This window comes from Triticum aestivum, chromosome 3B (assembly GCF_018294505.1).
Source record: "Triticum aestivum cultivar Chinese Spring chromosome 3B, IWGSC CS RefSeq v2.1, whole genome shotgun sequence".
NCBI lineage: Eukaryota > Viridiplantae > Streptophyta > Magnoliopsida > Poales > Poaceae > Triticum > Triticum aestivum.
Window position 1 is genome coordinate 156,020,759 of NC_057801.1, and position 144,179 is coordinate 156,164,937.

General features: G+C 43.8%; 1 pseudogene; it reads left to right on the plus strand.

Moving 5' to 3' along the window:
- The first annotated feature begins 6,064 nt into the window (after positions 1 to 6,064).
- On the plus strand, positions 6,065 to 95,815 carry LOC123067414 (uncharacterized; annotated as a pseudogene).
- Positions 95,816 to 144,179: the final 48,364 nt, after the last annotated feature.

Genomic DNA, 144,179 nt, shown 5'->3' on the forward strand with positions numbered 1-144,179 from the left:
ATGGCCGAAGTGAAACGGCGGCGGCGGCTGCGATCCCATCGAGGAGACTGGCTGAGGTGAGACCACCGTGGAGACAGTCAGAGGGGCAGCCGGCGCGGTGACAGAGGGCGCGATGGCCGCGGTTGACGCCGCGAAGCCTGCCAGCGCGACGTCCTCCGCCACCAGCGGCGCAGTGGCCGAGGGCGCGACAGCCGCGGTTGACGGGGCGGCGGCGGTGTGGGCCACAAGCGCCTGCCCGGGCGAAGTAGCAGCCGGCGGGAGCGCGAAGAGGGAGCCGACGCTCCGTGTCCCGATCGGCGCCTGAAGGGAGGCGGCATCCAGCGGCCTCGAGAGAAGTGCCGCGAGGGAGGCCGGCAGAAAACCGGTGGCGGTGGAGCCGGACGCAGCGGCGGACGTCATAGCAGTCGGGCGACGGCGACGGCGGGCGCGGCGGCGGCGGCGGTGGCGGCGGCGGCGGTTTAGGGTTTTTAGGCGGAAGCGGACGTAACCTAGCGTGATACCATGTAAGACAATAGGCTTTGGGGGGAACCGGCACTACCCTCTAGGGGTGGCCTATCACATATATATATAATGAGGTGGTATACAATGTTACAATATACATATGTAAATACAGTCTAACAAGCGAACACAGGGGAGCCGACCCACCGGTCCTTCATGGGGTTTGAGACGGGATCTTGGGTGGGACGGTGTGCCCGAATATAGAGAGAGGAAAGTGGGGGCGATGGGTTGGGCTGGATGACAGAAAGATACGTCCATGGGTAGCTTCTCTCGTGGGTCTTACCGGCAGTAACTGAAAGCGAACGTGGTTGTTCTGTATAGTGCCGGGTCCCGCACGTAAGGCTCTAATAAAGCGCCGATGTGGTAGTGATACCGATGTGGATAAGATGTCTGTCAAGAGAAATAAGATAGTGGGATGATTTTTTAAAAAATATAGAGGATTCTCACGTGAAAGTTCTGCTGCATTCGGCAAGCACGTGTTCTATTTGTTTGAAAGTGAAGATATCCATACTTTACATAACATTTTTAGCACCGGTCTCATATGTAGAGCTACCGAAACCATAATGCACATGGCAACATCATCTTCAATTGCCTTCAAACATATCTTGGGTACACATTGAGAAATATCCATCTGAATCTGGGAATACATGAGGAAACCTCTGCATTGTCTCTATCATCATCAAGACAAAGGGATCTATATAGGGAACATCTTGTTTTGCATCAACATATGTTTTTAGAAGCTGGTGCCGGCACATGGGGCAACTTCCCTTCGTCTCGAGTCACCTCTGCACGCACTGCCCATGAAAGATATGTCTGCACACCGTCTCCATCCAAGCGGTCACCGTGGCCTCCTCCTGACCCAAGCATATGGGACATCCTTCACCACTAGATGGCGCCTCCACTGGTTTGAGCACGTCGGCCGCAGTGGCAGTGGAGAGCTCCTCGAGCTCGTGCTGACGTGGTTCCAAGCCAGAAGTACTCTCTCCATGCTACGAGAACACGACACGGCACTATGGCGAGTTCCTGGCCGGCTGATCGCTGACTTGGGTTTAGGATGACCGGCGCGCAAACTTAGCTCCCACGGTGAAAAGTAAAGTTGGCTTGTGTGGTTATGTGGTTCTTGGAGAGGGCATATATGGATTGGAAAGTTGCGCAACGGGAGCACGAGACGGTCAGTGATCGATGGACGAGCAGGATTTAATTTCAGGGACGACCAACATGTACGAGCGTGACTCGGTCCCAGCCCACACTTGGCCACGCGAGACGAGACGCGGGGTTTCCACGGGACGTACCCGTCGAGCCGCTGGCTCGCAGCCCGTAATGCTGCCAAAAATGCCCTCTCAGCTTTGCCTGTAAACGTCCCGTTGAGCTTCCGTATGTCTAGCATTGCTGCCAAAAATGCTAGACATACGGGTTTCTTTTACTAGAATTTACAGACCAACTCTTCTCCCCTCACTAATCTCTCCCCCCCTGATTTTCAGGGTGGGGCCCGCCTCATCTAATTACCAATTGAAACAGCCCACCTCAGCTTTGCCTGTAAACGTCCCGTTGAGCTTCCGTATGTCTAGCATTGCCGGCTGCCAAAAATGCTAGACATACGGGTTTCTTTTACTAGAATTTACAGACCAACTCTTCTCCCCTCACTAATCTCTCCCCCCCTGATTTTCAGGGTGGGGCCCGCCTCATCTAATTACCAATTGAAACAGCCCACCTCAGCTTTGCCTGTAAACGTCCCGTTGAGCTTCCGTATGTCTAGCATTGCCGCAATGCTGCACCATCCTGAACAAACCTTGAGGCCGCCGGGTCCAGCTTCCTGTTTCCTATATGCACGATATATCTTCAAGAATCATGGCGACGTACGTGATTGTCTCAATGGAGGATGGTTCGGCCCTACGCATGTTTGTCAGGCAGTCCCATGACCTCAGATGATGCGAGGTAACATTCGTGCTGCGAGTTGGCCTCCGTGGGATCATGGGAATTAAGAGCATCTCCAATAGTAAGAGAGTTTTTTAGGACAAGTATTATGCTAGAAGGTGTGAATGAAATCTCCATTGTACTTATTCCAAAAATTGCAAACCCCTGCAAGGTTTCTGATTTCCGCCCTATTAGCTTGTGCAAGGTCATCTACAAGGTGGTCTCTAAGTGTCTTGTGAGTCTACAAGGTGGTCTCTAAGTGTCTTGTGAGTAGGCTTAGGCCTCTTCTAGACGACATTATTTCTCCTGAACAGAGTGCTTTTATTCAAGGAAAGATGATCACGGATAATGCCTTGATTGCTTTCGAGTGTATCCACTACATTAAGCAGGAAAAAGATCCCACAAGAAGTTGTTGTGCTCACAAAATGGACATGTCTAAAGCATATAATAGGGTGGATTGGAGCTTCTTGAGGAAATGATGCAAAAGTTGGGGTTTGCACATCGATGGATTGACTAGATAATGACCTGTGTCACATCGGTGCGATATTCTGTTAAATTAAATGGGACCCTCTTAGATTCATTTGCACCATCGCATGGCCTATTGCAAGGTGATCCTCTCTCCCCATTTTATTTTTTGTTCGTTGCTGACGGTCTCTCTGCACTACTGAGGAACAAGGTGGATATGAGTAATATTACACGGTAGGTTACAGTTGGATTTGGTTTTGGACTGTGTGTAGACAGAGTAGGAGTTGTGTCCCAATAGGACACATGTATCCTATACCTCTTATATATATCGGGGATAGACACACGATGTAAACTATGCCAACATAATAGCACAGGCACGCGGGGGAGCCGACGGCGTGTGCCCGTGCCCGGGCGGCCAGGATGCGGTATTGTAGCGGTGTCATGGGGAGGAGCGCCCTTAGTCATGACCCGGGGATGTAGCTATATCGGTGAACCTCGTTAACAAATTTCAGTGTCGTGCTCGTGTGATTGCTTGGTCCTCGAATGATCGAGGTATGCCTCGGATTTATTCTAACAAATGGTATCATGAACAAGGTTCGAAGAGGGCGTGGAAGTTGATTTAGAGAAAAGCGATGGAGACCAGCGGCTGTGGAGGCACGACGACCGTGCGGCAGCGATCGGAGATCATCACGTTTTAAGCAATCGAAAGCATCAGCGGTGTTCTATGCGTGTGCGATGGGAGGAGAAAGTCTCGGCGAGATCGATCGATCGGATCGTCAAGCAGCAGGAGTTTGGTTCGATCCCAAGTGCGCATGGTGGCTGGTGACCTAGCATAAGACTGCGGCGCGATCGCTTGGGCGAGCGATGAAGCGCGTGAGCTCGGGCACGTGGCCGGGCAGCAGCATCGGCCGAGGCCTAGTGGAGCGCTCGCACGTGCTCTGGCCAAGCCGAACAGTGCAGGTAGTACCAAGTGGCCGCTGGGTCAAGGCGTGGCTGCCCAAGAGGTGTACGTGAACGGAGCAGCAAGGGCGTGAGGCCGATGCAGCACTAGTGTAAGGCCAACTCCACCGCACGATCCCAAACGGACGTCCGGATTGGCCGGATTTTGTCCGTTTGGGGGCGCCGATGGATACGCCCGTGTCCGGTTGTGTTCATTGGGTCGTGCGTGCGCCTACCACGCGGCCGCACCCCAAATCACGTCCGTGTCAGGAAAACATAAAAAAATGACTAAAAAGTAAAAAAACGCAGTTTAATAAAAGATAAAACTTAGTTAGGGGGGTCCATGGCCGCAAAACGGCCCAATTTCGTCACATTAATAATTAAACATAAAAAAGAAAAAAAAACGGTCTCCGTCGGCGTGCTCCTGCCCGTGCCCGTCGCTGACGAGGTCGACGTAGGCCGGCGTCGTCCACAGGTGGGCCAGCGGTGCATGCGGTGCCTGGTAGACGGGGGCGGGCTGGATGGCGGGAGGTGCCTGCAACACCTCCTCCCGTGGCGACCCCCTCCCGCTCCGATGACTGCGGCGGAGTGGCGCGCCAGTCCACGCCCAGGCAGGCGGCCATCTTCGGAGCAGTGCAGGACCAGGCCCACCCCGTGCCCACCAGCTGCTGGAAGGCGGCCGCCGGCTCCTCCTCCATGGCGTCCTCCCTCCTCTCCTCCGTCAAGGCCGCCATCTGCAGCTCCGGGAAGGCCACGTCGCCGGCGGCAGACAGTGCCATGGCCTCCTCCAAGCCGTCCCATTGCCGCTCGTCGTGCGTGCGCATGGAGTCCTCCATGACACGCTGCACGAGACAGGCTTCCTCCTCCGCCGTCATGCGAGGAGGTGGTGGTGGCGATGGAGACGGCGACGGCGTGGGCGTGAGGCCGCGCACCACCCTACGCCCACGCTCCTGGGGAGAACCGCTGGGCGCTCTGGGCGTGGCCGCCGTGGCCCCATCGACGTGCCGGCGAAATAGGACGCCCGCCGCGCGTCGTGCTCATCGCGGAATCAGGTGTCCCACAATGGCGAGTCGGGGGCGTACCTGGGGTCGTAGTAGAGGTCGTCCGGGAGGAGGCGGCGGCGGCGCTCGATCTCCTGGCGGCGCGCACGACCGGTCATCGGGATCGGCGGGATCGGCACGCGGTCGGCCGACAAATGCCAGTTGTTGGGGAGGTGGGCGTCGCTCCAGGGGATCGGCGTCCTCGTCTCCCAATAACGACGGCACACCTCAGCGCGGATGTAGTGCCGGTCGCGCTCGCCGGCGGACGCGGGGGCGATGGAGAACGCGGGCGGCGAGGGGGCCCGGCGTGGTGGCGATGGCGAGGCCGGCTCCTCCTTCTTCACCGAGCCGCGGCGACGCCCCGACGAGGAGCCAGCCTCGCGGTCGTGCTTGCCTTTGCGGCCGTAGTTCCAGAGCCCCATGGCTGCGGGGCGGCCGGCCGACGAGTTCTTGGCTAGGGTTTGGGGCCTGGGGCTGTCGGGTTTCGAGGAGGCCGCGGGGTGGCGTGGGGCAGTGTGGACGACGACCGGTCCACGCTTCCCACTTAAAGAAGGACGGCGACCCTTTCATGTGTGGATGACAGGTGGGGTCGCCCGCCCGTGCGCATTGATGTGGACGGGAGGAAGGTAGGTGGCCGCCTGCCACACGGCCCCGACGCGGACGAGGGCGCGTCCGTTTGGTGTCCGCCGCGACCCAAACCCGGCGCAAGTTTGCGCTCGGAATGGGTCGGCCCGAACATAAAACGGTCAGGATGGGTCCGGGCCATCGCGCGCTGGGCCGCCTCCTTTGTTCTTTTTACCCCAAACGGACCGGGACGAACAGGATAGGGTCGCGCGGTGGAGTTGACGTAAAATGCACGGGGATCCCACGTGTAGCACGTGGCTGAAGGGACGTGGTCCATCAGGAACTTGTGGCCGGATCGGAAAGGCTTTGACAGGAGCTGTACGAGTTGGCTAGACAAAGCCCGCAGGAAAGCCAGATGTGAGGCGTGAGATTTGTTTGTGAAAAAAGGCACGTGCATGGAGGCTAGAAGAAAATTAATCAGCGAAGGGAAGTATACATGGGTAGCTTTGCATCTGGTGGCAGTTACGTTGGCTGAAAAAGGCAACATCAAGCATCGGGGATTGTGCCAAGAGAAGCACCACCACGTGAGGACCAAAGATTAACTATATATTATACTCTGGTCAGAAGATTAGCTATGACCGGTGATGGAGGGCGATGGAGAGGCGACTCTGTCGCCCCTGCCGGAACCACCACCCCCGCCACTTCCGTCCTTGGAAGAGCTGCGGTCGGCAGCACGGGTGACGCCCGCGGCGGCGCAGGAGCCGACGCCCTGCCCGGTTCTTCGAGGAATTTCCTCGACGACGGATCGGGTCGGGGGTTCTTGCATCCAACCAAGTGGCGAGTTCATTACGAAGACGTTCGGATGGCCGGGCATTGGAATGGTGGATCGATCTACTCGCACCCTTCCAGATGGATGACGATTAGAGATCATGAAGGGGAGATCTTGGCCGATCGACATCTGGAGGCCGATGAGAAGATCGCCATAGGTATGCGTATTTTGATTGATATTTATCAGATTTAGGTTCTTGAATGTGTGCAGGAGCCTGTGGACGGGGAAGATCGAATTGAGGTCGTGGATCTTACGATGGAGCTGGAAGGATCGAAGCCCCGGCCGCGGTTTGGGGGACGCTTCTGGATTCTTGCCGACGAGGAGGAGGATGATGATGATCTGCCGGTCTCGTCGGATCTGCCGTTTTCTCGGCTAGGCTTGGTGATACGTCTCCAATGTATCTATAATTTTTGATTGTTTCATGCTATTATATTACCCCCTTTGGATGTTTATGGACTTTATTTTACACATTTACATCATTTTTGGGACTAACCTACTAACCGAAGGTCCAGCCCGTATTGCTGTTTTTTTGCCTATTTCAGTATTTCAAAGAAAAGGAATATCAAACGAAGTCCAAACAGAATGAAACCTTCGGGAGTCTAATTTTTGGAACGAACGTGATCCAGAGGACTTGGAATGCAAGTCAAGAAGCAGCCGAGGCGGCCACGAGAGGGTAGGGCGCGCCCCCTATAGGGCGCGCCCTACTGTCTCGTGGGCCCCTCGGGCGGCCGCCGACGTACTTCTTCCTCCTATATAAGCCTACGTACCCCGAAAACATCCAAGGAGCCAACGAAACACAATTTCCACCGCAGTAACCTTTTGTATCCGCGAGATCCCATCTTGGAGCCTTCGTCGGCGTTCTGCCGGAGGGGGAATCGACCACGGAGTGCTTCTACATCAACACCATAGCCCTCCGATGAGTTGTGAGTAGTTTATCACAGACCTTTGGGTCCATATTTATTAGCTAGATGGCTTCTTCTCTCTTTTTGAATCTCAATACAATGTTCTCCCCCTCTTTTGTGGAGATCTATTTGATGTAAACTCTTTTTACGGTGTGTTTGTCGAGATCCGATGAATTGTGGGTTTATGATCAAGTTTATCTATGAGAAATATTTGAATCTCCTCTGAATTCTTTTATGTATGATTGAATTATCTTTGCAAGTATCTTCGACTTATCAGTTTGGTTTGGCCTACTAGATTGATCTTTCTTGCCATGGGAGAAGTGCTTAGCTTTGGGTTCAATCTTGCGGTGTCCTTACCCAGTGACAGAAAGGGTTGTAAGGCACGTATTGTATTGTTGCCATCGAGGATAAAAAGATGTGGTTTATATCATATTGCATGAGTTTATCCCTCTACATCATGTCATCTTGCTTAATGCGTTACTCTGTTCTTTATGAACTTAATACTCTAGATGCAGGCAGAAGTCGATCGATGTGTGGAGTAATAGTAGTAGATGCAGGCAAGAGTCGGTCTACTTGTTGCAGACGTGATGCCTATATACATGATCATGCCTAGATAATCTCATAATTATTCGCTTTTCTATCAATTGCTCGACAGTAATTTGTTCACCCACCGTAATACTTATGCTATCTTGGGAGAAGCCTCTAGTGAAACCTATGGCCCTCCGGGTCTATCTCTTATCATATTTGCTTCCAATCTACTTTTATTTGCATCTTTACTTTTTGCATCTATATTATAAAATACCAAAAATATATTTATCTTATCATACTATCTCTATTATATCTCACTTTCGCAAGTGGCCATGAAGGGATTGACAACCCCTTTATTGCATTGGTTGCAAGTTCTTTATTTGTTTGTGTAGGTGGGTGGGACTTTTGAGGAGCCTCCTACTGGATTGATACCTTGGTTCTCAAAAACTGAAGGAAATACTTACGCTACTATTGCTGCATCACCCTTTCCTCTTCAAGGAAAACCAACGCAAGCTCAAGATGTAGCAAGAAGGATTTCTGGCGCCGTTGCCGGGGAGGTCTTTGCTCAAGTCAAGACATACCAAGTACCCATCACAAACTCATCTCCCTCGCATTTACATTAATTGCCATTTGCCTCTCATTTTCCTCTCCCCCACTTCACCCTTGCCGTTTTATTCGCCCTCTCTTTCCTAATCTCTCCCTCTCTTTTCCGTTTGCCTTCCCGTTGCCATGTGCCTTCTATATGCTTGCATCTTTGCTTTCTGAAAATCTATTGATATGGATCCACTTAAAGTGTTCTACTTGGATCATCTTTGATCCTTATGTGCTCGTGCTGAAACCCCAACTAGCTTAGTTGATGGGAAATCTTTAGATGAGCATGCTCATTTTGTGCGTCATCATTTGTCTAAAAAAGGGAAGGTCTTATGGTATCATATAAATAGTTTGCTATGCTATGCTTCGAATCTTTGTGAAATTTGTGATTTTACTTGTTGCTCTAAGAACCCTAAAAAACACCTTCCCTACCTATGTGAGTTCAATGATAATGAAATCTTATCTTCTTATGCAAAGGGTGTTTATAGTTACTATGATATCGAACAAATAGAAGAATTTGTCGTTTTTAAGGGTGCTCATGAAGTTGGTTCTTTGATTGAAAAGTATGATTTTACTCTCAACAAGTCTGAAAATTCCGTCATACTTAAATATTGCAATGAAAACTTTGCTCATAATGTCTATGTCCAAGAATTTATTGAAAGAATGACCGTTGGTTTGGAAGAAAATAATGATATGCATGAATCTATAGATAATGATGATTCCGATGATTTGGTTAAAATATCCCTTGACGAACATGATGCTTGCTATTCTTGTGGCCATGATGCCAATATTTGTGAATATGAATTTGCTATAGTTCCTTACGTTAAACGTGGGATCGTTGCTATTGCACCCATACTTGGTAGTTCCTTCGATGAAAAGCAATCGATTGCAATGATTTTACTATAAATTCTCTTGATGTCAATTGTGCTAATAATATGCAAAACCCTAAGCTTGGGGATGCTAGTTTTGCTATGTTTACTACTTGTTGCAATGATCATGATTGGGGTGATTCTTCTTATGTTCTTGAAAACTGTTTTAGCCCCATGATGAATATGAGATTGATAATAGTGTTTTCAATAATAATGAAAGTGGGTTTGGAAGAGTGTCAACTTTAGATCTCACATATTTGTAGTATGTTGAATCTTATGATATTTTTGATAAAAGTGGGTTTGGAGAGGTCATGACTTTAGTTAATGTTAATCCCACTATCTTGGAAGAGTGTCAACTTTGCATGCATGTGGATCGTGTTGAGAATATGTTTTGTGATAGCTATATTGTTGAATTTTCTTATGATCCTATATGTAATTATTATGAGAGAGGAAAATATGGTTGTAGAAATTTTCATGTTACTAAATTACCTCTCGTCATGTTGAGATTGCTATCGTCTCTTTGTTCTTCCTTGCATATGCTAGTTTTTGCTTGCCTTGATAATTTGTTTGCTTACAAGATGCCTATGCATAGGAAGTATGTTAGACTTAAGTGTGTTTGTCACATGTTTTATGATGCTCTCTTTGTGCTTCAATTCTTGTCTTTCATGTGAGCATTATTGAAATCTCAATGCCTAGCTAAAAAGGCTTTAAAGAAAAGCGCTTGTTGGGAGACAACCCAATATTTTTCCTTGCTGTTATTTAATAAATTTTGCGCCTACCTTCTGTTTAGATGTTTTTTATGTTTTAATTAGTGTTTGTGCCAAGTAGAACCTATAGGATAACCTATGATGATAGTTGATTTAATTCTGCTGAAAAACAAAAACTTTTCACGCACGAATTTAGTTTTGTTAAATCACAGAAACGTGCTTTTGCGTTGATTCTTTTTGCTGCTCATCAATAGACAAATGTTCCAGGACTTCCTATTTTGATAGGAGTTTTAGAGTCCTAGAAGTTTGCGTTAGTTACAGATTGCTACAGACTGTTCTGTTTTTGACAGATTCTGTTTTTTCGTGTGTTGTTTGCTTATTTTGATGCATCTATGGCTAGTAAAATAGTTTATAAACCATAGAGAAGTTGGAATATAGTAGGTTTAACACCAAAATAAATAAAGAATTAGTTCATTATAGTACCTTATGTGGTGGTTTTGTTTTCTTTCACTAACGGAGCTTATAAGATTTCCTGTTGAGTTTTGTGTTGTGAAGTTTTCAAGTTTTGGGTAAAGCTTTTATGGACCATGGAATAAGGAGTGACAAGAGCCTAAGCTTGGGGATGCCCATGGCACCCCAAGATATTCAAGGATAGCCAAAAGCCTAAGCTTGGGGATGCCCCGGGAAGGCATCCCCTCTTTCGTCTTCGTTCATTGGTAACTTTACTTGGAGCTATATTTTTATTCGCCACATGATATGTGTTTTGCTTGGAGCGTCGTGTATTATATTAGTCTTTGCTTTTTAGTTTACCACAATCATCCTTGTTGTATACACCTTTTGGGAGAAGCCCACTTGATTAGAATTTGCTAGAATACTCTATGTGCTTCACTTATATCTTTTAGAGCACGGCGGTGGATTAATTTTGAAGAAATTGCTAGTCTCTCATGCTTCACTTATATTATTTTGAGAGTCTTTTAGAACAGCATAGTATTTGCTATGGTTACAAATTTGGTCCTAGAATTATGAGCATCCAAGTTGGGTATAATAAAAACTATCATAGAAAGTGAATTGGATGCTATGATCAATTTGATACTTGATAATTGTTTTGAGATATGGAGGTAGTGATATTAAAGTCATGCTAGTTGAGGTGATTATGAAAAATACTTGTGTTGAGGTTTGTGATTCCCGTAGCATGCACGTATGGTGAACCGCTTTGTGATGAAGTTGGAGCACAGTTTTATTTATTGATTGTCTTCCTTATGAGTGGCGGTCGGGGACGAGCGATGGTCTTTTCCTACCAATCTATCCCCCTAGGAGCATGCGTGTAGTACTTTGTTTTTGATGACTTCTAGATTTTTGCAACAAGTATATGAGTTCTTTTGACTAATGTTGAGTCCATGGATTATACGCACCCTCACCCTTCCACCATTGCTAGCCTCTCTTGTGCCGCGCAACTCTCACCGGTACCATACACCCACCATATACCTTCCTCAAAACAGCCACCATACCTACCTATTATGGCATTTCCAAAGCCATTCCGAGATATATTGCCGCGCAACTTTCCACCGTCCCATTCATATGACACACATTACTTTTGTCATATTGCTCTTTGCATGATCATGTAGTTGACATTGTATTTGTGGCAAGGCCACCTTCATAATTTTCATACATGTCGCTCTTGATTCATTGCATATCCCGGTACACCGCTGGAGGCACTCATATAGAGTCATATCTTGTTCTAGATTTGAGTTGTAATTCTTGAGTTGTAAATCAATAAAAGTGTGATGATCTTCATTATTAGAGCATTGTCCTAGTGAGGAAAGGATGATGAAGACTATGATTCCCCCACAAGTCGGGATGAGACTTCGGACTTTACAAAAAGAAAAAAAAGGGAAAAAAAGAAAGGCCAAGAAAAAAAAGGCCAAATAAAAAAAGAAAAAAGGGAGAAAAAGAAAAAGAAAAAAAATAAAATGAGAGAAAAAGAGAGAAAGGACAATGCTACTATCTCTTTTTCCACAATTGTGCTTCAAAGTAGCACCATGATCTTCATGATAGAGAGTCTCATATGTTGTCACTTTCATATACTAGTGGGAATTTTTCATTATAGAACTTGGCTTGTATATTCCAATGATGGGCTTCCTCAAAATGCCCTAGGTCTTCGTGAGCAAGCGAGTTGGATGCACACCCACTTAGTTTCTTTTATTGAGCTTTCACATATTTATAGCTCTAGTGCATTCGTTGCATGGCAATCCCTACTCACTCACATTGATATCTGCTAATGGGCATCTCCATAGCCCGTTGATACGCCTAGTTGACGTGAGACTATCTTCTCCTTTTTTGTCTTCTCCACAACCACCATTCTATTCCACATATAGTGCTATGTCCATGGCTCACGCTCATGTATTGCATGAAAGTTGAAAAAGTTTGAGATTATTAAAGTATGAAACAATTGCTTGACTTGTCATCAGGGTTGTGCATGATTAAATACTTTGTGTGATGAAGATAGAGAAACAGCCAGACTATATGATTTTGTACGGATAACTTTCTTTGGCCATGTTATTTTGAGAAGACATGATTACTTTGATTAGTATGCTTGAAGTATCACTATTTTTATGTCAATATGAACTTTTATTTTGTATCATTTGGATCTGACCATTCATGCCTCAATAAAGAAAATTACATTGAGAATTATGCTAGGTAGCATTCCACATCAAAAATTCTTCTTTTATCATTTACCTACTCGAGGATGAGCATGAATTAAGCTTGGGGTTGCTTGATACGTCTCCAACGTATCTATAATTTTTGATTGTTTCATGCTATTATATTACCCCTTTTGGATGTTTATGGGCTTTATTTTACACATTTATATCATTTTTCGGACTAACCTACTAACGTAGGCCCAGCCCGTATTGCTGTTTTTTTTGCCCATTTCAGTATTTCGAAGAAAAGGAATATCAAACGGAGTCCAAACGGAATGAAACCTTCGGGAGCGTGATTTTTGGAACGAACGTGATCCAGAGGAGTTGGAGTGCAAGTCAAGAAGTAGCCGAGGCGGCCACGAGAGGGTAGGGCGCGCCCCCCTATAGGGCGCGCCCCCCTGTCTCGTGGGCCCCTCGGACGGCCACCAACGTACTTATTCCTCCTATATAAGCCTACGTACCCCGAAAACATCCAGGGAGCCAACGAAACACAATTTCCACCGCCGTAACCTTCTGTATCCGCGAGATCCCATCTTGGAGCCTTCGTCGGCATTCTGCCGGAGAGGGAATCGACCACGGAGGGCTTCTACATCAACACCATAGTCCCTCCGACGAGTTGTGACTAGTTTAATGATACGTCTCCGTTGTATCTATAATTTTTGATTGTTCCATGCCAATATTCTTCAACTTTCATATACTTTTGGCAACGTTTTATACTATTTTTTGGAACTAACATATTGATCCAGTGCCCAGTGCTAGTTCCTGTCTGTTGCATGTTTTATGTTTCGCAGAAACCCAATATCAAACGGAATCCAAATGGGATAAAAATGGACGGAGAATTATTTTGGAATATTTGGGATTTTCCGGAGGAAGAATCAATGCGAAACGGTGTCCGGGGTGGCCACGAGACAGGGGGGCGCGCCCTCCCCCCCTGGGTGCACCCTGGACTCTCGTGGGCCACCCGTAAGGCAGTTGGCGCTCTTCTTTTGCCGCAAGAAAGCTAATTTTATGTCAAAAATCTGGGCGAAAGATTCACCCCAATCGGAGTTACGGATCTCCAGATATAAAAGAAACGGTGAAGGGGTAGAATCAGAGAACGCAGAAACAGAAAGATAGATCCAATCTCGGAGGGGCTCTCGCCCCTCCCAAGTCATGGGAGCCAAGGACCAGAGGGGAAACCCTACTCAGATCTAGGGAGAAGGTCAAGGAAGAAGAAGAAGAAGAAGGGGGGCTCTCTCCCCCTTGCTTCCGGTGGCGCCGGAACGCCGCCGGGGGCCATCATCATCACCGCGATCTTCACCAACACCACTGTCATCTTCACCAACCTCTCCATCACCTTCCCCCCTCTATCTATAGCGGTCCACTGTCCCGCAACCCGCTGTACCCTCTACTTGAACATGGTGCTTTATGCTTCATATTATTTTCCAATGATGTGTTGCCATCCTATGATGTCTGAGTAGATTTTTGTTGTCCTATTGGTGGTTGATGAATTGCTATGATTGATTTAATTTGCTTGTGGTTATGTTGCTGTCCTTTGGTGCCCATCATATGAGCGCGCGCGTGGATCACACCATAGGGTTAGTTGTATGTTGATAGGACTATGTATTGGAGGGCAAGAGTGACAGAAGCTTCAGCCTGGCATAGAAATTGATACATACGGGATTGAAGGGGGACCAATATATCTTAATGCTATGGTTGGGTTTTACCTTAATGAACGTTAGTAGTTGCGGACTGCTTGCTAATAGTTCCAATCATAAGTGCATAGAATTCCAAGTCAGGGATGACATGCTAGTAGTGGCCTCTCCCACATAAAACTTGCTATCGGTCTAGTAACGTAGTCAATTGCTTAGGGACACTTCCACAACTCCTACCACCACTTTTCCACACTCGCTCTATTTACTTTATTGCATCTTTATCTAAACAGCCCCTAGTTTTTGTTTACGCATTCTTTATTATCTTGCAAACCTATCCAACAACACCTACAAAGTACTTCTAGTTTCATACTTGTTCTAGGTAAAGCGAACGTCAAGCGTGCGTAGAGTCGTATCAGTGGCCGATAGGACTTGAGAGAGTATTTGTTATACCTTTAGCTCCTCGTTGGGTTCGACACTCTTACTTATCGAAAGAGGCTACAACTGTCCCGTATACTTGCGGGTTATCAAGACCTTTTTCTGGCGCCGTTGCCGGGGAGTCATAGCGTGGGGTGAATATTCTCGTGTGTGCTTGTTTGCTTTATCACTAAGTAATTTTTATTTGCTGTTCTTAGTTGTTTTCTATCTTTAGCTATGGGTAGGAAACGTAAAATACCAAAAAAATTAGTTGTACCTACTAACCAGTGGTTGAAGAACCACTCAAAATCTATCACACTCCTGAAGCTTTTTACTTGGATCATCTTCGATCCCTTTGTGCTCGTGCTGAAACCCCCACTAGTTTAGTTGAGGGCAAATCTTTAGATGAGCATGCTTGTTTTGTGCGACACCGTATATCTGAAAAAGGGAAACTATTATGGGATCAAATTCAACGTTTGCAATGCTATGCTTGGAATTTATGTGAAATATATGAGTTTACTTGTTGTTCTGAAGACCCTAAGAAACACCTACCCTATCAATGCTTGTTTAGTGATAATGGAATCGTATCTTCGTATGCTAAGGGTGTTTACAATTACTATGATGTTCAACAAATTGAAGAATTTGTTGCTTTTAAAGGTGCTTATGAGATTGCCTCTTTGATTGAAAAGTATGATGCTACTCTTTACAAATCTGAAAATTTTGCCATATTTCAATATTGTTATGATAATTATGCTTCTAATGCCTATGTTAAACCATATATTGAGGACTTCTCCGCTGTCCAAGAAGAGACTAATATTTTGCAGGAAGCTATGGAAGAAGAAATTGATGAAACAGTGAGCTCATTGGATGAAAAAGATGATGAGGAGAGCGAAGAACAAAAGGAGGAAGAGCGGATTAGCTACCCGTGCCCACCTTCTAATGAGAGTAACCCTCCAACTCATACATTATTTAATTCCCCTTCGTGCTTACCGAAGGATGATTGCTATGATGATTGCTATGATCCCGTTGATTCTCTTGAAATATCCCTTTTTGATGATACTTGATATGCTTGTGGTCAAGATGCCAATATGAATTGTGCTTATGGAGATGAACTTGCTATAGTTCCTTATGTTAAACATGAAATTGTTGCTATTGCACCCACGCATGATAGTCCTATTATCTTTTTGAATTCTCCAAACTACACTATATCGGAGAAGTTTGTGCTTATTAAGGATTATATTGATGGGTTGCCTTTTACCATTGCACATGATGATTTTGATGAATATAATATGCATGTGCTTGCTGCTCCTACTTGCAATTATTATGAGAGAGGAACTCTATCTCCGCCTCTTTATGTTTCCAATATGATAGAATTGCAGGAAACTGTTTATACTATGCATTGGCCTTTACTATGTGTGCATGAATTGTTATTTTATGACATGCTGATGCATAGGAAGAGAGTTATACTTCGTTGTTGCATGATATATGTTACTTTGTGCTCACTACTAAATTACAAATCATTGTTAATTAAAATTGGCTTTGATATACCTTGGGATCCGGGTGGATCATTACTTGAGCACTAATGCCTAGCTTAATGGCTTTAAAGAAGCGCTGCCAGGGAGACAACCCGAAAGTTTTAGAGAGTCATTTATTTCTGTTGAATGCTTTTATATAGTTTAAAAACAAAAAAATAAAGAGGGAAACCTAAAAACTTTTCAAAAAGGAAAGTGAAAGTAAGAGAGACAAGCATTGTTGAAGTGGGAGAGCTCCTTGAACTTTGTTCATGCTCACGAAAACTTTGTGAATCTTAACTACAGAAACTTTTCATCAAAAATAATTATCCCCTTGTACAATTCCATTGTATTATAAAAGTAATGTGCCAAGGTTTGCCTTTAGGATGTTTACAATGCTTGTTGGTTTGTACGGACAGAAACTTTGGCTGTAGTGCGCGATTTTACATTTTTAACTGGAACGTCATTTGGTTCTGATTTCTTTTGCACCGTATTTATATAAAACTTTTTTATTTTTAATAATTTTGGTAGAATTGTTGGGGTACCAGAAGTATGGTGGATGTTCAGATTGCTACAGACTGTTCTGTTTTTGACAGATTCTGTTTTCGATGCATAGTTTGCTTGTTTTGATGAATCTATCAATTTATATTAGTGGATTAAGCCATGGAAAATTTATATTACAGTAGACACAATGCAAAAACAAAATATGAATTGGTTTGCAAGAGTACTTAAAGTGGTGATTTGCTTTTTTATACTAACGGATCTTACCGAGTTTTCTGTTGAAGTTTTGTGTGGATGAAGTGTCTAATCGAGGATGTCTCGATATGAGGAAAAGGAAGAGAGGCAAGAGCTCAAGCTTGGGGATGCCCGAGGCACCCCAAGTAAATATTCAAGGAGACTCAAGCGTCTAAGCTTGAGGATGCCCCGGAAGGCATCCCCTCTTTCTTCAACAAGTATCGGTATGTTTTCGAATTCGTTTCATTCATGCATTATGTGCAAGTCTTGGAGCGTCTTTTGCATTTAGTTTTCATTTTCTTTTATGCACCATGCTGGTATGAGATAGTCCTTGGTTGATTTATAGAATTCTCATTGCACTTCACTTAAATCTTTTGAGTATGGCTTTATAGAATGCTTCATGTGCTTCACTTATATCATTTGAAGTTTGGATTGCCTGTTTCTCTTCACATAGAAAACCGCCATTTGTAGAATGCTCTTTTGCTTCACTTATATTTGTTAGAGCGTGGGCATATCTTTTGTAGAAAGAATTAAACTCTCTTGCTTCACTTATATCTTTTAGAGAGATGACAGGAATTGGTCATTCACATGGTTAGTCATAAAATCCTACATAAACTTGTAGATCGCTGAATATGATATGTTTGATTCCTTGCAATAGTTTTGCGATATAAAGGTGGTGATATTAGAGTCGTGCTAGTTGAGTAATTGTGAAATTGAGAAATACTTGTGTTGAGGTTTGCAAGTCCCGTAGCATGCACGTATGGTGAACCGTTATGTAACGAAGTTGGAGCATGAGGTGCTCTTTGATTGCTTTCCTTATGAGTGGCAGTCGGGGACGAGCGATGGTCTTTTCCTACCAATCTATCCCTCTAGGGGCATGCGTAGTAGTACTTTGCTTCGAGGGCTAAGTAGACTTTTGCAATAAGTATATGAGTTCTTTATGACTAATGTGAGTCCACGGATATACGCACACTCACCCTTCCACTTTGCTAGCCTCTATTGTGCCGCGCAACTTTTGCTGGTATCATGGACCCATTATTTACCTTCCTCAAACCAGCCACCATACCTACCTATTATGGCATTTCCATAGCCATTCCGAGATATATTGCCATGCAACTTCCATCATCATCATATACATGACTTGAGCATTCATTGTCATATTGCTTTGCATGTCGTAAGATAGCTAGCATGATGTTTTCATGGCTTGTCCGTTTTTTTGATGTCATTGCTATGCTAGATCATTGCAAATCCCGGTACACCGCCGGAAGCATTCATATAGAGTCATATCTTTGAGATATTGAGTTGTAAGTAAATAAAAGTGTGATGATCTTCATTATTAGAGCATTGCCCCAGTGAGGAAAGGGATGAAGGAGACTATGATTCCCCCACAAGTCGGGATGAGACTCCGGACTTTATGAAAAATAAAAGAGGCCAAAGAATCCCAAATAAAAAAAGAGGCCAAAGAAGCCCACCAAAAAGAAAGAAAAAAATGAAAAAGAAAAAAAATGAAAAAAGAAAAAGGAAAAAATGAGAGAAAAAGAGAGAAGGGGCAATGTTACTATCCTTTTACCACACTTGTGCTTCAGACTAGCACCATGTTCTTCATAGAGAGAGTCTCCTATGCTTTCACTTTCATATACTAGTGGAAATTTTTCATTATAGAACTTGGCTTGTATATTCCGATGATGGGCTTCCTCAAACGCCCGAGGTCTTCATGAGAAAGCAAGTTGGATGCACACCCACTTAGTTTTCAGTTTGAGCTTTCATACACTTATAGCTCTTAGTGCATTCGTTGCATGGCAATCCCTACTCACTCACATTGATATCTATTGATGGGCATCCCCATAGCCCGTTGATACGCCTAGTTGATGTGAGACTATTTTCTCCCTTTTTGTCCTCACAACCACCACCATATACCACCATAGTGCTATGTCCATGGCTTGCGCTCATGTATTGCGTAAGAGTTGAAAAAGCTGAAGCGCGTTAAAAAGTATGAACCAATTGCTCGGCTCGTCATCGGGGTTGTGCATGATGGGAGCATTTTGTGTGATGAAGATGGAGCATAGCCAGACTATATGATTTTGTAGGGATGAGCTTTCTTTGGCTATGTTATTTCGATAAGACATAATTGCTTGGTTGGTATGCTTGAAGTATTATTGTTTTTATGTCAAATGATAGACTATTGCTTTGAATCACTCGTGTCTTAATATTCATGCCATGATTAGACATATGATCAAGATTATGCTAGATAGCATTCCACATCAAAAAATATTTTTTTATCATTTACCTACTCGAGGACGAGCAGGAATTAAGCTTGGGGATGCTGATATGTCTCCATCGTATCTATAATTTTTGATTGTTCCATGCCAATATTCTTCAACTTTCATATACTTTTGGAAACTTTTTATACTATTTTTGGGACTAACATATTGATCCAGTGCCCAGTGCCAGTTCCTGTCTGTTGCATGTTTTATGTTTCGCAGAAACCCAATATCAAATGGAATCCAAACGGGATAAAAACGGACAAAGAATTATTTTGGAATATTTGGGATTTTCCGGAGGAAGAATGAACGCGAAATGGTGTCCAGGGTGGCCACGAGACAGAGGGGCGCGCCCTCCCCCCTGGGCGCGCCCTGGACTCTTGTGGGCCACCCGTAAGGCGGTTGGCGCTCTTCTTTTGCCGCAAGAAAGATAATTTTACGAGAAAAATCTTGGCGAAAGATTCATCCCAATCGGAGTTACAGATCTCCAGATATAAAAGAAACGGTGAATGTGAAGGATTCCAGAATGCAAAAACAGAGAGATAGATCCAATCTCGGAGGGGCTCTCGCCCCTCCCAAGCCATGGGAGTCAAGGTCCAGAGGGGAAACCCTTCTCCCATCTAGGGAGGAGTACAAGGAAGAAGAAGAAGAAGGGGGCTTCTCCCCCCTTGCTTCCGGTGGAGCCGGAGCGCTGCCGGGGGCCATCATCATCACCGCGATCTTCACCAACACCTCCGCCATCTTCACCAACATCTCCATCACCTTCCCCCTTCTATATACAGCGGTCCACTCTCCCGCAACCCGTTGTACCCTCTACTTGAACATGGTGCTTTATGCTTCATATTATTATCCAATGATGTGTTGCCATCCTATGATGTCTGAGTAGATTTCGTTGTCCTTTTGGTGGTTGATGAATTGCTATGATTGATTTAATTTGCTTGTGGTTATGTTGCTATCCTTTGGTCCCCATCATATGAGCGCGCGCGTGGATCACACCATAGGGTTAGTTGTATGTTGATAGGACTATGTATTCGAGGGCAAGAGTGACAGAAGCTTCAGCCTGGCATAGAAACTGATACATACGGGATTGAAGGGGGACCAATATATCTTAATGCCATGGTTGGGTTTTACCTTAATGAACGTTAGTAGTTGCGGACTGCTTGCTAATAGTTCCAATCATAAGTGCATAGAATTCCAAGTCAGGGATGACATGCTAGCAGTGGCCTCTCCCACATAAAACTTGCTATCGGTCTAGTAACGTAGTCAATTGCTTAGGGACACTTCCACAATTCCTACCACCACTTTTCCACACTCGCTCTATTTACTTTATTGCATCTTTATATAAACAACCCCTAGTTTTGTTTACGCGTTCTTTATTATCTTGCAAACCTATCCAACAACACCTACAAAGTACTTCTAGTTTCATACTTGTTCTAGGTAAAGCAAACGTCAAGCGTGCGTAGAGTCGTATCAGTGGCCGATAGGACTTGAGAGAGTATTCGTTCTACCTTTAGCTCCTCGTTGGGTTCGACACTCTTACTTATCGAAAGAGGCTACAACTATCCCGTATACTTGTGGGTTATCATTTACCACAGACCTTCGGGTCCATAATTATTAGCTAGATGGCTTCTTCTCTCTTTTTGGATATCAATACAATGTTCTCCCCCTCTCTTGTGGAGATCTATTTGATGTAAACTATTTTTGTGGTGTGTTTGTCGAGATCCGATGAATTGCGGGTTTATGATCAAGTTTATCTATGAGAAATATTTGAATCTCCTCTGAATTCTTTTATGTATGATTGAGTTATCTTTGCAAGTCTCTTCGAATTATTAGTTTGGTTTGGCCTACTAGATTGATCTTTCTTGCCATGGGGGAAGTGCTTAGCTTTGGTTTCAATCTTGCGGTGTCCTTACCCAGCGACAGAAAGGGTTGCAAGGCACGTATTGTATTGTTGCCATCGAGGATAAAAAGATGTGGTTTATATCATATTGCATGAGTTTATCCCTCTACATCATGTCATCTTGCTTAATGCGTTACTCTGTTCTTTATGAACTTAATACTCTAGATGCAGGCAGGAGTCGGTCGATGTGTGGAGTAATAGTAGTAGATGCAGGCAGGAGTCGGTCTACTTGTTGCGGACGTGATTCCTATATACATGATCATGCCTAGATAATCTCATAATTATTCACTTTTCTATCAATTGCTCGACAGTAATTTGTTCACCCACTATAATACTTATGCTATCTTGGGAGAAGCCTCTAGTGAAACCTATGGCCCCTGGGTCTATCTCTTATCATATTTGCTTCCAATCTACTTTTATTTGCATCTTTACTTTTTGCATCTATATTATAAAATACCAAAAATATATTTATCTTATCATACTATCTCTATTAGATCTCACTTTCGCAAGTGGTCGTGAAGGGATTGACAACCCCTTTATTGCGTTGGTTGCGAGTTCTTTGTTTGTTTGTGTAGGTGCGTGGGACTTTTGAGGAGCCTCCTACTGGATTGATACCTTGGTTCTCAAAAACCGAGGGAAATACTTACGCTACTATTGCTGCATCACCCTTTCCTCTTTAAGGGAAACCAACGCAAGCTCAAGACGTACCACTTGGTAACACCCGATTCTTTACTCATCAATCATGGCGGCGGCCGCAAGAAATTTGTTTTTTCGGTCCCATGGTTCTTTCACAGTCGCCTAAAATCAAGCCATGGATCGGACCTTTGCCAAAGGTTAGTCCGCCGGTTGTTACGTGCTACGTCTTGAGCTTGCGTTGGTTTTCCTTGAAGAGGAAAGGGTGATGCAGCAAAGTAGCGTAAGTATTTACCTCAGTTTTTAAGAACCAAGGTATCAATCCAGTAGGGGGCTCCTCAAAAGTCCCACACACCTACACAAACAAACAAAGAACTCGCAACCAACGCAATAAAGGGGTTGTCAATCCCTTCACGATCACTTGCGAAAGTGAGATCTGATAGAGATAATATGATAAGATAAATATATTTTTGGTATTTTATAATATAGATGCAAAAAGGTAAAGATGCAAATAAAAGTAGATTGAAAGCTTATATGATAAAAGATAGACCCGGGGGCCATAGGTTTCACTAGTGGCTTCTCTCAATATAGCATAAGTATTACGGCGGGTGAACAAATTACTGTCGAGCAATTGATAGAAAAGTGAATAATTATGAGATTATCTAGGCATGATCATGTATATAGGCATCACGTCCGCGACAAGTAGACCGACTCCTGCCTGCTGATACGTCCATTTTGCATCATGCTTTTATGTCAATATTTATTGCATTATGGGCTGTTATTTCACGTTATGTCACAAGACTTATGGCTATTCTCTCTTATTTTACAAGGTTTACATGAAGAGGGAGAATGCAGGCAGCTGGAATTCTGGGCTGGAAAAGGAGCAAATATTGAAGGACTATTCTGTGCAACTCCAAAAGTCCTGAAACTCCACGGAATACCTTAAAATAAATAAAGAGAAATCGTCGCCAAAGATGAAGGCCAGGGGGCCCACACCCTGCTCACGAGGGTGGGGGGCGCACGCCCCCTTCCTCGTGGGCCCCCTGGTGGCTCTCCGACGTCCATATTCTCCCATATGAAGTCTTTCGATGAGAAAAAAATAAGGGAGAACCTTTCGGGATGAGACTCCGCCGCCACGAGGCGGAATCTTGGCGGAACCAATCTAGGGCTCCGACAGAGATGTTCTGCCGGGGACACTTCCCTCCCGGAGGGGGAAATCATCACCATCGTCATCACCAATGCTCCTCTCATCGGGAGAGGGCAATCTCCATCAACATCTTCACCAGCACCATCTCATCTCCAAACCCTAGTTCATCTCTTGTATCCAATTCTTGTCTCCAAGTCCGGGATTGGTGCTAGTAGGTTGCTAGTAGTGTTGATTACTCCTTGTAGTTGATGCTAGTTGGTTTATTTGGTGGAAGATCATATGTTAAGATCCTTTATGCACATTATTACCCCTCTGATTATGAACATGAATATGCTTTGTGAGTAGTTACGTTTGTTCCCGAGGACAAGGGAGAAGTCTTGCTATTAGTAGTCATGTGAATTTGGTATTCGTTCGATATTTTGATAAGATGTATGTTGTCTAACCTCTAGTGGTGTTATGTGAACGTCGACTACATAACACTTCAACATTATTTGGGCCTAGAGGAAGGCATTGGGAAGTAATAAGTAGATGATGGGTTGCTAGAGTGACGGAAGCTTAAACCCTAGTTTATGCGTTGCTTCATAAGGGGCTGATTTGGATCCATATGTTTCATGATATGGTTAGGTTTACCTTAATACTTTTGTTGTAGTTGCGGATGCTTGCAATAGAGGTTAATCATAAGTGGGATACTTGTCCAAGTAAGGACAGTACCCAAGCACTGGTCCACCCACATATCAAATTATCAAAGTACCGAACGCGAATCATATGAGCGTGATGAAAACTAGCTTGACGATATTCCCATGTGTCCTCGGGAGCGCTTTTCCTATTATAAGAGTTTGTCCAGGCTTGTCCTTTGCTACAAAAAGGATTGAGCCACCTTGATGCACTTTATTTACTTTTGTTACTTGTTGCTCGTTACCATTTATCTTATCACAAAACTATCTGTCACCATTTATTTCAGTACTTTTAGAGAATACCTTGCTGAAAACCGCTTATCATTTCCTTCTGCTCCTCGTTGGGTTCGACACTCTTACTTATCGAAAGGACTATGATAAATCCCCTATACTTGTGGGTCATCAAGACTCTTTTCTGGCGCCGTTGCCGGGGTGTGAAGCGCCTTTGGTAGGTGGAATTTGGTAAGGAAAAATTTATTTAGTGTGCTGAAATTTTCTGTCACTTGTTACTATGGAAAGTAATTGTTTGAGGGGCTTGTTCGGGGTATCTTCACCCCGTCCAGTAGAGCAAAGAGTTGCTCCTCAACCTACTGAACCTACTGAACCTATTGAAAATGAAACTTCTTTTGAGATTCCTTCGGGTATGATGGAAAAACTGCTAGCTAACACTTTTGCAGGAGATGGAGCAAAGCATCCTGACGAACATCTACGCTTTGTGGATGATATTTGTGGACTATTTAATCTTGTAGGTATACCCGATGATGTTGTTAAGAGGAAGGCTTTCCCTTTATCTTTGGAGGGAGACGCATTGACATGGTATAGGCTATGTGATGATACGAGAGCATGGAACTATAAAAGATTGAAATTGGAATTTCATCAAAAGTATTACCCTATGCATCTTGTTCATCGTGATCGCAATTATATATATAATTTTTGGCCTAGCGAAGGAGAAAGCATCGCTCAAGCTTGGGGGAGGCTTAAATAAATGTTATATTCATGCCCCAATCATGAGCTCTCAAAATTGATAATTCTCCAGAATTTTTATGCTCGGCTTTCTGATAACAATCGCACCATGCTCGATACTTCTTGTGCTGGCTCTTTTATGATGAAGCCTATTGAATTTGGATGGAATTTATTGGATAGAATTAAACGCAACTCTGAAGATTGGGACCTCGACGAAGGTAAGGAGTCAGGTATGCCACCTAAGTTTGATTTTGTTAAATATTTTATGGATACTGATATTTTCCGTAAGTTTAACACTAAATATGGACTTGACTCTGAGATAGTAGCTTCTTTTTGTGAATCTTTTGCTACTTAGTTGATCTCCCCAAGGAGAAGTGGTTTAAATATCATCTCCCATAGAAGTAAAAGTAGCTGCACCTATTAAAGTTGAAGAAAAGATTGTCACTTATAATGATCCTATTGTTCGTACTTCTTATGTTGAGAAACCCCATTTCCCTGTTAGAATGAAGGATCATGCTAAAGCTTCAACTGTTGTTCGTAAAAGCAATACTAGGACTTATACACCTCCTGAGCAAGTCAAAGTAGAAGCCAATATTGCTATTGTTAAAGATCTCTTGTCTGATAATATTGATGGGCATGTTATTCAATTCACTGGTGAAACTGGTAGAATTGCTAAACCCTGTGATAGAGATAAACATAGACCTGTGGTAGGCGTGCATGTTATTTCTGTTAAAATAGGAGATCATTGTTATCATGGCCTATGTGATATGAGTGCTAGTGCTAGTGTTATACCCATTGGCTTATACAAGGAAATTATGCATGAGATTGCACCTGCTGAGTTAGAGGAAATTGATGTTACAATTAAACTTGCCAATAGAGATACTATATCTCCAATGGGAATTGTTAGAGATGTTGAAGTCTTGTGTGGGAAAACCAAATATCCCGCTGATTTTCTTGTTCTTGGTTCTCCACAAGATAGCTTTTGTCCCATTATATTTGGTAGACCCTTCTTGCGTACTGTTAATGCTACAATAGATTGCGAATAGAATGTTGTTACTATTGGCTTGGATGATATGGTTCATGAGTTTAATTTCTCTAAATTTAGTAAACAACATCGTGAGGAAGAATTGCCTAGTAAGGATGAAATTATTGGTCTTGCTTCTATTGCTGTACCTCCTAGTGATCCTTTAGAACACTATTTGCTAGACCATGAAACTGATATGTTCATGAATGAAAGAAGGGAAATAGATGAAGTATTCTTTAAACAGGAACCTATTCTACAACACAATTTGCCTGTTGAAATCCTAGGGGATCCTCCTCCACCCAAGGGTGATCCCGTGTTTGAGCTTAAACCGTTGCCTGATAATCTTAAATATGCTTATCTTGATGAAAAGACAATATATCCTGTCATTATTAGCGCTAACCTTTCAGAGCATGAAGAAGAAAGATTATTGAAAACTCTGAAGAAGCATCGTGCCGCTATTGGATATACTCTGGATGATCTTAAGGGCATTAGTCCCACTCTATGTCAACATAAAATAAATTTGGAAGCGGATGCCAGACCGGTTCGTGATCCTCAACGACGTTTGAACCCTAAAATGAAAGAAGTGGTAAGAAAGGAAATACTCAAGCTTCTGGAGGCAGGTAAAATTTATCCCGTTGCTGATAGTCAGTGGGTAAGCCCTGTCCATTATGTCCCTAAGAAGGGAGGTATTACTGTTGTTCCTAATGATAAAGATGAATTGATTCCGCAAAGAATTATCACAGGTTATAGGATGGTAATTGGTTTTCGCAAATTAAATAAGGCTACTAAGAAAGATCATTACCCCTTACCTTTTATTGCCGAAAAAGGCTTTCGCCCCGCTTTATATATAAAGCAACAACCCACAAGCATCCAGTACAACCACATGCAACGCCACCACAACACACGCACACACCCAGGACAGGATACAGAGCCGCTGAGCGCAGCAACACTACTCCTAGCACTACCGTCCCGAAGATATGAAGCTACATATGACGAAACATGCGCTCCAAGGCGGCGCCTTCAGGAAGGAAAGGACACCGGAGCGCCACCACCGCTTGATCCAAGGATCAAAGTTTCCCCTGGAGCCGCATGCCTGGCAATGAGAGACGCGACGACGCCTTCAAGAAGGGAGCGATCTTCACCGCCGCCGGTCCCTCTGAAGAAAGAGCAGGTTTTCACCTCGGCCAACATTCACCGCCACCGGACGCCACACCCCGGCAACCACGCCGCCCACACGGCCATGATGAGCGGGCAGCACCGAGGCGCGGGCTTTGTCCAAGAGCACCACGCCACCACCACCACCAGGGCCGCCGCCCCAGCATCCAAGACCTCGACACCACCTCACTCATGACCCGGCGCACCCCAATGAAAGAGACGAGCGGAAAGGTCCAACCTTTCGCGCCCCTGGGCAACTCCCAGCGTCGAGACCCAATAGGTCGGCCAGAGCCGGCATCCACCGACCCATCCTGCTACCCCAAGCGTGAGATGAGCTCGGTCCTGCATCAACATGCGCGAGACGAGCTCGGTCCTGCTGCATCATGCGCGAGACGAGGATGGTCCTGCTGCATCGTGCGCGAGACGAGCCCGGTCCTGCTGCATCGTGCGCGAGACGAGCTCGGTCCTGCTGCATCGTGTGCGAGACGAGCTCTGTCCTACGGCATCGGGCGCGAGACGAGCGGTGGATCGTAGCTGGGAAAGGACCAGTCCTTTGATGGGAGTAGCGCCCAGGCAACAAGGATATGGGGTGAAGGACGAGACGGCCCGAACGTAGACAAACCGACGCCGGAGGAGCTGGCCGTTGCCGCGGACAGATCCGTCGAGTCACTGTGAAGCCGCCATGACATTGGTAGGCCACCGAGGCCTACCCAAGTCGCCGCCCACGGCCGGAGCAGCAGCCACGCCCGGCCGCTGCCCTACACGCGTTGCCCGGCAGGCTCCGAGCGCCGGAGCCGCCGGGCACGCACCACCGGAGCCAGGCGCCACCGGCCGGCCACCAAAGCCAGATCCAGACGGATCCGGCCCTAGACCGGTCGCGCGCCACCTCCCGAGATGGGAGCACCACAGCCGCCCCACAGTGCGTAGCCTGAGGTTCGCCGGAGCGCCGCCATAGCAGGCCACCCCGCCGCCCCGCGAGACCGCAGCCGCACCGCTGGATTCCGCAGGCATCCAGCACCGTTGCTCAAAGGGGCCGCCCCGCACCGGCGCCCTCAAGCGGACAGGGAAGGAGGGCCCTGCTGCTGCCTTGCCCGTCGGGCTTTGCCCGACGGAGCGCGCCGGCGACGGCGGGGGGGGGGAGGGGAGGGAGATGGGGCCAAGGGCCGCGGCACAGGGGACCCCCCGGGCGCGCGCGGGCGCGCCGCGGGAGGGTAGGGGAGGGGAGGGGAGGGGGAAGAGGAGAGGGGAGGGGGAAGAGGAGAGGGGGAGGGGAGCGGGGCGCGCCCGGCGCCGGCGGGGGAGCGGGGTCGCCGGCGGCGGCGGGGGGGGGGGGGGACCCTAGGGAGGGGAGCGGGGCTGGAGGGCTGTGTCGCCTCCCTATATTTTAGCCAGAGGGATCACCCCTTACCTTTTATTGATCAAATACTAGAAAGATTATGCAAACATACACATTATTGCTTTCTAAATGGTTATTCTGGTTTTTCTCAAATACCTGTGTCGGCTAAAGATCAATCAAAGACTACTTTTACATGCCCTTTTGGTACTTTTGCTTATAGACGTCTGCCTTTTGGTTTATGTAATGCACCTGCTACCTTTGAAAGATGCATGATGGCCATATTCTCTGACTTTTGTGAGAAAATTTGTGAGGTTTTCATGGACGACTTTTCCATCTATGGTTCCTCTTTTGATGATTGCTTGAGCAATCTTGCTTGAGTTTTGCAGAGACGTGAAGAAACTAATCTTGTCTTGAATTGGGAAAAGTGCCACTTTATGGTGAATGAAGGTATTGTATTGGGGCACAAAGTTTCTGAAAGAGGTATTGATGTTGATAAAGCCAAGGTTGATGCTATTGAAAAGATGCCATGTCCCAAGGACATCAAAGGTATAAGAAGTTTCCTTGGTCACGCCGGATTTTATAGGAGGTTCATTAAGGAATTATCAAAAATCACTCGGCCTCTGACTAATTTATTACAAAAAGATGTACCATTTGTCTTTGATGATGATTGTGTAGAAGCATTTGAAATACTTAAGAAAGCATTAGTCTCTGCACCTCTTGTTCAGCCACCTGATTGGAATTTACCCTTTGAAATTATGTGTGATGCTAGTGATTATGTTGTAGGTGCTGTTCTAGGGCAAAGAGTTGATAAGAAATTGAATGTTATCCATTATGCTAGTAAGACTCTAGACAATGCTCAAAGAAATTATGCTACTACCAAAAAGGAACTTTTAGCGGTTGTATTTGCTTGTGATAAATTCAGACCCTATATTGTTGATTCTAGAGTAACTATTCATACAGATCATGCTGCTATTAAATATCTTATGGAAAAGAAAGATGCAAAACCTAGACTCATTAGATGGGTTCTCTTGCTTCAAGAATTTGATTTACATATTGTTGATAGAAAAGGAGCTGAGAACCCCGTTGCAGACAACTTGTCTAGGCTAGAGAATGTTCTTGATGACCCACTACCTATTGATGATAGCTTTCCTGATGAGCAATTAACTGTCATAAGTACTTCTCGTAGCACTCCATGGTATGCTGGTTATGCTAATTATATTGTAGCTAAATTTATACCGCCTAGCTTCACATACCAACAAAAGAAAAAGGTTTTCTATGACTTGCGACATTACTTTCGGGATGACCCACATCTTTATAAAGAAGGAGTAGATGATGTTATTAGACGTTGTGTACCTGAGCATGAACAGGAACAGATCCTACGCAAGTGTCACTCCGAAGCTTATGGAGGACACCACGCTGGAGATAGAACTGCACATAAGGTATTGCAATCCGGTTTTTATTGGCCTACTCTTTTCAAGGATGCCCGTAAGTTTGTTTTGTCTTGCGATGAATGTCAAAGAATTGGTAATATCAGTAGACGTCAAGAAATGCCTATGAATTATTCACTTGTTATTGAACCATTTGATGTTTGGGGCTTTGATCATATGGGACCTTTTCCTGCCTCTAATGGTTACACTCATATTTTAGTTGCTATTGATTATGTTACTAAGTGGGTAGAAGCTATTCCAACTAGTAGTGCTGATCATAACACTTCTATTAAAATGCTTAAGGAAGTTATTTTTCCGAGGTTTGGAGTCCCTAGATACTTAATGACTGATGGTGGTTCACACTTTATTCATGGTGCTTTCCCTAAGATGCTTGCTAAATACGACGTTAATCATAGAATTGCATCTCCATATCACCCGCAGTCTAGTGGTCAGGTAGAATTGAGCAATAGAGAGCTCAAATTAATCTTGCAAAAGACTGTCAATAGGTCTAGAAAGAATTGGTCCAAGAAACTGAATGATGCATTATGGGCCTATAGAACTGCATACAAAACTCCTATGGGTATGTCTCCATATAAAATGGTTTATGGAAAAGCTTGTCACTTACCTCTCGAATTAGAACATAAGGCATATTGGGTTATTAAAGAGCTCAACTATGATTTCAAACTTGCCGGTGAGAAGAGGTTATTTGATATTAGCTCACTTGATGAATGGAGAACCCAAGCTTATGAAAATGCCAAGTTGTTTAAAGAAAAAGTTAAAAGATGGCATGACAAAAGGATACAAAAGTGTGAGTTTAATGTAGGTGATTATCTATTGCTATACAACCCTTGTTTAAGGATTTTTTGCAGGAAAACTTCTCTCCAAATGGGAAGGTCCTTACGTTATCGAGGAGGTCTATCATTCTGGTGCCATAAAAATCAACAACTTTGCAGGCACAAATCCGAAGGTGGTAAACGGTCAAAGGATCAAACACTATATCTCAGGTAACCCTATAAATGTTGAAACTAATATTCTTGAAACTGTAACCCCGGAGGAATACATAAGGGACACTTTCCAGAACGTTCCAGACTCCGAAAAGGAATAGGTATGTGGTACGGTAAGTAAACCAACTCCAAAACAATTTTAAAGGCAATATTTCTCCGTTTTGGAATATTTAGAAAAATAGAAAAATAAGTAGCAGTCCGGGGAGGACACGAGGCCTCCATGAGGGTGGAGGGCGCGCCCTACCCCCTGGGCGCGCCCCCTACCTCGTGAGCACCTCGTGTGCCCTCCGGACTCCGTTTCCTTGCACGATACGTATTTTGGTTAGTAAAAACTCATTATATATACTCCCGAAGGTTTTGACTCTCATATCACGCAAATCTCCCCTGTTCTTGTTTCGAGCTGTTTTCTGACAGGTCTAGATCATCATGAGGACCCCAAGTGCTTCCAAGGACAAGTTCTTCGAGAAGGTTATCAACCCTTACCTCGCGGAGGTGCTGCGACACCCTCAAACCATTGAGATGCGTGATGGGTTGCTGCACATCCGCGATGTTGAGGGACCAAAGGGAACCGGAAGCGTGGAGTTGAGGCTCGAAGCAATGGAGCAACAAGTTTTCAAGTGCCAGAGGATGGTGGAGCATGGAATCAATGCTACCCACAAGATGCTCGCGGAGTTCACCAACAACTATGAGCCGGATGCCAAGAAGACCGAGGAAGCCATCTATAATCTACATGAGAAGATCGAGCACCTCCAAGCCCAAATCTATGATCTGCAAAACCAAAACTGTGAGTATGAATATAGATTCAAAAGGATGAGTTTGGCTGCAGATTTGAGGATTCCAGAGACTCGATCATCCTTCTATGATGGTGAGCCTATGCCATGGAAGGTGGACGACAAGCTTGCATCATCATCAACACCTCCACCGCCAACAACAAGGAAGGAGGCATAATCATCTGGGTATGGGCACTCCCCTTGGTAACTGCCAAGCTTGGGGGAGGTGCCCTGGTATCGTATCACCATCACAACCCCTATCTTTACCGTTTTTCCTAGTTCGATCCTATTAGTAGTATCTTGATTTAGTAGAATAAAGTCATGGCATGATCTAGTTTTGAGTTTCGCTTTATGATCCTTCTTTGTAATCGAGTCCGTGAGCTATATAATAAAGATTAGTGTTGAGTCAAGGGCTTGAGTATTTTGCCATGATCTTGGGTGATTAGAAGAAAAAGAATAAAAAAGAATCAAAGAGTTCATATTGATCTTAGTGAAAGTAATGACTTCACATAGAAAGAGTTTGATGATTTAAAGTTGTTGGGAGTTAGCAAATATAGCTTTGGTCATCGTTGCAATTAATAGGAAGTAATAAGGGAAGAGAGGTTTCACATATAGATATATTATCATTGACATCTTTTATGATTGGGAGCACTCAATAAAATATGACATGCTAAAGAGTTGAGGTTGGACAAGGAAGACAACATAGTGAGTTAAGTTTTCTTACATCTGAGATAAAGTATGTTGTCATGATTCCTCTACCATGTTGAACTTGCCTTTCCCCCTCATGCTAGCCAAATTCTCAGCCTTTCCAAATACCCTTAAACCAGTTTTGCCATGAGAGTCCACCATATCTACCTATGGATTGAGTAAGATCCTTCAAGTAAGTTGTCATTGGTGCAAGCAATAAAAATTGCTCTCTAAATATGCACGACTTATTAGTGCAGAGAAATAAGCTTTGTACGAACTTGTTGTGGACGCAATAAAAGCGACGGACTGCATAATAAAGGTTCACATGCAAGGGGCAATATAAAGTGACGTTCTTTTGCATTAAGATTTTGTGCATCAATCCTAAACGCGCATGACAACCTCTGCTTCCCTCTGCGAAGGGCCTATATTTTATTATTATCCTCTACCTTATGCAAGAGTCATGGTGATCTTCACCTTTTCCTTTTTCATTTTATCCTTTGGCAAGCTCAGCATGTTGGAAAGAACATGATATATATATCTAATTGGATGTGGGGGAGCGTGAATTATTATTGTTGACATTACCCTTGAGGTAAAAGGTTGTGGGGCAAAAACTATAAGCCCCTATCTTTCTCTGTGTCCGATTGAAACTCCGTAACCACAAGTATCGCGTGAGTGTTAGCAATTATGAAGGACTAAGTGATAGATGAGTATGTGGACTTGCTTTTAAGCTCTAACATAGACTCTTTCCGATGTTATGATAAGTTGCAATTGCTTCAATGACTGAGGGTATAAATTTGTTGGTGCTCAATAAGTTTTCTGATTCATACTTTGGCTTTGTGAAAAGATCATCACTTGAACATAAGTAATCATATGACAAAATCCATATATGTTGTTGTTATGAAATAATCATGATGCCTTCATGTCTGTATTTTATTTTTATCGACGCCTCTACCTCTAAACATGAGGACATATTTATTGTTATCGGCTTTTCGCTTGAGGACAAGCGAGGTCTAAGCTTGGGGGAGTTGATACGTCCATTTTGCATCATGCTTTTATGTCAATATTTATTGCATTATGGGCTGTTATTTCACGTTATGTCACAATACTTATGTCTATTCTCTCTTATTTTACAAGGTTTACATGAAGAGGGAGAATGCCGACAACTGGAATTCTGGGCTCGAAAAGGAGCAAATATTGAAGGACTATTCTGCGCAACTCCAAAAGTCCTGAAACTCCACGGAATACCTTAAAATAAATAAAGAAAAATCGTCGCCAAAGATGAAGGCCAAGGGGCCCACACCCTGCTCACGAGGGTGGGGGCGCCCCCTGGTCGCGCCCCCCTACCTCGTGCCCCCCCTGGTGGCTCTCCAACATCCATCTTCTCCCATATGAAGTCTTTCGATGAGAAAAAAATAAGGGAGAACCTTTCGGGACGAGACTCCGCCGCCACGAGGCGAAACCTTGGCGGAACCAATCTAGGGCTCTAGCAGAGCTGTTCTGCCGGGGACACTTCCCTCCCGGAGGGGGAAATCATCACCATCATCATCACCAACGCTCCTCTCATCGGGAGAGGGCAATCTCCATCAACATCTTCACCAGCACCATCTCATCTCCAAACCCTAGTTCATCTCTTGTATCCAATTCTTGTCTCCAAGTCCGGGATTGGTGCTAGTAGGTTGCTAGTAGTGTTGATTACTCCTTGTAGTTGATGCAAGTTGGTTTATTTGGTGGAAGATCATATGTTCAGATCCTTTATGCACATTATTACCCCTCTGATTATGAACATGAATATGCTTTGTGAGTAGTTACGTTTGTTCCTGAGGACAAGGGAGAAGTCTTGCTATTAGTAGTCATGTGAATTTGGTATTCGTTCGATATTTTGATAAGATGTATGTTGTCTAACCTCTAGTGGTGTTATGTGAATGTCGACTACATAACACTTCACCATTATTTGGGCCTAGAGGAAGGCATTGGGAAGTAATAAGTAGATTATGGGTAGCTAGAGTGACAGAAATTTAAATCCTAGTTTATGCGTTGCTTCGTAAGGGGCTGATTTGGATCCATATGTTTCATGATATGGTTAGGTTTACCTTAATACTTTTGTTGTAGTTGCGGATGCTTTCAGTAGAGGTTAATCCTAAGTGGGATACTTGTCCAAGTAAGGATAGTACCGAAGCACCGATCCACCCACATATCAAATTATCAAAGTACCGAACGCGAATCATATGAGCGTGATGAAAACTAGCTTGACGATATTCCCATGTGTCCTCGGGAGCGCTTTTACTATTATAAGAGTTTGTCCAGGCTTGTCCTTTGCTACAAAAAGGATTGGGCCACCTTGCTGCACTTTATTTACTTTTGTTACTTGTTGCTCGTTACCATTTATCTTATCACAAAACTATCTGTTACCACTTATTTTAGTACTTGCAGAGAATACCTTGCTGAAAACCGCTTATCATTTCCTCTTGCTCCTCGTTGGGTTCGACACTCTTACTTATCGAAAGGACTACGATAGATCCCCTATACTTGTGGGTCATCACCTGCATCTACTACTATTACTCCACACATCGACCGCTATCCAGCATGCATCTAGAGTATTAAGTTCATAAGAACAGAGTAACACATTAAGAAAGATGACATGATGTAGAGGGATAAACTCAAGCAATATGATAAAAACCCCATCTTTTTATCGTCAATGGCAACCATACAATACATGCCTTGCAACCCTTTCTGTCACTGGGTAAGGACACCGCAAGATTGAACCCAAAGCTAAGCACTTCTCCCATGGCAAGAAAGATCAATCTAGTAGGCCAAACCAAACTGATAATTCGAAGAGACTTGCAACGATAACTCAATTATACAAAAAAGAATTAAGAGAAGATTAAAATATTTCTCATAGATAAACTTGATCATAAACCCACAATTCATCGAATCTCGACAAACACACCGCAAAAAGAGTTACATCAAATAGATCTCCACAAGAGAGGGGGAGAACATTGTATTGAGATCCAAAAAGAGAGAAGAAGCCATCTAGCTAATAACTATGGACCCGAATGTCTATGGTAAACTACTCACAACTCATCGGAGGGGCTATGGTGTTGATGTAGAAGCCCACCATGGTCGAGTCCCCCTCCGGCGGAGCACCGACGAAGGCTCCAAGATGGGATCTCGCGGATACAGAAGGTTACGGTGCTGGAAATTGTTGTTCGTTGGCTCCCTGGATGTTTTCGGGGTACGTAGGTATATATAGGAGGAAGAAGTACGTTGGCGGCCGCTCGTGAGGCCCAGGAGACAGGGGGACGCGCCCAAGAGGGGTGGGCGCACCCTCCTATCTCCTGGCCGCCTCGATTGCTTCTTGACTTGCACTCCAAGTCCTCTAGATCACGTTCGTTTCAAAAATCACGCTCCCGAAGGTTTCATTCCGTTTGGACTCCGTTTGATATTCCTTTTCTTCGAAATACTGAAATAGGCAAAACAACAACAATACGGGCTGGGCCTCCGGTTAGTAGGTTAGTCACAAAAATGATACAAATATGTAAAATAAAGCCAATAAACATCCAAAAGGGGTAATATAATAGCATGGAACAATCAAAAATTATAGATACGTTGGAGACGTCCTCTACTTTGTTGTTGCAAATTTTACGTGGCTGCTACGGGCTGAGCAAGAACAGTTCTTCAATACGCATCAAAACCGCAATGATAGTTTGTCAAGTTAGTGTTGTTTTAACCTTCGCAAGGACCGGGCGTAGCCACACTCGGTTCAACTAAAGTTGGAGAAACAGACACCCGCTAGCCACCTGTGTGCAAAGCACGTCGGTAGAACAAGTCTCACGTAAGCGTACGCGTAATGTCGGTCCGGGCCGCTTCATCCAACAATACCGCTGAACCAAAGTATGACATGCTGGTAAGCAGTATGACTTGTATCGCCCAAAACTCACTTGTGTTCTACTCGTGCATATAACATCTACGCATAAAACCAGGCTTTGATACCACTGTTGGGGAACGTAGTAATTTCAAAAAATTTCCTACGCACACGCAAGATCATGGTGATGCATAGCAACGAGAGGGGAGAGTGTTGTCCACGTACCCTCGTATACCGAAAGCAGAAGCGTTAGAACAACGCGGTTGATGTAGTCATACGTCTTCATGGCCCGACCGATCAAGCACCGAAACTACGGCACCTCCGAGTTGTAGCACACGTTCAGCTCGATGACGATCCCCGTACTCCGATCCAGCAGAATGTCGGGGATGAGTTCCATCAGCACGACGGCGTGGTGACGATCTTGATGTTCTACCGTCGCAGGGCTTCGCCTAAGCACCGCTACAATATTATCGAGGAATATGGTGGAGGGGGGCACCGCACACGGCTAAGAGATCAAGAGATCAATTGTTGTGTATTGAGGGTGCCCCTGCCCCCGTATATAAAGGAGCAAGGGGGGAGGAGGCGGCCGGCCTAGGAGGGGGCGCGCCATGGGGAGTCCTACTCCCACCGGGAGTAGGACTCCCTCCTTCCTTGTTGGACTAGGAGAGGGGAAGGAAAGGGAGAGGAGGAGAAGGAAAGAGGGGGGCCGGCCCCCCTTGTCCTAAACCAATTCGGTTTGGGCCTTGGGGGGGCGCGCCCCACACTCCCCTTGCTGCCCTCTATTTCCACTAAGGCCCATGTAGGCCCATTAAGCTCCTGGGGGGTTCCGGTAACCTCCTGGTACTCCGGTAAAATCCCGATTTCACCCGGAACACTTCCGACATCCAAATATTGGCTTACAATATATCAATCTTCATGCCTCGACCATTTTGAGACTCCTCGTCATGTCCGTAATCTCATCCGGGACTCTGAACAAACTTCAGTACATCAAAACTCATAAACTCATAATATAATTGTCAACGAAACCTTAAACGTGCGGACCCTATGGGTTCGAGAACTATGTAGACATGACCTAGAACTGGTTCCGGTCAATAACCAATAGTGGAACCTGGATGCAAATATTGTCTCCTACATATTCTACGAAGATCTTTATCGGTCAAACCGCATAACAACATACATTGTTCCCTTTGTCATCGGTATGTTACTTGCCCGAGATTCGATCGTCGGTATCTCAATACCTAGTTCAATCTCGTTACTGGCAAGTCTCTTTACTCGTAACGTAATGCATCATTCCGTAACTAACTCATTAGCTACATTGTTGCAATGCTTATAGTGATGTGCATTACCGAGAGGGCCCAGAGATACCTCTCTGACAACCAGAGTGACAAAACCTAATCTCGTAATACGCCAACTCAACATGTACCTTTGGAGACACCTGTAGAGCTCCTTTATAATCACCCAGTTACGTTGTGACATTTGGTAGCACACAAAGTGTTCCTCCGGTAAACGGGAGTTGCATAATCTCATAGTTATAGGAACTTGTATAAGTCATGAAGAAAGCAATAGCAACATACTAAACGATCAAGTGCTAAGCTAACGGAATGGGTCAAGTCAATCACATCATTCTCCTAATGATGTGATCCCGTTAATCAAATGACAACACATGTCTATGGTTAGGAAACATAACCATCTTTGATTAATGAGCTAGTCAAGTAGAGGCATACTAGTGACATCAAGTTTGTCTATGTATTCACACATGTATCATGTTTCCGGTTAATACAATTCTAGCATGAATAATAAACATTTATCATGATATGAGGAAATAAATAATAACTTTATTATTGCCTCTAGGGCATATTTCCTTCAGTCTCCCACTTGCACTAGAGTCAATAATCTAGATTACACAGTAATGATTCTAACACCCATGGAGTCTTGGTGCTGATCATGTTTTGCTCCTGGAAGAGGCTTAGTCAACAGGTCTGCAACATTCAGATCCGTATGTATCTTACAAATCTCTATGTCTCCCACCTGGACTTGGTCCCGGATGGAATTGAAGCGTCTCTTGATGTGCTTGGTCCTCTTGTGAAATCTGGATTCCTTTGCCAAGGCAATTGCACCAGTATTGTCACAGAAGATCTTCATTGGTCCCGATGCACTAGGTATGACACCTAGATCGGAAATGAACTCCTTCATCCAGACTCCTTCATTTGCTGCTTCCGAAGCAGCTATGTACTCCGCTTCGCATGTAGATCCCGCCACGACGCTTTGTTTAGAACTGCACCAACTGACAGCTCCACCGTTCAATATAAACACGTATCCGGTTTGCGATTTAGAATCGTCCGGATCAGTGTCAAAGCTTGCATCGACGTAACCATTTACGACTAGCTCTTTGTCACCTCCATAAACGAGAAACATATCCTTAGTCCTTTTCAGGTATTTCAGGATATTCTTGACCGCTGTCCAGTGATCCACTCCTGGATTACTTTGGTACCTCCCTGCCAAACTTATTGCTAAGCATACATCAGGTCTGGTACACAGCATTGCATACATGATAGAGCCTATGGCTGAAGCATAGGGAACATCTTTCATTTTCTCTCTATCTTCTGCTGTGGTCGGGCATTGAGTCTGACTCAACTTCACACCTTGTAATACAGGCAAGAACCCTTTCTTTGCCTGATCCATTTTGAACTTTTTCAAAACTTTATCAAGGTATGTGCTTTGTGAAAGTCCAATTAAGCGTCTTGATCTATCTCTATAGATCTTGATGCCCAATATGTAAGCAGCTTCACCGAGGTCTTTCATCGAAAAACTTTTATTCAAGTATCCCTTTATGCTATCCAGAAATTCTATATCATTTCCAATTAACAATATGTCATCTACATATAATATCAGAAATGCTACAGAGCTCCCACTCACTTTCTTGTAAATACAGGCTTCTCCAAAAGTCTGTATAAAACCATATGCTTTGATCACACTATCAAAGCGTTTATTCCAACTCCGAGATGCTTGCACCAGTCCATAAATGGATCGCTGGAGCTTGCACACTTTGTTAGCACCTTTTGGATCGACAAAACCTTCCGGCTGCATCATATACAACTCTTCTTCCAGAAATCCATTCAGGAATGCAGTTTTGACATCCATTTGCCAAATTTCATAATCATAAAATGCGGCAATTGCTAACATGATTCGGACAGACTTAAGCATCGCTACGGGTGAGAAAGTCTCATCGTAGTCAACCCCTTGAACTTGTCGAAAACCTTTCGCAACAAGTCGAGCTTTGTAGACAGTTACATTACCATCAGCGTCAGTCTTCTTCTTGAAGATCCATTTATTCTCGATGGCTTGCCGATCATCGGGCAAGTCAACCAAAGTCCATACTTTGTTCTCATACATGGATCCCATCTCAGATTTCATGGCCTCAAGCCATTTTGCGGAATCTGGGCTCATCATCGCTTCCTCATAGTTCGTAGGTTCGCCATGGTCAAGTAACATGACTTCCAGAATAGGATTACCGTACCACTCTGGTGCGGATCTTACTCTGGTAGACCTACGAGGTTCGGTAGTAACTTGATCTGAAGTTTCATGATCAATATCATTAGCTTCCTCACTGATTGGTGTAGTTGTCACAGGAACCGGTTCTTGTGATGAACTACTTTCCAATAAGGGAGCAGGTACAGTTACCTCATCAAGTTCTACTTTCCTCCCACTCACTTCTTTCGAGAGAAACTCCTTCTCTAGAGAGGATCCGAATTTAGCAACAAAAATCTTGCCCTCAGATCTGTGATAGAAGGTGTACCCAATAGTCTCTTTTGGGTATCCTATGAAGACACATTTCTCAGATTTGGGTTCGAGCTTATCTAGTTGAAGTTTCTTCACATAAGCATCGCAGCCCCAAACTTTAAGAAACGACAACTTTGGTTTCTTGCCAAACCACAGTTCATAAGGCGTCGTCTCAACGGATTTTGATGGTGCCCTATTTAACGTGAATGCGGCCGTCTCTAAAGCATAACCCCAAAACGATAGCGGTAAATCAGTAAGAGACATCATAGGTCACACCATATCTAATAAAGTACGATTACGATGTTCGGACACACCATTTCGTTGTGGTGTTCCGGGTGGCGTGAGTTGTGAAACTATTCCGCATTACTTCAAATGTAAACCAAACTCGTAACTCAAATATTCTCCTCCACGATCAGATCGTAGAAATTTTATTTTCTTGTTACGATGATTTTCCACTTCACTCTGAAATTCTTTGAACTTTTCAAATGTTTCAGACTTGTGTTTCATCAAGTAGATATACCCATATCTGCTCAAATCATCTGTGAAGGTGAGAAAATAACGATACCCGCTGCGAGCCTCAATATTCATTGGACCACATACATCAGTATGTATGATTTCCAACAAATCAGTTGCTCGCTCCATAGTTCCGGAGAACGGCGTTTTAGTCATCTTGCCCATGAGGCACGGTTCGCAAGTACCAAGTGATTCATAATCAAGTGATTCCAGAAGTCCATCAGTATGGAGTTTCTTCATGCGCTTTACACCAATATGACCCAAACGGCAGTGCCACAAATAAGTTGCACTATCATTATCAACTCTGCATCTTTTGGCTTCAACATTATGAATATGTGTATCACTACTATCGAGATTTAATAAAAATAGACCACTCTTCAAGGGTGCATGACCATAAAAGATATTACTCATATAAATAGAACAACCATTATTCTCTGATTTAAATGAATAACCGTCTCGCATCAAACAAGATCCAGATATAATGTTCATGCTTAACGCTGGCACCAAATAACAATTATTTAGGTCTAAAACTAATCCCGATGGTAGATGTAGAGGTAGCGTGCCGACCGCGATCACATCGACTTTGGAACCATTTCCCACGCGCATCGTCACCTCGTCCTTAGCCAATCTTCGCTTAATCCGTAGTCCCTGTTTCGAGTTGCAAATATTAGCAACAGAACCAGTATCAAATACCCAGGTGCTACTGCGAGCATTAGTAAGGTACACATCAATAACATGTATATCACATATACCTTTGTTCACTTGGCCATCCTTCTTATCCGCCAAATACTTGGGGCAGTTCCGCTTCCAGTGTCCAGTCTGCTTGCAGTAGAAGCACTCAGTCTCAGGCTTAGGTCCAGACTTGGGTTTCTTGTCTTGAGCAATAACTTGTTTGCTGTTCTTCTTGAAGTTCCCCTTCTTCTTCCCTTTGCCCTTTTTCTTGAAACTGGTGGTCTTATTGACCATCAACACTTGATGCTCCTTCTTGATTTCTACCTCCGCAGCATTGCGAAGAGCTCGGGAATAGTCTTGTCCATCCCTTGCATATTATAGTTCATCACAAAGTTCTTGTAGCTTGGTGGCAGTGATTGAAGAATTTTGTCAGTGACACTATCATCAGGAAGATTAACTCCCAGTTGAATCAAGTGATTATTATACCCAGATATTTTGAGTATATGTTCACTGACAGAACTATTCTCCTCCATCTTATAGCTATAAAACTTATTGGAGACTTCATATCTCTCAATCCGGGCATTTGCTTGAAATATTAACTTCAACTCCTGGAACATCTCATATGCTCCATGACGTTCAAAACGTCGTTGAAGTCCCAGTTCTAAGCCGTAAAGCATGGCACACTGAACTATCGAGTAGTCATCAGCTTTGCTCTGCCAGACGTTCTTAACATCGTCAGTTGCATCTGCAGTAGGCCTGGCACCCAGCGGTGCTTCCAGGACGTAATTCTTTTGTGCAGCAATGAGGATAATCCTCAAGTTACGGACCCAGTCCGTGTAATTGCTACCATCATCTTTCAACTTATCTTTCTCAAGGAATGCATTAAAATTCAACGGAACAACAGCACGAGCCGTCTATCTACAACAAACATAGACAAGCAAAATACTATCAGGTACTAAGTTCATGATAAATTTAAGTTCAATTAATCATATTACTTAAGAACTCCCACTTAGACAGACATCTCTCTAGTCATCTAAGTGATCACGTGATCCAAATCAACTAAACCATGTCCGATCATCATGTGAGATGGAGTAGTTTCAATGGTGAACATCACTTGTTGATCATATCTACTATATGATTCACGTTCGACCTTTCGGTCTCCGTGTTCCGAGGCCATATCTGTATATGCTAGGCTCGTCAAGTTTAACCTGAGTATTCCGCGTGTGCAACTGTTTTGCACCCGTTGTATTTGAACTTAGAGCCTATCACACCCGATCATCACGTGGTGTCTCAGCACGAAGAACTTTCGCAACGGTGCATACTCAGGGAGAACACTTCTTGATAATTAGTGAGAGATCATCTTAAAATGCTACCGTCAATCAAAGCAAGATAAGATGCATAAAGGATAAACATCACATGCAATCAACATAAGTGATATGATATGGCCATCATCGTCTTGTGCTTGTGATCTCCATCACCGAAGCACGTCGTGATCACCATCATCACCAGCGTGACACCTTGATCTCCATCGTAGCATCGTTGTCGTTTACGCCATCTATTGCTTCTACGACTATCGCTACCGCTTAGTGATAACATAAAGCAATTACAGGGCGTTTGCATTTCATACAATAAAGCGACAACCATATGGCTCCTGCCAGTTGCCGATAACTTCGGTTACAAAACATGATCATCTCATACAATAGAATATAGCATCACATCTTGACCATATCACATCACAACATGCCCTGCAAAAACAAGTTAGACGTCCTCTACTTTGTTGTTGCAAATTTTACGTGGCTGCTACGGGTTGAGCAAGAACCGTTCTTACCTACGCACCAAAACCACAACGATAGTTCATCAAGTTAGTGCTATTTTAACCTTCGCAAGGACCGGGTGTAGCTACACTCGGTTCAACTAAAGTTGGAGAAATAGACACCCGCCAGCCACCTGTGTGCAAAGCACGTTGGTAGAACCAGTCTCGCGTAAGCGTACGCGTAATGTCGGTCCGGGCTGCTTCATCCAACAATACCGCTGAACCAAAGTGTGACATGCTGGTAGTATGACTTGTATCGCCCACAACTCACTTGTGTTCTACTCGTGCATATAACATCTACGCATAAAACCAGGCTCTGATACCACTGTTGGGGAACGTAGTAATTTCAAAAAAATTCCTACGCACACGCAAGATCATGGTGATGCATAGCAACGAGAGGGGAGAGTGTTGTCCACGTACCCTCGTAGACCGAAATAGGAAGCGTTAGAACAACGCGGTTGATGTAGTCGTACATCTTCATGGCCCGACCGATCAAGCACCGAAACTACGGCACCTCCGAGTTCTAGCACACGTTCAGCTCGATGATGATCCCCGTACTCCGATCCAGCAGAATGTCGGGGATGAGTCCCGTCAGCACGACAGCGTGGTGACGATCTTGATGTTCTACCGTCGCAGGGCTTCACCTAAGCACCGCTACAATATTATCGAGGAATATGGTGGAGGGGGGCACTGCACACGGCTAAGAGATCAAGAGATCAATTGTTGTGTCTTAGAGGTGCCCCCTGCCCCCGTACATAAAGGAGCAAGGGGGGAGGAGGCGGCCGGCCTAGGAGGGGGCGCGCCATGGGGAGTCCTACTCCCATCGGGAGTAGGACTCCCTCCTTCCTTGTTGGACTAGGAGAGGGGAAGGAAAGGGAGAGGAGGAGAAGGAAAGAGGGGGTTCGGCCCCCCTTTCCCTAAACCAATTCGTCTTGGGCCTTGGGGGGAGCGCCCCACACTCCCCTTGCTGCCCTCTATTTCCACTAAGGCCCATGTAGGCCCATTAAGCTCCCGGGGGGTTCCGGTAACCTCCCGGTACTCCGGTAAAATCCCAATTTCACCCAGAACATTTCCGACATCCAAATATAGGCTTCCAATATATCAATCTTCATGTCTCGACAATTTTGATACTCCTCGTCGTGTCCGTAATCTCATCCTGGACTCCGAACAAACTTCGGTACATCAAAACTCATAAACTCATAATATAACTGTCAACGAAACCTTAAGCGTGCGGACCGTATGGGTTCGAGAACTATGTAGACATGACCTAGAACTGTTTCTGGTCAATAACCAATAGCGGAACCTGGATGCTCACATTGGCTCCTACATATTCTACGAAGATCTTTATCGGTCAAACCGCATAACAACATACATTGTTCCCTTTGTCATCGGTATGTTACTTGCCCGAGATTCAATCGTCGGTATCTCAATACCTAGTTCAATCTCGTTACTGGCAAGTCTCTTTACTCGTAACGTAATGCATCATTCTATAACTAACTCATTAGCTACATTGCTTTCAAGGCTTATAGTGACGTGCATTACCGAGAGGGCCCAGAGATACCTCTCCGACAATCGGAGTGACAAAACCTAATCTCGAAATACGCCAACTCAACATGTACCTTTGGAGACACCTGTAGAGCTCCTTTATAATCACCCAGTTACGTTGTGACGTTTGGTAGCACACAAAGTGTTCCTCCGGTAAACGGAGTTGCATAATCTCACAGTTATAGGAACTTGTATAAGTCATGAAGAAAGCAATAGCAACATACTAAACGATCAAGTGCTAAGCTAATGGAATGGGTCAAGTCAATCACATCATTCTCCGAATGATGTGATCCCGTTAATCAAATGACAACACATGTCTATGGTTAGGAAACATAACCATCTTTGAGTAATGAGCTAGTCAAGTAGAGGCATACTAGTGACATAAAGTTTGTCTATGTATTCACACATGTATCATGTTTCCAGTTAATACAATTCTAGCATGAATAATAAACATTTATCATGATATGAGGAAATAAATAATAACTTTATTATTGCCTCTAGGGCATATTTCCTTCAGCTTGCTCACGAAGACCTAGGGCATTTGAGGAAGCCCATCGTAGGAATATACAAGCCAAGTTTTATAATGAAAAATTCCCACTAGTATATGAAAGTGACAGCATATGAGACTCACTATATGAAAAACATTGTGCTACTTTGAAGCACAAGATATGAGAGTCACTATATGAAGGACATGGTGCTACTTTGAAGCACAAGTGTGGAAAAAGAGATAGTAACATTGCCCTTTTACTTTTTTTTATTTTTTTATTTTTTTCCTTTTTCTTTTTTTTCCTTTTTTCCTTTTTTTCTTTGGCCTTTCCTCTTTTTTTGGCCTTTCTTTTTTTTCTTTTTTTCTTTTTGGGCAATGCTTTAATAATGATGATGATCACACTTTCTAATAATGAATATATCACACTTTTATGGATTTACAACTCAAAGCTAGAACAAAATATGACTCTATATGAATGCCTCCGGCGGTGTACCGGGATATGCAATGAATCAAGAGCGACATGTATGAAATTATGAAGGTGGCCTTGCCACAAATACGATGTCAACTACATGATCATGCAAAAAGCAATATGACAAATGTAATGTGTGTCATATGAACGGAATGGTGGAAAGTTGCATGGTAATACTATCTCGGAATGGCTATGGAAATGCATAATAGGTAGGTATGGTGGCTGTTTTGAGGAAGGAGTATGGTGGGTGTATGGTACCGGCGAAAATTGCGCGGCACAAGAGAGGCTAGTAATGGTGGAAGGGTGAAAGGGTGCGCATAATCCATGGACTCAAACATTAATCAAAAGAACTCATATACTTATTGCAAAAATTTAGAAGTCATCAAAAACCAAGCACTACGTGCATTCTCCTAGAGGGATAGATTGGTAGGAAAAGACCATCGCTCGTCCCCGACCGCCACTCATAAGGATGCACAAGCCAGGTACACTTCATGTTTCAAATTTGTTACACAACTTTAACCATACCTGCATGCTACGGGACTTGCTAACTTCAACACAAGCATTCTTTAAATTCATAATCACCCAACTAGCATGACTTTAATATCACTACCTCCATATCTCAAAACAATTATCAAGTATCAAATTGATCATAGCATCCAATTCACTTCCTATGATAGTTTTTATTATACCCAACTTGGATGCCTACCATTCTAGGACCAATTTTATAACCATAGCAAATACCATGCTGTTATAAGAGACTCTCAAAATAATATAAGTGAAGCATGAGAGACTAGCAATTTCTACAAAATTAAGCCACCGCCATGCTCTAAAAGATATAAGTGAAGCACTGGAGCAAAAACTATCAAGCTCAAAAGATATAAGTGAAGCACATGGCATATTCTAACAAATTCAATCAAGTGGGCGTCTCCCAAAAGATGTGTACAACAAGGATGATTATGTTAAACTAAAAAGCAAAGACTAATATCATACACGACGCTCCAAGCAAAACACATATCATGTGGCGAATAAAAATATAGCTCCAAGTAAAGTTACCAATGAACAAAGACGAAAGAGGGGATGCCTTCCCGGGGCATCCCCAAGCTTAGGCTTTTGGCTATCCTTGAATATCTTGGGGTGCCATGGTCATCCCCGAGTTTAGGCTCTTGCCACTCCTTGAAAACTTCACAACAAAAAACCCAACAAGAAATCTTATAAGCTCCATTAGTGAAAGAAAAGAAAACCACCACATAAGGTACTATAATGAACTCATTATTTATTTATTTTGGTGTTCAACCTACTGTATTCCAAGTTCTCTATGGTTCATACCACTTAATACTAGCCATAGATGCGTCAAAATAAGCAAACAACACATGAAAAACAGAATCTGTCAAAAACAGAACAGTCTGTAGCAATCTATAACTAACGCAAACTTCTGGAACTCTAAAAATCCTGCCAACATAGGAAGTCCTGGAAAATTTGTCTATTGATCAGAAGAAAAAAGAATTAACACAAAAGCACGTTTCTGTGATTTACCAAAACTAATTTTGTGCGTGCAAAGTTTCTGTTTTTCAGCAGAATCAAATCAACTATCACCATAGGTTATCCTATAGGTTCTACATGGCACAAACACTAATTGAAACATAAAAACACATCTAAACATAAGGTAGATGCAAAATTTATTACTAAATAGAAAAAAAACAAAAAAACACAAATAAAATTGGAATCTAAGTAGTGCCATGTAGCTAAGTAGTGCCATGTAGCTAAGTAACGCCCTTAGCTAGGCATAAAAGCGAAGATAGCTCTAAGTAGTGCCATCTTTGGCACTCAATTCATAAGTAGCTCGCATGATAGATTCATAAGGTAATTTGACTTTCTTTCTTGGAAAGTGCTCCATGCCTTTCCTTAATGGAAATTGGAATCTAATATTCCCTTCCTTCATATCAATAACCACACCAATCGTTCTAAGGAAAGGTCTACCAAGAATAATAGGGCAAGAAAGATTGCAATCTATATCAAGAACGATAAAATCTACGGGCACCAAATTTCTATTTGCAATAATGAGAACATCATTGATCCTTCCCATTGGCTTTTTAATGGTGGAATCCACAAGGTGCAAATTTAAAGAGCAATCATCAAGATCATGGAAACCTAGAATATCACATAAAGTTTTTGGAATCGTGGAAACACTAGCACCCAAATCACACAAAGAAAACACTCATGATCTTTAATTTTGATCTTTATAGTAGGTTCCTACTCATCATTAAGTTTTCTAGGTATAGAAACTTCCAAATTAAGTTTTTCATCATAAGATTGCATCAAGGCATCAATGCTATGTTTGGTAAAAGCTTTATTTTGACTATAAGAATGAGGAGAATTAACAACGGATTGCAAAAAGGAAATACAACCTTCTAAAGAAAAATAATCATAATCAAATTCCTTGAAATCCGAGATAGTGGGTTCAATACTATTTAAAGTCATGACCTCTCCAATCCCACTTTTACCAAATTTAGAATCAAGATCTAAAACTCCGAATTCTTGGGACGCCTTCTAAATAAAGTTGACTCATCTCCAGTCCCATTATTATCAAGATTCATATTGCAAAACAAAGATCTAATAGGAGACACATCAATAACTTTAAGATCTTCATCATTATTTTCATTGAAACTAGAAGAACACGCCTTTACAAAGCAATCTTTCTTAGCACACAATGTAGCAGTTCTTTCCTTGCACTCATCAATGGAAATTCTCATTGCTTTGAGAGACTCATTGATGCTTAGTAGGAGTAGATCTAAGTTTAAGAGAATCAACATCAAGAGAAAGTCTATCAATGTTCCTAGCCAAATCATCAACTTTGAGCAATTTTTCTTCAAACAAAGCATTAAAATTCTTTTGAGAAATCATAAATTCTTTCACACTATTCTCAAAATCAGAGGGCATCTTATTAAAATTACCATAAGAATTATTGTAGGAATTTCCATAATTATTAGAGGAAGGCATATCACTGGGATCAAGAGGAGCACTCTTAGTAGCAAATAATTTCATAAGTTCATCCATCTTTCCACTCAAAATATCGATTTCTTCTATAGCATGCACTTTTTTACTAGAAGATCTTTCGGTGTGCCATTGAGAATAATTAGCTATAATATTATCAAGAAGTTTTGTAGCATCTCCTAACGTGATTTCCATAAACGTGCCTCCCGTGGCCGAGTCTAAAAGATTTCTAGAAGCAAAGTTCAAACCGGCATAAAATTTTTGTATGATCATCCATAAATTCAAACCATGAGTAGGGCAATTGCGAATCATCAATTTCATTCTTTCCCAAGATTGGGCAACATGCTCATGATCAAGTTGTTTAAAATTCATAATATCGTTCCTAAGAGTGATAATCTTAGCGGGAGGAAAATACTTAGAGATAAAAGCATCTTTGCACTTGTTCCAAGAATCAATACTACTTTTAGGAAAAGACGAAAACCAAACTTTAGCACGATCTCTAAGTGAAAATGGAAATAACTTCAATTTAACAATATAATTATCCGTATCTTTCTTCTTTTGCATATCACACAAATCAACAAAGTTGTTTAGATGAGTAGCGGCATCTTCACTAGGAAGGCCGGCAAATTGATCTTTCATAACAAGATTCAGCAAAGCAGTATTGATTTCACAAGACTCAACATCATTAAGAGGAGCAATCAAAGTACTTAGGAAATCATTATTATTGGTGTTGGAGAAATCACACAATTTGGTATTATCTTGCGCCATGGCAACAAGTAATCCAACACACGAGCAAACAGAAAAAGGCAAGCGAAAAAGAGAGGAGAAGATTGGGAAAGAGAGGGCGAATAAAATGACAAGGGTGAAGTGGGGGAGAGGAAAACGAGAGGCAAATGGCAAATAATGTAAATGGAGGGAGATGAGTTTGTGATGGGTACTTGGTATGTCTTGACTTGAACGAAGAAATCCCCGGCAACGACGCCAGAAATCCTTCTTGCTACCTCTTGAGCTTGCGTTGGTTTTCCTTGAAGAGGAAAGGGTGATGCGGCAAAGTAGCGTAAGTATTTCCCTTAGGTATCAATCCAGTAGGAGGCTCCTCAAAAGTCCCACGCACCTATACAAACAAACAAAGAGCTTGCAACCAACGCAATAAAGGGGTTGTCAATCCCTTCACGTCCACTTGCGAAAGTGAGATCTGATAGAGATAGTATGATAAGATAAATATATTTTTAGTATTTTATAATATAGATAGGAAAAGTAAAGATGCAAATAAAAGTAGATTGAAAGCTTATATGATAAAAGATAGACCCGGGGGCCATAGGTTTCACTAGTGGCTTCTCTCAAGATAGCATAAGTATTACGGTGGGTGTACAAATTACTGTCGAGCAATTGATAGAAAAGCGAATAATTATGAGATTATCTAGGCATGATCATGTATATAGGCATCACGTCCACAACAAGTAGACCGACTCCTGCCTGCATCTACTACTATTAATCCACACATTGACCGCTATCCAGCATGCATCTAGAGTATTAAGTTCATAAGAACAGAGTAACGCATTAAGAAAGATGACATGATGTAGAGGGATAAACTCAAGCAATATGATATAAACCCCATCTTTTTATCCTCGATGGCAACAATACAATACGTGTCTTGCAACCCTTTCTGTCACTGGGTAAGGAAACCACAAGATTGAACCCAAAGCTAAGCAGTTCTCCCATGGCAAGAAAGATCAATCTAGTAGGCCAAACCAAACTGATAATTTGAAGAGACTGGCAAAGATAACTCAATCATACATAAAATAATTCAGAGAAGATTCAAATATTTCTCATAGATAAACTTGATCATAAACCCACAATTCATCGGATCTTGACAAATACACCACAAAAAGAGTTACATCAAATAGATCTCCACAAGAGAGGGGGAGAACATTGTATTGAGATCCAAAAAGAGAGAAGAATCCATCTAGCTAATAACTATGGACCTGATACGTCTCCAACGTATCTATAATTTTTGATTGTTCCTTGCTATTATATTACCCCTTTTGGATGTTTATGGGCTTTACTTTACATATTTATATCATTTTTGGGACTAACCTATTAACCGGAGGCCCATCCCATATTGCTGTTTTACTGCCTATTTCAGTATTTTGAAGAAAGGAAATATCAAACGGAGTCCAAACGGAATGAAACCTTCGGCATCGTGATTTTTTGGAAGAATATCATCCTAGAGGCTTGGAGATCAAGTCAGAAGACCCTCGAGGAGCACAGGAGATAGGGGGCACGCCCCCTATAGGGCGCCCCCCTGTCTCATGGACCCCTCGAGCACCCCCCGACCGACTTCTTTCGCCTATATATGCCTACGTACCCTAAAACCATCGAATATCAAGATAGATCGGGGGTTCCGCCGCCGCAAGCCTCTATAGCCACCAAAAACCTCTCGGGAGCCTGTTCCGGCACCCTGCCGGAGGGGGAATCCATCACCGGTGGCCATCTTCACTACAAAAAAAAGACACATCCGTGACATTTTGGGCCGAACGAATTTTTTTTCTGTCATACATATGACACTTCTATGACGATAATTGTGACAAAACCCGGTATCGTCATAGATGTGGTGGGCTCCTACTTCTATGACAAAACATCATGACAGAAAATGGGCTTTTCATCCTGGGCGGGCCGGAGACGCAGCTGCATGACATTCTTTGTGCCGTCCATGACGGAAAAAACCATGGTAGAAGCGAGGGGGAGGAAAATTTCGGGGAGTTGCCGATTACGGTGGGAGAGAGATGCGCGTTTCTCTCATACATGTACGCACGTGTGTGCGAGGCGTTGGCTCTAACTGAAGACGAGCGAGGCGTTGGGCTCTAACTGAACACGAGCGATTGCACTGCAGGCTACGCGTTACTGAACCTGAGGGATCGATCGATGGCTGTTAACTGAACCCGATGGAGCGATTCCTTCGCTACTGCTGCTAACTGAAGCCGATCGATTGGATGAACAGTGAGTGTTGCAGGGGGGGGGTTGGATGAAAGTGAGCGGTGGCGTTGCCTCTGGATGAACAGGAACCCGTGGTGTGAGAGGCTGGATGAACAGTAGACGGTGGAGGGGTGCCGTGGAGGGGTGGTTGAACAGGACCCGTGGTGTGGAGGGCTGGATGAACAGTAGACGGTGGAGGGGTGCCCGTGGAGGGGTGGTTGAACAGTAGCCGGTGGAGTAGCGCGCGGTGGAGGCTGGATGAACAGGAGCCCGTGGAGGCTGGAGGAGGTCGACGGTAGCCCGTGGAGGCTGGAGGAGGTCGACGGTGGAGATGAACAGTATCCCGTGGAGTCCCGTTTTGCGGTACGCCACACCCCTCCCCCCCCCCCGTTTCGACCGTAGCGCTCCAACACAAGTCCGTTTCGTCCGTTTTGCGGTACGCCACACCCCTCCCGATGAACAGGACCCCCGTTTCGACCGTAGGAGGTCCGTTTCCTCCGTTTTGCGGTACGCCACACCCCTCCCGATCAACAGGACCCCCGTTTCGACCGTAGGAGGTCCGTTTCCTCCGTTTTGCGGTACGCCAGGCCCCTCCCGATCAACAGGACCCCGTTTCGAACGTGGCCGGTCGAACACAAGGCCGTTTCCTCCGTTGTGCGGTACGCCAGGCCTCGTTTCCATCGCCTGTTCCGTCCAAGCCCTCCCGATGAACACGACCACGCATTCCGTTCCGACCCAGCCGGTTGGCTCCCCATGAACACGACGACGACGCTGTTTCTCCGTTCCGACCCAGCCATGTACGTATGCGCGATAGGCGTTAGAGACCCTGCCCATATGTACGTACGTGGCCGTATTTTCTTTCTTGCACCCTCGCTGCTATACGTACGTGTACATGCTACGTGCGCGCCTCTACTACGACACGTGCGCGCCTCTACATCTACGACACGTGCGCGCCTCTACATCGACCAGTATGTACGTACACGTTCGCGACCAGAATGACAACGCTACGTACGCTTCGACCAGGTGGGTCCCGACTGTCAGGCACTTCCTTGCGTGCGAAGATGTAGCTGGTGGGTCCCAGCAGTCAGGGGGGCGAATCGTTTTTTTTTGCCCGGACGCACTTCCTTGCGTGCGAAGATGTAGCTGGTGGGTCCCAGCGGTCAGGGGGGCGAATCGTTTTTTTTTGCCCGGACGCACTTCCTTGCGTGCGAAGGTGTAGCTGGTGGGTCCCAGCAGTCAGGGGGAAACGTTTTTTTCGCGAAATATGGTGGCCCGTCCGGTGGGTCCCCGCTGTCAGGTGGAGGAATAATTATTTTGCGCGTAATAAGGAGGCACTTCCTTGCTGCGGCCGTGGACCCAGCTGTCAGCCTCTCCACGTACAGTCCACGTCCGATGGAAGCCGTTCCTTGACCACGTTGACCACGCCGCGCCGAGAGCACCAGGGCGGTGGACGACGGCGAGGCCTAGGAAGGGGACGACGCGGAGCCGGGGAAGACGCGGCAGTGGATGCCCACGCGTAGAGGAGTACGAGGGTTCACTGGTTCGCTGCGGTGTGAGGCTGCCGTCGCCGCAGAATAACAGGGGGTGTGGGTGAGTAGAGGGATGGCCTGGCCAGCGGTGGGAGTAGTAGGGGGCGGTGAGGCCTCCGCCGCATCGCAGCCGGCCACGGGAGGCAGGAGCACGAGGCACGACCGGCGCTGGTTTGGGCGGCTGGAGCAAGAAGACCAGAGGTTGAAGAAGCACTACGGCCGTTGGATGGACATCGTACGGTCACTGGAGCTAGAATCGTGCATATTGACTAAGTTGACAAAGCCCTCCGTCCCCGTCAACTTAGTAGGCCCACAAGTCAGCCTGCCACTATACTGGGTCCCAGCTAACAGGGGGAGTATTCATTTTTTTGTGCGTAATAAGGAGGCACTTCCTTGCGTGCGAAGATATAGCTGGTGGGTCCGAGCTGTCAGCGGCGGTAACGTTTTTTTCGCGAAATACTGAGGCCCTTTCGGTGGGTCCCTGATGTCAGGTGGACGAATCATTATTTTGCGCGTAATAAGGAGGCATTTCCTTGCGTGCGGCCGTGGACCCAGCTGTCGGCCTCTCCACGTACAGTCCACTTCAGATGCATGTCGGTCGTTGACCACGTTGACCAGGCCGCGCTGAGAGCACCAGGGCGGTGGACGACAGCGAGGCCTAGGAAGGGAACGACACGGAGGCAGGGAAGACTCAGCAGTTGTTTCCCACGCGGAGGGGAGTACGACTGAACGAGGGTTTACTGGTTCGTCTGCCGTCGCCGGAGAATAACAGCAGGTGTGGGTGAGTAGAGGGATGGCTAGGCCAGCGATGGGAGTACGGTGGGGCGGTGAGGCCTGCGCGGCAGCACAGCCGGCCGCGGGGAGGAGGGAGCAGGCAGTCCCGCCGGCGCTTGTTTGAGCGGCTGGAGCAGGAAGAGCAGAGATTGAAGAAGCACGACGGCCGTTGGATGGCCATCCAACCGTCACTGCTTGTGCGTCAACCTTTTTTTAGGAAAGCCTCAAATCTGTGGAAAACAGCATACAACCCATCTGCCATTATTTCTAATAATTTACAGCCCATTTGCTAATTCTTAAGGTTTTTTTGGAGCCCATATTCTTTTTGTTAGCATTAAAGCCCATATTGTGGCCACGGTTAAAAAATTATACGAAATTTTGCATATTTCGGTGCGGTCCGAACTGTTTTTAATCCCGAAATTTCGACTCACATTCAAACTGATTTTAAAACTAAATGTATATCAATATAAAATCCAACAAATTCTCCACGCATAAAAATTAATGTAATTTAAAATCTCGAAATGAAAAAAAGATATTTGAAACTAATTGCCGCTTTGATGTGTTTTAAAAATGTACAGCCCATTTCTCATTACTGATGGGCCATTTTCTCGGCCAGCCGAATGAAAGCTCTCCTCGTCTTGAAAGATTTGCAGCCCAACAGGCCTGACAAAGCGACTTACTTGGCAAATCACAAAAAAACTGGGCTGTGGCCGTGGACCCAGCTGTCAGCCTCTCCACGTACAGTACTCTTCCGATGGAAGTCGTTCCTTGACCACGTTGACCACGCCGCGCGGAGAGCACCACGGCGGTGGACGACGACGAGGCCTAGGAAGGGGACGACGCGGAGCCGGGGAAGACGCGGCAGTGGAAGCCCGCGCGGAGAGGAGTACGAGGGTTCACTGGTTCGGCTGCGGTGTGAGGCTGCCGTCGCCGCAGGGCCTGGCCAGCGGTGGGAATAGTAGGGGGCGGTGAGTCCTCCGCGGCAGCACAGCCGGCCACGGGAGGCAGGAGCATGAGGCACGACCGGCGCTGCTTTGGGCGGCTGGAGCAAGAAGACCAGAGGTTGAAGAAGCACTACGGCCGTTGGATGGACATCGTACGGTCACTGGAGCTAGAATCTTTCGTATTGACTAAGTTGACAAAGCCCTTCGTCCCCGTCAACTTAGTAGGCCCACAAGTCAGCCTCCCACCAAGGTGGGTCCCAACTAGCAGGGGGAGTATTCATTTTTTTGTGCGTAATAAGGAGGCACTTCCGGTGGGTCCGAGCTGACAGCGGGGGGGGGGACGTTTTTTCGCGAAATACGGTGGCCCGTCAGGTGGGTCCCAGCAGTCAGGGGGCAAACATTTTTTTTCGCAAAATACGGTGGCCCGTCCAGTGGGTCCCCGCCGTCAGTTGGAGGAATCATTATTTTCCGCGTAATAAGGAGGCACTTACTTTTTTTTGCGGGCAAATCAGAGAGCTTTATTCAACAAAAGTGTTCCCCGGGCAATCAGCCAGAAGGCTGGTTACCAAAAAACTAGGGGTCTCCTCTAGCCAACATTCGGTCACATTCAATGTGCATGCACGTTTTGCACATAGATGTGCCGGTAAGTTTGCTGACCTTAATACATGTTGAATCTCAAAAACAGAAAAATCACAACTAAGCTCTCCTATTTCATCTAGGATAGGAGCCACAACCGAACGTGAGTTGTGGCGTGTATGCCAGAGTTGCACTAACTCCTGACAGTCAGTCTCCATTATCACATGCGATAGGCCTCGAAGTTTTGCAAAAAGCGTTCCTTCTCGCATTGATAGGGCTTCCATTATAAGAGGATCGGATATGTCACCGAAAGGCTTGCACCAAGCACCCAAGAGCACGGATACGGACCGGGCTATGCCACCCGCACCTCCTCGACCTTACGCCACATTGAGTGCTCCATCACATGAAATCTTGATCATACCTGGTTCCGGCGACGTCCAACCATGACCTGGTAGCACAGCTGCTTCGTTGCGGGGTAGCTCCAGCAGCCGTGGACCCAGCTGAGACTCTCCACGTACAGTATACTTCCGATGGAAGTCGTTCCTTGACCATGTTGACCTCGCCGCGTTCCGTTGCATGCATGCGTCCATGGGCGTGGTGCGTCCCCACTGTCAGCCTCTCACGTACAGTCATCTTCCGATGACTCTCGGTTGTTGACCACGTTGACCACACCGTGCCGAGCGCACCCAGACTGGAACGACCCGGAGATGGGGAAGACGGGGCAGTGGAGTCGCAGATGGAGAGGAGTGGGAAACTTCACTGGTTCGGGTGCGCGGCAGCACATCCGCGGTGCCGCCCACGGGAGACAGGAGCAAGAACAGAGGTTGAAGAAGGAGCACGGCTGTTGGATTAACATCCAACGGTCCAGCTGCTAGAATCATTTGTTGATTAAGTTGACAAAGCCGTGCGTACACGTCCGCTTAGCAGGCCCACAAGTCAGTCACCAAATCTGACGGGTCCCAGCTGTCAACGGGATGAATAATTTTTTTCGCAAAACAAGGAGGCACTTCCTTCCGTGCGAAGATACAGCCGGTGGGTCCCAGCTGTCAGGTGGAGGAAACATTTTTTTCAGCTTAATAAGGAGGAACTTTCCTTGCGTGCGACCATGGACCTCGTGGGTCCCAGCCGTCAGGCTCTCCACGTACAGTCCTCTTCCGATGACTCTCGTTTGTTGACCACGCCGCACCGAACACAGCGAGGCGGTGGACGACGGCGAGGCCCCGGACGGGAACGACTCGGAGATGGGAAAACGCGGCAGTGGAGTCGCAGATTGAGAGGAGGAGAAGGGTTATAACTGGTTCTGTTGCAATTCATATCAAACTCAGGTTCACAGGACACGTTCATATTCATAGCCAACATTCACTATCAACAACTCAAAAGATTCATATATACACAAGCTCAGCATATCTATGCATCCAAATGATTGATAGATCACACGACAATATTCATACATAATTCACAAAAAGATTCAGATATACACATGTTCAGTATGTTTATGCATCCAAATGATTGAGATCACAGCCAATATGATCCATGGACGAACTTTAATTACCTAGGGTACAGACTGGTAAATGGTGTTCAATCAGAGGTACTTCTTGCTAAAATTAGTTCTTGTACGAGTAAACTTTCGAGTACATAAGAGGCAGCACAGACAATCTGAACTTTGCTTGTAGGTTTATCCTCAAATAGTGGCCTCGTGCCGACGGAGGTTTGAGCAACTTGGCCACTACTTTCATCCAACTAGTTTACTGGCTCATCTTGGTCCTGTATCTCGCCAAAATTCTACATTGCAGACGAGAAAGGAGGCGGTTGAGAAAATGAACCACCCAAATTTTTTGTGCAGTTCAACTGAAATGGAGCATCCTTGGCGTGCAGACTGATTAAGTCCCAGATGAATATACGCGTCAACCAACTTGTCTGGAATCTTTAGACTCCATGCCATATAGTTCGCTACCATATGTGCCGATAACCAAAAGGCACAAGTTGGGACCAAAGACTGGACTGCGTTTTTCTGGGCTATGCACCAAGCAATATTTTTGGCGTTCACTCTCCTAATACTTGGAGTTTGACAATTGGTTGACGCCGGTTGATACTCGAATGAATATAGGCACTTCTTGTCAACATCGATGCTTGTCTGAGTGAACTTTGGAGTACATAGCAGCAGCATAAGTACCTGTCCATCTGATCATTTTGTGCAGTTCTACTGAAATCACCCGATGTAATGATTTGCCTGCGAGTTCAGGCTCCAAATTACTCCTTTATGAAATCGGCAAACAGTAGCACAATACCAAATTACCAATACATATGACAGGCACAATAATCAGGATAAAGACCAGTACCAACCTGTGTGAGGTAGCATATCAATTACTATTTCCTTTGACTGGAAGCCGAGATAAGCCAAGCGACTGACAGCAAAGGAAGAAAGCAAGCGGAGATTAGCGACTGACAGGAAAGGACGGAAGCTGTCGAGGCAATGAAGCACCCAAAGTTTTTGTGCAGTTCCACCAAAATCGAGCATCCCTGTTGGCACATATATTGAGAGAGTGAGATTACTGTAATAGTGGGACTAGTTGATGAAACATACACTAACAAATAGAAGCACCCTCATTATCTTAATGGGTAAAGTTAGCAACATAGTAGTCTTGCTTAAAGAGAGGTATTAGTTTATTTAATCAGTGCCAATTAGCTCAACTCAACACTCGAAGCATTGCCATTTATCATAGGTTGCAAAACTTAAAAGTGCAAAGATAAAGGAGTTTCTCATGACAGTAGCACGATACAAATAGAGATGACAGCAAACTAATATGGATGAAGGCCTTAGGCCCGTACCAACCTGAGAAAAAAGCTTATTCATGTAGTCCCATAAGAGATGATAAAGCACTCACTGGAATCACACAATAGTATATATTTTTGTGCACTTCAAATGTATGGTTGAAATCACTCTTGTTTACCAGTGCTGAGATTATATCGAAAGATTATCAAGAACTTCCAGCAGAGTTAAAGCACTGGCTGGGATACAGTTCATTGTATTGTCTTGTGTAGTTCCACTAAAATGTATGATTGGCACAACATGATCCCTGTTTGCACAAGTAGGAACAAGGTGAAACCTTCATTAGCTTAGTGAGAAAGGATAGGAAGACATTAGCATATTACTCAAACAGTAGCATCAAATTCATGATGGACAATACGCAAAACATTGCCTCATTGAACCAATGGCAATAAATTGACATGCAAAACAATAGCACTATTATGTCATGACACTAATAATATTCCCTCCCTGCTCCACCACATGATTCACCTCCATAGACAAACATTCACACGTACATGATTCAGCATAGGGTCCTACTAAAGATTTGTTTAACTCCAACAGGAAAATTAGGCAGTAATAAATTAGTGGTACTTAAGTGCTCCTAATTAATTAAGTGAGACAGCAGAAGTGGAAGGGCTCCCTGGAGGATCGTCTCACATGTAAGGTAGTCGTTGCCGGAGCCCTTGAATAGCCTCGACTGAGGCCTCTGGCTTCAGCAAGATCGCCTTGGCACTGTTTATTCTTCTTCTTCTTCCTCTTCATGCTATGTTTCTCTTTCTCCTCACCAGTTGGTGAAACCAAGTACATGATTGGCCTTCTAATTCAGAATTGGTTTTGTCAGTGAGGGAGTACAAGTGTACTAGTAAAAAACAACATTATTTTCTCATGGCAGTCGGAAAATAGAGATGAACACATGCATTAAATATCATTCTTACCTAAAGGAAGGTTATGGCGCCAATATGGATGATGAGGATTGGAACACAGATCTCCCTTTGTGCAGTTCCACCAAAATGAACCAACTGTTCCATCTGACATTCCAGTTAAACAGCACAAAAGTCACTTCTTTTAAGAAGAGTTTTGTGCAGTGCACCAAAAGGTCACAACAGCAACCAGGTGAATTGGATATCCCTGTTTGCACAAAAAGGCACAGAGGAAACAGTCAGAGTCTCAAACAATTACAGGCAAAAACATTTGGCTAAACTTGTCAGAGTCTCAAACAATTACAGGCAAAAACAGTGGCATGGCTTCATTTTTACCAGGGACATTATATTAAGAACAGCTAAGGCTGCGTTCGGTTCACAGGTTTGGTGCAGGATTTTCGTAGGAACACAATTCCTACCGTATTCTTTCCCTTCCAACCGTTCGGAACACGGGAAAGGTGAATAGTGTTTCATAGGAAAGCTGGTCTGGTAGTACTGATTCCATCGGATTAGAAACATCCACGCGCTGCTCATTTTTTGGGCGGAAGCCCGAGGCAGGCGCTCGCTGCCATGCGTTAGACAGGTTGCTGTGCTGTGTTTGCCGGAATAAAAAAGTCAACCTATGTGTGGTACGTGAGGTGAGGACAAGAGTAGTCACTATGCAGCTGAATAAACAAATAGCATCTCATACTGCCAAGCATGCTACTCTAAAAAAACAAATCTGTACATTTCGTAGTCCATCCGAACACATTCTCTTGAGAGTTTCCTCCGGTTCGCTGTTCCATAGTTTTATACCTACATTCCTTTCCTATTCCTCTATTTTCATCAAGACTTATGTTTTCTGCCCCTTTATTCCGACCGGAGCCTAAATATTTGGTATAAGGGCATGGGACAGTGGGTGCACCAGCAGTACAGCACCATGTACGTAAACAGGGGCATAAAGTGGTGATTCATAGTTTGTTGCCCCGAGAAACAAACATCCAAGAAACATACTATCTGGGTTGGTCCCATTTTTGTTCACTCTAGCCACCTACTCCTATGTGTGGATAGCAAATCTAGTCCTGGTCATACCACTGTGTACAGCGTTACCCCTATATTTCCCTTTTCTACCAAGAGACCGGTTGGATGACCAGTCTGTACTACTTTCATCCCCTTTCCTTCCTGTTTGTACCAAGTCCGATGTACATACTAAATTCCCCCACCCCCACTTTATTTCAATGACAAGTATTTTCGGACGGAGGGAGTACAAGATTCGACTCCATGAAGTAGCTTTACCTCTAACAATAGAAGAAAAAATAGGTGACGTTGGACCATCCGATCGAGAGGGGCTGAGAGGTAGAAAATGATGCACATGCAGCGACGTAGCGAGCTGGGGAAGTAGAGCTAAGGCGGTTTCGAACGAAGATATACCTGAAGGTCGTCGGGATGTGGATAGGTGGGCGGCGGGAGGCCGGATCCGCCCACAGGCAACGACGAAGGGATCGGAGGACCTCCCGCGCCGGCGCTCGGCCAGAGATAACGGTGCGGCCGGCAGTGGGTCTCCTCCCTCGCTGTCGACGACGGCCTAAACGCTGCCCCTCCTCCCCTTCACCGGCGGAGGGGGATACGTCCGGATCTGTAACCAGCGGTGAGGATAGAAAGCCAGTGTTTTTTGAAGGGAGAAAGACAGGGTTACTACCCCTATCTTGTTTAGATCTGGAGAGGATGAGAGTGTGTGAATAGAGCAGCCCTAGCAAGCAAGCGCGGAGGCTCCGGCCTATATATAAGTAGTGGGGTAGTTTTCCTTTTTCACTCCATCAAAACAATCGTTTAAAATTGTGTACTATACTACATGCCAGGTCGCGGTTTTTTTAGTTGTTGATTGTTTTTTGAGATAGCTACCCGCTTGTTCCAAGTGGTGTTACGGTGTGCCAGGTCGCACTTTGTATCGTTCAAGTCTGGTAGTACTACAAGTCCCTCCATTAAATGAACAACCACCCCCTCGTAAAAATTGTGAACAAGCCCACGGCTAAAATTAGCGGAAACGTGGGTTGCCCCAACATGCATTATTATTTATATTTTCTACTCCCTCCGTTCCTAAATATAAGTCTTTTTTATTAGCCACACCTAAGACAAGAATTTTTTTATTAGCAGTGAACCCCACATGTCATAGACACAAAATTTTGGCAAGATTCCCTTAGGCAAGCCAAAGTGTGTCTAACAATTTGAGCAACTCAGGTTAGGCAAGTGTGGCAAGTGTGGGAAAAATAATGTGGCAACATAAGACAAACATAGTCACAATCCAAACAGCCCCGTGATTTTTTGTGACATGCATGAAAATTTGGTTAGTTAAATTTATAGTCAAAATTTGGCAAGGTGCATCAAATCAACACATGCAAGTATCAAAAGGAAAGTCACGGCATGCATGCATGCGTTGTACTCCCTCCGTTTCCAAATATAAGTCTTTTTAGAGATTGCAACAAGTGACTACTCCCTCCGTTCCTAAATGTAAGTCTTTTTAGGGATTCCACTACAAACTACATACGGATGTATATAGACATATTTTAGAGTGTAGATTCACTCATTTTGTTTCGTATGTAGGAGTAGTTCATAGTGAAATCTCTAAAAAGACTTATATTTTGGAACGGAGGGAGTACATACGAAGCAGAATATGTCTACTCCTACATACGAAGTAGCCCATTTGAAATGTGTAAAAAGAGTTTTATCGAATGCAGTGCTTTGATGTGTCGCGTCAACTCGTACAAGCCCGAGAAATTTGATTACTACGACGCCCTCTCCCTCGCGGACTGAGCTCCGGTGCCTTAACTGCACCTGCCTTTGGCTGCATGACAGGTGGGCCAACCACCTCTTGGGCCCACCTGTCATGGACGCAAAGGCAGGAGCAGTAAGTAGAAGCTTTCGCTACACGCTATCCCTCCCGCACGAGGTGGACGGACATGCAGCAGTGGATTCGATACTGTAGAAGTAGGAGTAACATCATTGTTCGTCTTCTCGAAGAGGCGAAGAGCCAAGTGCAAACCGAACGTGGCAGTTGCGAACGCTCGCGTGGTGCGGTTCCTTGGAGTACTAGCCAGGCTCTTGCATGAGACAAAATTGCTATTGTTTAACAATTAAACTCCATTATCCATTGGTTGATACTCATTCTGCATAGGTCCACGCGCTTAGCACCGTTTCCTCCTGGGGTCACCAATGTTTATTTGCTAATTAATAGCATTCCATGCAATGAACTAGCCATTGCAAGTCATTAAAAGCATGCACACCTCTCATCTCTTATTGGTTGATACGTATGTCAAGAAACAAGAAACAAGGTAGAAGTTAATGCACCGCGCCTAAGTGTTTTGGGACTATTTGGTTTTCGTAAGATGACTTACACACCTAGACGGAGGGAGTAGTATAGACCTGTAAACCGGAAAGGAGTATTTGCCTTTCTAGAGATTTCAACAAGTGACTAGACTTCGGCTCAAAAAAAACAAGTGACTAGACTACACCGTGTGCAGTACCCCCTCCCCTCCGGTTTATAGGGCTCAAATCTCAAATCTCATGAACCAAGGCATTTTGCGATTGGAGGAATGTATCTCGTACTTTACAAAACTACCCTAATTAAACTCATGCATTAATTACGTAGTTCTCTCGTTTTCCTCTCCGCCTTGGTCGCGGTGCACAATATTGAGCACTCCTATATGACTAGCCGCTCTATCTACATGCGGGACATTTCAAAGCATCCGGGCCCGCGTGCCATCCACCAAATCACAGCGAGGTGCTACAGTCGAGACTCACCTGTCACCCCGGTGTGGCCGTCATGACCCGTCATATCACAAAACCCACACCTTTACCAGCAGTGGTAAGGTGGCCTCCAAGTTGGACTGGACGAAGCAACCATCATTTCATTGGAACGCTCGTTCAAGCCCTTTCTTCCCTTTCTTGAAGAAAACCTCACTCCAGGCTACTCACTTCTGCCATTTTTCTTCTCTACCGACGAAGGAAAGGTGGGCGAATCAGTTATGCTGCTATATTTTCATTCCAATAATCTTCTTTTTGCGAAGCACCGACCGATTCTCACATCCTATTCTTTTCCCGTTTTCATTGCGATTGTGGTTTCCTTTCGATTGCTTTTTGTTTGTCAGTTCATTGATGGATCCTGGAGCACTAGGCAAAGAGTTGCCGGCGGACAACCCACTGGAGACAGCGATCTCCAGGAAGCGAGCACCGACCAACGAGTTGACCATGTTGGCGGGCCAACCCATGGAGACGAAGAACTCCAAGAAACAAGCACTGGCCAAAGAGTTGAGGACGTTGGCGGACGAACTCCTCAAAGAAAGTTGGAAGAACAGCAAGGGCCCCACCGTGCCTACCCCAGGAGCTCTGATTGCCACCTATGTGAGGCTCAAGACCGAGTTTGAGGAGATAGTCGCCGTTGAGAAGCAGTATTCCCCTGGCAAGGTGATGGCCCCCATCGAGGACGAGGAGATGGCCCCCGGAGGGATGAGATCCCCCGGTGAGCTGCACAAGGTAAAAAATAATGGCTTATTACCATAGTTGTGGTTTTTGATTATTTGCAATGTGCTTGCTTTTTGATTATTTGCAATGTGCTTGCTAATATGTTAGTGTTGTGCAGGTGCCGGTGGTTGTCCTTGATGATTCCGATGTCGTGGCCCGTCCTGTTGGCATCGCCCCGGAGATCGATTCCGATGCCGCTGTCCATCCTGTGGACATCGCCCCAGAGATCGATTCCGATGTCGCGGTCAGTCCTGTGGACATCGCCCCAGAAATCGATTCCCATGCCGCTGTCCGTGCTGTGGTCATTGCCCGAGAGATCGATGACAAGAAATAGTTGGTCGCGCTAATCCTTCAGGGTAGTTTGCATTGCCCTGTGTTTAATTACCAGAACGATGCGTGTTATCAAACCATCTTAGGGCTAGTGCACTGTCTTGTGTGGGCGGATCTTGCTACTTTTGTTTGATAGTGAATCATGCGATGAATCATGCGAACCCTCTCCGAGTTATGGAAACAGATGTATCCTCACCAGCTTTTGATGTAATATATGGCATGCTTAGATGTAAGTTTGAACTGTTTATCATATCAGCAGGGCTTGTTTGATGATTCTTGGTGTTAGTAGGCTAGCTACTGTGCGAGCTATAGTACTTGCAAAACACTCACCGAAGAGAAACGTTGGGGCTGATGAGCTCGTGGTACCCTTATACTTATCCCTCGTCGATCGACCAATAGCCCTAGCTCCTAAAATTGTAGGCTTAGCGATCGATCAGACAATAGTCGACATACATTCAGGCCTCATTTGGTTCATAGGGTAGGAAAATCGTAGCAAAAGTACAGAGAACGTGCAACACAAAATCATAGCAGTGCAGAGACGTACTCCCTCCGTTCCAAAATAGATGACCTAGGCGGGCTAGTTTGGCCTAGTGGGTTTCAGTGATATGACGTGGTACAGTGCCGTCCAGTCTTCGCGTGTGGTAGCAGTATTGCGGGTACAGTAAGTTTTCTTGAAGAAGCGGAATTCAACGAAGTCATGATGGTTCCTTCGTCCGAACAACTTACGGTGGGAAAGGTTGGGCCTGCGATACGACCGGGGTAGACCAGGATAATTTTGTGCATGGCAGGTGGACCAGGATGGTCGACGTCCCACATGTCGGCGAATGAAAGTATTCTTTCCGATATAGAGGACGAGCAACGAGTATTCATTGTTTATTTTTGATGAAAGCTATTGTCTCCACTGTTACTCCTTGACTTTGTCAATGCCTCTCTCTCCTCCACATAAGCGGGGACTACTTGCTATGCATGCAGCGGGCAGCTGGCGTCTTGAGGGGCCAGGGCGGTGAGAGCGGGCTCCGGAAGCGGTCCGGACTCCAGCATGGCCCACCTCACATTATCACCATATATTTCTTGGAGTCCGTGCGCGGCGGGCGGGCGATCTCTTCTCCCTCCCCCGTTTCTCTCTTCTCAGCCGACGCCCGCCGAGCGATTAGATTTCGGCTATCGACGGTTTATTCAATTACGGTCCCACATGTCAGTGAAATTGCAAGACAACGCGTGTCCCCTTTGGTGAGCGGCGTGCGAGCCGGACTGTCGGGGTTGCGACGCGTACGAGTCGTAAGTGTGCCGCCTTTTCCTTTAGAACTTGCGAAGCGTAACATTTTCGCGCGATCGATCGATAGAAATCCAGAACAAAATGACGAGGGCGGTGCTTTCCCGCTCGTTAGGCGGGCTAGTTCGAGTGATATGACGTGCTACAGTGCCGTCCACTTGCTCCATTTTTATGTAAGCAAGAGTTTACACTCGTACGCGGGAGGAGTGCGAAACACCGCGGATCTGATTTTGATCGAGGGATAACTGTTCCCTGCCAAATAATGGAAGATTGTTAGCGATTATAGCATGATAGTTAGGGCATCTCCAGCGCTGGCCCACAAATTTACACCGGCATCTGTCCGAGGACACTGATGGATGCCATCCGATGCTGCCCGCATACCTTTCGACAACTATATGAACTAACCGGACGAAATTCGTGCAAACAAAGCAAATTTCAAAATTAACCGGATGAAATTCATTACATTTCGAAAACTTTTCCTACAAACTGGACGAAATTCATTACATATTTCGCACAAACCGTACTAAACCTACTGTAAACCTAATCTAAACGATCGCCGGCGCCCGACCACCAAGTCCGGCCATGAACCCGAGAAAGCCGGCCATTGCCTTTGCCTCCTCCTCATCCGCCTCGATAACCTCCTCCTCCGGCCGGAGCACAAGGTTATGAAGATTTCCGCCTCCACGTCGCCGTCAAGCGGCTAATCGGCCGCCGATGTTTACCCCACCAAGCTTGGCGTCGACTGAGTGGAGTAGCGGTGGCCTTCCCGGGACCAGAGCGGCGGCGACCTACCGTGTACTACTCTTCCTCGCTGCCGGCTGCGCCCGCGCACGCGCGCCGGCTTCGTGGTCGTGGCGGCGGAGGGCGGCCCGGGGGGTGCCGGCGATCTCCTTCGTTTGCTCCTGCGACAGTACGTCGAAGAGAGCTTTGGAGCGCGCCCGGAGCGGAGCCGCCGATGTCCCTCGTCTGCTCCTGCGACAGTACGTCCAAGAGAGCTTCGGAGCGCCACGAGGCCATGGTTGAAGTGGTGCCGACAGAAGGAAGGGGCCGGAGGAGAATAAGTGTGGGTCTTTGGCTATGGCTGGGAGCTGGGGCTCAAGTTAATATAGCGGGCAAATGGCAATGAGCCGCAGCAGACGGATGGACAACTGGCGCCGGAGTAGGTTCGTCGGGCGTGAATGCGGACGCTGCTTCAGTGACTTAACTGCAGATGCGTTTGGGTGTCTGACATGTGGGCCCAACGGGCGTCTGGCCCGCATGTCAGTGACACACCAATTGCACCTGCAGTTAAGTCCAGTGAATGCGGCATTGACATTCTGGAGAGACGGTGACCGTTTGAGGCGCATGCGGACTGTTTGACTGGTCAACCATACAAATACGGAGCTATACGCTGAGCCAGCGACCGTATAATCACCATATCTCGTATACAATGATCAAAGTGAGCTATCAAGACAAGTTCGATGACCGCCAATGCATTTTACTCGGTAATAAATGACCAGGATTGAAGGGGAATCCTAATTTGCTTCGTCTTCTGTCCTTGAGCTCTTGACAAACCAATGCACTATACGGTTGTCCGGCCACTCCACCCCAGAGCTCTCACCAAGCGTCGTTCATGCCACCGCGCCGCACACTAACCGGTAAGGCAGCGATGGCATCCCGCCGCGCCGAGTTCCTCGCCGCCCACGAACGCACACAAAATGGTAGGGAAGCGATGGCATCCCGCCGTGCCGAGTTCATCGCCGCTCGCGACCTCACAACTATGTGGGAGGAATTTGAAGATGCCAAGGCCGAATGGGCGGTAGAGCAAGAGGCGGCCAAAGCCGCACAGAGGGAGCGGAAAAGTCAGAAAGCACTCAAGAAAAGAGAGGCCCGCCGCCGCAAGAAAGAAAAGGACGCACGCGCTGCTGCGGAGAGGTCGGCGGAGATCCAAGCACGGTGGGGTGTCGCCGACAAAGCCGGGAAGGAGAACGACGGCGTCTGGCCAGCATGTGAGAAGTAGTAGTACTAGTAGTTAGTGTGTGTGTCTGTGTCTGAGTACGAGCATGTACCAGTACTACTAGTTACTACTGTAGTTTTTAGAGCAAATTACCAGTACATTAGCCTAGACTAAGTGGAAAAATTCCTATCCTATGCATCAAATGGCATCTCTTTCTCTATAGGAATTGAGATGCATGTCATCTCACTTCCTATGATTTTCATATTCCTATCCTATGAACGAAAGGAGGCCTCTGTTGGAGTAAATACTGTAGCTAGCAGTACTGCTGGTACAGTAGTTTTCTTCAAGAAGCGGAATTCAACGAAGTCATGATGGTTCCTTCGTCCGAGCAACTTCAAAGTGGGAAGTGGGCCTGTGATTTGACGGCTCATTAGTCATTGTTACTGCGGCGCGACGACCTGGGTGACTCTCCCTTGGAGTTCTGCGTGCATGGCAAGTGGACCAGGATGGTCGACGTCCCACATGTTGGCGAACGGAAGTATTCTTTCCGATATCGAGGAGCAAGGAAACCGCGTGGTATAGTATCACTGCTGATTGGTTCGCAAAAAAATAGTATCACTGCCGATTTATAATTATTTTTTATTTCTGATGAATGCTAGCGTTTCAACTCTTACGACGAAGGGTGCCAAACACGGCACGTGCTGGATGTCCCACACGTCAGCGAAAGGAGTGGGACATGAACAGCGTGGTAGAGCCCGGCGTAAAAAAACAGCGTGGTAGAGCGTCTCCACTTCTTCCACTTCTGGGTCGGAGACCACACGTAGTAGTACTTAGCTGTATGAACGATACAAAGTGCGACCTGGAGAGAAAGACACGTCTAGTTGGAAGGTCTCGGGGCATACACGTAAACAAATATAAAAGTTAATACGTGCCTCCAACTAATATAGTAGTAGTAGAGTACTTAGACACGTACTCCATAACATCACCGTGCATTGCACGTACAACATTTAGTGGTAGTACGTAGTAAGAGACAAATGCCGCCCAAGAGTTCCCTTCTCGACCTACTTTTGGGTGTTTGGTAGAGTGTATGGAGGGTGCATGAGTCCACACTAGTTTAGCACAAATACACTAGAAGCATGCATGAAGAGAGCATGCATGAAGAGGGGTGTTGAGTTGAGCATGCATGAAGAGGGAACAACTATGCTGAGACGAGAACGCAACCAAACACACCCTGTATGCCACGCATGTTCATACCATTTGTGCCTTTCTACTTCACTTACTGCGCTACATTACTCAGGTTCGTACATCCACTCCTGGGTACATGTCCGTCTCGTAGTTCCAGTGCCACGTGTTCTTCATATAGATGGAACGATCGTTGCATAACACGTGCGCCTTGATGCTAGATGTCTCGCGTGTTGGCAAAAGGATGAACAAAGCTCACGTAAAAAAATAGAGTGGAAGAACATAGATTCCGGACGACCGAGAAGGAGCAAGGAACCTCGTGGTGGAGCGTCTGCACTCATAATATTTAATATTATTCAGCGATATAAAATTAACCAATCATCTCCACAGTGGACTGGAAGAGTACGAAACACGGCAGCCCAGTGTAGTTACATCATACACTAGTACATGGCTAACCCACGCTATCACCATATTTCTTGGCTTCCGTGCGACACCTATCTCTAGTAATCCAGCAGCCTGTATCGCTTCTCCCTCCTCGTCTCTATCAAAGTGCGGCGGGCTGGCGTTTCTGCCGTCTATTGAGGTCGGTTAACTATCACATGTTAGCGACATGCCAAGAGCATTCTAAAAAAATTCCTTTCACGTTCCGTTTTCAAAAAGAAAAAAATCCTTTCACGTACGAATTTGCCTGTATGCTTTGAGCAACTTGCATGTCCTATACTGCTCCTGTTTGATACTCTAACTTAGCTAGAGGTTAGACTAACTCATGACTAACCCTGAACTAACTGTAGCCAAAGAGGTGTTTGGGTGACAGGGTTAGATTGACAATAAATGCACTTCATGGAGAGAGAAAAGTGATTTTTCAGTGGTCCCAATGAGAACTATCTCCAGTTAGCACCTCTTGGGTGGGATAGTTTTTTTTGGTGGGTTCGGTGCAACTTGCTCCAATTTAAACCCTCATGCTTGGATACTTTAGGGCTATTTGAGCCCCAACTAGCTCAAACTAACTCTAACCCATGGATCCAAACAGGGCCTATGGCCAGTCTCGACGCGGAGCAGTCGCGTGCACCGGGAAGCGGCGCTCTCTCGGCCGTCGCGCCACTTCAAAGCCGGCGCCAGTGAGAGGTCGCCTCCGCTCTGGCCGGGCATTAATGCGGCACTGACGCTCCAGGCGACGCTGACCGTTTCACGCGGGAAGCGCGCGCTGGCAAGGGAGTATAGGTTTTGAACCGTTTCAGGTGTAGTAGTAATGGTAGTTTGCAAAACTACTCAATTATTGCACTGAGTTTCCTAAGAAATTGTGGTAAAAAACGTTACTCCACAGCCCGCTTCCCTTCTCCTTCCTGCTCGTGATTTACGTGGCCATGTTAACGTGGTTGTGTCAAAAAAATGTCACTTCCTGCTCGTGATTTGCGTTATATAATTACAAGCAAGATTCTCGTGCATTGCACGGAACATCAATATGCATTTTTTTACAAAACACCTGTTGTGATTGACCCATGCAGGAGTAATCCCATGTGTAAAAACTAATGATATCTCGAGAATTTTATCGGAAAACTGGTATCTCGAGAATGTCATCGAAAAAATGAAAGATGAGAGATAAGGCGAGGAGGAGTGGAGCGTGGTGGTGACTGGTGGTCGGAATGGGCGGAGGCATGGGGATGGACGGCGCCGGCAGGCGGCAGCGGCCACCATGCATGCTAGATTGTTCCAGAGACTTATTCCTTTTTTAATTGCTGAGCAATGAGGTTGCGGGAGATAATGATGTGGAGAGAGGTGCGGGTATCTTTTGTAAAATTATCATAGTTTGCTTCCTATCCATCAGATATAGATCATACGGTCTGTATTACAAGATGGAAGGCACACCATCATCGCCAACTCGTTTTTTATAAGGGTATACAGATGATAAGTTTGCTGACTACTAAAGTAAAGTGGAATCTGTCCATGTTATGCAAGTAAATAAAGGTGATTGTTTATCATACGGGTAAGGTTGGATGAAGGGTGGTAGGAACAAATGCTCCGCCTAGAGCATGTGTGTGTGAGATGGAGTCTTAGTGTGTGTGGTGTGTGTGTGTGTGTGTGAGAGAGAGAGAGTGAGAGAGAGAGAGGAGAGAGAGAGATGGAGTCTTAGTTTGTGTGTGTGTGAGAGAGAGAGATGGAGTCTAAGTGTGTGTGTGGGGGGGTGCATGTGTGTGTGTGTGTTTGTGTGTGTGTGAGAGAGAGAGAGATGGAGTCTTAGTGTGTGTGGGGGGGTGCATGTGTGTGTGTGTGTGTGTGCGCGCGCGCGCGTGTGTGTGTGTCCCGGGGTCCTCTGTGGCGGATGTAATTTAAGTGTGCATGGCTTCATCATAGAGAGGTGATGTGTATGGCAGAGGCCACCAACGATGGGGTGCGAGAGAGAAAATGCCCGTAGGAGGGAAGAGAAGGTGCGTGCGCGTGAGAGGAGTCGACATCGAGAGAACGTGTTTGTTCGAGAGACACCACGGAAGACTACTATATATCGATGGTGCATGTAGGCGGGAATTAAACAAAGGGATGGTCTTATTGGTTTCGGGGATATAGGGGAAGAGTGAGAGGCGCCGGGGCGGGGGGGGGGGGGTAGCCAGAAGGAGATTGTTAAGTGTGAGTGTGTGTTTTGCCCATCCAGGCGGAAGTTATGTGCACAAAAGAGGAGAACGATTCGATGTGGCGTTAGGATTGAGGGTAATTAACTACGTATGGAGACATAGAGACCTTGAACGTGCATGTGTGAGAGGTATACATGTATACGTGGGATGTGTGTGTGTGCGCGCGCGCATGATCGAGATAAAAGAAAGAAGACATAAGTCCTAAGATCAACGACATGGGAGAGACGGATCGGTATGACAATATGCATGCATGTGAGAATGCAGGGAAGAAGGCCCGACAATTGAGCATGTGTTTTTGTCTTTAAGAGATAGTGGCATGGGCTGGAGCATGCATCTATGGCGAGCAGAGGGGGTGAGGCGCAACGATTGTGCAAAAGAGATCAACCTATAAATGCATATGTATGGATAGACATATATAGTGTGGGTGATAGGAAGCAAGACTCCGTGCGAGAAAGAAATGTTGACGGAGAAACTACAGATAGATACAGAGATGGAGATGCTAGCTAGAGAGACATCCGTTAGTTTGGGTGTCGGAGATGACCGTCGGGTGGTTCAAAGGGTGAAGTTATATATGTGTGTGAGAGGGCACTTGACTGCATGCATGTAGAGAGAAACATATGTAGTGTGCGTGATAGGAATCAAGAGTGAGGGCGAGAAAGAAGGTTGATGGAGAAACAGATAAATAGAAAGATAAAGATGCTAGCTAGTGTGCGCTAGAGATAGGAGTCGAGTGGATCAGAAGGCTGGGTTATGTGTGTGGGTGTGAGAGAGATAGAGAGAGGGTGCATGTGAGTCACATACAAACAAATATCAGAGAGAAATGAGATCCAGAGAGACGGAGTTTTGTGTCTGCGAGAGAGAAAGATATTTCACAACGAGAGTGATAGCTAGAGAGACATATGAGGGAACGCAAGATATCTCTAGGGAGAGAGGGTGTGTTTGAGCGACATACAAGAGAACAATGGAGAAATATGAGACCCTGGGAGACAGAGTTTGTGTTTGTGTGTGAGAAAGAGATATTGAAGAGGAAGAGTCGTAGGTTCTCATATCTAAGGAGCGAAAGACATCTCTGTATGAGGGGTGTGCGAGTGGCACACATGGGAATAGTTGAGAGAAATGAGACCCCGGGAGACAAAGTTTTGTGTTTGTGTGAGAGAAAGAGATTCCACATGGAGAATCATAGCTAGAGACACATAGCAGGGAGCGAGATATACTTAGAGAGAGAGATAGAGTGATGAAGGTCGATGGAGAGAGTACTGTCAGTGTGTTACGAAGATAAAAGATCATTGTTGACATGCAGGTAGCACGAGAGATGCCTGAGAGACGATGAACGCGTATAGGTCCAGAGAGATAGTCCTATATAAGCATGAGTGATAGCTATATGAGACGAATATCTGGATTAAAGGGGATTCAAATATTTAAACTGGAGATCACGACATCGATAATATCATAACGCAAATTGGTGTATCAAACATGCATATTCATTTGAATTTGGGCACACGTGTAATGTTATATAGTTTATCAATATTGGTGATCCATAGATTCTTCAATTACAAACAATGCATGGTTTATATGCAATTAGTGTCTAAACGGGATTACACTATATGTTGCGTGTGTGAAACACATTATACATGTTTGAGAAGTTAAAAAAAACCCGCATGAAACACACATTAATTCGAGACAGTTAGCGAGGAATGCATACATTGGATTTCAACATAAAGTGGTTTCAAATATTTGAAAATCCAAATTGATGGATACAACCTTATGAATCTGAGATCATGCCATTTGTAAACCATATTTATGTATAAATGGTGTTGTGCTTTTGAAAGTATATATGTAAAAAATGATGTATATAGAATGTAATTCCAATTGAAAATGGATCCCGCCCGAAAAAAATAGTAGAATACAAACGGGATTCGAATTGAGTTGGCACGGTAAACGTGCACTGTGCAAAATTTGAACGAAGCGGGGAAAGTCGCAGTAACCGCCCGAAACCAAAATCTGCGAGATGGAAATCACTACTGCCTATCCCTGCCGCGCAAAGCCTATCTGCTGGATTTCTATAGGTTTCGATAGGGGTAGGTTTGTAATTTCACCCAAACGTGACGTAACCGCCTCTCACCCGGATTCATACACGGTGGGCGCCAAAACACAGTGTGCCCTCGGCCGAAATCGACTCCCTCCCCGATTCATATTCATACACGGTGGGCGCCAAAAACAAACTCTCGTCGGCAAATATTCGGTGTATGCGAGATTACCGTCCTATCCCCAACCGACTAATGTTGCTGTGATGTAGTAGAAATTTGAAACGGGGGCTAAGTTTGTAAATTTCCTCGCATTTGAGACAAGCGCGCCCTGACTACATGGTTCCCCCCTTCCTCTCTACCTCCCTTTTCCCCATTCGTACTCCGTGGGCGCCAAAACACCCTCTCCACCCCACCCTCCTCCGTCCGCCGCCGTCCGCCACCCCATCCACCGCCGTCCTCCTCCACCATGCCGGAGCTGATACCCCGACGCCGCCGTCCATTACAAGAGATCGACCTCTCTCATCCACGCCTTCGGACCGGGATCCTTGCATCCCGTCCTCTCGCTTCATCCCCGCCGTCGTCCACCTTGCCGGCGCCGCTCCTACGACCGTCTCGTCCACCGCGCCCCGCCGCCACCGTCTACCCTCCTAGATCTGCTTCCACGCCGCCGACAGCCATCGCTACCGCAGCACCGTCAAATTCTCACCAGATGCGTACACGGCGCCGCACCAGAGGCGGTACTCTTTCGTATCTGCTCAACTTATTTATCGCAGCAAGAAAATAGATCGCCACTGCTTTACTCTGATTTCTTGTCTTGGTTGCGAAGTTGCCTTTGTCCGGTTTGCACCTTCAGATCCGCCATGGCACGCTCAACACTATACTCCCAATGCTTATGGTTTTCCCCTTTTATATTCCACACTAGTTAAATCACAGTAGACTAAATTTCAAAATTGGGTCAGTCGATTTTTCAGAGCTCGCCGGAGTTCGCCGGTGCGATCCAAGGGGCTCGGGTGGTTGTGGGGCCTCGCCGAACGAAGAAAACTCGACGCGGGTGGGGGGTGGGGGTGGCGGAGGAACACAGGCGGTGGGGGCCGGTGGTCCGGCCGGCGGCCCGTGCGGTGTTCTGTATGGGAAGAATCACAGACGAGGAAGAAGAAGGGTTAGGAGACGTAGGATCTTCATCCAACCGCCTGAAATGGTCGAGAGACAGCTGGGAGTTGCATTCTTAATGCGCTCTGGTTCATCATGTGTGGGCACTGCGCAACCAACATTTTATTATCCAAAATCTGCTTGCTCTTCTTTACCATGTTCGATAGTGCTGGCCTGTACGTGATCGATAGGCTTTCAATTACTAGCGGCAATACAACACCGTATTTTCAAGCCAGTTCCACTTTCCCGATTTATATATCGTGGTTATGGTGTACCCCTGTTATGTACACTATGATCTGCCTAGTTGCTGTGTGCTCTTGTTATCATGGTTTGGCAATAAACTATCTATACAGTATATTATGAACCTATCATCTGCCAGCTATCCTTACTTCTGGAGCCTATTTTTTTGTGTACTTGTGCCAGATTATATAAATGCACGCACGATATTACAGCACACATGAGCTCTCTCATCAGAATCCAGTGATAGCACATAAGTGTTTACAGGGGCGCCCCTATATTAGAATATCATCTGCATTACAAAGATAATCTCACAACTATTTATGTTTTCATGGTTCTCAGATATTATACGCAATTACAGTGAATATCAGAATCCGCGCATCAGAAGAATATTGTGGAACACTGCAATGACTTACAAAATTGGCACCAAGGCATTGAGTGCCATTTTGGAAGCAATGAAACTCGTACGCTCCCCACCTGTTGATTCTTGTTCAGAATATCATTCTAATGACTATTCTAACCTCGAGGAGTCAAAGGCAGATGGCCTGTCCTGTTCACCCATCAAGGTGCCTGTTCTAATTTGGCAAGGTTTTATTGATTGCGCGTATCTTGCATATGTTGTCTTGCATTTCTTCTACTTTGTTGCACCACCATCTGCTTAGTTTACTCATCATATAACTCGAGATGCTATGCCCATCCATTATCAATACATATTCCATCTGTCGTCATACCATGTTTTTCCACTCAAATGTTGTTCTTGTGCATCAGACATCAAAAAGGAAGAGGGTGATTGCCGAACCTGAAGGAGCACCAGCAAAGTCCTTGAAAAACGTGGTGGTGCCGGAGAAATCAGACAGCGCCCCACTTATATTGGTTGTACAACCAGTGACACAAAACATAGGACCGACTCCAGCAGACTGTACCCATACTTCACTGGCCACACCACTAGCCCCACCACACAGGACCTGCACTCCAGCAAAAGGTATACCGATTTCATTTGCCATAGCACCAGCCGTACCACAGAAAAATCCCACTCCAGCAAAAAGTACAGCAAGTCCACCGGCCGAAGACCTATCCCAACTGCAGAGACGGCCAATTCCTGCAGATTGGAACCCCATTCCATTTATTCCCAGTTTAAAAGACAATGCTTTCAATGTTGTTAGGGACTACGTGCATATATTCCCATCATGGGAAGATTATAGTGAAGACAAACACCATTTTCACATCTTCCTGTCCAACTTACGTGTAAGTGCTATTATTCATGGTTATTATTTTCCTGTTTTCTGCTGATCGAACACATCAATGATTTACATTACACTGTTGTAACTAGGTGAGGGTCAATCTGGATAGTCATGACGAGCAAAGCTTGCTTGTGCTTTTCAAGGAAGCATTGCAGCAGTATCGGTGTTACCTGAGGAAATCACACTTTGATGGCAAGTCTATAAACGAATTTCCGGTGAAGTCTCCTGTGCTAAATTTAGAAGACATTGAATGGAAAAACCTTGTTATGCACTGGTCTCGTTCCCAGGATGAGGTACTGTCTATGAAATCACATGACAATTTGAACTTCTACTTTTCCGCATGTGCCTTACGGATCTTTTTTGCAGGAAATCTGCTCGAAGAAGAATTCCGGTTTGAAAAGAACGACAGGATATCGCAAATATGCTGCCCGCTGCTTTGCTCTTGTTAGTACCTGTTGTCCTGTATCACTGTACTTGCATACATACCTGGTTCATTATGTGACAGCAGTATGCATGATAGCTTGCTTATCAATTGTTCGCTCCAAATTATCTGATCTGTATGAATGGTTACATTAGTGTAGAATATATCCAATGCCAATGAATTTTTTTAGCTCTGCATTGTTCTTGTAAGTACATGCTGTCCTTTATCAGTGTACTTATATTGACAGGTAGTTGTTCATGTACCATCACTCTGCAGCTTATTTTCCTTTGCCCTCCATTTTCTACACATCAGATCTATATTTACTCTTACCATAAGGTTGGTACTGAAGAAGTTTAGCTGTGCATTGCTCTTGGCTGTGCCTTTTGCCTGTATCGCTGCACATACATTTATAGCTACTTGGTTATGTAGCATCACTCTTCATCTTATCTTAAATATTCTCCATTTTTTCGTATATTATCACATCTATATTTACTCTTAACAAAATGTAGAATAAAGGCAATGCTTATGAAGAACATTCTGTGCTAAGCTTCTTGAATTGCCCCCCCCCCCCATCAGCATGGACAAGGGCTTTATAGAGCCTGTCTTCACCAGTAATGTAAGTTTGTCCTTCTCAAGCCTTCAAACTTTGTTGTGTATATTTGGTTAGGCATGACTGCAACAGCTGTTTATTTTTGGTGTTTGCATCAAATTGCATGTTTAAAGTTTATTATGTAGTTCATAAACAAAAGTTTGTCCTTCTCAATTTAAGTTTTCAGTTGTACAACCAAGTTCCTTCTTCATACCATGTAAATTAAACTATACAGAGCAAGTGATCTTCTTTTGCACTGCATGTATGCTTCTGTTCTTCATCCGTAATCCAGTGGTGTGGTGAACCTACCCACTACAGCACAATGTCATATTCTGCAATGTCTTAACTATGAACAATGTCATATCATTCTACTATTATTTAAACCGCCTCTTTATTTGCCAATCTGAAATGGGATAAATTGACAGCACACTAACCATTGATACTTATGAGTTCTTGATCTGTAATCCAGTGGTGTCGTGAAGCTGCCAACTCCTTCACAATGTCAATTCCTGCCATGTCTTGACCTGAACAATACCATATTGTGTTAATGCAATTTTAAACTGTGTCACTTTATTCGTCAGTAAGAAATGTGATGAATTGTCAGCACTGATACTTTTATGTGCAAAACCTGTCATCTGTCTGCTTGTTTATCTTTCAGAGTGAGGAAGATATAAGTGTTGAACAAGCGCAGTCTCATCATCTTGCTCAGCTGCTTGCGCTGCAGCTCCCCAGCAGGGCTAACCTTTCTTGAACTCTATTGAAGTGCTGTCGGTTTTGTATATTATTTTGTCGGCGTGTTTATTTGCACTGGTGGCGATCTTTGATGCCCAGTGTATGTAATCTGCTGTCTGCTTGTGCTTTATTATCATAGTGGCGAACTTTGATGCCCAGTGGATGTAATATGCCGTAATTTCTTTATTGTATAGTCTAGGTTTTTTCTTATTCATGATGCTGCAGTTATTTTACTGTATATATATCCTGTCTTCGCAGTAAACCGGCCAAACCGTAAAATTACGGTACATAATCGGGCCGTCATGCAATCACGATGTATGATCCGCATCATGGGCCCCGTCAAACTGGCCCACTAGTAGATTCGGGCCTTTAATAGGCCGAGTAACCCCCGGCCCTCTTTTTGCAAGAAAACTCAATGGGCTTTTAGGAGGCTGAGAAGTAGGCTGGGCCTGAAACGTGCCGAATAGCTCACGGGCCGGCGGCAGCCCGAAATGGACCCCGGCCCATGATTGTGTGAATCAATTCACGGGCTTTTAACAGGCCAAAGTTGTCTCGGTCCTTGTTTGGCCCAATCAGATATCGGCTGCGAGCAGGCCGGATGCAAACCGGGCCGTAGTTAGGCCCAACTATATGACGGGCTTTTAACAGGCCAAAATTAATATAGGGCCGAAATGTTAAATGTGCCCTTAACAGTCCGAAACTAATATCAGGCCGAATTACTAAATGGGCCTTTAGCAAGTGGGCCCAAAAGCATAGCGTCCAGTCAACGGGCCGAATCTGATATGGGCCATAATTGAGCCCAAAGCCTCTTAAAGGGCCGGACCTGATCTGGGCCGTGATTTGGCCCAGAAAGTGGGAGGCTTTTAACGGGCCGGATCTTATATGGGCCATTACTAGGCCCGGAACGTGGCAGGCCATTAATGGACCGGATCAATTATGGGATGGCATTTCGCCCAAAACATGGCAGCCAGTTAATGGGCCGGCCTACTAGGGTCCTCAAAATCTTGTGGGCCAATAGCTGGGCCGGACCATTAATGTCAGCGAAATCTCATGGGCCTTTAGCTGGGCCGGCCCATTATGATCCGCAAGAATTTTGTGGGCCTTTACCTGGGCCGACCCATTATGGCACACAAAAATCTTCTGGGCCTTTACCTGGGCCGGCCTATTATGGCCCGCGAAATCTTGTGGGCCTTTAGCTGGGCTAGCCCATTATAGTCCGCAAAATCTTGTGGGCCTTTAACTGGGCCGGCCCATTATGGGCCGCCAAATCTTGTGGGCCTTTAGTTGGGCCGGCCCATTTAAACTTGATTGGCCATGCCACGTGTCGACGTATCATAGGCGCCTTCTGTCCAATGAGTGCATGACATCTGTCCCAACGATGAGCCGACACGTGTTTCCTCCAGCCAATGATGATTTTACACGTCGAAAATCCCCATTGGTCGGGGCTGTTAACGGGTTATCGGATCCAAAGCCCGACCCGATAGCATAACGGCGTTCCATTACGGTGGATGCCACGTGTCAGTAACCCTTGACGAAAGCACTTTTGTGACGCGCGATTTATCATCATGGAAGTGGACACTTCCATGATGATAATTTTGGTAATGTCATCGAACACTTCTACGACAGCCCAGGTATGACTATCTTGATTCTGTCATAAATTTGTCATGGATGTACATGCATGACAAAAAACACGACATACTATTACAAACACGTATCATCACGGAAGTGTATTTTTTGTAGTGCTTCATCATCCCGACGCTATCCATGACAAGGAGGGAGTAGTTCACCCTCGGGGCCGAGGGTATGTACCAGTAGCTATGTGTTTGATCTCTCTCTCTCGTGTTCTCTCTATGGCACGATCTTGATGTATCGTGAGGTTTGCTATTGTAGTTGGATCTTATGATGTTTCTCCCCCTCTACTCTCTTGTGATGAATTGAGTTTCCCTCTTGAAGTTATCTTATCGGATTGAGTCTTTGATTTGAGAACACTTGATGTATGTCTTGCCGTGTTTATCTGTGGTGACAATGGGATATCACGTGCCACTTGATGTATGTTTTCGTGACCAACTTGCGGGTTCCGCCCATGAACCTATGCATAGGGGTTAGCACACGTTTTCTTGACTCTCCGGTAGAAACTTTGGGGCACTCTTTGAAGTACTTTGTGTTGGTTGAATGAATCTGAGATTGTGTGATGCATATCGTATAATCATGCCCACGGATACTTGATGTGACAATGGAGTATCTAGGTGACATTAGGGTTTTGGTTGATTTGTGTCTTAAGGTGTTATTCTAGTACAAACTCTTGAATAGATCGATCCGAAAGAATAACTTTGAGGTGGTTTCGTACCCTACCATAATCTCTACGTTTGTTCTCCGCTATTAGTGGCTTTGGAGTGACTCTTTGTTGCATGTTGAGGGATTGTTATATGATCTATCTATGTTATTATTGTTGAGAGAACTTGCACTAGTGAAAGTATGAACCCTATGCCTTGTTTCCTATCATTGCAATACCGTTTCCGCTCACTTTTATCATTAGTTACCTTGCTGTTTTTATATTTCAGATTACAAATACCTTTATCTACTATCCATATTGCACTTGTATCACCATCTCTTCACCGAACTAGTGCACCTATACAATTTACCATTGTATTGGGTGTGTTGGGGACACCAGAGACTCTTTGTTATTTGGTTGCAGGGTTGTTTGAGAGAGACCATCTTCATCCTCTACGCCTCCCACGGATTGATAAACCTTAGGTCATCCACTTGAGGGAAATTTGCTACTGTCCTACAAACCTGTGCACTTGCAGGCCCAACAACGTCTACAATAAGAAGATTGTGTAGTAGACATCAAGATCTTTTCTGGCGCCATTGTCGGGGAGGCTAGGTAAGCGACACTCACTCACACCCCGTCAACTAAGATCTTTTCTGGCGCCGTTTCCGAGGAGGTGAGTGCTTGAACGTATATCTTTAGGTCTTGCAATCGAGTCTTTTTGTTTCTTGTTTTATCACTAGTCTAGTTTATAAAATAAAACTACAAAAAATGGAGTTAAGTTTGTCTCATACGCTTCATCTTTTTAATATCTTTCGTGACTATGATGGAAAAGAAAATTGTGCTCAAGTGCTAGAAGAAGAATGCATTAAAATGTTTGGTACTGGATCTTTGTATGATGAGCATGATTGCAATGTTGTTAGTATGAATTGCTTGAATATCCATGATGCTAATGATATGCAAAGCCACAAGCTTGGGGAAGCTATGTTTGATGAAGATGATATTTTTTGTCCCCCAAGTTTTGATGAGCAATTTTATTATAATGATAGCATGCCTCCTATTTATGATGATTATATTGATGAAAGTGGGTTTCGAAGAGTGTCAACTTTAGGAAGTAGTGATCCCACTATTTTGTAGGATGTTGAATCTTATTGTGATGAACATGAAATTGGATTTGGAAGAGTGTCAAATTTATTTAGTGATGATTCCACTATTTAGGAAGAGGTCCCAATTGATTATGAGAACAAAGTTGCTATCTATGATGATTATTGTGATGACTTGTATGCTATTAGGAATAATGATAACCATGGAACTTGTCATCATGATTTTAGTTTTCAATTGTATTATGCCTCACATGATAATTATTTTGTTGAGTTTGCTCCCACTATTATTCATGAGAAGAAATTTGCTTATGTGGAGAGTAGTAAATTTTCTATGCATGTAGATCAGGAAATGAATGCTTTAGGTGCTGGTTATATTGTTGAATTCATTCATGATGCTACTGAAAATTATTATGAGAGAGGAACATATGCTTGTAGGAATTGGAATAATGCCAAGTTTCCTCTCTATGTGTTGAAAATCTTGAAGCTATGCTTGTTTTGCCTTCCTATGTTTGTTGATTATTGTTCCCATAAGTTGTTTGCTCACAAAATCCGTCTGCATAGGAAGTGGGTTAGACTTAAATGTGCTAGTCATATGCTTCATGATGCTCCCGCTATGTTTCAATTCTTATCTTTTATGTGAGCATCATTGTCATCATCATGCCTAGCTAGAAAGGCATTAAAGAAAAGCGCTTGTTGGGAGACAACCCAATATTTACCCTTACTGTTTTTGCGTGTCCACATGATTATGCTACTGTAGTAATCATTTTTTGTAGGTTTTGTTTCAATAAAGTGCCAAGTAAGACCTTTAGGATAGCTTACGGTGATAGTTGTGTTGATCCTGCTGAAAATCAGAAACTTTTGCACCCAGTAAATTAGTTTTGTTAATTCACATAAACGTGCTTCTGATCTAATTCTTTTTGCTATGTATTGGTATACCAATTTCTTAGTCCTTCCTAATTTAGTAGGATTTTTAGAGTTAACAAAGTATACATTTGATACAAATTACTACAGGCTGTTCTGTTTTTGACAGATTCTGTTTTCTATGTGTTGTTTGCTTATTTTGATGAATCTATGAGTAGTATAGAAGGGTATGAATCATAGATAAGTTGGAGTACAGTAGATATTACACCAATATGAATTTAGAATGAGTTCATTACATAGTACCTAAGTGGTGGTTTTATTTTTTTATACTAACGGAGCTTACGAGTTTTCTATTGAGTTTTGTGTTGTGAAGTTTTCAAGTTTTGGGTAAAGATTTGATGGACTATGTAATAAGGAGTGCCAAGAGCCTAAGCTTGGGGATTCCCAAGGCACCCCAAGGTAATATTCAAGGATAACCAAGAGCCTAAGCTTGGGGATGCCCCTGAAGGCATCCCCTCTTTCGTCTTCGTTCATCGGTAACTTTACTTGGAGCTATATTTTTATTCACCACATGATATGTGTTTTGCTTGGAGCGTCATTTATCTTGTTAGTATTTGCTTTCTGTTCTTTATAATAATGTTTTGCATCTTTAGTTTCAATAAAAAAGTCAAGGATAGCCTTTATGATGCTTATTTTGCTAGTATACATGTTGCTGTTTTAAAATAGAAAGTTTACCGCTGTTGCAAAAATTCCCTAGAAAAGTCAGAGCATGATATAATCTTTAAACCTTTTGCATAATGGGCCTTGATAAATTTACTATAGTGGGAATTTTATTTCATATTTTTTGGAGTTAGGGAAGTATGATGAATCTTGCATTCTTTACAGACTGTACTGTTTTGGCAGATTGCTGTCATGTTTGCATTGTTTGCATATGTTTGCTTGTTTAATGATTCTATTTGAAGATAGGAGTATTAAAAATGCAGAGGCATTTAGTATGCAATGTTGAATAATAATTTTAGTGATTTGTTACAGGAGAAAATGATAATGTTTTGCATTGGTTTATACTAACCTATCTCACGAGTTCTTGTTGAGTTTGGTGTGGATGAAGCTTTTGATAAAAAGAGAAACCATGATATGAGAGGAATTAAGAAGACACAAAATTTCAAGCTTGGGGATGCCCAAGGCACCCCAAGATAATATTTCAAGAAGTCTCAAGCATCTAAGCTTGGGGATGCCCCGGTAGGCATCCCACCTTTCTTCTTAAACAACTATCGGTTAGTATCGGTTGAGCCTAAGTTTTTGCTTCTTCACATGAGTGGTGCTATCCTTGCAATGTCATTTTAATTTTTTTGCTTTCTGTTTTACTACAATACCAAGATCTGAAATTCTTTAATGTTAGAGAGTCTTCACATAGTTGCACAATTATTCGACTACTCATTGATCTTCACTTATATCTTTCGGAGTAGTTTGTCATTTGCGCTAGCGCATCACTTATATATTTAGAGCACGGCGGTGGTTATTTTTTGTAAAAATTGCTAGTCTCTCATGCTTCACTTATATAATTTTGAGAGTCTTTTAGAACAGCATGGTATTTGCTATGGTTATAAAGTTGGTCCTAGAATGGTAGGCATCCAAGTTGGGTATAATAAAAACTATCATAGAAAGTGAATTGGATGCTATGATCAATTTGATACTTGATAATTGTTTTGAGATATGGAGGTAGTGATATTAAAGTCATGCTACTTGGGTGATTATGAATTTAAAGAATGCTTGTGTTGAAGCTTGTGATTCCCGTAGCATGCACGTATGGTGAACCGCTTTGTGATGAAGTTGGAGCACAATTTTATTTATTGATTGTCTTCCTTATGAGTGGCGGTCGGGGACGAGCGATGATCTTTTCCTACCAATCTATCCCCCTAGGAGCATGCGCGTAGTGCTTTGGTTTTTGATGACTTCTAAATTTTTGCAATAAGTGCATGAGTTCTTTTGACTAATGTTGAGTCCATGGATCTTACGCACCCTTTCACCCTTCCACCATTGCTAGCCTCTCTTGTACCGTGCAACTTTCGCCGGTACCATATACCCACCATTTACCTTCCTCAAAATAGCCACCATACCTACCTATTATGGCACATAGCCATTCTGAGATATATTGCCATACAATTTTCCACCGTTCCATTCATATGACACGCATTATTTTGTCATATTGCTTTTTGCATGATCATGTAGTTGACATTGTATTTGTGGCAAGGCCACCTTCATAATTTTCATACATGTCACTCTTGATTCATTGCATGTCCCAGTACACCGCCGGAGGCATTCATATAGAGTCATATCTTATTCTAGCTTTGAGTTGTAAATCCATAAAAGTGTGATGATCTTCATTATTAGAGAATTGTCCTAGTGAGGAAAGGATGATGAAGACTATGATTCCCCCACAAGTCGAGATGAGACTTCGGAATTTACAAGAAAAAGGAGAAAGGCCAAAAAGAAAAAAAATAGAAGGCCAAAGAAAAGAAAAAAAAGAAGAAGAAAAAAGAGAAGAAAAAAATAAAATTAGAGAAAAAGAGAGAAGGGACAATGCTACTATCTCTTTTCCACACTTGTGCTTCAAAATAGCACCATGATCTTCATGACAGAGAGTCTCATATGTTGTCACTTTCATATACTAGTGGGAATTTTTCATTATAGAACTTGGCTTGCATATTCAAATGACGGGCTTCCTCAAAAGTGCCCTAGGTCTTCGTGAGCAAGCAAGTTGGATGCATCCCACTTAGTTTCTTTTGTTGAGCTTTCATATATTTATAGCTCTAGTGTATCCGTTGCATGGCAATCCCTACTCACTCACATTGATATCTATTAATGGGCATCTCCATAGCACGTTGATACGCCTAGTTGATGTGAGACTATCTTCTTCTTTTTGTCTTCTCCACAACCACCATTCTATCCCACATATAGTGCTATGTTCATGGCTCACGCTCATGTATTGCGTGAAAGTTGAAAAAGTTTGAGATTATTAAAGTATGAAACAATTGCTTGGCTTGTCATCGGGGTTGTGCATGATTAAATACTTTGTGTGATGAAGATAGAGAAACAGCCAGACTATATGATTTTGTAGGGATAACTTTCTTTGGCCATGTTATTTTGAAAAGGCATGATTACTTTGATTAATATGCTTGAAGTATCACCATTTTCATGTTAATATGAACTTTTATTTTGTATCATTTGGATCTGAACATTCATGCCACAATAAAGAAAATTACATTGAAGAATTATGCTAGGTAGCATTCCACATCAAAAATTCTGTTTTTATCATTTACCTACTCGAGGACGAGCAGGAATTAAGCTTGGGGATGCTTGATACGTCTCCAACGTATCTATAATTTTTCATTGTTCCATGCTATTATATTACCCCTTTTGGATGTTTATGGGCTTTATTTTACATATTTATATCATTTTTGGGACTAACCTATTAACCGGAGGCCCAGCCCATGTTGCTGTTTTATTGCCTGTTTCAGTATTTCGAAGAAAAGGAATATCAAACGGAGTCCAAACAAAATGAAACCTTCGGCATCGTGATTTTTTGGAAGAATATCATCCTGGAGGCTTGGAGATCAAGTCAGAAGACCCTCGAGGAGCCCAGGAGATAGGGGGCGCCCCCCTACAGGGCGCGACCCCCTGTCTCGTGGACCCCTCGAGCACCCCTCGACTGACTTCTTTCGCCTATATATGCCTACGTACCCTAAAACCATCGAATATCAAGATAGATCAGGGGTTCCGCCGCCGCAAGACTCTGTAGCCACCAAAAACCTGTCGGGAGCCCGTTCCGGCACCCTGCCACAGGGGGAATCCATCACCGGTGGCCATCTTCATCATCCCGGTGCTATCCATGACGAGGAGGGAGTAGTTCACCCTCGGGGCTGAGGGTATGTACCAGTAGCTATGTGTTTGATCTCTCTCTCTCTCTCTCTCTCTCTCTCTCTCTCTCTCGTGTTCTCTCTATGGCACGATCTTGATGTATCGCGAGCTTTCCTATTGTAGTTGAATCTTATGATGTTTCTCCTGTTGGAAATATGCCCTAGAGGCAATAATAAAAGTATTATTATTATATTTCCTTGTTCATGATAATTGTCTTTTATTCATGCTATAACTGTATTATCCGGAAATCGTAATACACGTGTGAATACATAGACCACAATATGTCCCTAGTGAGCCTCTAGTTGACTAGCTCGTTGTGATCAACAGATAGTCATGGTTTCCTGGCTATGGACATTGGATGTCGTTGATAACGGGATCACATCATTAGGAGAATGATGTGATGGACAAGACCCAATCCTAAGACTAGCACAAAGATCGTGTAGTTCGTTTGCTAGAGCTTTGCCAATGTCAAGTATCTCTTCCTTTGACCATGAGATCGTGTAACTCCTGGATACCGTAGGAGTGCCTTGGGTGTATCAAACGTCACAACGTAACTGGGTGACTATAAAGGTGCACTACAGGTATCTCCGAAAGTATCTATTGTTTTATGCGGATCGAGACTGGGATTTGTCACTCCGTGTAAACGGAGAGGTATCTCTGGGCCCACTCGGTAGGACATCATCATATGCGCAATGTGACCAAGGAGTTGATCACGGGATGATGTGTTACGGAACGAGTAAAGTGACTTGCCGGTAACGAGATTGAACAAGGTATTGGATACCGACGATCGAATCTCGGGCAAGTAAAATACCGCTAGACAAAGGGAATTGAATACGGGATCGATTGAGTCCTTGACATCGTGGTTCATCCGATGAGATCATCGTGGAACATGTGGGAGCCATCATGGGTATCCAGATCCCGCTGTTGGTTATTGACCGGAGAACGTCTCGGTCATGTCTGCATGTCTCCCGAACCCGTAGGGTCTACACACTTAAGGTTCGATGACGCTAGGGTTATAAAGGAAGCTTGTATGTGGTTACCGAATGTTGTTCGGAGTCCCGGATGAGATCCCGGACGTCACGAGGAGTTCCGGAATGGTCCGGAGGTAAAGATTTATATATAGGAAGTCCTGTTTCGGCCATCGGGACAAGTTTCGGGGTCATCGGTATTGTACCGGGACCACCGGAAGGGTCCCGGGGGCCCACCGGGTGGGGCCACCTGCCCCGGGGGGCCACATGGGCTGTAGGGGGTGCGCCTTGGCCTACATGGGCCAAGGGCACCAGCCCCTAGAGGCCCATGCGCCAAGATAAAGGAAAAAGGGAGAGTCCTAAAGGGGGAAGGCACCTCCGAGGTGCCTTGGGGAGGATGGACTCCTCCCCATCCTTAGCCGCACCCCTTCCTTGGAGGAGGGGGCAAGGCTGCGCCTCCCCCTCTCCCTTGGCCCTATATATAGTGGGGAAAAGGAGGAGCAATCATACCTAAGGCCTTTGGTTGCCTCCCTCTCCCTCCCGTGACACATCTCCTCTCCCGTAGGTGCTCGGCGAAGCCCTGCAGGATTGCCACGCTCCTCCATCACCACCACGCCGTTGTGCTGCTGTTGGATGGAGTCTTCCTCAACCTCTCCCTCTCTCCTTGCTGGATCAAGGCGTGGGAGACGTCACCGGGCTGTACGTGTGTTGAACGCGGAGGTGCCGTCCGTTCGGCACTTGATCATCGGTGATCTGAATCACGACGAGTACGACTCCATCAACCCCGTTCACTTGAACGCTTCCGCTTAGCGATCTACAAGGGTATGTAGATGCAACTCTCCTCCTTTCTACTCGTTGCTGGTCTCTCCATAGATAGATCTTGGTGTTACGTAGGAAATTTTTGAATTTCTGCTACGTTCCCCAACAGTGGCATCATGAGCTAGGTCTATTGCGTAGATTCTTTGCACGAGTAGAACACAAAGTAGTTGTGGGCGTTGATGTTGTTCAATATGCTTACCGTTACTAGTCCAATCTTGTTTCGACGGTATTGTGGGATGAAGCGGCCCGGACCGACCTTACACGTACTCTTACGTGAGACAGGTTCCACCGATTGACATGCACTTGGTGCATAAGGTGGCTAGCGGGTGCCAGTCTCTCCCACTTTAGTCGGAACGGATTCGATGAAAAGGGTCCTTATGAAGGGTAAATAGCAATTGGCATATCACGTTGTGGTCTTGCGTAGGTAAGAAACGTTCTTGCTAGAAACCCATAGCAGCCACGTAAAACATGCAACAACAATTAGAGGACGTCTAACTTGTTTTTGCAGGGTATGCTATGTGATGTGATATGGCCAAAAGGATGTGATGAATGATATGTGATGTATGAGATTGATCATGTTCTTGTAATAGGATTCACGACTTGCATGTCGATGAGTATGACAACCGGCAGGAGCCATAGGAGTTGTCTTTATTTTTTGTATGACCTGCGTGTCATTGAAGAACGCCATGTAAACTACTTTACTTTATTGCTAAACGCGTTAGTCATAGAAGTAGAAGTAGTCGTTGGCGTGACAACTTCATGAAGACACGATGATGGAGATCATGATGATGGAGATCATGGTGTCATGCCGGTGACAAGATGATCATGGAGCCCCGAAGATGAAGATCAAAGGAGCTATATGATATTGGCCATATCATGTCACTACTATTTGATTGCATGTGATGTTTATCATGTTTATGCATCTTGTTTGCTTAGAACGACGGTAGTAAATAAGATGATCCCTTACAAAATTTCAAGAAGTGTTCTCCCCTAACTGTGCACCGTTGCTACAGTTCGTCGCTTCTAAGCACCACGTGATGATCGGGTGTGATGGATTCTTACGTTCACATACAACGGGTGTAAGACAGTTTTACACAGCGAAAACACTTAGGGTTAACTTGACGAGCCTAGCATGTGCAGACATGGCCTCGGAACACGGAGACCGAAAGGTCGAGCATGAGTCGTATAGTAGATACGATCAACATGAAGATGTTCACCGATGATAACTAGTCCGTCTCACGTGATGATCGGACACGGCCTAGTTGACTCGGATCATGTGATCACTTAGATGACCAGAGGGATGTCTATCTGAGTGGGAGTTCATAAGATGAACTTAATTATCCTGAACATAGTCAAAAGACCTTTTGCAAATTATGTCGTAGCTCGCGCTATAGTTCTACTGTTTAGATATGTTCCTAGAGAAAATATAGTTGAAAGTTGATAGTAGCGATTATGCGATCAGTAGAAAGCTTATGTCCTTAATGCACCGCTCAGTGTGCTGAACCCCAAACGTCGTTTGTGGATGTTTCGAACATCGAACATACACGTTTTGATAACTACGTGATAGTTCAGTTAAATGGTTTAAGTAGAGGCACCAAAGACGTTTTCGAAACGTCGCGGAACATATGAGATGTTTCGAGGGCTGAAATTGGGATTTCAGGCTCGTGCCCACGTCAAGAGGTATAAGACCTCCGACGATTTTCTTAGCCTGCAAACTAAGGAGAGAAGCTCAATTGTTGAGCTTGTGCTCAGATTGTCTGAGTGCAACAATCACTTGAATCGAGTGGGAGTTGATCTTCCAGATGAGATAGTGATGTTTCCCCAAAGTCATTGCCACCAAGCTGCTAGAGCTTCGTGATGAACTATAACATATCAGGGATAGATATGATGATCCTTGAGATATTCGCGATGTTTGACACCGCGAAAGTAGAAATCAAGAAGGAGCATCAATTGTTGATGGTTGGTGAAACCACTAGTTTCAAGAAGGGCAAGGGAAGAAGGGATACTTCATGAAACGGCAAATCAGCTGCTGCTCCAATGAAGAAACCCGAGGTTGAACCCAAACCCGAGACTAAGTGCTTCTGTAATAAGGGGAACAACCACTGGAGCAGATTACCCTAGATACTTGGTAGATGAGAAGGCTGGCAAGGTCGATAGAAGTATATTGGATATACATTATGTTAATGTGTACTTTACTAGTACTCCTAGTAGCACCAGGGTATTAGATACCGGTTCGGTTGCTAAGTGTTAGTAACTCGAAATAAAAGCTACGGAATAAACGGAGACTAGCTAAAGGTGAGCTGACGATATGTGTTGGAAGTGTTTCCAATGTTGATATGATCAAGCATCGCACGCTCCCTCTACCATCGAGATTTGGTGTTTGCGTTGAGCATAGACATGATTGGATTATGTCTATCGCAATACGGTTATTCATTTAAGGAGAATAATGGTTACTCTATTTATTTGAATAATACCTTCAATGGTCTTGCACCTAAATGAATGGTTTATTGAATCTCGATCGTAGTGATACACATTTTCATGCCAAAAGATATAAGATAGTAATGATAGTACCACTTACTTGTGGCACTGCCATGTAAGTCATAATGGTATAAAACGCATGAAGAAGCTCCATGTTGATGGATCTTTGGACTCACTCGTTTTTGAAAAGTTTGAGACATGCGAACCATGTCTATTGGTATATATGCATGAAGAAACTCCATGCAAATGGACCGTTCGGACTCACTTGATTTTGAATCACTTGAGATATGCAAATCATACCACATAGGCAAGATGACTGAAAAGCCTCGGTTTCAGTAAGATGGAACAAGATAGCAACTTGTTGGAAGTAACACATTTTGATGTGTGCAGTCCAATGAGTGCTGAGGCATGCAGTGAATATCGTTATGTTCTTACTTCACAGATGATTCGAGTAGATGTTGAGAATATTTACTTGATGAAACACAAGTCTGAATTATTGAATGGTTCAAGTAATTTCAGAGTGAAGTAGAAGATCATTGTGACAAGAGGATAAAATGTCTATGATATGATCATAGAGATGAATATCTGAGTTACGAGTTTTGGCACACAATTAAGACATTGTGGAAATTGTTTCGCAATTAATACCGCCTGGAACACCATAGTGTGATGGTGTGTCCGAACATCATAGTTGCACCCTATTGGATATGGTGCGTACCATGATGTCTCTTATCGAATTACCACTATCGTTCATGGGTTAGGCATTAGAGACAACCACATTCACTTTAAATAGGGCACCACGTAATTCCGATGAGATGACACCGTATGAATTATGGTTTAGAGAAACCTAAGTTGTCGTTTCTTAAAAGTTTGGGGCTGCGACGCTTATATGAAAAAGTTTCAGGATTAAGCTCGAACCCAAAGCGGATAAAATGCATCTTCATAGGAAACCCAAAACAGTTGGGTATACCTCCTAATTCAGATCCGAAAGCAATATGGATTGTTTCTAGAATCGGGTCCTTTCTCGAGGAAAGGTTTCTCTCGAAAGAGTTGAGTGGGAGGATGGTGGAGACTTGATGAGGTTATTGAACCGTCTCTTCAACTAGTGTGTGGCAGGGCACAGGAAGTTGTTCCTGTGGCACCTACACCAATTGAAGTGGAAGCTTATGATATTGATCATGAAACTTCGGATCAAGTCACTACCAAACCTCGTAGGACGACAAGGACACGTACTACTTCGGAGTGGTAAGGTGATCCTGTCTTGAAGGTCATGTTGCTAGACAACAATGAACCTACGAGCTATGGAGAAGCGATGGTGGGCCCGGATTCCGATAAATGGCTCGAGGCCATAAAATCCGAGAACGGATCCATGGACTTTGGTGGACTTGCCCGATGATCGGCAAGCCATTAAGATAAATGGATCTTTAAGAAGAAGACGGACGTGGATGGTAATGTCACCGTCCATGAAGCTCGACTTGTGGCGAAAAGTTTTTCACAAGTTCAAGGAGTTGACTACGATGAGATTTTCTCATCCGTAGCGATGCTTAAAGTCCGTCGGAATCATGTTAGCATTAGCTGCATTTATGAAATCTGGCAGATGGATGTCAAAACGAGTTTCCTTACCAGTTTTCGTAAGGAAAGGTTGTATGTAATACAATCAGAAAGTTTTTGTCGATCCTAAGGATGCTAAAAGGTATGCTAGCTCCAGCGATCCTTCTAAGGACTGGAGTGAGCATCTCGGAGTTGGAATGTACGCTTTGATGAGATGATCAAAGATTTTGGGTTTGTACAAAGTTTATGAGAAACTTGTATTTCCAAAGAAGTGAGTGGGAGCACTATAGAATTTCTGATGAGTATATGTTGTTGACATATTGATGATCAGAAATGATGTAGAATTTCTAGAAAGCATATAGGGTTATTTGAAAGTGTTTTTCAATAGAAAACCTGGATTAAGCTACTTGAACATTGAGCATCAAGATCTATAAGGATAGATCAAAATGCTTAATAATACTTTCAAATGAGCACATACCTTGACATGATCTTGAAGGTGTTCAAGATGGACCAGTCAAAGAAGGAGTTCTTGCCTGAGTTGTAAGGTACGAAGTTAAGACTTAAAGCTCGACCACGGCAGAATAGAGAGAAAGGACGAAGGTCGTCCCCTATGCTTAAGACGTAGGCTCTTCAGTATGCTATGCTGTGTACCGCACCTGAAGTGTGCCTTGCCATGAGTCAGTCAAGGGGTACAAGAGTGATCCAAGAATGGCTCACAGGACAGCGGTCAAAGTTATCCTTAGTAACTAGTGGACTAAGGAATTTTCTCGATTATGGAGGTGGTAAAAGAGTTCGTCGTAAAGGGTTACGACGATGCAAGCTTGACACCTATCCGGATAGCTCTGAGTAGAGAGACCGGATACATATAATGGAGCAATAATTTAGAATAGCTCCAAGTAGAACAGTTGTTTGGAATAGCTCCAAATAGAGCGTGGTAGCTGCATCTAGGAGATGACATAGAGATTTGTAAAGCACACACGGATCTGAAAGGTTCAGACCCGTTGACTAAAACCTCTCTCACAAGCAACATGATCAAACATAAAACTCATTGAGTGTTAATCACATAGTGATGTGAACTAGACTACTGACTCTAGTAAACTCTTGGGTATTAGTCACATGGCGATGTGACCTGTGAGTGTTAATCACATGGCGATGTGAACTAGATTATTGACTCTAGTGCAAGTGGGAGACTGTTGGAAATATGCCCTAGAGGCAATAATAAAAGTATTATTATTATATTTCCTTGTTCATGATAATTGTCTTTTATTCATGCTATAACTGTATTATCCGGAAATCGTAATACACGTGTGAATACATAGACCACAATATGTCCCTAGTGAGCCTCTAGTTGACTAGCTCGTTGTGATCAACAGATAGTCATGGTTTCCTGGCTATGGACATTGGATGTCGTTGATAACGGGATCACATCATTAGGAGAATGATGTGATGGACAAGACCCAATCCTAAGACTAGCACAAAGATCGTGTAGTTCGTTTGCTAGAGCTTTGCCAATGTCAAGTATCTCTTCCTTTGACCATGAGATCGTGTAACTCCTGGATACCGTAGGAGTGCTTGGGTGTATCAAACGTCACAACGTAACTGGGTGACTATAAAGGTGCACTACAGGTATCTCCGAAAGTATCTATTGTTTTATGCGGATCGAGACTGGGATTTGTCACTCCGTGTAAACGGAGAGGTATCTCTGGGCCCACTCGGTAGGACATCATCATATGCGCAATGTGACCAAGGAGTTGATCACGGGATGATGTGTTACGGAACGAGTAAAGTGACTTGCCGGTAACGAGATTGAACAAGGTATTGGATACCGACGATCGAATCTCGGGCAAGTAAAATACCGCTAGACAAAGGGAATTGAATACGGGATCGATTGAGTCCTTGACATCGTGGTTCATCCGATGAGATCATCGTGGAACATGTGGGAGCCATCATGGGTATCCAGATCCCGCTGTTGGTTATTGACCGGAGAACGTCTCGGTCATGTCTGCATGTCTCCCGAACCCGTAGGGTCTACACACTTAAGGTTCGATGACGCTAGGGTTATAAAGGAAGCTTGTATGTGGTTACCGAATGTTGTTCGGAGTCCCGGATGAGATCCCGGACGTCACGAGGAGTTCCGGAATGGTCCGGAGGTAAAGATTTATATATAGGAAGTCCTGTTTCGGCCATCGGGACAAGTTTCGGGGTCATCGGTATTGTACCGGGACCACCGGAAGGGTCCCGGGGGCCCACCGGGTGGGGCCACCTGCCCCGGGGGGCCACATGGGCTGTAGGGGGTGCGCCTTGGCCTACATGGGCCAAGGGCACCAGCCCCTAGAGGCCCATGCGCCAAGATAAAGGAAAAAGGGGAGAGTCCTAAAGGGGGAAGGCACCTCCGAGGTGCCTTGGGGAGGATGGACTCCTCCCCATCCTTAGCCGCACCCCTTCCTTGGAGGAGGGGGCAAGGCTGCGCCTCCCCCCTCTCCCTTGGCCCTATATATAGTGGGGAAAAGGAGGAGCAATCATACCTAAGGCCTTTGGTTGCCTCCCTCTCCCTCCCGTGACACATCTCCTCTCCCGTAGGTGCTCGGCGAAGCCCTGCAGGATTGCCACGCTCCTCCACACCACCACGCCGTTGTGCTGCTGCTGGATGGAGTCTTCCTCAACCTCTCCCTCTCTCCTTGCTGGATCAAGGCGTGGGAGACGTCACCGGGCTGTACGTGTGTTGAACGCGGAGGTGCCGTCCGTTCGGCACTTGATCATCGGTGATCTGAATCACGACGAGTACGACTCCATCAACCCCGTTCACTTGAACGCTTCCGCTTAGCGATCTACAAGGGTATGTAGATGCAAACTCCACTCCTCTCTTTCTACTCGTTGCTGGTCTCTCCATAGATAGATCTTGGTGTTACGTAGGAAAATTTTTGAATTTCTGCTACGTTCCCCAACATCTCCCCCTCTACTCTCTTGTGATAAATTGAGTTTCCCTCTTGAAGTTATCTTATCGGATTGAGTCTTTGATCTGAGAACACTTGATGTATGTCTTGCCGTACTTATTCGTGGTGACAATGGGATATCACGTGCCACTTGATGTATTTTTTGGTGACCAACTTGCGGGTTCCACCCATGAACCTATGCATAGGGGTTGGCACACGTTTTCTTGACTCTCCGGTAGAAACTTTGGGGCACTCTTTGAAGTACTTTGTGTTGGTTGGATGAATCTGAGATTGTGTGATGCATATCGTATAATCATGCCCACGGATACTTGAGGTGACAATGGAGTATCTAGGTAACATTAGGGTTTTGGTTGATTTGTGTCTTAAGGTGTTATTCTAGTACGAACTCTTGAATAGATCGATCCGAAAGAATAACTTTGAGGTGGTTTCACACCCTACCATAATCTCTACGTTTGTTCTCCGCTATTAGTGGCTTTGGAGTGACTCTTTATTGCATGTTGAGGGATTGTTATATGATCTATCTATGTTATTATTGTTGAGAGAACTTGCACTAGTGAAAGTATGAACCATATGCCTTGTTTCCTATCATGCAATACCATTTACGCTCACTTTTATCATTAGTTACCTTGCTGTTTTTATATTTTCAGATTACAAATATCTTTATCTACCATTCATATTGCACTTGTATCACCATCTCTTCGCCGAACTAGTGCACCTATACAATTTACCATTGTATTGGGTGTGTTGGGGGCACAAGAGACTCTTTGTTATTTGGTTGCAGGGTTGTTTGAGAGAGACCATCTTCATCCTCTACGCCTCCCACGGACTGATAAACCTTAGGTCATCCACTTGAGGGAAATTTGCTACTATTCTACAAACCTGTGCACATGCAGGCCCAACAACGTCTACAAGAAGAAGGTTGTGTAGTAGACATCAGGACCCAAAGGTCTGTGGTAAACTACTCACAACTCATCGGAGGGGTTATGGTGTTGATGTAGAAGCCCTCCGTGGTCGATTCCCCCTCTGGCGGAGTGCCGACGAAGGCTCCAAGATGGGATCTCGCGGATACAGAAGGTTACAATGGTGGAAATTATTTTTCGTTGGCTCCCTGAATGGTTTCGGGGTACGTAGGTATATATAGGAGGAAGAAGTACGTCGGTGGCCGCTCGTGGGGCCCAGGAGACAGGGGCGCGCCCAGGAGGGGTGGGCGCGCCCTCCTATCACCTGGCCGCCTCGATTTTTTCTTGACTTGCACTCCAAGTCCTTTGGATCGCGTTCGTTCCAAAATCACGCTCTCGAAGGTTTCATTCCGTTTGGACTCCGTTTGATATTCCTTTTCTTCGAAATACTGAAATAGGCAAAAAGAACAGCAATACGGGCTGGCCTTCGGTTAGTAGGTTAGTCCCCAAAATGATATAAATATATATAATAAAGCCCATAAACATTCAAAAAGCGTAATATAATAGGATGGAACAATCAAAAATTATAAATACGTTGAAGACTTGTCAGCAAGCTCGGGCAAGTCCGGGTCGTGGTCACCCTCGGCATCATGCGCGCGCTCCAGGCACCCTCCCTACTGCAGCGGACAGAGACGGTAGCGAAGGCAGCGCTGGGCGTCCTGGCCAACGTGGCGGCGGCGAGCGTGGCGGGAAGGTGGGAGATGGCAGATGATGAGGAAGAGCTCAGGGCGCTGGTGGAGGCCATGGCATGGCACGAGAGCGCGGGGTACCAGGAGCACGCGACGTATCTGGTCATGGCGCTCGTGCACGTAGGCGGCGGCTGTGCGCTGCAGTGGAGGATGCGCCAGCTCGATGCCGTGCAGGCGCTCCTCGAGGTGTCTTCCTGCTTGGCAGCCCCCTCGTGCACAGCAGGGCGGTCAAGATCCTGCAATGGTTCAAGGACAACGGGGAAGGACAGGATCAAGGCGCACTCCCGCCCTCGCATGAATGCCGCGCTGTCGACGGCATGCCATGGCAATGACGGCGACGGGACGAAGGCTTGCCGGAGTGCCCGTGGACAGGATAGTGTAGCAGAGCCTGAACATGAACATGAGGTGCATCATGCGATGAGCTACGGCGTCTCCGTGGACATGACCAACACTAAGCAGCTCCTGGGACGCCATGGATGCAGCGAGGCCGTGAGTTCCACACATATGCTGATGGTTGTGGCCATATAATGGAAGCAGCGAGAGGAAACACGTATGTATAGGATTCCCGAATGCCCCATATCACGGACTAAAAGGCGGCGATAAAGAACCGAAAACATCGACAGAGGCAGCATCCAGTAAATACGTTAAGCGGCACCGCTCAGTAGATTCCACACATTGCATACGTGCCAATCTCTCAAACAAAGTCCAGCCAACCCACAACTTGCTAAGAGCATCTTCAGCTGTTGGCCTCCAAGGGCGCCTAAAATCGCCGCTTGGGGGCGAGCCGGCGCAAAAAAACGGCCTGGGGGCGAGTTGCCTTTCAGTCGCCGTCCCCAGGACCGCCCCAGGAGCGTCTAATTTTTCAAAAAAATATGTTTGGCGAAGTTCGGTTAAACACGGCTAAATTTTGGCAAACTTTGGCACATATTACATGTTCGACGCGTTTACATAACAAATATAACTAAAAAAAGAAATCACTAAACGCGGAGTAGTCGCCGTCGTCGCCGCCGTCGTCGTCGCCGGCCTTCTCCTCCTTGACGCGGCTGTCCCGGCTGCACCCTTGCCCGGCGTCGCCATGGCGGACAGGTGCCAGCGACACGTCGTCGTCGCTGTCGTCGAGGTAGACGACTCCTCCTTCTTCACGGCCCCGGCGGCGCTGCTCGAAGTGCCGCAGTGCAGTGACCTGACCTCCCTCTCCATCCTGAGGAAGTCCTTGCGCGCCCATTTCAGGGCCGCATCATCGTCGAGCGCCACCTCGCCGGACTCTATCTTCACGGCGGGGAGCCCCGGCTCCGTTTTCACCATCGCGAGCCCGGGCTCCGTCTTCGGCTTGACGAACCGCGGAGGAGCCGACGAGGGAGCGCGCCGGCCGCCTTCGTTGATGACGATGCCGGCGCTACGAGTGCGCCGGCCGAGCGGCGTCTCCACCGCGGGCTCGGTCTTGACGCCGAGCAGCGTCGGAGAGCCGGAGGAGTGGGAAGAAGATCGCGACGAGGAGGAGGAAGACGACAAAGAGACGAACCTCCTGGGCAGCCACGGCCCGGTGCGTCGGCAGTGGGCCAGGGCCGAGGCCGCCGGGGGAGGGTATGTCAGTGGCGGCTCGTTGCCGCCCTCACTGTTCTGTTCGCCATCCACCACCGTCGCCGCGTTGGTGGACGCCACCATCTGCTCCTGACGGCGCTCAAAGTACGCCGCCCATGCCGAGTGGTTGTCAGCGGCGTACTGGGGGAGGATGCGCTGCTCAACGGTGAGGGAGGCGCGCTTGAGCTCGACCTCGTCGGTGAAGTAGCGGTCCGCGCCGCGGCATCGGGCAACGGCGGAACGGGCGCTCCCCCGTTGCTGAGTCGCCACCCCGACAGACCTGCGCGCATGTCCGGCGGCGCCGGGATCTTGGCCTCGAACAGGAGCGACGACTCCTGTTCGCGGAGCGAGTGGCGGCCGAAGCCGCCACCGCCTCGTCGCCGGGAAGCGTTCAGCCATTGGGGGAGGGAGGGCTCGGAGAAGGCGCATGGCAGAGGGAGAGGGAGGGCTCGGTGCATGACAGAGGGTAAGGGAGAGGGCTCGGCGGCGAGGGCTGGTGTGGGCGGAGGCGAGGGAGGGCACCGGCTTATATAGCCGCGCCCGTATGTACGCGTGGCGGGAGGGGAGGCGACGCCGCGCCGCCCCGTGACGCGCCGCCCGTGAGGAATCAATGGCAAGGCTGACCGTCGGCGGCAGCGCGGCAGCCTTGGCATTGATTCCCGCGGGAACCGAGGCGATGAGGCCGAAGAAGCACCCGTCTCGCTGACTAGGCGGGCCCGCGGTTGCTTCGCGCCAAAAACACTCGCCCCGACGCCCTTCTAGCGCGCCGGGTTCGGCCTTGGTCCGCCGGCGCTGATTTCGGCCCAGGCCGACGAAAATCGGGGTCCTGGGGGCGCGACTGGGCCGTTTTTTCGGCGCCTGCACGAAAAAAACGCCTGGGGAGGTCGTTTTGGAGAAAAAAATTATATGAGACCAGGTCTCGTATAAAGCAGGTGAGACACGCCCTGATGCATGACACGTGGCATTCACAAATCACAAAACATCTAATCTCTTCCCCCTGATTTCAAATGGGAGGTTGGGTAAATGCTTTGTGATTTGTGAATGCCATCTGCTAATCCGTGAGACCTGTTTTCATAGAATTTTTTTCTCCATTCTGAAGGCGCGGTTGGAGATGCTCTAACCTCTTAGCACGCCAACACAAACGAAAAGAAAACGGCCACTACCTTTGACCAGACCACATGCAGATCAATTTATTTAACCAGCCCACATGCACATAGGACAACGTCATGCATGCAATGATCGGTTCAAACAGAAACCGCCAAAATCAAAGGATCGTAGTCAAATTACAATTTCCATGCAGCGCACATGGGACAGATGGAATGTCTCCAGATCAGGGCCTAAATCGCTGCGTCCACCCGAGCCGTACCCCGCCATTTACCCCAGTAATTATCGTGTCATCACCTAATTGGCCAGCTTTTCACTGAGAGGAAAAAGTCAAAAATATCAGGTAAAAGAAACCTAGTCAGGTTTAGTATATGTACTAGCATGCCCGCGTGACGGCACGCCGCGCCTGTTGAAACATAATATGAAAGTTCTTTATGTGGTGATGGAAAAGTTTATGTGTTAATTTTCCATTTAATGGCTCAGTTGTTGCTTGTCTTTTACACTATGATGTACTCCTGTATGAACATTAAGTTCTTATATGTGGACGCTGGAAAATTTTATTTGTTAATTGTACAACTAATGGCTTAGTTGTTGCTTGTTTTCTACATTATAACGTATGCATGAACATTAAGTTGTTATATGTGGACACTGGAAAAGTTTATTGAATAAAACAGTTGCTACATTTTATACAAGGGGGAATACAATTGGAGCTTGCATGCTAAAATTGTGTCGTTATGGTAAATCATTTCATCGTTCTACAACCACATGCTAGATTGGTGTCAGTGATGAAATGGTAGAGCGCCTGTGCAAATTCTTGGACACGGTTCTGTGCACTTTGACACCAGGGTATGTCACTATCGAGTCAATGGTGTGTGGTCGCTGTGGATACATGCGTAATGGTATGGTATCTGAAAAACTGCCATAGATTATTGTTTGAGTTCTGATTTGTCTTTTCAATTCATGTTGCTGAAAAGTCGCATGTTGACGGGCCATGTTGAGTTGCCATTGTAAGGTTCATGCAAAATCTTGAACACTAAATAAGTTTCCTTTTGCAACATTGAATGCTTGATGAAGAAGCCACAGCCCCTGCCAGTCCAGAGACGCCGCCACCCCTGGGTGGTCTGATGGGCTACAGTCTGCAGTGTAATGTTGTTGGATGCACCGTGCACACTACAGTGCTATAACGTAACGTAATTATGTTTAGCGGGATTAGCACCATATCGAGCAAATTTGCTAAATATAGTGTGCTCCTTCCAAATACGCTATAGCGACACATAACGGTGAAATAGCGCTTTTTGTTTCATTGATTATGACATGGGTCTTTGTATTTTAAAGCAATATGGGGATATGCATTCACCATTGATTTATATTTTAGTATAGTATTGCGAAGAGAAAACCTGATCAATGCTATAAAATTAGACATTTCCCTCCTTAGCCCAGCATGAATAACAAACAAAATTTTACAATGATCATGTTCACCATAGAGATTGATCATTTCATTCATGTAAGACAAAATAAGAAGAAAACACTGATCTTGTAAGTAGTGCAGAACCGGAAGAAACTGGAAAGGTTGCAGCCCACGCTATATCTTTCATGAAGAGCATCTCGTTGTAGATGAATAAGCAGAGCCACAATGGTAGATAAGGCATTCCTTTGTGATATAGTGCACTGTTCTGAGAAAGTCAACCAGCTGATATGAAGTTAGGGTCATCAATGATAGATAAGCGACGCATATTCCGCAGCTCGACGCGGCCCTGCAGTGAAAGCAACATATGTTCGACCGGCTCCATCGCGGGGCAAATATCGCATAAGCATAACTGAAACCGACAGTGTCAAACATATGTGCCATCAGGATGACATATTCAGTGCACACCAGTATGTGGGAGGGCCGGAGCTTGCAGATGCCGCAACAGGCAGCGAACACCTGACGCTGCCACCGTTTTCTGTGCCCAGGGCGAAGTCAGCAAGGCTTCGGGCGACGGCGACAGCGGAGAGCCGCTGGAGAAGTAGCCAGAGATACGGCCGGGGGCACAGGGGTTTTGGCGAGGCCGCGAGGGTGCCATAGTGCGCTTTCTTGTTGTTCATGTTGTAGACCATCTCGTCCATCACCGTATTGGCCATGCCCATCGCCGCGGCGGCGAGCACGTCCAGCACTCTGCACCGTCTCCCGTCTGTGCAGGTCGACCTCGTCCACAGCTGACTTGCAGCAGGGCTGGCGCCAGCTCAAGGCGGCGGCCTCCCGTCTGTGCTGGAAGGCGGCGCCGGGCTGCGGCCAGAGAGACGGCGAGAGGGCGCAAGGTAGCCGGACCGTAGTGACCTCGCACGCTGACGGCGGGAGGGCTCCATAAGGTGGTTGGGCAAGCCGCAAGCGTCGTCGTCAGAGAACGGTTGCGAGTTGTCTGGGAGTGACGGCGCGTTGCCAGACGCATCACGCGTCTGACTGCCATGGCGACATCGAGGTCTTGTGATGCCAGAGGCGCCCGTCTCTCGATCGCGCGCCTTTCCTACGCCGTCTGTTGTCCTGCCTATCATGTTCACGTTTGTGATGATCGGAGACCTAGAAGCTTCACCGCCCTCCATGCCGAATCCACTATGATCATTGCACACAATATCGAACACATGCAGGTGCGCGTGATTTCTCACCTCTTATTTGGAGCTGCTGAGGACTATGGGAGGCGGCCCAGGCGATCATCTCGTTCCCGCCATAGCCGAGCATGATATGGCAGGTTCGGAGCATCTGGTGCCCGACTTGAGGAACCGGCCATATGATCAGTGGTTGTGTGATCCCACATACGCAAAGCGGAGGCGGAGGAGAGGCGTCGTCGGAAGGGCGATGGGGTGGCCAGCGCCGGGAGGGAAAATGGGGGCCCGACGGTCGAGGCTTGGCAGAAGGACAGGCCAACAACAAAGTCATGGAAGAGACGACCGCATGCATCTATCGGTGGGATTTGGGAGATATGCGACCAAAGAGGAAAACACCTCCTTTTACAGGGACATACAAAGAAGGTGATTGAGTCATGCACATTTCTAACTGGACAATCTAGAGATATCTACTATCGCCTACATCCATCAATCGACACAAAAGAAAAAGAAAAAAGGAACACAACTGCCTACGTTGAGCGGCCGGCCATCGAGAGAAGCCTGGAAACGATCGATACATGGCACGTGGTCGTGAAAACCTCGCCGCTGCATGCATGCAACTGAAAAAAAAAACCCACCGCCTAGCCCATCGCTGCATGCATGCATCTGCAAAAAAACGAAGAATCGCAGCACCCAACACCACCAGATCAAACGCATGTTGACCAGGGCCCAAATCATTAAGGAAAATGCAACGCGCACACAAGTAGCCTACCCTCTCAGGTCCCCAGTAAATAAGGTGGCAGCACCTCATTGGTCCGCTTTTCACTGATAGAAAAAAGTCAAAAAAACCAGGTAAACTAAACCTAGCTAGATTTAGTATATTTAGAATAATTTTATTAAAGAAGTGCTTAGTACAATGGTTGGCTCAGGCCATGTGCGTGCATGGCGCGAGTTCAAGCCCCACACGGCCCTTCTGTTTCTCATTCTCTGTCAAGCGTGACGTGGGCTCAGCCTTTTTTTTCTCATTTCTCTATCAAGTGTGACCCCACATGTGCTGATGAGCGGGCTTCTATGCAATTAAAAACAAAGTAGGGGTGTTTATGTAAAAAGGTCCAATCATGCAACGTAAGGGCCGGATACGTCCGGATATGGATAAAGTGACTGCATTTGCACGAGAACGCAAGTTATGTGACTACAAATCCGTATTTTAAAGTTCTAGCACCAAACTGAACATTCAACGCAAGTTCTATGACCTCTGGTGATATTACCTCCAAAAAGAATAAAAAAAATTATTTCTCAGGTTGGATAATATTTATAACAACATCCAAAACAATAAGGTATGCATTAATGGTGATCTCTCGCGTGGTCCACGTCGGATTTACTACGAGACAAAACGTTCGCTTCGTTGAGAAGAGAAGAGAAAATAACAGAGAAAGGGATTGGCCAGCGGCCCAGCTCCCAGTCAGCCAGTCCCCACCCCCCGATTCCTCTCCCTCTCCTTTTTCCCTCGTCTTCCGCCACCACTGACGACCTCGCCGCGGTCGCCGCGACCACCCACGCCCTCCGCAATGGCCACCCCTTCTCTCCCCCTTACCTTCTCCTTACCATCGGCGACCTCCTCCCCTCTCCCTCGCACCAGATCGAGCAGCAGGCTAGAATCCGAAGCAGCCTCAGATCCGGCACGCCCAAAGCGATGATTTCCGTTGAGAACGCCATGGACAAGGTGCTCTGGCCCTGTTGCTGCAGCCATGGACAAGGTGCCCTCCCCATCTCTATCTTCTCTCTCTGTTGGATCCGTATTGGAAGCAGGGTACTCCATGTGGTTCTTTACCCCATGTATGTTTTATTGATCTATAACATGGACCTTTATGTTTTGAAGTTTGAAACACATTTTTAGTTTGGGATGACCTTACTATTTGTTCAAAGCGAATTTACTCTTTCACATATATCCTTTGATTTGTTGATACTGTGTATTGCAGATTCATCATGTAATAAAAAAGAGCCTTTATGACGCAAAACATGATTTATTTATGTTTTACAACTCCCATTTGGATTTGTTCAAGGTTTTAAAATAAAATGAAAATAAACACATTTAGTACATGCATGTTGCATTTAGTTCGCCTATACACTGTTGGGTGTTGGGAAATGAACAATAAGTCTGTACTTATATGGGTTTTTGCTCGTTTGCTCCCTCAATTGGGAACGATGTTTATTCAGACAATTAATAATGCAATTTAAAATAATACATTCTTGGAAAACTATGGACTCTAGGAAAATGTGTAACTAATGGTATTGTTTTGTAAGCTACTGTATGAGAGTTCCCCGAAAAACTAGGAGCCCTCCCGAGCGGCGACTAGGGTTTCGAGGGGAAACGGCGGCACACATCAGATCTCGATCGGCGGGGCGCGTAAGGGCGGTGTGAGGATGAATCCATCCGCCGCAGGCAAAGGGAAGGAGGGAGCTCTCTCGCCACGCTTGGCGAGGGCGCAACTGGAGGAGGCGGTGTGCAAGTTGGATCTGACGGAAGAGGAGGCTACGCCGCTGGTGCTCGACGATATCGATGATGGTGAGCCGGTGAAGTGGTCACTAGTGGGTAAAGTCCTACATCGACACACATTTCATATCCAGACGATCTCCAACGCCCTTCGGCCAACATGGGGTAACCCTAAGGGCCTGTCCTTCCGGTCCGCGGGGGAGAATATTTTTGTGGCAGAATTCACAAGCAAGCGTGATCGTGAGCGAGTCTGGGAAGGCAGCCCATGGCATATTAGCAAGCATGCAGTGATCTTGTCGGAGTTCAACGAGTGCATGAAGCCGTCCGAGTTGCCGTTCAACAAGTTGCGGCTTTGCGCTAGGGTTCTCAACCTGCCCTTCAACCTTCGCAATGAGAAGAGAGGGCAGGCGGTGGCAAAACAGATTGATGCAAACGCCTGATACATCTCCAACGTATCTACCTTTTTTCACTCCTTTCCTCTTGTTTTGGACTCTAATTTGCATGATTTGAATGAAACTAACCCCGGACTGACGCTGTTTTCAGCAGAACTACCATGGTGTTGTTTTTGTGCAGAAATAAAAGTTCTTGGAATGACACGAAACTTTGCGAGGAATTTTATATAATAAAAGAGAATTTCTGGAGGCAAGACCCACCAGAGAGGGGCCCCTGGTTGGGCACAACCCACCAGGGCGCGCCCCCTCTCTTTGCGCGCCCAGGTGGGTTGTACCCACCTGGTGGCCCCACTGATGACCCCCCTGATACTATAAAATCACATTATTTCAGAAAAAAATCAGGGAAAAAGAATTATCACGATCCACGAGACGGAACCGCCGCCAAGCCCTGTTCTTCCTTGGGAGGGCAGATCTGGAGTCCATTTGGGGCTCCAGAGAGGGGGATCTTCGTGCTTCGTCATCACCAACCCATCTCCATTGCCAATTCCATGATGCTCCCCACAGGGAGAGAGTAATTCCTTCGTAGGCTCGCTGGTCGGTGAGGAGTTGGATGAGATTCATCATGTAATCGAGTTAGTTTTGTTAGGGCCTGATCCCTAGTATCCACTATGTTCTTAGATTGATGTTGCTATGACTTTGCTATGCTTAATGCTTGTCACTTTGGGCCGGGTGCGATGAACTCAGATTTGAACCGTTTATGTATTCATCATTATATCCATGTTTTAGATCTATCTTGCAAGTTATAGTCACCTACTACGGTTATGATCCGACAACCCCGGAGTGACAACAACCGGGCCCACTCTCGGTGATGACCGTAGTTTGAGGAGTTCATGTATTCACTATGTGTTAATGCTTTGTTCCGGTTCTCTATTAAAAGGAGGCCTTAATATCCCTCCGTTTCCAATATGGACCCCGCTGCCATGGGAGGGTAGGACAAAAGATGTCATGCAAGTTCTTTTAATAAAGCACATATGACTATTTACGGAATACATGCCTACATTACATCGATGAATGCTACGTCTTGAGCTTGCGTTGGTTTTCCTTGAAGAGGAAAGGGTGATGCAGCAAAGTAGCGTAAGTATTTCCCTCAGTTTTTGAGAACCATGGTATCAATCCAGTAGGAGGCGCCTCAAAAGTCCCACGCACCTACACAAACAAACAAGAACCTCGCAACCAACGCAATAAAGGGGTTGTCAATCCCTTCACAGCCACTTGCGAAAGTGAGATCTGATAGAGATAATATGATAAGATAAATATTTTTGGTATTTTTATGATATAGAGAAAGTAAAAGATGCAAATAAAAGTAGATGGTAAACTTATATGATAAAAGATAGACCCGGGGGCCATAGGTTTCACTAGTGGCTTCTCTCAAGATAGCATAAGTATTACGGTGGGTGAACAAATTACTGTCGAGCAATTGATAGAAAAGCTAATAATTATGAGATTATCTAGGCATGATCATCTATATAGGCATCACGTCCGCAACAAGTAGACCGACTCCTGCCTGCATCTACTACTATTAATCCACACATCGACCCCTATCCAGCATGCATCTAGAGTATTAAGTTCATAAGAACAGAGTAACACATTAAGAAAGATGACATGATGTAGAGGGATAAACTCAAGCAATATGATATAAACCCCATCTTTTTATCCTCGATGGCAACAATACAATACGTGTCTTGCAACCCTTTCTGTCACTGGGTAAGGACATTGCAAGGTTGAACCCAAAGCTAAGCACTTCTCCCATTGCAAGAAAGATCAATCTAGTAGGCCAAACCAAACCGATAATTCGAAGAGACTTGCAAAGATAACTTAATCACACATAAAAGAATTCAGAGGAGATTCAAATATTTCTCATAGATAAACTTGATCATAAACCCACAATTCATCGGATCTCGACAAACACACCGCAAAAAGAGTTACATCGAATAGATCTCCAAGAAGATCGAGGAGAACTTTGTATTGAGATTCAAAGAGAGAGAAGAAGCCATCTAGCTAATAACTATGGACCCGAAGGTTTGTGGTAAACTACTCACAACTCATCGGAGAGGCTTCGGAGATGATGTAGAGGCCCTTCATGGTCGATTCCCCCTCCGGCGGAGCGCCAGCGAAGGCTCCAAGGTGGGATCTCGCGGATACAGAAGGTTGCGGCGGTGGAAATAGTTTTTCGTGGTGCTCTTGGATGTTTTCGAGGTACGTGGATATATATAGGAGGAAGAAGTAGGTCGGTGGAGCAACATGGGGCCCACGAGGGTGGGGGCGCGCCCACCCCCAGGGGGCACGTCGGGCACCCTCGTGGCCGCCTCGTTCGTTGCTTAATGTCCACTCCAAGTTCCGTGGATTGCGTTTGTTCCAAAAAGATCACTCCCGAAGGTTTCATTCCGTTTGGACTCCATTTGATATCCTTTTCTTCGAAACATCGAAATAGGCAAACAAAAACAGCAATTCAGGCTGGGCCTCCGGTTAGTAGGTTAGTCCCAAAAATGATATGAAAGTGTAAAGTAAAGCCCATAAACATCCAAAACGGGTAATATAATAGCATGGAACAATCAAAATTTATAGATACGTTGGAGACGTATCAAGCATCCCCAAGCTTAATTCCTACTCGTCCTCGAGTAGGTAAATGATAAAAATAGAATTTTTCATGTGGAATGCTACCTAGCATAATTCTCAATGTAATTTTCTTTATTGTGGCATGAATGTTCAGATCCAAATGATTCAAAATAAAAGTTCATATTGACATAAGAAATAGTAATACATCAAGAATACTAACTAAGCAATCATGTCTTCTCAAAATAACATGGCATTAGAAGGTTCATCCCTACAAAATCATATAGTTAGGCTATGTTTCATTTTCATCACACAAAAATACTCCCATCAAGAACAACCCCGGTTTCAGCCAAGCAATTGGTTCATACTTTTTAACGCGCTCCAGCCATTTTCAACTCTGACACAATACATGAGCGTGAGCCATGGATATAGCACTATGGGTGGAATAGAATATGATGATGGAGGTTGTGTGGAGAAGACAAAAAAGAAGAAAGTCTCATATTGACGAGGATAATCAATAGGCTATGGAGATGCCCATCAATTGATGTCAACATGAGGAGTAGGGATTTCCATGCAACGGATGCACTAGAGCTATAAATGTATGAAAGCTCAACAAAAGAAGCTAAGTGGGTATGCATCCAACTTGCTTGCTCACGAAGACCTAGGCCATTTTGAGGAAGCCCATCGTAGGAATATACAAGCCAAGTTCTATAATGAAAAATTCCCACTAGTATATGAAAGTGACAACATAAAAGACTTTCTATATGAAGAACATGGTGCTACTTGATAACCCACAAGTATAGGGGATCGCAACAGTTTTTGAGGGTAGAGTATTCAACCCAAATTTATTGATTCGACACAAGGGGAGTCAAAGAATATTCTCAAGTATTAGCAGTTGAGTTGTTAATTCAACCACACCTGGAAACTTAGTATCTATAGCAAAGTGTTTAGTAGGAAAGTAACATGATAGTGGTGGTAACGGTAACAAAAGTAAAGACAGTAAAAGTAATGTTTTTGGTATTTTGTAGTGATTGTAACAGTAGCAACGGAAAAGTAAATAAGCGAGAACCAGTATATGGAAAACTCGTAGGCAATGGATTAGTGATGGATAATTATGCCGGATGTGGTTCTCATGTAACAGTCATAACATAGGGTGACACAGAACTAGCTCCAATTCATCAATGTAATGTAGGCATAAATTTCATATATACTCATACGTGCTTATGGAAAAGAACTTGCATGACATCTTTTGTCCTACCCTCCCGTGGCAGCAAGGTCCTATTGGAAACTAAGGGATATTAAGGCCTCCTTTTAATAGAGAACCAGAACAAAGCATTAGCACATAGTGAATACATGAACTCCTCAAACTATGGTCATCACCGGGAGTGGTCTCGATTATTGTCACTTCGGGGTTGCCGGATCATAACACATAGTAGGTGACTATAGACTTGCAAGATAGGATCAAGAACTCACATATATTCATGAAAACATAATAGGTTCAGATCCGAAATCATGGCACTCGGGCCCTAGTAACAAGCATTAAGCATAGCAAAGTCATAGCAACATCAATCTCAGAACATAGTGGATACAAGGGATCAAACCATAACAAAACTAACTCGATTACATGATAAATTTCATCCAACCCATCACCGTCCAGCAAGCCTATGATGGAATTACTCACGCACGGTGGTGAGCATCATGAAATTGGTGATGGAGGATGGTTGATGATGACGACGGTGACGAATCCCCCTCTTCGGAGCCCCGAACGGACTCCAGATCAGCCCTCCCAAGAGAGATTAGAGCTTAGCGGCGGCTCCGTATCATAAAACACGATGATTTCTTCTCCCTCATTTTTTTCTCCCCGAAAGCCAATATATGGAGTTGGAGTTGGCGTCGGAGGGCCACCAGGGGGCCCATGAGGTAGGGGGCGTGCCCAGGAGGGGGGAGGGGCCACCCTCGTGGACAGGGTGTGGGCCCCTGGTCTTCATCTTTGGCGAGGATTTTTTATTATTTTTTCTAAGATGTTCCGTGGAGTTTCAGGTCATTCCGAGAACTTTTGTTTTCTGCACATAAAACAACATCATGGCAATTCTGCTGAAAACAACGTCAGTCTGGGTTAGTTCCATTCAAATCATACAAGTTAGAGTCCAAAACAAGGGCAAAAGTGTTTGGAAAAGTAGATACGATGGAGACGTATCAACTCCCCCAAGCTTAAACCCTTGCTTCTCCTCAAGCAATTCAGTTGACAAACTAAAAGAGAAAAAGAAAAACTTTTACAAACTCTGTTTGCTCTTGTTGTTGTAACATGAAAAGCCAGCATTCAAGTTTCAGCAAATATTATGAACTAACCATACTAACAATAACACATAGGTCTCACAATTACTCATATCAATAGCATAATCAGCTAGCGAGCCATAATAATAAAACTCGGATGGCAACACTTTCTCAAAATAATCATAACATGATATAACAAAATGGTATCTCGCTAGCGCTTTCTAAGACCGCAAAACATAAATGCAGAGCACCCTTAAAGATCAAGGACTGACTAAAGATTGTAATTCATGGTAAAAGAGATCCAGTGAAGTCATACCCAATATAAACCAATAATAATGAATGCAAACGATAGTGTGCTCTCCAGCGGGTGCTTTTAATAAGAAGGTTGATGACTCAACATAAAAGTAAATAGATAGGCCCTTCGCAGAGGGAAGCAGGAATTTGTAGAGGTGCCAGAGCTCGATTTTGAAATAGAGATAAATTATATTTTGAGTGGCATACTTTCATTGTCAACATAACAACTAAGAGATGACGATAGCTTCCATGCTAAACAAATTATAGGCGGTTCCCAAACAGAATGGTAAAGTTTATACTCCCCCTCCTCCACAAGCATCAATCCATGGCTTGCTCGAAGCAACGAGTGCCTCCAACATTCAACGGGTCCCAGGGGGAGTTTTGTTTGCAATTATTTTGATTTAGTTTGCATAAAGCCTGGGACTGGGCATCCCGGTGACCAGCCATTTTTCTCGTGAATGAGGAGTGGAGTCCACTCCTCTTGAGAATAACCCACGTAACACGGAAGGTAAGGGCAGCCCTACTTGACGTATGAGCTATTCGAGCATGCAAAACCGAATGTTTATTTGAAGGTTTAGAGTTTGGCACATACAAATTTACTTGGAACGGCAGGTAAATACCGCATATAGGTAGGTATAGTGGACTCATATGGAACAACTTTGGGGTTTAAGGAGTTTGGATGCACAAGCAGTATTCCCGCTTAGTACAGGTGAAGGCTAGCAAAAGACTGGGAAGTGACCAACTGAGAGAGCGACAACAGTCGTAAACATGCATTAAAATTAATTTACACCGAATACTAGCATGAGTAGGATATAATCTGCCATGGACATAAATATCATGAAGGCTATGTTGATTTGATTCAACTACATGCGTGAACATGTGCCAAGTCTAGTCACTCAATTCATTTAAAGGAGGATACCATCCCATCATACCACATCATAATCATTCTAATAGCATGTTGGCACGCAAGGTAAACCATTATAACTCATAGCTAATCAAGCATGGCACAAGCAACTATAATCTCTAAATGTCATTACAAATATGTTTACTTCATAATAGCTGACTCGGGAACGATGAATCATCATATTTACAAAAACAAAAGAGGTCAAGTTCATACCAGCTTTTCTCATCCCAATAGTCCATCATATATCATCATTATTGCCTTTCACTTGCACGACCGAACGACGTGTATAATAATAAGAGTGCACGTGCATTGGACTAAGCTGGAATCTGCGAGCATTCAATAAACAGGAGAAGACAAGGCAATATGGGCTCTTTGGTTAAATCAACAATGATGCATATAAGAGCCACTTCAACAATTTAATCATGGTCTTCTCCTACTGACCCCCAAAGAAAAGAAAAGAAATAAAAACTATTTACACGGGAAAACTCCCAACAAGTAAAAGAAGAACGGGAAATATTTTTGGGTTTTCTTTTTAATTACTACAGCAAAGAAATAAACTACTACTAACATTTTTTTGTTTTTTTCTTAGGGTTTATCAAACACACAAGAAGAAAGCAGGAAAAGGAAAATAAACTAGCATGGATAATACGGTGAAAGAGTATGAGCACCGATGACTAGTGTGTGAACATGAATGTAAAGTCGCTGAGAAATACGTACTCCCCCAAGCTTAGGCTTTTGGCCTAAGTTGGTCTATTGCCAGGGATAGCCTGGCGGATACCCGTAGGTGAAGCTGGGGTCATACCGCGATGCAGCGGCTATTGCCGCCTGAGCTGTAGCGTGGCGTTGAGCAGCCTTCGCTCTCCTCTCGTACTCGTCTGCCTCCTCTCTAGTAATAATATATCTTCCTTTTGTCTGAAAATCAAAGAAGGCAGGAGCAGGAAGAGCAATATGGACTACATGTCGTTTGTTGAAGATTAGTCGATACTGGAGAGGTGGTTCAGTCCTCTCAACAAACTGGTGGGAAACCATAGAATCAAAATCTAAATAGGAAGGGAGTAACTCCATATCACCCTCATGAATGTCTATCTCAAGAAAATTAGCTAAGAGGGTTGCATAAATTCCTCCAAAGAAATCTCCATTATGTCTATTATGATGCAACCTACGAGCTACAGTGGCTCCCATATGATAAGATTGGTCTCCTAACACAGCACTTCTGAGAATGCTGAGATCAGGGACACACATGTGACATGCTTAATCCTTAGCATTTATGCATCTACCTATGAAGAGAGCAAAATAATGTATAGCAGGAAAGTGAACGCTCCCTATAGTGGCTTGCGTTATATCTCTAGATTCCCCCACAGTTATTCTAGCAAGAAAGTCTCTATATTCAGATTTAGGGGGATCCCTGACACTACCCCAAGATGGAAGTTTGCAAGCAGAAGTGAAATCCTCTAAGTCCATGGTGTAAGATTTGTCATAAAGGTCAAACATGACTGAAGGAGAATTACGTGAAGATGAAAACTCAAACCTCCTCACAAATGAACTTGTGAGATCATGATACTGGGGGCATTTGTCAGCTTCAAAGTCCTCAAGACTGGCATTACGAAAATATGCGCTAAATTCTTCTTTGATTCCTGCTTGATTCATAAAATTTTCCGAAGGCCATTCACAGGGCCTCACAGGAGCGTCTCTTGGTGGTTCCTCGTTAGCATCACGCATCGCAAGCCTGGGACCTTGCTTCTTTGAAGAACCACCTTGGAACATCTTCCTAAAAATATTGTTTTCTCTGAAATTTTTCTGAAATTTTTAGTAACTTCAAATAAAAGTGAACCAACTTCAATAAAATTGATAGCAACAACTCCCACGAGTGCCTAGAGCCTATAGCAAGCATTAGAACTACTTGGAACCATATAAATTTGACATGCAAGCTCAAGAACATGGTCACCTATGCAGCACAAATTTGCAATGAATAAATCACTAGAACAGAAACTAATTGGACCAATGGAGGAGTCACATACCAAGGAACAATCTCCTCAAGCAGTTTTGTGAGAGGTGCTTTGAGCAAGGAGATCGAAAATCACAGCAACGGGGGATGGAACCCGCGCTTGAGTTGGTTTTTTGTGTTTGTGTGAGGCAGAGGAAGAAGATTGGTGCAGGGATAAGTGGAGGAGGGCCACCGAGGGCCCACGAGGCAGGGGGCGCACCCTCCATCCTCGTGGCCAGGTGGCAGCTCCCCCCGCGGTAATTTTTGCACAGTAAATCCTCAAATATTCCCGAAAAAATCATATTAAATTGGCATGGCATTCTGAGGACTTTTATTTTCAGGATATTTTTATATTGCATGGATAAGTCAGGGAACAGACAGAAAAATACTATTTTACTTTATTTCTACTAAATAAGAGAAAATATAAAAAAGGTATAGAAGGTTGTGCTTCTAGTTTCATCCATCTCGTGATCATCAAAATGAACCCACTAACAAGGTTTATCAAGTCCTGTTAACAAACTCATTCCGAATAACACGGAACTGGAGAAATTTCGAATAACACTAAGTTACCTGAATGGGGATATGAAAATCCCCAACAATAAGAATATCATACTTTTTCTTGACAGTAGGGAGAGGAAATTCAAAACCTCCAAATATAATCGATGGGATTTTTCCAATAGAGTTGATACTATAAACTTGAGGTTGTTTCCTCGGAAAGTGTACCGTGTGCTCATTACCATTAACATGAAAAGTGACATTGCCTTTGTTGCAATCAATAACAGCCCCTGCAGTATTAAGGAAAGGTCTTCCAAGAATAATAGACATACTATCATCCTCGGGAATATCAAGAATAACAAAGTTCGTTAAAATAGTAACGTTCGCAACTACAACAGGCACATCCTCACAAATAACGACAGGTATAGCAGTTGATTTATTAGCCATTTGCAAAGATATTTCAGTAGGTGTCAACTTATTCAAGTCAAGTCTACGATATAAAGAGAGAGGCATAACACTAACACCGGCTCCAAGATCACATAAAGCAGTTTTAACATAATTTCTCTTAATGGAGCATGGTATAGTAGGTACTCCTGGATCTCCAAGTTTCTTTGGTATTCCACCCTTAAAAGTATAATTAGCAAGCATGGTGGAAATTTTAGCTTCCGGTATCTTTCTTTTATTAGTAATGATATCCTTCATATACTTAGCATAAGGATTTGTTTTGAGCACATCAGTCAATCGCATACGCAAAAAGATGGGTCTAATCATTTCAGCAAAGCGCTCAAAATCCTCATCATCCTTTTTCTTGGATGGTTTCGGAGGAAAAGGCATGGGTTTCTGAACCCATGGTTCCCTTTCTTTACCATGTTTCCTAGCAATGAAGTCTCTTTTATCATAACGTTGATTCTTTGATTGTGGGTTATCAAGATCAACAGCAGGTTCAACTTCTACATCATTGTCTTTGCTAGGTTGAGCATCATCATGAACATCATCATTAACATTATCACTAGGTTCATGTTCATCACCTGATTGTGTTTCAACATCAGAAATAGAGATATCATTTGGATTCTTAGGTGGTTCAGCAATAGGTTCACTAGAAGTTTGCAAAGTCCTATTATTTTTCTTTTTCCTCTTTTTAGAAGAACTAGGTATATCAATAAAATTTCTCTGAGAATCTTGCTCGATTCTCTTAGGGTGGCCTTCAGGATACAAAGGTTCCTGAGTCATTCTACCAGTTCTAGTAGCCACTCTAACAGCATAATCATTTTTCTTACTATTCATTTCATCAAGCACTTCTTTCCGAGCTTTAAGTACTTTTTCTACTTGAGTGGTAACCATAGAAGCATGTTTGCTAACAAGTTTAAGTTCACCTCTAATATTAGCCATATAATCACCCAAGCGTTTAATCAAAAAGGTATTCTGTTTTAATTGTCTGCCAAAATAAGCATTGAAGTCATCTTGCTTAAACATAAAGTCATCAAACTCATCCAAGCACTGACTAGCAATTTTAGTAGGAGGGACTTCGGCTTTATCATATCTATAGAGAGAATTTACCTTTACTGCCTGTGTCGGGATATCGGGATCAGGAGGTTCTTTAGTGAATAAGGAATTGAGATCATATACTTCTTCAACAGGCGGTAAATTAAGACCGTGTATTTCTTAAATAGGGGGTAAATTCTTAACATCTTCAGCTTTAATACCTTTTTCTTCCATAGATTTCTTTGCCTCTTGCATATCTTCGGGACTGAGAAATAGAACACCTCTCTTCTTGGGAGTTGGTTTAGGAATAGGCTCAGTAATTGGCTCAGGAGCTGGCTCGGGACTTGGCTCAGGAGGTGCCCAATTATTTTCCTTTGTCAACATATTATTCAATAGAATTTCAGCTTCATCTGGTGTTCTTTCCCTGAAAAGAGAACCAGCACAACTATCCAGGTAATCTCTGGAAGCATCAGTTAGTCCATTATAAAAGATATCAAGTATTTCAGGTTTCTTAAGAGGATGATCAGGCAAAGCATTAAGTAACTTGAGAAGCCTCCCCCAAGCTTGTGGGAGACTCTCTTCTTTAATTTGCACGAAGTTGTATATTTCCCTCAAAGCAGCTTGTTTCTTATGAGCAGGGAAATATTTAGCAGAGAAGTAATAAATCATATCCTGGGGACTACGCACACAACCAGGATCAAGAGAATTAAACCATATCTTAGCATCACCCTTTAATGAGAACGGAAATATTTTGAGTAAATAAAGGTAGCGCGATCTCTCATCATTAGTAAACAGGGCAGCTATATCATTTAACTTAGTAAGATGTGCCACAACAGTTTCAGATTCATAGCCATAGAAAGGATCAGATTCAACCAAAGTAATTATATCTGGATCAACAGAAAATTCATAATAATCCTTATCGGGAACACAGATAGGTGAAGTAGCAAAAGCAGGGTCGGGTCTCATTCTATCTCTAAGAGATTCTTTACTCCATTTAACTAGCAGCCTCTTAAGTTCGTATCTATCCTGGCAAGCAAAAATAGCTGCAGAAGATTCCGCATCAAAAAGATAACCCTCAGGAATAGCAGGCATATTTTCATCATCACTCTCATCATCGTATTCAGATTCAATAATTTCTCTTTCTCTAGACCTAGCAATTTGTTCATCAAGAAATTCACCAAGGGGCACAGTATTATCAAGCATAGAAGTAGTTTCATCATAAGTATCATGCATAGCAGAAGTGGCATCATCAATAACATGCGACATATCAGAATTCATAGCAGTAGCAGGTTTAGGTGTCGCAAGCTTACTTATAACGGAAGGAGAATCTAGTGCAGAGCTAGATGGCAGTTCCTTACCTCCCCTCGTAGTTGAGGGCAAAATAGTAGTTCGATCGTCTTTCAAGTTCTTCATAGTGTCCAGCAGATATAAATCCCAAGTGACTCAAAGAATAGAGCTATGCTCCCCGGCAACGGCGCCAGAAAAAGGTCTTGATAACCCACAAGTATAGGGGATCGCAACAGTTTTCGAGGGTAGAGTATTCAACCCAAATTTATTGATTCGACACAAGGGGAGCCAAAGAATATTCTCAAGTATTAGCAGCTGAGTTGTCAATTCAACCACACCTGGAAACTTAGTATCTGCAGCAAAGTGTTTAGTAGCAAAGTAATATGATAGTGGTGGTAACGGTAACAAAAGTAAAGACAGCAAAAGTAATGTTTTTGGTATTTTGTAGTGATTGTAACAGTAGCAACGGAAAAGTAAATAAGCGAGAACCAGTATATGGAAAACTCGTAGGCACCGGATTAGTGATGGATAATTATGCCGGATGCGGTTCGTCATGTAACAGTCATAACATAGGGTGACACAGAACTAGCTCCAATTCATCAATGTAATGTAGGCATGTATTCCGTATATAGTCATACATGCTTATGGAAAAGAACTTGCATGACATCTTTTGTCCTACCCTCCCGTGGCAGCGGGGTCCTATTGGAAACTAAGGGATATTAAGGCCTCCTTTTAATAGAGAACCGGAACAAAGCATTAGCACATAGTGAATACATGAACTCCTCAAACTATGGTCATCACCGGGAGTGGTCCCGATTATTGTCACTTCGGGGTTGCCGGATCATAACACATAGTAGGTGACTATAGACTTGCAAGATAGGATCAAGAACTCACATATATTCATGAAAACATAATAGGTTCAGATCTGAAATCATGGCACTCGGGCCCTAGTGACAAGCATTAAGCATAGCAAAGTCATAGCAACATCAATCTCAGAACATAGTGGATACTAGGGATCAAACCCTAACAAAACTAACTCGATTACATGATAAATCTCATCCAACCCATCACCGTCCAGCAAGCCTATGATGGAATTACTCACGCACGGCGGTGAGCATCATGAAATTGGTGATGGAGGATGGTTGATGATGACGACGGCGACGAATCCCCCTCTCCGGAGCCCAGAACGGACTCCAGATCAGCCCTCCCGAGAGAGATTAGGGCTTGGCGGCGGCTCCATATCGTAAAACGCGATGATTTCTTCTCCCTCATTTTTTTCTCCCCGAAAGCCAATATATGGAGTTGGAGTTGGCGTCGGAGGGCCACCAGGGGGCCCACGAGGTAGGGGGGTGCGCCCAGGAGGGGGGGCGCCCCCCACCCTCGTGGACAGGGTGTGGGCCCCCTGGTCTTCATCTTTGGCGAGGATTTTTTATTATTTTTTCTAAGATGTTCCGTGGAGTTTCAGGTCATTCCGAGAACTTTTGTTTTCTGCACATAAAACAACATCATGGCAATTCTGCTGAAAACAGCGTCAGTCTAGGTTAGTTCCATTCAAATCATACAAGTTGGAGTCCAAAACAAGGGAAAAAGTGTTTGGAAAAGTAGATACGACGGAGACGTATCACTAGTTTGAAGCACAAGTGTGGAAAAGGATAGTAACATTGCCCCTTTTTTATTTTCTTTTTTCTTTTTTTTTCTTTTTGGGCCTTTCTATTTTTTCTTTTGGCCTTTCTTTTTTTCCTTTTTTTTTGTTTGGCCTTTCCTTTTTTTGGCCTTTCCTTTTTTTGGCCTTTCTTTTTTTTATTTGGGGACAATGCTCTAATAATGATGATCATCACACTTCTATTTATTTACAACTCAAAACTAGAGCAAGATATGACTCTATATGAATGCCTCCGGCGGTGTACCGGGACGGGCAATGAATCAAGAGTGGCATGCATGAAAAATTATGCATGGTGGCTTTGCCACAAATACGATGTCAACTACGTGATCATGCAAGGCAATATGACAATGATGATGTGTGTCATGATAAACAGAATGATGGAAAGTTGCATGGCAATATTATCTCGGAATGGCTATGGAAATGCCATAATAGGTAGGTATGGTGGCTGTTTTGAGGAAGATATAAGGAGGTTTATGTGTGATAGAGAGTATCGTATCACGGGGTTTGGATGCACCGGCGAAGTTTGCACCAACTCTCAAGGTGAGAAAGGGCAATGCACGGTACCAAAGAGGCTAGCAATGATGGAAGAATAAAAGTGTGTATAATCCATGGACTCACATTAGTCATAAAGAACTCATATACTTATTGCAAAAGTTTTATTAGCCCTCGAAGCAAAGTACTGCTACGCATGCTCCTAGGGGGGAGGTTGGTAGGAGTTAACCATCGCGCGCCCCCGACCTCCACTCAAGGGAAGGCAATCAAAAGAGCACTCCATGCAATAAATTTGTTACACAACTTTTACCATACGTGCATGCTACGGGGCTTGCCAACATCAACACAAGTATTCTTTAAATTCATAATCACCCAACTAGCATGACTCTAATATCACCACCTCCATATTTCAAAACAATTATCAAGTATCAAATTGATCATAGAATCCAATTCACTTCCTATGATAGTTTTTATTATACCTAACTTGGATGCCCATCATTCTAGGACCAATTTTATAACCATAGCAAATACCATGCTGTTCTAAGAGACTCAAAATAATATAAGTGAAGCATGAGAGATTAACAATTTCTACAAAATCAAGCCACCCCGTGCTCTAAAAGGTATAAGTGAAGCACTAGAGCAAAAACTATCTAGCTCAAAAGATATAAGTGAAGCACATAGAGTATTCTAATAAATTCCAATCCAGTGGGTTTCTCCCAAAAGGTGTGTACAGCAAGGATTATTGTGGTAAACTAAAAAGCAAAGACTAATATCATACAAGACGCTCCAAGCAAAAGACATATCATGTGGCGAATAAAAATATAGCTCCAAGTAAAGTTACCAATAGACGAAGACGAAAGAGGGGATGCCTTCCGGGGCATCCCCAAGCTTAGGCTTTTGGTTATCCTTGAATATCTTGGGGTGCCATGGGCATCCCCAAGCTTAGGCTCTTGTCACTCCTTATTCCATAGTCCATCAAATCTTTACCCAAAACTTGAAAACTTCACAACACAAAACTCAACAGGAAATCTCATAAGCTCCGTTAGTGCAAGAAAGAAAACCCACCACATAAGGTACTGTAATGAACTCATTCTTTATTTATATTGGTGTTAAACCTACTTTATTCCAACTTCTCTATGGTTCATACCCAGCGATACTAGCCATAGATGCATCAAAATAAGCAAACAACACACACAAAACAGAATCTTCAAAAACTGAATAGTCTGTAGCAATCTGTAACTTTCGAATACTTCTGGAACTCTAAAGCTCCTACAAAAATAGTAAGTCCTGGGAAATTTGTCTATTGATCTACATCAAAAATAATCAACGCAAAATCACGTTTCTGTGAATTACTAAAATTATTTTTGTGCATGCAAAAGTTTATGTTTTTCAGCAGAATGAAATTAACTATCACCGTAGGTTATCCTATAGGTTCTACTTGGCACAAACACTAATTGAAACATGAGAACACATCTAAGCAGAAGCTAGATGAAATATTTATTACTAAACAGAAGCAAAAAGCAAGGAACTAAAATAAAATTGGGTTGCCTCCCAACTAGCGCTATCGTTTAACGCCCCTAGCTAGGCATAAAAGCGAGGATAGATCTAAGTATTGCCATCTTTGGCATTCAATTCATAAGTAGCTCGCATGATAGATTCATAAGGTAATTTAAATTTCTTCCTTGGAAAGTGTTCCATGCCTTTCCTTAATGGAAATTGGAATCTAATATTCCCTTCCTTCATATCAATAATTGCACCAATCGTTCTAAGGAAAGGTCTACCAAGAATAATAGGACATGAAAGATTGCAATCTATATCAAGAACGATAAAATCTATGGGCACATAATTCCTATTTGCAACAATAAGAACATCATTGATCCTTCCCATAGGTTTCTTAATGGTGGAATCCGCAAGGTGCAAATTTAAAGGGCAACCATCAAGATCATAGAAACCTAGCACATCACATAAAATTTTCGGAATCATGGAAACACTAGCACCCAAATCACACAAAGCACACTCATGATCTTTAATTTTATTTTTTATAGTAGGTTCCCACTCATCTTAAAGTTTTCTAGGTACAGAAACTTCCAAATTAAGTTTTTCATCATAAGATTGCATCAAGGCATCAACAATATGTTTGGTCAAAGCTTTATTTTGACTATAAGCATGAGGAGAATTCAACACGGATTGTAACAAGGAAATACAATCTACTAAAGAACAATTATCATAATTAAATTCCTTGAAATCCATAATAGTGGGTTCAATGCTATTTAAAGTCTTGACCTCTCCAATCCCACTTTAACCAAATTTAGCAATAAGATCTAAAAACTCCGAATCATTGGGACGCCTTTTAACTAAAGTTGACTCATCTCCAGTCCCATCATTATTAAGATTCATATTGCAAAACAAGGATTTAATAGGGGACACATCAATAACTTTTACATCTTCATCATTATTTTCTCCTAACGCTTCCGGTTTGGCAGCCATCTTATTGACCAAGGTGGCTTGCTTATCATAAATTTGTGCTATTGATTTTTCAAGACGAGTAATATGAGAATTCAAACCATAAAATTCTTTAGACATATCATCAAGCTCTTTGTTCATATACTCCATAAAGCTTTTTTGTTCTTTAAGCTCTTTTCTAAAGAAACTATTATGCTCAAATTGTAAAGTCATAAAACTTCTAATGTTTAATTCAATATCTTCCAACCTTCTAGGATGAAGGTCTGTGTTCTTAGGCAAAGCCATAAGGGCAAACAGGCACACAAGAAGACAAGCGAAAGAGAGAGGAGTTTGGGAAAGAGAGGGTGAATAAAACGACAAGGGTGAAGTGGGGGAGAGGAAAACGAGAGGCAAATGGCAAATAATGTAATGCGAGGGAGATGAGTTTGTGATGGGTACTTGGTATGTCTTGACTTGAGCGAAGACCTCCTCGACAACGGTGCCAGAAATCCTTCTTGCTACGTCTTGAGCTTGCGTTGGTTTTCCTTGAAGAGGAAAGGGTGATGCAGCAAAGTAGCGTAAGTATTTCCCTTAGTTTTTGAGAACCAAGGTATCAATCCAGTAGGAGGCTCCTCAAAAGTCCCACACACCTACACAAACAAACAAGAAACTCGCAACCAACGCAACAAAGGGGTTGTCAATCCCTTCACGGCCACTTGCGAAAGTGAGATCTGATAGAGATGATATGATAAGATAAATATTTTTGGTATTTTTATGATATAGATTAGAAAGTAAAAGATGCAAATAAAAGTAGATGGTAAACTTATATGATAAAAGATAGACCCGGGGGCCATAAGTTTCCCTAGTGGCTTCTCTCAAGATAGCATAAGTATTACGGTGGGTGAACAAATTACTGTCGAGCAATTGATAGAAAAGCACATAGTTATGAGGTTATCTAGGCATGATCATGTATATAGGCATCACGTAGGTGACAAGTAGACCGAAACGATTCTGCATCTAGTACTATTACTCCACACATCGACCGACTCCTGCCTGCATCTAGAGTATTAAGTTCATGAAGAACAGAGTAACGCATTAAGAAAGATGACATGATGTAGAGGGATAAACTCATGCAATATGATATAAACCCCATCTTTTTATCCTCGATGGCAACAATAAAATACGTGCCTTGCTGCCCCTGCTATCACTAGGAAAGGACACCGCAAGATTGAACTCAAAGCTAAGCACTTCTCCCATTGCAAGAAAGATCAATCTAGTAGGCCAAACCAAACTGATAATTCGAAAAGACTTGCAAAGATAACTTAATCACACATAAAAGAATTCAGAGGAGATTCAAATATTTCTCATAGATAAACTTGATCATAAACCCACAATTCATCGGATCTTGACAAACACACCGCAAAAAGAGTTACATCGAATAGATCTCCAAGAAGATCGAGGAGAACTTTGTATTGAGATTCAAAGAGAGAGAAGAAGCCATCTAGCTAGTAACTATGGACCCGAAGGTCTGTGGTAAACTACTCACAACTCATCGGAGAGGCCTTGGAGATGATGTAGAGGCCCTCTGTGGTCGATTGCCCCTCCGGTGGAGCGTCGGTGAAGGCTCCAAGATGGGATCTCGCAAATATAGAAGGTTGTGGCAGTGGAAATAGTTTTTCGTGGTGCTCTTGGATGTTTTCAGGGTACGTGGATATACATAGGAGGGGGCCATGAGTGTGGGGGGGCATGCCCACCCCCAGGGGACGCGGTAGGCACCCTCGTGGCCGCCTCGTTCGTTGCATGATGTCCACTCCAAGTTCCGTGGATTGCGTTTGTTCCAAAAAGATCGCTCCCGAAGGTTTCATTCCGTTTGGACTCCGTTTGATATTCCTTTTCTTCGAAACACTGAAATAGGCAAAAAAACAGCAATTCGGGTTGGGCCTCCGGTTAGTAGGTTAGTCCCAAAAATGATATAAAAGTGTAAAGTAAAGCCCATAAACATCCAAAATGGGTAATATAATATCATGGAACAATCTAAAGTTATAGATATGTTGGAGACGTATCAATGAACTGGATCTAGTGCCGTATCACCCTAGGTTATAACTGTCACATGATGAATATCATCCAACAAGCCACCGATCCAATGCCTACGAATTTATCCTTATTTATCTTGTTGCGTTACTACTTCTATCATCACTGCTACACACTTGCTACAAATTACTGCTATCACTGTTACTGTTACCGTTGCTGCTGTCGCTACAATCAAAACTATCAAACTACTTTGCTAAGATCACTTTGCTGCAGATAATTAATCTCCAGGTGTGGTTGAATTGAAACTCAACTGCTAATACCTTCAAATATTCTTTGGCTCCTCTTGTGTCGAATCTATAAATTTGGGTTAAATACTTTACCCTCAAAAACTATTGCGATCCCCTATACTTGTGGGTTATCAAGACCTTTTCCTAGCGCCATTGCCGGGGAGCATAGCTATATTTGTTGAGTCCCTTGGGATTATTATCATATTATCACTATGAAGAATCTGAAGGATCCAAAGACTAAGATTTATCCCTCAAAGACGAGGGGAGGTAAGGAACTGCCATCCAGTTCTGCTTTAGATTCACCTTCTGTTATGAGTAAATTTGCAACACCACCACATGTTATCTCTGATATGTTGCAAATTGTTGATGATGCTACTTCTACTATGGATGATGCTTATGATTATGCTAGTACCTTGCTTGCTAATGATGATGTGACACTTGGTGACTTTCTTGATGAACAAATTGCTAGAATTATACAACATGATGTTGTTGAATCTGATGATGAGCTTGAAACTGAAACTCCTGAAACACCTGCTAGAACTAGCCTTCCTAGCCTAAGGTATCGAAAGGTTATGTTATGAGTGAAGAGGCAACTAGAGATATTCTTGCTTGCAATGATAGAGATGATCTAGAGAAATTACTATGCAAGTATAAAGAAAAATCTTTGAATGCTAGACTGAAATGTGATCCTAAGTTTTCTACTTCACCTATTTGTATTGCTGATAAGGATTATGAATTCTCTGTCGACCCAGAGTTAATTACTTTGGTTGAATCTAATCCTTTCCATGTTTATGAAACTGAAACTGTTGTGGCACATCTTACTAAGCTAAATGATATAGCCACCCTTTTTACTTATGATGAGAAAACTCGCTACTATTATATTCTAAAATTATTTCCTTCCTCATTAAAGGGTGATGCTAAAGCTTAGTACAATACTCTTGCTCCTGGTTGTGTGTGTAGTCCCCAGGATATGATTTATTACTTCTCTAAAAAATATTTTCTTGCTCATATGAAACAAGCTGCCTTACAGGAAATATTTATCTTTGTGCAAACTAAAGAAGAGAGTCTCCCACAAGCTTTGGGGAGGCTTATCCGGTTACTTAATGCTTTGCCTGATCATCCTCTTAAGAAAAATGAAATACTTGATATCTTCTAGAATGGACTAACCGATGCTTCTAGGGACTTCCTAGATAGTTGTGATGGTTGTGTTTTCATGGAACAAGCTGTTGGACAAGCTGAAGAATTATTGAATAACATATTGAAAAATTATGATGATTGGACTATTCCTGAACCACCTCCTAAACCCACTCCAAAGAAGAGGGGTATATTATATCTCAATCCTGAAGATATGCAAGAGGCAAAGAAATCAATGAAGGAAAAAGGTATTAAAGCCGATGGTGTTAAAAATTTACCTACTATTGAAGAAATACATGGGCTTAATACACCACCACTGCCTAAGGTGGTAGAGGTAAATTCTTTTATGAAGTTCAATGATAATGATAATCCTCACAATATGCATCCTAGTCAATGCCTTTATGAGTTTGAAAACTACATTAGAAAACAAGATCACTTCAATGCCAATGTTATGAAACAATTGAAATATAATTCTGATATGATTGCTCGCTTGAGTGACTTGTTATTTAGAATATCAAATGATGTTAGAGGTGTGGGAAAACATGCTTCCATGGTTCAAACTCAGTTAGAACAAGTTGCTAAATCACAAAAAGAATTATTTGATGAAATGAATCATAATATGCATGACTTTGCTTTTAGAGTTGCAACTAGAGGAGATAAAATGACTCAGGAACCACTTTATCCTGAGGGACACCCAAAAAAGAATAGAACAAGATTCACAAAGAAATAACACTAGTGCACCTAGTCCTTCTAAAAAGAAAAAGAAAAAGAAAAATGATAGGACATTGCATACTTCTAGTGAACCTGAAATAGAGAAACCTCCTGATAATGAAAATGAAACTTCTATCTCTGATGCTGAAACTCAATCTGGTAATGAACACTCACCTAGTGATAATGAAAAAGATAATGATGAGGTTCATGAATACTCTCAACCAAATAATGAAAAAGAACGAGATAATGATGTTGAGATAGAACCACCTGTTGATCTTGATAACCCACAACCTAAAAATAAAAGATATGATAAAAGAGACTTTGTGGCTAGGAAGCACGGTAAAGAAAGAGAACCGTGGATTCAAGCCTTTTCCACCCAAGTCAACTAAAAAGAAAGATGATGAGGAATTTGAACGCTTTGCTGAAATGTTGAGGCCAGTCTTTTTGCGTACACGCTTGACGGATATCTTGAAAGTGACTCCTTATGCAAAGTATATGAAAGACATCATCACAAATAAGAGAAAAAACCGGAAGCTAAAATCTCCACTATGCTTGCTAATTATACTTTTAAAGATGGAGTGCCTAAAAAACTTGGAGATCCGGGAATACCGACTATACCTTGCTTTATAAAAAAGAATTATGTGAAAACTGCTTTGTGGGTGTTAGTGTTGTGCCTTTATCTTTATATAAAAGACTTGACTTGAATAAACTCACACCTACTGAAATATCTTTGCAAATGGCTGACAAATCAACTGCCATACCTATCGGTATCTCTGAGGATGTGCCCGTTGTTGTTGCTAATGTTACTATTTTGACTGACTTTGTTATACTTGAGATGCCCGAGGACGACAACATGTCGATTATCCTTGGTAGACCCTTCTTGAATACTACAGGGGCTATTATTGATTGCAATAAAAGCAAGGTCACTTTTTATATTAATGGTAATGAGCATATGATGCATTTCCTGAAGAAACAATTCCAAGTAAATGGTATTAATGTTATTGAAAAATCTCCGACACTCACTATTGGAAGTTTCAAAATATCTATACCTACTGTCAAAAAGAAATATGAAATACTTATTTTTGGGGAAATGCATATCACCATTGAGGTAACTTAGTGATTTACGAAAGTTCTTCAGTTTCATGCTAATCAAAAGTGGTTGTTAATATGACTTGATCAACCTTATTAATGAATCATTTTTGAGCGGTATGAAGTTGATGAATTTAGTAATCACTATCTTCTGTCCCTACCTTTTGTTTTCTGTCTTTATTAGTTAAATAAAATAAAATGCCATGTTTTGTCTGTTTTCTGAATTTCTAGTGCAATAAAAAAATGACACAAAAATAAAAGTTCTCAGAATGCCCTGAAAATTTTATATGATTTTTCCCTAAATATTTATGAATTTTTGGTGCAAAAATTACTAGAGGGAGGTGCACTAGGTGTGCACAACCCACCTGGGCGCGCCAGCACCCCCTGGCGCGCCCTGGGGGGTTGTGGTCCCCACGTGGGCCCCCTCACTTATCTCTTCGTTCCGCATTGTCACCTACCTCCAGAAAAAATTCAATCTTGCCCTCTCCCAAGTTCTTGCTCATTTTGCTGCCATTTTCGATCTCTTTGCTCGAAGCTTCATTTCCGAAACTGTTTAGAGGGATTGTTGATTGGTATATGACTCCATCATTTGTCAAATTAGTTTTTGTTCTAGTGGTTTATACTTTGAATAAATAGCTACTCTTGGTGCTGCTGTAGATGTGCTTGCATGTTCAATTCTTAGTGTTCTAAGTAGTTTGAATGCTTGCTATGGCCTCTATGTATCCCTATGAGTAATTTCTGTTATTTTTGTGAAGTTTTGTTGGAAAAATTTTGTGGACTAAAAATTCAGATTTTTGTTCATAGGAAAAATTGTACGCGGACATGAATATCTTCAGGAAATTTGGCTCTAAAAAGAACTCCAAGGGTGTTATTAGGGAGTCTTCTGACAATTATCTCCACCTTCGAAGGTTGGCGGAGGTACGGCCGTGCGAATGGCCGCACATCACGTTCCTGCAAGAAGCTGGAATTCATGAGGAGTTCATGCAATTCATTGCCAATGCCGGTCTCACCGACTTCATCGTAGATGAGTGTGACCAGCACCAAATCCTCACAAATGTCTTTGTTCAAAACTTTACATTCTTGCCTAGAAATAATCCTCCTAAAGTGAGCTTTGATTTATATGCTGAAAACCACCAGATATCACTTATTGAAATTTGTTACACATGCATGATCCCGTCTGGTGGGAGCTTGGCTGAGCCTAGGCCGACTGAGTTTGAGGATTTATGTCGCACTTTGACAGTGGGTGATGAGAGGAGATTGTCAGCCATCACTGCCGGTGACTTACATTTTCCTGCTGTTCATTACTTTGCACTCTTCATTACCAAATGCTTGCTTGCTAGCGAGAAGGTGGGTGCACTTAGTTCACCAGACCTTGCTGTTTTATGTCGTGCAATAGAGGGCGACAACACCTATAGCTTGGTGCTATTGTGGCTCATTGCCTCCATCTTAATAAATCCCAGGGTAAAATACATGGTGGGATTTTTGCCACTCGTTTGGCAGATCACTTCGAGGTTGTGATACGCCCTCATAATGTCCCTCTTACCACAGTTTACCTACATCGTGCAGCCATGTATGACCATCACTTTCTTGCACATGATAGTCCTGATATTCCTATTCCTTATAACTTGGTCTATAGCGTTGACACTCGTGATGTTATCCCCTTGCCTGCACCTGCTCTGTTTGATTCTGTTGCCAGGGGCAGATACCGGATTATGCCTGCAGGCATCCTCGCCTACTGGAACGCTCAGGCTGCTGCCTGATACGTCTCCAATGTATCTATAATTTTTTATTGTTCCATGCTATTATATTACCCCTTTTGGATGTTTATGGGATTTATTTTACACATTTATATCATTTTCCGGACTAACCTACTAAGCGGAGGCCCAGCCCATATTGTTGTTTTTTGCCTATTTCAGTATTTTGAAGAAAAGGAATATCAAACGGAGTCCAAACGGAATGAAACCTTCGGGAGCGTGATTTTTGGAACAAACGTGATCCGGAGAGCTTGGAGTGCAAGTCAAGAAGCACCCGAGGCCCCCATGAGATAGGAGGCTGCGCCCCCTTGTAGGGCGCGCCCCCTATCTCGTGGGCCCCTCGGGCGGCCACCGACGTACTTCTTCCTCCTATATATACCTACGTACCCCGAAAATATCCAGGAGCACCACGAAACACAATTTCCACCGTCGTAACCTTCTGTATCCGCGAGATCTCATCTTGGAGCCTTCGCCGGCACTCTGACGGAGGGGGAATCAACCATGGAGGGCCTCTACATGAACATCCTTGCCCCTCCGATGAGTTGTGAGTAGTTTACCACAGACCTACGGGTCCATAGTTATTAGCTAGATGGCTTCTTCTCTCTTTTTGGACTCAATACAATGTTCTCCCCCTCTCTTGTGGAGATCTATTCGATGTAAACTCTTTTTGCGGTGTGTTTGTCGAGATCTGATGAATTGTGGGTTTATCATCAAGTTTATCTATGAATAATATTTGAATCTTCTCTGAATTCTTTTATGTATGATTGAGTTATCTTTGCAAGTCTCTTCGAATTATCAGTTTGGTTTGGCCTACTAGATTGATCTTTCTTGCCATGGGAGAAGTGCTTAGCTTTGGGTTCAATCTTGCGGTGTCCTTACCCAGTGACAGAAAGGGTTGCAAGGCACGTATTGTATTGTTGCCATCGAGGATAACAAGATGGGGTTTATATCATATTGCATGAGTTTATCCCTCTACATCATGTCATCTTGCTTAATGTGTTGCTCTATTCTAATGAACTTAATATTCTAGATGCAGGCAGGAGTCGGTTGATGTGTGGAGTAATAGTAGTAGATGCAGGCAGGAGTCGGTTTACTTGTTATGGACGTGATGCCTATATACATGATCATGCCTAGATAATCTCATAACTATGCGCTTTTCTATCAATTGCTCGACAGTAATTTTTTCACCCACCATAATACTTATGCTATCTTGAGAGAAGCCACTAGTGAAACCTATGGCCCCCGGGTCTATCTCTTATCATATTTGCTTTCAATCTACTTTTATTTGCATCTTTACTTTTTGCATCTATATTATAAAATACCAAAAATATATTTATCTTATCATACTATCTTTATTAGATCTTACTTCTGCAAGTGGCCGTGAAGGGATTGACAACCCCTTTATTGCGTTGGTTGCGAGTTCTCAGTTTGTTTGTGTAGGTGCGTGGGACTTTTGAGGAGCCTCCTACTGGATTGATACCTTGGTTCTCAAAACTGAGGGAAATACTTACGCTACACTTGTTGAATCACCCTCTCCTCTTCGAGGAAAACCAACGCAAGCTCAAGACGTAGCAAGAAGGATTTCTGGCGCCGTTGCCGGGGAGGTCTTCGCTCAAGTCAAGACATACAAAGTACCCATCACAAACCCATCTCCCTTGCATTTACATTATTTGCCATTTGCCTCTCGTTTTCCTCTCCCCCACTTCACCCTTGCTGTTTTATTCGCCCTCTCTTTCCCAATCTCCTCCTCTCTTTTCGCTTGCCCTTTTTCTGTTTGCTTGTGTGTTGGATTACTTGTTGGCATGGCACAAGATAATACCAAATTGTGTGATTTCTCGAATACCAATAATAATGATTTTCTTAGTACTCCAATTGCTCCTCTTAATGATGTTGAGTCTTGTGAAATCAATACTGCTTTGCTGAATCTAGTTATGAAAGATCAATTCGCCGGCCTTCCTAGTGAAGATGCTGCTACTCATCTAAACAATTTTGTTGATTTGTGTGATATGCAAAAGAAGAAAGATACGGATAACAATATTGTTAAATTGAAGTAATTCCCGTTTTCTCTTAGAGATCGTGCTAAAGTTTGGTTTTCATCTTTGCCTAAAAATAGTATTGATTCTTGGAACAAGTGCAAAGATGCCTTTATCTCTATGTATTTTCCTCCCGCTAAGATTATTACTCTTAGAAACGGTATCATGAATTTTAAACAACTTGATCATGAGCATGTTTCCCAATCTTGGGAAAGAATGAAATTGATGCTTCGCAATTGCCCTACTTGTGGTTTGAATTTATGGATGATCATACAAAAAATTTATGCCAGTTTGAACTTTGCTTCTAGAAATCTTTTAGATTCGGCCGCGGGAGGCACGTTTATGGAAATCACGTTAGGAGATGCTACAAAATTACTTAATAATATTATGGCTAATTATTCTCAATGGCACACCGAAAGATCTTCTAGTAAAAAAGTGCATGCTATAGAAGAAATCAATGTTTTGAGTGGAAAGATGGATGAACTTATGAAGATGTTTGCTACTAAAAATGCTCCTCTTGATCCCAATGATATGCCTTTGTCTTCCTTGATTGAGAATAATAATGAATCTATGGATGTGAATTTTGTTGGTAGGAATAGTTTTGGAAACAATGCTTATAGAGGAAACTTTAACGCTAGACCGTTCCCTAGTAATCCCTCTAATAATTATGGAAATTCCTACAATAACTCTTATGGTAATTTTAATAAGATGCCCTCTGATTTTGAGAATAGTGTGAAAGAATTTATGATTTCTCAAAAGAATTTTAATGCTTTGCTTGAAGAAAAATTGCTCAAAGTTGATGATTTCGCTAGGAACGTTGATAGACTTTCGCTTGATGTTAATTCTCTTAAACTTGGATCTTCTTATCCTAAGCATGATATCAATGAGTCTCTCAAAGTAATGAGAATTTCCATTGATGAGTGCAAGGAAAGAACCGCTAGATCGCGTGCTAAAAAAGAAAGCTTTATAAAAGCGTGTTCTTCTAGTTTCCATGAAAATAATGATGAGGATCTTAAATTTATTGATGTGTATCCGTTTAGATCTATGTTTTGCAATATGAATTTTGATGATTATGGGACTGATGATGCATCAACTTTGCCTAGAAGGCGTCCCAAGAATTCGGAGTCTTTAGATCTTAATGCTAAATTTGGTAAAAGTGAGAATGGAGAATCCTCAACTTTTATTAATACTGAACCTACTATCTCGGATTTCAAGGAATTTGATTATGATAATTGTTCTTTAAAAGGGTGTATTTCCTTTTAGCAATCCATTGTTAATTCTCATCATGCTTATAGCCAAAATAAAGCTTTTACCAAACATATTGTTGATGCCTTGATGCAATCTTATGATGAAAAACTTAATTTGAAAGTTTCTATACCTAGAAAACTTAACAATGAGTGGGAACCTACTATAAAGATTAGAATTAAAGATTATGAGTGTTTTGCTTTGTGTGATTTGGGTGCTAGTGTTTCCACGATTCCGAAAACTTTATGTGATATTCTAGGTTTCCATGATCTTGATGATTGCTCTTTAAATTTGCACCTTGTGGATTCCGCCATTAAAAAGCCTATGGGAAGAATCAATGATGTTCTTATTGTTGCAAATAGAATTTGGTTCTCGTAGATTTTATAGTTCTTGATATAGATTGCAATCTTTCTTGCCCTATTATTCTTGGTAGAACTTTCCTTAGAACGATTGGTGCGATTATTGATATGAAGGAAGGGAATATTAGATTCCAATTTCCATTAAAGAAAGGCATGGAGAACTTTCCAAGAAAGAAAGTTAAATTACCTTATGAATCTATCATGCGTGCTACTTACGAATTTAGTGCCAAAGATGGCACTCGTTAGATCTATCTTTGCTTTTATGCCTAGCTAGGGGCGTTAAACGATAGCGCTAATTGGGAGGCCACCTAATTTTTCTTTATGTTTTTTGTTTTTTCTCCTGTTTAGTAATAAATCTTGCATCTACCTTCTGTTTAGATGTGTTTTTATCTTTTAATTAGTGTTTGTGCCAAGTAGAACCTATAGCATAACCTAAGATGATAGTTGATTTGATTCTACTGAAAAATAGAAACTTTGCGCACACGAATATAATTTTGTTAAATCACAGGAACATGCTTTTGCGTTGATTATTTTTGATGCTGTTCAATAAACAAATTTTCCAGGACTTCCTATTTTGGTAGGATTTTTAGAGTTCCAGAAGTTTGCGTTAGTTACAGATTGCTACAGACTGTTCTGTTTTTGACAGATTCTGTTTTTCGTGTGTTGTTTGCTTATTTCAATGCATTTATGGCTAGTAAATTAGTTTATAAACCATAAGGAAGTTGGAATATAGTAGGTTTAACACCAAATTAAATAAAGAATGAGTTCATTGCAGTACCTTATGTGGTGGTTTTGTTTTCTTTCACTAACGGAGCTTATAAGATTTCCTGTTGAGTTTTGTGTTGTGAAGTTTTCAAGTTTTGGGTAAACCTTTTATGGACTATGGAATAAGAAGTGGCAAGTGCCTAAGCTTGGGTATGCCCATGGCACCCCAATATATACAAGAATAGCCAAAATCCTAAGCTTGGGGATGCCCCGGGAAGGCATCCCCTCTTTCGTCTTCGTTCATTGGTAACTTTACTTGGAGCTATATTTTTATTAGCCACATGATATGTGTTTTGCTTGGAGCATCGTGTATTATATTAATCTTTGCTTTTTAGTTTACCACAATCATCCTTGCTGTACACACCTTTTGGGAGAAGCCTATCTTCTTAGAATTTGCTAGAATACTCTATGTGCTTCACTTATATCTTTTGAGCTTGATAGTTTTTGCTCTAGTGCTTCACTTATATCTTTTAGAGCACGATGGTGTCTTAATTTTGAAGAAATTGCTAGTGTCTCATGCTTCACTTATATTATTTTGAGAGTCTTTAGAACAGCATGGTATTTGCTATTATCATAAAGTTGGTCCTAGAATGGTAGGCATTCAAGTTGGATATAATAAAAACTATCATAGGAAGTGAATTGGATGCTATGATCAATTTGATACTTGATAATTGTTCTGAGATATGGAGGTAGTGATATTAAAGTCATGCTAGTTGGGTGAATATGAATTTAAAGAATGGTTGTGTTGAAGTTAGCAAGTCCCATAGCATGCACGTATGGTTAAAGTTGTGTAACAAATTTGAAACATGAAGTGTACTTGGCTTGTGCATCCTTATGGGTGGCAGTCGGGGATGAGCGATGGTATTTTCCTACCAATCTATCCCCCTAGGAGCATGCGTGTAGTACTTGGTTTTTGATGACTTCTAAATTTTTGCAATAAGTATATGAGTTCTTTTGACTAATGTTGAGTCCATGGATTATACGCACTTTTACCTTTCCACCTTTGCTAGCCTCTTCGGTACCGTGCATTGCCCTTTCTCACCTTGAGAGCTGGTGCAAACTTCGCCGGTGCATCCAAACCCCGTGATACGATATGCTCTATTGCACATAAACCTCCTTATATCTTCCTCAAAACAGCCACCATACCTACCTATTATGGCATTTCCATAGCCATTCCGAGATATATTGCCATGCAACTTTCCATCGTTCCGTTCATCATCATCATGACATACTTTACTTTTGTCATATTTCCATTGCATGATCATGTAGTTGACATCGTATTAATGGCAAAGCCACCAAGCATTATTTTTCATACATGTCACTCTTGATTCATTACATCATCCCGGTACACCACCGGAGGCATTCATATAGAGTCATATCTTGTTCTAGTTTCGAGTTGTAATTCTTATGTTGTAATCAATAGAAGTGTGATGATCATCATTATTAGAGCATTGCCCAAAAAGAAAAGAAAAAAAAGAAATGCCGAAAAGAATAAAAAGAAAAAAAGAAAAAAATGAAAAAAAAAATGAAAAAAGGAAATTAAAAAGGGCAATGTTACTATCTCTTTTTCCACACTTGTGCTTCAAAGTAGCACCTTGTTCTTCATGTAGTGAGTCTCATATATTGTGCTTCAAAGTAGCACCATGTTTTTCATATAGTGAGTCTCATAAGTTGTCATTTTCATACTAGTGGGAATTTTTCATTATAGAACTTGGCTTGTATATTCCTACGATGGGCTTCCTCAAATGCCCTAGGTCTTCGTGAGCAAGCAAGTTGGATGCACACCCACTAGATTTCTTTTGTTGAGCATTCATTTATAGCTCTAGTGCATCCGTTGCATGGCAATCCCTACTCCTCATGTTGACATCAATTGATGGGCATCTCCATAGCCCGTTGATTATCCTCATCAATGTGAGACTTTCTCCTTTTTGTCTTCTCCACACAATCCCCATCATCTCCATAGTGAAGGTTGAAAAAGTTTGAGATTATTTAAGTATGAAACAATTGCTTGGCTTGTCATCGGGGGTATAGAAGTTGGGAACATCTTTGTGTGATGAAAATGAAGCATAGCCTAACTATATGATTTTGTAGGGATGAACTTTCTTTTGCCATGTTATTTTGAGAAGACGTGATTACTTTGATTAGTATGCTTGAAGTGTTACTATTTCTTTTATCAATATGAACTTTTATTTTGAATCATTTGGATCTGAACATTCATGCCACAATAAAGAAAATTACATTATGAATTATGCCAGGTAGCATTCCACATCCAAAAATTCCTTTTTTATCATTTACCTACTCGAGGACGAGCAGGAATTAAGCTCGGGGATGCGTGATACGTCTCCGACGTATCTATAATTTTTGATTGTTCCATGCTATTATATTACCCCTTTTGGATGTTTATGGGCATTATTTTACACATTTATATCATTTTTGGGACTAACCTACTAATCGGAGGCCCAGCCCATATTACTGTTTTTTTGCCTGTTTCAGTATTTCGAAGAAAAGGAATATCAAACGGAGTCCAAACGGAATGAAACCTTCGGGAGCATGATTTTTGGAACGAACATGATCCGGAGAGCTTGGAGTGCAAGTCAAGAAGCACCCGAGGCCCCCACGAGATAGGAGGCCCCCCCTGTAGGGCGCGCCCCCTGTCTCGTGGGCCCCTCGGGCGGCCACTGACGTACTTCTTCCTCCTATATATACCTACGTACCCCGAAAACATCCAGGAGCACCACGAAACACAATTTCCACCCTTGTAACCTTCTGTATTCGCAAGATCTCATCTTGGAGCCTTCGCCGGCACTCTGTTGGAGGGGGAATCAACCACGGAGGGCCTCTACATCAACATCCTTGCCCCTCCGATGAGTTGTGAGTAGTTTACCACAGACCTACGGGTCCATAGTTATTAGCTAGATGGCTTCTTCTCTCTTTTTGGATCTCAATACAATGTTCTCCCCCTCTCTTGTGGAGATCTATTCGACGTAAACTCTTTTTGCGGTGTTTTTGTCGAGATCCGATGAATTCTGGGTTTATCATCATGTTTATCTATGAATAATATTTGAATCTTCTCTGAATTCTTTTATGTATGATTGAGTTATCTTTGCAAGTCTCTTTGAATTATCAGTTTGGTTTGGCCTACTAGATTGATCTTTCTTGCCATGGGAGAAGTGCTTAGCTTTGGGTTCAATCTTGCGGTGTCCTTACCCAGTGACAGAAAGGATTGCAAGGCACGTATTGTATTGTTGCCATCGAGGATAACAAGATGGGGTTTATATCATATTGCATGAGTTTATCCCTCTACATCATGTCATCTTGCTTAATGTGTTGCTCTGTTCTAATGAACTTAATACTCTAGATGCAGGCAGGAGTCGGTTGATGTGTGGAGTAATAGTAGTAGATGCAGGCAGGAGTCGGTCTACTTGTTATGGATGTGATGCCTATATACATGATCATGCCTAGATAATCTCATAACTATCCGCTTTTCTATCAATTGCTCGATAGTAATTTGTTCACCCACCATAATACTTATGCTATGTTGAGAGAAGCCACTAGTGAAACCTATGGCCCCCGGGTCTATCTCTTATCATATTTGCTTTCAATCTACTTTTATTTGCATCTTTACTTTTTGCATCTATATTATAAAATACCAAAAATATATTTATCTTATCATACTATCTTTATTAGATCTTACTTTTGCAAGTGGCCGTGAAGGGATTGACAACCCCTTTATTGTGTTGGTTGTGAGTTCTTAGTTTGTTTGTGTAGGTGTGTGGGACTTTTGAGGAGCCTCCTACTGGATTGATAAAACTGAGGGAAATACTTACGCTACAGTTGCTGCATCACCCTCTCCTCTTCGAGGAAAACCAACGCAAGCTCAAGACGTAGCACTGCCGAGGCTGCACAGGCACCTCCGCAGTGGGATGAGTGGATGCCCGCTCCTCAGGATCCCTACTACCCTCCAGGCTACTGATCGATTACCAACTTAGGCCAAAAGCCTAAGCTTGGGGGAGTACGTGTTTCCACCGACTTTACATTCATGTTCACTTATACCATTTGTCGGTGCTCACACTTTTTCATTGTATCATCCATGCTTAGATTTATTTTCTTGCTTTCTTCTTGTGTGATTGAAAAACCTTAGAAAAACCAAAAAAAATTAGTTGTAGTAATTTACTTTCTAAGCATGCTTAGTAGTACCACTAAAAAGAAAATCCAAAAAGATTTCCTTGTTCTTCTTTTTCTTGTTGGGAGCTTTCCCGTGTAAATAGTGTTTCTCATTTTTGCTTTTTGTTTGCTTGATTCAAGAAAACCAAAAACTCCAAAAATATTTCATTGTGTTTCTCTGTATTTCTTTTCTTTTTATTCGAGTCTTACCAAGGAGAAGACCACGATGAAAATGTTGAGTGGCTCCCATATGAATAACTGTTGAACTAATAAAGAGCCCATTTTACCTTGTCTTCTCCTGTTGAATAAGTGTTTGCAGATTCCAGCTTAGTCCATGGCACCCTTGCACTACTATTATTTTCATATCATTCGGTCGTGCAAGTGAAAGGCAATAATGACGATATTCGATGAGCTAGCCGTGGCAAAGAGAAACTGGTATGAACTTGACTTGTTCTGTTTGTGTAAATTGATGACCCACAAGTATAGGGGATCTATCGTGGTCCTTTTGATAAGTATAAGTGTCGAACCCACCGAGGAGCAGAAGGAAATGATAAGCGGTTTTCAGCAAGGTATTCTCTGCAAGCACTGAAATTATCGGTAACAAATAGTTTTGTGATAAGGTAATTTGTAATGATAACAAGTAACAAAAGTAAACAGGGTGTAACAAGGTGGCCCAATCTTTTTTGTAGCAAAGGAAAAGACTGGGCAAACTCTTATATAAAGGAAAGCACTCCCGAGGACACATGGGAATTATCGTCAAGCTAGTTTTCATCATGCTCATATGATCCGCGTTCGTTACTTTGATAATCTGATATGTGGGTGGACCGGTGCTTGGGTACTGCCCTTCCTTGGAAAAGCATCCCACTTATGATTAACCCCTCTCGCAAGCATCTGCAACTACGAAAGAAGAATTAAGGTAAACCTAACCATAGCATGAAACATATGGATCCAAATCAGCCCCCTACGAAGCAACACATAAACTAGGGTTTAAGCTTTTGTCACTCTAGTAACCCATCATCTACTTATTACTTCCCAATGCCTTCCTCTAGGCCCAAACAATGGTGAAGTGTCATGTAGTCAACGTTCACATAACACCACTAGAGGAAAGACAACATACATCTCATCAAAATAACGAACAAATACCAAATTCACATGGCTACTTATAACAAGACTTCTCCCATGTCCTCAAGAACAAACGTAACTACTCACAAGTCATATTCATGTTCATAATCAGAGGGGTATTAATATGCATAAAGGATCTGAACATATGATCTTCCACCGAATAAACCAACTAGCATCAACTACAAGGAGTAATCAACACTACTAGCAACCACAGGTACCAATCTGAGGTTTTGAGACAAAAGATCGGATACAAGAGATGAACTAGGGTTTGAGAGCAGATGGTGCCGGTGAATATGTTGATGGAGATTGACCCCCTCCCGATGAGAGGATCGATGGTGATGACGATGGTGACGATTTCCCCCTCCCGGAGGGATGTTTCCCCGGCAGAACAACTCCGCCGGAGCCCTAGATTGGTTTCGCCAGGTTCCGCCTCGTGATGGCGGCGCTTCGTCCCAAAAGCTTCCTTCCGATTTTTTCCAGGGCAGAAGGCACCTTATACTAGAAGATAAGCATCGGGGGGCTGCCAGGTGGCCCACGAGGCAGGGGGCGCGCCCCCACACCCTCGTGGATGATGGGTGGCCCCCTCTGGTGCTTTCTTCCCCTGATATTTTAAATATATTCCAAAATTGACTTTCGTGGAGTTTCAGGACTTTTGGAGTTGTGCAAAATAGGTCTCTAATATTTGCTCCTTTTCCAGCCCAGAAGTCCAGCTGTCGGCATTCTCCCTCTTCATGTAAATCTTGTAAAATAAGAGAGAAAAGGCATAAGTTGAAGGAAATATGCCCTAGAGGCAATAATAAAGTTGTTATTTATATTTCCTTATATTATGATAAATGTTTATTATTCATGCTAGAATTGTATTAACCGGAAACTTAGTACATGTGTGAATATATAGACAAACAGAGTGTCACTAGTATGCCTCTACTTGACTAGCTCGTTAATCAAAGATGGTTAAGTTTCCTAGCCATGGACAAAGAGTTGTCATTTGATAAACGGGATCACATCATTAGAGAATGATTTGATTGACTTGACCCATTCCATTAGCTTAGCACTTGATCGTTTAGTATGTTGCTATTGCTTTCTTCATGACCTATACATGTTCCTATGACTATGAGATTATGCAACTCCCAAATACCGGAGGAAAACTTTGTGTGCTATCAAACATCAGAACGTAACTGGATGATTATAAAGGTGTTGTACATGTGCCTCTCATGGTACTTGTTGAGTTGGCATAGATCGAGATTAGGATTTGTCACTCCGATTGTCGGAGAGGTATCTCTGGGCCCTCTCGGTAATGTACATCACTATAAGCCTTGCAAGCAATGTGACTAATGAGTTAGTTGCCGGATGATGCATTATTGAACAAGTAAAGAGACTTGCCGGTAACGAGATTGAACTAGGTATTGAGATACCAACGATCGAATCTCGGGCAAGTAACATACCGATGACAAAGGGAACAACGTATGTTGTTATGCAGTTTGACCAATAAAGATCTTCGTAGAATATGTGGGAGCCAATATGAACATCCAGGTTCCGCTATTGGTTATTGATCGGAGATATGTCTCGGTCATGTCTACGTAGTTCTCGAACCCATAGGGTCCGCACGCTTAACGTTCGGTGAGGATCGGTATTATGAGTTTATGTGTTTTGATGTACCGAAGATCGGTCAGAGCCCTGGATGTGATCACGGACATGACAAAGAGTCTCAAAATGGTCGAGACATAAAGATTGATATATTGGATGACTATGTTCGGATAACGGAAGTGTTCCGGGTGATTTCGGAGAAAACCGGAGTGCCGGGGGGTTATCTGAACCCCTGGGGGAACTAATGGGCCTACATGGGCCTTGTGAGAGAGAGGAGAGGGGCCATAGGGCTGGCCGCCCCTTGGGAGTCCGAATTGGACAAGCAGGGGGCGCCCCCTCTTTCCCTCCCTCTCTCTCTCTCCTTCCTTCCCCCTTCCTCCTCCTAGTTGGACTAGGAAAGGGGAGTCCTACTCCTACTAGGAGGAGGACTCCTCCCCTCCTTGGCGCGCCCAAGGGCCGGCCGGCCTCCCTCCTTGCTTCTTTATATACGAGGGTAGGGGGCACCCTAGAACACACAAGTTGATCATTGATCTCTTAGCCGTGTGCGGTGGCCCCTCCACCATAATACACTTCGGTCATATCATCGTCATAGTGCTTAGGCGAAGCCCTGTGCCGGTAGCTTCATCATCACCGTCATCATGCCGTCGTGCTAACGAAACTCTCCCTCGACACTCTGCTGGAACTTGAGTTTATGGGACGTCACTGAGCCAAACGTGTGCAGATTGCGGAGGTGCCGTACTTTCGGTACTGGGATCGGTCGATCGTGAAGACGTACGACTACATCAACCGCGTTGTCATAACACTTCGACTTACGGTCTATGAGGGTACATGGACAACACTCTCCCCTCTCGTTGCTATGCATCACCATGATCTTGCGTGTGCGTAGGAAAATTTTGAAATTACTACGTTCCTCAACAGTGGCATCCGAGCCAGGTTTATGCGTAGATGTTATATGCACGAGTAGAACACAAGTGAGTTGTGGGCGATAAGAGTCATATTACTTACTAGCATGTCATACTTTTATTCGGTGGTATTGTTGGATGAAGCGGCCCGGACCGACATTACGCGTACGCTTACGCGAGATTGGTTCTACCGACGTGCTTCGCATACAGGTGGCTGGCGGGTGTCAGTTTCTCCAACTATAGTTGAATCGAGTGTGGCTACGCCTGGTCCTTGTTGAAGGTTAAAACAACACATACTTGATGAAAAATCGTTGTGGTTTTGATGCGTAGGTAAGAACGGTTCTTGCTCAGCCCGTACCAGCCATGTAAAACTTGCAACAACAAAGTAGAGGACGTCTAACTTGTTTTTGCAGGGCATGTTGTGATGTGATATGGTCAAGACATGCTGCTAAATTTTATTGTATGAGATGATCATGTTTTGTAACGAAGTTATCGGCAACTGGCAGGAGCCATATGGTTGTCGCTTTATTGTATGAAATGCAATCGCCATGTAATTGCTTTACTTTATCACTAAGCGGTAGCGATAGTCGTAGAAGCAATAGTTGGCAAGACGACAATGATGCTATGATGGAGATCAAGGTGTCGTGCCGGTGACGATGGTGATCATGACGGTGCTTTGGAGATGGAGATCAAAGGCACAAAATGATGATGTCCATATCATATCACTTATATTGATTGCATGTGATGTTTATCCTTTATTCATCTTATTTTGCTTAGTTCAGCGGTAGCATTATAAGATGATCTCTCACTAAATTTCGAGGTACAAGTGTTCTCCCTGAGTATGCACCATTGCGAAAGTTCGTCATGCCGAAACACCACATGATGATCGGGTGTGATAAGCTCTATGTTCACATACAACGGGTGCAAGCCAGTTTTGCACATGCAGAATACTCAGGTTAAACTTGACGAGCCTAGCATATGCAGATATGGCCTCGGAACACTGAGACCGAAAGGTCGAGCGTGAATCATATAGTAGATATGATCAACATAGTGATGTTCACCATTGAAAACTACTCCATCTCACGTGATGATCGGACATGGTTTAGTTGATATGGATCACGTGATCACTTAGATGATTAGAGAGATGTCTATCTAAGTGGGAGTTCTTAAGTAATATGATTAATTGAACTTTAATTTATCATGAACTTAGTCCTGGTAGTATTTACATAACTATGTTGTTGATCAATAGGTCGTGATGTAGCTCCCTGTTTATTTTGATATGTTCCTAGAGAAAAACTATGTTGAAAGATGATACTAGCAATGATGCAGACTAGGTCCATGATCTAAGGATTATCATCATTGTTGCACAGAAGAATTATGTCCTTGATGCACCGCTAGGTGATGGACCTATTGCAGGAGCAAATGCACATGTTATGAACGTTTGACGAAGCTCGGTATGATGACTACTTAATAGTTTAGTGCACCATACTTTACGGCTTAGAACTGGGACTTCAAAAATATTTTGAATGTCACGGAGCATATAAGATGTTCTAAGAGTTGAAATTGGTATTTCATACTCATGCCCATGTCTAGAGGTATGAGACCTCTGACAGTACTTTGCCTACAAGATGGAGGAGAATAGCTCAACCAGTGAGCATGTGCTCAGATTGTCTGAGTACTACAATTGCTTGAATCAAGTGGGAGTTAATCTTCGAGATAAGATAGTAATTGACAAAGTTCTCTAGTCACTATCACCAAGTTACTAGAACTTAGTGATGAACTATAATATGCATGGGATGATGAAAGAAATTTCCAAGCTCTTCGCGATGCTGAAATCGGCGAAGGTAGAAATCAAGAAATAGCATCAAGTGTTGATGGTTAACAAGATCACTAGTTTCAAAGAAAAGGGCAAACGGAAAGAAAGAGGAACTTCAAAGAAGAATAGCAATAAAGTTGCTGCTCCCATGAAGAAGCCAAAAGCTGGACCCAAGCCTGGAACTGAGTGCTTCTACTACAAAGGAAATGGTCATTGGAAGCGGTACTGCCCCAAATACTTGGCAAATAAGAAGGATGGCAAAGTGAACAAAAGTATATATGATATACATGTTATTGATGTTTACTTTACTAGTGTTCATAGTAAGCCCCTGGGTATTTGATACTGGTTCAGTTGCTATGATAACTCAAAATAGGAGTTAAAAAATGAACAAAGACTAGTTGAGGGCAAGGTGACAATGTGTGTTGGAAGTGATTCCAAAGTTGATGAGATCACCATCGCACACTCCCTTTACCTTCGGGATTAGTGTTGAACCTAAAATAAATGTTATTTGGTGTTTGCATTGAGCATAATATGATTGGATCATGTTTATTGCAATACGATTATTCATTTAAGTCGAAGAATAATTGTTATTTTGTTTACATGAATAAAACCTTCTGTGGTCATACACCCAAGGTGAATGGTTCGTTGAATCTCGATCGTAGTGATACACATATTCATAATATTGATGCCAAAAGATGCAAAGTTGATAATGGTAGGCAACATATTTGTGGGACTGCCGTTTAGGTCATATTGTTGTAAAGCCCATGAAGAAACTCAATGCTGATGGGCTTTTGGAATCACTTGATTATGAATCACTTGATACTTGCGAACCATGCCTCATGGGCAAGATGACAAAGACTCCGTTCTTCGAAACAATGGAGCGAGCGACTAACTTATTGGAAATAATACATGCATACTGATGTATGCGGTCCGATGAGTGTTGAAACTCGCGGCGGGTATCGTTATTTTCTGACCTTCACAGATGATTAGAGCAGATATGGGTATATCTCCTTGATGAAACATAAGTCTGAAACATTTGAAAAGTTCAAAGAATTTCAGAGTGAAGTGGAAATCATCGTAACAAGAAAATAAAGTTTCTACGATGTGATCACAGAGACAAATATTTGAGTTACGAGTTTGGTCTTCATTTGAAACAATGTGGAATAGTTTCGAAAAAACGCCACCAGGAACACCACAGCGTAATGGTGTGTCTGAATGTCGTAACCGTACTTTATTAGATATGGTGCAATCTATGGTGTCTCTTACCGAATTACCACTATCGTTTTGGAGTTATGCATTAGAGACAGCTGCATTCACATTAAATAGGGCACCATCTAAAAAACCGTTGAGATGACACCGTATGAACTATGGTTTAGTAAGAAACCTAAGATGTCGTTTCTTAATATTTGGGGTTGCGATGCTTATGTGAAAAAGTTTAACGTGATAAGCTCAAAACCCAAATCGGAGAAGTGCGTCTTCATAGGTTACCCAAAAGGAAACTATTGGGTACACCTTCTATCACAAATCCGAAGGCAAGATCTTTGTTGCTAAAAGTGGATCCTTTCTAGAGAAGGAGTTTCTCTCGAAAGAAGTGAGTGGGAGGAAAGTAGAACTTGACGAGGTAATTGTACCTACTCCCTTATTGGAAAATAATTCATAACAGAATCAGTTCTAGTGATTCCTACACCAGTAAGTGAGGAAGCTAATGATGATGATCATGAAACTTCTGATCAAGTTACTACCAAACCTCGTAGGTCAACCATAGTAAGATCCGCACCAGAGTGGTACGGTAATCCTGTTCTGGAAGTCATGTTACTTGACCATGACAAACCTATGAACTATGAGGAAGCGATGATGAGCCCAGATTTCGCGAAATGGCTTAAGGCCATGAAATCTAAGATGGGATCCATGTATGAGAACAAAGTGTGGACTTTGGTTGACTTGCCCATTGATCGGGAAGCCATTGAGAATAAATGGATCTTCAAGAGGAAGACGGACGCTGATAGTAGTGTTACTATCTACAAAGCTCAAATTGTCGCAAAAAGGTTTTCTGCAAGTTCATGGTGTTGACTACGATAGGATTTTCTCACTTGTAGCGATGCTTAAGTTTGTGCGAATCATGTTAGCAATTGCCACATTTTATGAAATCTGGCAAATGGATGTCAAAACTGCATTCCTTCATGGATTTCTTAAAGAAGAGTTGTATATGATGCAACAAGAAGTTTTTGTCAATCCTAAAGGTGTTAACAAAGTGTGCAAGCTCCAGTGATCCATCTATGGACTGGTGCAAGCATCTCGGAGTTGGAATATACGCTGTGATGAGTTGATCAAAGCATATGGTTTTATACAGACTTGCTGAGAAGCCTGTATTTACAAGAAAGTGAGTGGGAGCACTACAACATTTCTGATAAGTATATGCGAATGACATGTTGATCGGAAATAATGTAGAATTTTTCTGCAAAGCATAAAGGAGCATTTGAAAGGATTTTTTCAAAGAAAGACCTCGGTGAAGCTGCTTACATATTGAGCATGAATATCTATAGAGATAGATCAAAGACGCTTGATAAGTTTTTTCAATAAGTACATACCTTGACAAGATTTTGAAATAGTTCAAAATGGAACAGTCAAAGAAGGAGTTCTTGCCTGTGTTGCAAGGTGTAAAGTTGAGTAAGACTCAAAACCCGACCACAACAGATAATAGAAAGAGAGTGAAATTCATTCCCTATGCTTCAGTCATAGGTTCTATAAAGTATGCCATGTTGTGTACCAGACCTATTGTGAACCTCACCATGAGTTTGGCAAGAGGGTACAATAGTCATCCAGGAGTGGATCACTGGACAACGGTAAAAAATTATCCTTAGTGGAATAAGGACATGTTTCTCGGTTATGGAAGTGACAAAAAAAATTTCGTAAAGAGTTACGTTCATGCAAGCTTTGACACAGATTTGGATGACTCTAAGTCTCAATCTGGATACATATTGAAAGTGGGAGCGATTAGCTAGAGTAGCTCCATGCAGAGCATTGGTACGTCTCCAACGTATCTAAAACTTTTGATTATTCCATGCTATTAATTACCCTTTTTGGATGTTTATGGGCTTTACTTTACACTTTTATATTATTTTTGGTACTAACCTATTAACCGGAGGCCCAACCCATATTACTATTTTCTTGCCTATTCTAGTGTTTCAAAGAAAAGGAATATCATACGGAGTCCAAACGGAATGAAACCTTCGGGAGAGTTATTTTTGGAATGGAAGCAATCCAGGGGACTTGGAGTGCACGTAAGGGAAGCTTCGCGGTGGCCACGAGGTAGGGAGGCGCGCACTACCCCCCTGGGCGCGCCCCCCACCCTCGTGGGCCCCTCGTGGCGCCCCTGACCGACTTCTTTTGCCTATATATCTCCATATACCCTAAAAACATCAAGGACAACAATAGATCGGCAGTTCCACCGCCGTAAGCCTCTGTAGCCACCAAAAACCTCTCGGGAGCCCGTTCCGGCACCCTGCCGGAGGGGGAATCCATCACCGGTGGCCATCTTCATCGTCCCGGCGCTCTCCATGACAAGGAGGGAGTATTTCACCCTCGGGGCTGAGGGTATGTACCAGTAGCTATGTGTTTGATCTCTCTCTCTCTCTCGTGTTCTTGAGGTGATACTATCTTGATGTATCACGAGCTTTGCTACTATAGTTGGATCTTATGATGTTTCTCCCCCTCTACTCTCTTGTAATGGATTGAGTTTTCCCTTTGAAGCTATCTTGTCGGACTGAGTCTTTAAGGATTTGAGAACACTTGATGTACGTCTTGTTGTGCTTATC